This window comes from Rattus norvegicus, chromosome 5 (genome assembly GCF_021556685.1).
Source record: "Rattus norvegicus strain SHRSP/BbbUtx chromosome 5, alternate assembly SHRSP_T2T, whole genome shotgun sequence".
Classification (NCBI taxonomy): Eukaryota; Metazoa; Chordata; class Mammalia; order Rodentia; family Muridae; genus Rattus; species Rattus norvegicus.
This window is the reverse complement of record NC_141538.1, coordinates 143,239,669-143,380,773: the sequence shown is the minus strand read 5'-3', so window position 1 is coordinate 143,380,773 and position 141,105 is coordinate 143,239,669. Positions and strand designations below refer to the sequence as shown.

Below are 141,105 nucleotides of genomic sequence, written 5' to 3'. Positions count from 1 at the left end.
GAATTAGTACATTAGAAGAGAAGGAGAAGGGGGGAGGGGGAGAAGAGAGGGAGAAGGAGAGGTTTAGTTATACAGCAGAAGGTGCTAGAAGTTGGCATAGCATTTTGTCATTGATACAAAAGGTGACAACACTTTGTCCTTTGAAAACAGCAAGGCATGTACGTTTTTGTTCAAGCCCATGTCCACCAGCTCTTCCTGCAGAGCTCACCCTGGAAGCCGTGTGCTGACTACAGGGCCCTGAGAGACAGTCCTGCTCTTTCAGACTCTGCCTCCTGCTTGGGCGATGGCAGTTCACTGGTCATTTTCTTGTTTGTTTGTTTGTTTGTTTGTTTGTTTTAACGGGGGGAGGGGTCCTTGACAGATAGCCAACACTGGCCTCAAACTTGCTATCCTCCTGCCTCAGCCTTCGTGTACTGTGACACCTTCCCTAGTATGGCAGCTAACTGTTTACATCAGTGCGGCAACTAAGGAATACCAGGGTCTGCAGAGCCTCCAGCCAAACCAAGGCAACTGGGACCCATGAGCACACAGCAGAGCAGGCCATTCTGTGCTGTCATGGCTGACAGGCCACGGTTCGCACAGATCTCTAAGCATCAGCCGGGACTATGACTCCAGCTCCTTGATGCCTTTGACACCTTTCACTCAGTAAGACAATACTCCAGCGGCTGTTCTGTTTAACCGCGTCTGTGAGAGCTGTGAGAGCTGAGCTTCAGTAACGCTTACACAACCGTTTCATTTACAACCTTCCTGGGCACACAGACCAATGGACAGGGTCTTTTACAATGTGCTCCTTTCAAACTGATTCAACCTTCACAAATTAAATTGGGGGGAGGGGGTGAGGGCGAAGCACAGAGAGATGGCTCAGTGGTTATGAGCACCGACTGCTCTTCCAGAGGTCCTGAGTTCAAATCCCAGCAACCACATGGAGGCTCACAACCATCTGTAATGAGATCTGATGCCCTCTTCTGGCGTGTCTGACACACAGCTACAGTGTAAATATATAATAAATAAATGAATCTTTAAAGCAGACCGTATCTGCTGCGGGTGGAGCACACTGGTAGTTACATGCTGGGTTCAACCCCCCACTGTTGGCAATAAATGCTCACGTAAAGAAAAGTATACCTATTTAGCTAAACTGGGGGTTGGTGGCAGGCATGGTAATCCCTGATAATTCCAGCATTCGAGAGGCTAAGGCAGAAGAAATTCGTTTGAGGCCAGCCAGCGTTCTGTAATAGAACCCTGTCTTAAAAACAAAAAAGCTACAACTTATAAAAAACAAAAACAGGATCTCAACATCCCTAATCCTGGTGGTATTAGAGACACATATAACTCACTGAATGCTTTTAGTAGAACCCTGTCTTAAAAACAAACAAGCTACAACTTACAAAAACAAATCTTGGGTGCAATGGAACAGTAAAATTCTCTAAGAGCAGCTCATGGTTACTTTTCTCTTTTTAAAGACAGTGGGGGCGTAACTACTGTTCAGACATGTAAAATATACGAATTCAGGAAACCTATCTTTGCAACTTGGCTAGCACACATGGACTTGTGTCCCAGCACCAGTCCAGGAAGGGGGCCATTTGGTGGGCTTTTATACTCCACAAGAGGGTAAATTCAAATACTTCCTCCTGTTTCTCGACAGTGTCTGGCACGTGGCAAGTCCTCAGCCATCTGCTGAACACAGCCTGGCTGCTCCGGACTCTTGCTGCAAAGGAAACACTGCTCTGGGGCCAGCTCACCAACATGTCCAGATAAACGGGCTCCAGACCTGCCCTCGAGTGTGCGAAGGTAGCAGGACTCCAACCCCCTGAGCCCACTGAGGTGCCAAGCAGGGCAGTCCTGACCCTGGCCAGCTTCCTGCCAAAGAAAGCAGTTCGGTGCCAGTATGTAAGGCCCAGGAGATCAGACAGACGGGAATTCTGAATATAAAAACTCAGGCCGCCTTCTGAGCAGGACATGCCCTTATGAGAGCAGCGCCCCACAATGGTCTTTCTACATACTACTGTGTTCCTGGAAGGAATTCATTACTGGGGCCAGGAGAGGAAGGAAGAAGGAAATGTTATGCCCTTGGAAATGGTCTAGAAACTTGCAAGGACAAAGTTAAACTGAACGCGTCTCGAGCACCCTCTCCTCAGGCAACAGCTGGTCACATCGCTAGTGCAAATGAGGTAACCCACATAACCAGCAGGGTCTAACGAGAACACTGGTCAGTGGTGCAGAATCTCAGAGACTTCTAAGAATGTTCTCCCTGGTCTAGACACTCTGAAATAGGAAAAGAATTGCCAAAATGAAAACAAAGTAAATGTAATAAAGTCAACACACAAGAAAACACTTAATCTTGCCTCTGTGTGTGTGTGTGTGTGTGTGTGTGTGTGTGTGTGTGTGTGTATGTGTGTGTGTGCACGTGGAGGCCAGAGGTCTATGCTGGCTGTTTTTCAGAAAGGTTCCCATCACCCCTTTTAGCCTGGCTAGCCGGCAAGCCCCCAGGATCTTAACATCCCTAATGCTGGTGGTGTTAGAGACACATATAACTCACTGAGTACTTGGATGTGGCTGCTGGGATTAGAACTCAGGCCTTCATGCCTTCAGGGAAAGCACTTAAAAGACTGAACTATCTCCAAGCCCATAAAAGAGTCTTTAAGAATATGGCTCTCTGGGCTGGAGAGATGGCTCAGTAGTTAAGAGCTCTGGCTGTTCTCCCCGAGGTCCTGAGTTCAATTCCTAGCAATTGTATGATGGCTCGCAACCATCTGTAATGGGGTCTGATGCCCTCTTCTGGTGTGTCTGAAGACAGAGTACTCAAGTAAACAACTCTTTTTAAAAAAGAAAGAGAGTACGGCTCTCTGCTGTCTGCGATAAATTAGGCCGAAGCCTGTCACAGTGCTCCAATAACCTACAATCTTACCAGAGGGGTAGGGGATAAGTCTTGCTGCTTCTCACTATCGTTTGAGAGGTTAGCACAGTGGTTTTTGGTTTGTAGAAAAACATAAAGCGGTAATCCTTCATCACTATTTATTGGGGGAAAATACTATTTCTGCAATTTAAAAAAACAAGAAAAGTTTAAAAGAATTCAAGAATCTGTTGATGCCAAAGAGGTTCGAACCAGTTAAATTTAACTCTATAATATCCACAGTGCCGGGCAGGTGAAGGTCACAGTGTAACACCTTAGGTGCAGGAGGGGACACCCCCACAGGTTTCTAAAGCAACATGGGTCACAGCCAACCAGAGGATAGGGAGCCAGCCCCACACAGCCCTGTGCCCCTTTGACCCCACAGTGTTCAGGCTTCCAAACCCAGGGTGAGGGAGAGCCCCTTGCTCTAGGTACTTCATTACCCTGAGTTAAGGCCCAGCGGTAGCATACAAACCCAGGCAGAGCGGCCACTAAGTCCCCTGAGACACCTGACCTCTCTGTCCACTGGTGTCATTCCCATCTCATTTCCCACTCCAAAAGTAACAGTGCTCAGAAGGTTCCTACGAAGGAATGCCCGCATTTAGGAGCTTTAAGTGTTTCCCCGTATCTGAAGGCAGCATACTCAGAGAACTACAAAATAGAAAAGTCATGACAATCAAAACCCATATTTAAAAAGTCAAAAAGGCATGTCAATTTAGCTCTCGAAGGAGCAGACGGGACCCAGGGCTGAGAGAACTCCATCCCAGATCACGGTTTCCCAACAACCAGAGTAGTTTTTCCGAGGACTCATTTCTACTTCCCTGTTTTCCTCTTAGCAGAGGACCCAAAAGCTCATGATGCCACATGACAATGGGAGTCACATTTCATCCTGGTGACTTCCCACTGATCCTTCAGGGCCTGTCTACGCCACCCACTCCTCCCTCAGAGGACTCCACCCCACCTGACTTGCATATAAGAATTTCTGCCACCCACAACCTGAGGGTTCTGCCACTGTCCCAGGCATCTCCACGCCAACCAAGTCCCGCCCAGCAGGTGAGGACTCTGGGTGGGACCCTGCCACTAACCTGTGCCGGTTTTTATTCTTCCGCTTTTTGTGGCTGCTGTGGTGGCTCCCTGAGGAGGTGGAAGAGGCAGCTTTCTGAGGCTTCACTCCCTGAACGGAGCCGTCCAGGTCTTCAGGGTCCTCCTGCGCAGGCTCGTTTTCCTGATTGTGGAAGTCTGGGGAAGTATCGCTTTCCGTCCCACTTCCTGGTTCCCCTAGAGGAAAGAGAACAGGCCCCAAAAGCCTGATCAGTGTTCCTGAGTCCCTGTCATCCACAAAGGTTTTCCCTTGAGGAACACGCGCTCAACGCACCAAAGCTAGGGAGTCCCTGAAGTCCACGTGGTCTGCATCAGCTCTGAGGACAGAGGTGACCGCAGCTCAGAGCATCGCCCTCTACATAAGGGACACTTCAATATGGGGCACGCTGAAGAGAGGCAGGAACACCTTGGCAAAACTGACAAACCATCAGAGAATCCCGTCTTTCTATAAAGAGTTGGTGGGGGATGAGCTAGAGAAATGACCCTGAGATTAAGAGCAGGTACTGCTCGTGCAGAGGACCAGAGTCTAATTCCCAGAAGCCATGTCATAAGGCTCACCTGCTGGAATGCAGCTCCAGGAGATCCAACACCTCTGGCCTCCTTGGGTACCTGCACTCACATGCACACACACACCCCACCCCGACACATACATATGATCTAAAGAGTAAATTCAAAAAAGAAAAGAAAAGGTACCCACTGGGAAGCAGAGTCTAGCCCATCCCTCAATTACTGAGGTCGTGGACATTTTTTTTTGGAGGGGAGACAGATACGGTCTCATGTGAATCCAGGCCGTGAGGTGAGTTCACAGGGCCTGTAGAAGTGAGAGGAAATCGATCTCCCAGAGCTGTCAGACACAGGCGATGGGAACCGGCCAGGGTCCTCTGTAGAAGCAGCAAGCGTCCTTAACAACCGCATCTCTCCGGCTCCCCCTCCTTTATCTTTCTAAAACTACATTTTGCTTATTTGTGTATATGTCGGGGTGGGGGTGCTGCAGCAGGGTGGTTTCAATGGACCTGTCCCCGCAGGCCCAGGGCTTTGAATACCTGCTGTCTAGGTAGTGGAGCTGCTTGGAGAGCGAATAACCTGCAGAAGGAAGCCACTAAGGCTGGGCAGGGGTGGGGGTCTCACCCCACTTCTTGCTCTCTCTCTCCTTCAAGTGCGACAAAATATAACCAGCCAGCTTCCTACACAGGGAACCCATTCTTGGACCATAAAGGAAGCCAAGATAAACTTTCCTCTGTAAGTCACTTCTGGTCATGGTATTTCCTCACTGCCATACACAGTAATTAACATCCACAGCAAGTAAAAGGAGGTCAGGGAACAGCTTAGGAGAACCGGCTCTCCCCGTTCACCTCTCAGGGAGCAGACTCAGGGTTAGCCACATGCTTACCTACTCAAGCATGAGCTTCTGGTCTTCCCGACCCCGGCTCCCGAGTGCTGAGATTACAGGGATGTCCCACCATGAGTTTTCCCCTGCCTTTGGCAATCTTGGGTACAGTAAGCTAGACCATCAGCCCAGGAATGCCTGAATGAAGTAGTAATTAATGTTCAACTGACATAAATCACCAGTTTCAAAACAGCATTTCAACAGTCAGGCTGGGTGGCACATGCCTATAATCCTGGCACTTGGGAAGGTGAGAGGACATCTCAAGCTCAAGGACAGCCTGGGCTACATAAAAAACTACTACTACTACTACTACTTCTTCTTCTTCTTCTTCTTCTTCTTCTTCTTCTTCTTCTTCTTCTTCTTCTTCTTCTTCTTCTTCTTCTTCTTCTTCTTCTTCCTCTTCCTCTTCTTCATCATCATCATCAAAATCACTTGGATATATTTACACAGAAGCATGCATGTTCAAGAACATCTCATAAATACTGTCTTAGGGTAGGGTGGCTACAGAGTAAAGCACTCACACAGCATGAACTAAGCCCAGGGTCAATCCTTGCACCCAACAGGTAGGAAGGAGGAAAGAAGAAGCAGGAGAAGGCAGGGCATCAGACGCAGGAAGCCCCAAGTCCATGACTAGCCTGAGCTACAGAAAAAAAGAGTTCCATGGCGTGGGCCCCGCCCTCTGCCTTTGCTCCCCCCAGTGCTCGGGTCACAGCTGTGTATCACCATGTCCAGCTTCTGGAAACCATCACTAGATAAGGACAGGGAGAGACCCGAATTCTACTCAACTACTAATGGACCCAAATACATTAGTATTTGTCCCTAAAGATGGTCAGAAGGGTCTGTGTCTGCAGGAAGGTCAGGGGTCAGTGTTTTCCCTTCTGCCTTTACATTAGCATTTTTTAAATATGTAGCCACCAGAAGCAGCAGAGGCAAAAACAAAACAAACAAAAAGCAGAAGGAGGTTGAAACAGGAGAATCACCGTCAAGGTTAAGGCCAGCCTGGTCTACATATCAAGTTCTGGGTCTGTCAAAACTACAAAGGGACACCCTGTCTGAAAATAAAAAGCAGGAAGAGGGCTGAGCGGATGGCTCAGTGGGTGAAACATTTGTATGTAGTGCAAGGACCTAAATTTGGATTTCCAGAATCTACATAAAGCTGGACACAGACGCACACGCCTATAACTCATCTCCTGTAGGGTATAGGGTCCTAAGACGGGAAAATCCCTGGGAGCCCCGGGCCAGCATGCTGGCTTATACAATGCAGTGGAGAATAAGAAGAGACTGTCTCATCTCATGAAGGAGAGAAAAGACTAACATCTGAGGTTGTCCTTCAGGATTCACACAAGCACCACAAAGTACACGTGCACACGCACACACACAAACACAGAGAAAGAGAGAGAGAGAGAGAGACAGACAGACAGACAGACAGACAGACAGACAGACAAACTAAAAGATAAAACAGAGAGCTAGAGAGACGACTCAGTGGTTAAGAGCACTGACTGCTCTTCCAGAGGTCCTGAGTTTAATTCCCAGCAACCACATGGTGGCTCACAACCATCTGTAATGGGATCTGATGCCCTCTTCTGGTGTGTCTGAAGACAGCTACAGGGTACTTATATAAATAAGTAAATAATTTTTTAAAAAAGAAAAACAGAGAAGTGTTAGCACAGTAGCATCCACCTGTAATTCCAGGGCTGGGAAAGCCAAGGAGGGAAGATCAGGAATTCAAGACCAGCCTGAACTACATCTCAAAACCACAGTCAAACAAATAGCAAACACACAAAACGTAAAAGCAGACGAGACCAGCAAGAAGGGCGAGCAGGTGGAAGCGTCCCTGTGCAGACCTGAGACCACATGGTCGGAAGTAAATTTCTTGGTCGGGAGAGAATCAACTCCCAAAAGCTGTTCACATGCATGCCATGGAACATGTGTGACCGCACTCACGATACACCCATTTCCCCACCCCTGCCCCCAGAAGCAAACCAGGCGATGGGACTAATTTGAACACGATGCAGGAGAGCACCAAAAGATGGCGCTCCAGATTCATGGAGCTGCACGAGACTAGAAAAGCACCTGATGTCACATAAAATGTACTCAAAAAGCTGGGTGTTGGCATACACCTGGAATGACAGCACTCAGGAGGCTGAGGAAGGAAGACCGTGAATTCAAGGCCAGCCTTGGCCACAGAACAGGACCCTGTCTTAAAACAAACAAACCAGTAAAAAAGCGTAAAAGGATCGTAAAGCTTACCCCCACAAAGCTACAGTAACGAGCACTGTGCTGCAGATAAGGAGACAGAGTTCAGTGTAGAATGAAGTCTGATGTTACGGTCAGCTCATCTCTGACAACGTTAATGAGACAACTCAGTGCACAGAGAAGTCCTGTTTGTTCAACACCAGTGTGAGCAACACAGCACGATCTCATCTCAGACACAATGGGCTGGAGAGATGCTCAGCTCTTAAGAGCATTGGCTTCTCTTACAGAGGTGCTGGCTTTGGCTGCCAGCACCCATGTGGCGGCTCACAACCATGCATAACTACTCCAGGGGACCTGATGTCTAGGATTCTACACATACGGTGCACACATAGACAAAACACCTACACGTAGAATGCAAATAAATTGTTAGTCTTTTTTTTTTTAAAGATAAAATGAGGCCAGATGTGGTATCGAACACCTTTAATCCCAGCATTCAGGAAGTAGAGGCAGGTGGATCTCTGTAAGATTGGGGCTAGCCTGATCTATAGCCAGGACGATATTGCATACCGAAACCCTGTTTCATTAAAAAGAAAGAAAGGACGGATGGATGGACGGAAGGAAGGAAGGAAGGAAGGAGACAAGAGCATGTATTAATAATGAACTCACCTAAAAAGAAACCAGAAGAAATTCTAATTACTTCAAATAAAATGAAATAGAATACTTAAAAATAAACCTACCCAGGATCTGAAAGATGTCTGCAATTGAAACTTTAAGACTCTTGGCTGGTAGTGGTGGCACACCGTTAGTCCCAGTGTCAAAAAGCAGGACAGCCATATCTCTCTGAGTTCAATGCTAATCTGATCTATGTAGAGGTCCAGGCGAGCCTGAGCACACAGCGAAACCCTCGTCTCAAAATAAAGGAAAATGAAAGGAAAACCTTTAAAATCCTGAAGAAAGAAGTAAGTGGACATGAAGAACTGACAGTGATGAGCATGCGACCATTACCAACTGCTCAGTTCCTAGCACCTATGCCAGGGGCTCTGTAACCGCCTGTAACCTCAGCTCCAGAGACTGATACCCTCTTACTCTCTTCTGGCCTCACACAGACCCGCCCATCTGTACCTCATCCCCGACCCCACATTATACACACAAGTTTAAAAAGTGTATATTTGGGGTTGGGGATTTAGCTCAGTGGTAGAGCGCTTGCCTAGCAAGTGCAAAGCCCTGGGTTCAGTCCCCAGCTCCGAAAAAAGAACAAAAAAAAAAAAAAGTGTATATTTGTATATATACAGACACACACACACACACACACACACACACACACACACACATACTTTGAGCCCACTATGCTCAAAGCCCTGGGGTCAATCCCCAGCACCACCTGAGCCAGGTCAGCATTCAGGAAGGTTAAGAAGCAAGTCCAAGACCATTCATACATACATATATAGAAGAGGAGAGGGGAGACATATACATATGTATATATATCCATACACACACACAATAAAGATACAGACGAAGGCGAGCATTTCCTATACAGGACTTCAATAGCACAGGAAATGATCCCCAAAACTGACAAATGAGATTACAGGAAATTAAGAAGCTTCTGCACAGCAAGGCAAACCCGAGTGAAGGCCACAGAACGAGGGGGACAAACCTGCCATCTACAGGACACATGAATTAACATCCTGGATGTGTGGCCTTTCAGCTGGGGGCTGAAGGAAGTGACTCAGTGGTTGGGGCACTTGCTGTGCAAGCTGAGGAGCTCCGATCTCAGAACCGCATGACAGGTCAGACCTCCTGCACACCCTGTAACCTTGCTCTGCAGGTGCAGACAGGTCAGTGGGGTTCACAGCTCCCAGCCAAGCAGGGAAAAGACAAGCCTGGGGTTCAGGGAAGACTCTGCTTCAAGAGAATAGGCAAAGAATGCTAGGGGTACCCCTACTGCCCTCTTCTTGTTACACACACACACACACACACACACACACACACACACACACACTTCAAACTGCAAAAATTACACATCAAAAACCCAAATCATATGATCAAAAGGGGGGGGGCTGATGAACAGTAATGGGCAGTTGTCCAAAGAAGAAATACAAATTAGCAGGGAATAGGGGAGCAGACCTTTGATTCCAGCACTATGGAGGCAGAGGCAGGCAGATCTCTGTGAGTTGGAGGCCAGCCTGGTCTAGTCTAGTAAGGATAGCCAGAGCTACACAAAGAAAACTTGTCTCAAAGGGGGGGGGGGGGGGGGGGGGGGAAGAGGGGAGCAGGACAAATGGCCTGCCTAAACATACTTGAAACAATCAATCCGTTTTCTTGCTATCAAAGAAATGTAAAGAGATTCCACCTTACTCCAACATAAATGGTTAATCCCAAGAAAAAGACACTCATCCTATGGAAGGAGCTTTAATACCAGAGGCAAAAGCAGGTGATGTCTTTGAGTCCAGGCCAGCCAGGGCTACATAGAGAGATCCGTCTCTAAAAAATAAAGGACCACGGGGTTGGAGATTTGGCTCAGTGGTAGAGCACTTGCCTAGCAAGCGCAAGGCCCTGGGTTCGATTCCCCAGCTCCGGAAAAAAAATAAATAAATAAAAAAATAAAGGACCACAAATGCTGTCGAGGATATGGGAGAAGAGGAAGCCTTAGTTAAAAAAAATCATTCCTAAGAGAATTGAAATTGGGGGGAGGGGAGGGGACAAGCCACGCCTGGATTCCTAGATCCAACACTGTGGTTACTTACCACAGAACGCTATCTGTGACACAGACATAGGGAGGGGATTAACTCAAAGCAGCAGAGTCCAGGCTCGCACTTAATACATACAGTGTGGCCTCACACATGAATGACTCAAAGCTCTTTCCTTAAACTGGCCTTAAACACGGGCCTGCTTAGGCCTAAAATCCCAGGTACTTGGAGGCAGGAGGGTTACAAGTTCAAGGCCTGCTTTGGCTACAGTGGTTTCCATTGTATCAATAGGTCCCTGTTGCTAATAGACAGCCGTATTAAATATTGATATTAAAGATCTTTTCTAAAGACAAATGTTGGAAACATTGCCAGGAGATAAAAAGACATCAGGGCAGGAGACCACTAAGCCTTGGGCCATGGCAGAGTGAGAGGAGAAACAAGGACAGAGTCATGAGGCCTGGAAGAACTGGAATCTGAGAGAGGGGAGAGAAAGGCAAACCACCTAAACTCCAATTCTGAAAAGGCACAGGGAAGCGAAGGCACCTGGCTGTCCATCTGCAGTCTCTGCTACTGCAGTACCAGACAGACAGTGGTCACGCTCTATAAGGTCACTCAGTGCCCACGAAGAGAGAACTCACCTCAGTCTCTGATATCCAAGACAACACCTTTCTCTCAAAGGCTGACAGAAACATCGAGAACCATGGGAACTAGGTGGGGCTATAGCCCAGTTAGTAAAGTGCTCGCCCACTAGGCTCAAAGCCCTGGGGTCAATCCCTAGCACCACCTGAGCCAGGTCAGCATTCAGGAAGGTAAGAAGCAAGTCCAAGACCATTCTTGGCTGCACAGTGACCTTGAGGCCAGTCTGGGCTACATGAGACCCTGTCTCAAAATGCTCAAAAGAAAGAAAAAGTTAGAAAGGAGGGAGGCGGGCTCTCTTAAGTTTTAGCTGTTGGCGTGCGGGGCTGGGGATCAAACTCTAGGCCTCGCACGTGCTAAGTAAACGCTCTGTCACAGGATTACAGTCCCAGTCTTGTGCTGCAGAATTACTGTCTGTTGACACATCTGACAGACGAGGAACAGGGAGGACTAGAAGCTACTAAAATACAAAACGAGAATTTTCTTCCTTAGCTCATGGAAGCTCAAGGGCTGCCCAACTTCAAGTCAACCGGTCCACTGAGCGCTGCACTGAGGAAGACTTGAGAGCTTGTTTCTCACCGACAGAAAAATAAGCAACGTATCTTTACAGCAAAGACAAGGAAGTCTGCACAGTAAAGAAAAGTAAGGGCGACTAAGGGCAGTGTCTGATGGAAGGCAGGTCTCTCAGAGGAAGGGAAGCCCTACAATGCCAAGCACGGGAGCGAAGAGTAGTCTGCAGCAGGCTTCAGAACACGCAGCAGACCCTGCTGCCCTGCCAAGACAGCGAGGAGAAAACCTGCCTGTCCGCTTTTTCTTTTACATTATTCTTTTCACTAAAATGTTTGCTGCTTCACAACTTACATGAAATCCCTCTTTAGGGGCCATGCAAGCCCACAAGCTTCCTAGTTGGGCAAACATGAGGGAGCAGAGAGAACGCTTTCGGAGAGGAAATGTTTGCGAGTGGCCTGAAAATAAAATGCTCAAAGTAGGAAACTCAGAAATCCTCAAAATTAAAGAGATACAGGGCAAAATTCTGCCTCCTCATTCTCGGAGCTCACAGGCGTCATCCACAGAGAACTCGATCCATATCCGCGTCTTTCACAAAGTCTGTAGCACTGAAGGCTCCACACAGAGGAAAGGAGCAAAGGCCAAGTGCACTGACCTCCTAGGACACAATCATGGCTTCCACCACGTAGGCCTCCAGGGACCCTCCTGATGGCTCCACAGGCAGAGGCTCCTGCATCAGAGCCTGATGACCTGAGTCTGATCCCTGGGTCCCACAGTGAGGGGAGAACACCAACTCCCACAAACTGCCCTATGTGTACCATGTCACATGAGTGTGGCTGCATATGACAATCAATAAATAAAGAAACTGATATTAAAAACTCAAAGAGGAGATGGGTGGTGGGGACACACATCTTTAATCGCGGCACTCTGGAGGCGGAGGTAGATAGGTAGATCTCTCTGAGTTCAAGGTCAGCCTAGTCTACAAAGCGAGTTCCAGGACTTAAAAAAGAAATCCTGTCTTAAAACAAACAAATAAACAAAAACAAAAAGAAATCAAAGAAAACCCAAATACACAGAATCTGATACGGAACTTTTGCTAAATTCTAGTTAATGGGAAAAAAAATTCAGGATGAGCCAGGCTTGGCGGTACACTCCTTTGATCCCAGATCTTGGGAAGCAAAGGAAGGAGGAGTCCTGAGTTTAAGGCTAGCCTGGTCTACTTACAGAGTTTCTAGCTATGCAGAGCTACATAGAAAGACACATAGAAGGGCAGGGGCAGGGGCAGGGGCAGGGGCAGGGGCAGGGGCAGGGGCAGGGGCAGGGGCAGGGGCAGGGGCAGGGGCAGGGGCAGGGGCAGGGGCAGGGGCAGGGGCAGGGGCAGGGGCAGGGGCAGGGGCAGGGGCAGGGGCAGGGGCAGGGGCAGGGGCAGGGGCAGGGGCAGGGGCAGGGGCAGGGGCAGGGGCAGGGGCAGGGGCGGTCTCTGAGCTCCAAGCCAACCAACACTACACAGTGAGATGGTGACTCAAATAAAAACCAACTAGGTGTGGATGGAAAACCAGTCCTGAAGGAGGTTAACAGCCAGCAGTGATGAGAAGCATCTACAATATCCTCTTGCAAAACAGAGGGCCAAGGGACAAAGGTGGCTCAGTGGTAAAGGGCACTGGCTGCTCTTCCAGAGGACTAGGGTTTGGTTCCCAGAACCCACATGGTGGTTCACAACACTTATAACTTCAGTTCCAGGAGATCTGATGCAGTCTTCTGGGCTTTCTAGTCATTGGACAGGCACACATGTGATACACAGACATACCCAGAAAACACATGCACTCACGCACACACGCACCCACAGACAGACCACACACACACACACACACACACACACACACACACACACACAAAATAAATTAAAAAAAACAGCAGACACACGTTTCGAAGCATATGACAATTCAAAATAACCTGATACAAAGCAAAACCCAGGCAATACCAACCCTGTAGTACAGGCTGGTGGCTCCGTGCTCGGTAGAGATGCCAAAGCATGGCTAGCCAATACAAACTTTAGAAAATCTTTACTGTTTCCAAGTCCAAGGCTAGCCTGGACTACAAAGTGAGAACTTGCCTCAAATTTAAAAAAAAAAAAATTTTTTTAAACATTTACAGTATCTGATGTAACTCAATCACAGAGGCGCCAGGAGACATCACGAACGGTTCCTTCCAGAAAAGGGAAGAACCGGAGAATCACAGCACCAAGTTGAACAGAAAACTTCTTGGACACAGAACATTTCCGTTTGAACAGGAGTTGGAATTTGATTCAGTGGGAATGACTGGAGGATAGACAGGTCTAAGCACAGGAGAGTCTGGCTGGGATAGAAATCTACAAACACTAACTGACATCACTGAGTGACTCTCAGGTCCAAGATACCAAATCCCCTTTTCTCACATCCCTGCCCAAAGTCGGGCTCTTACCGCACCATAGGAGAGAACACTGTAAATGCACAGTGGCACACAAACACCAGCTCTTATTTTTTTAAATTAGACCTGGCTTTTACACAGAAATGATCTGTGCAAGTAAATAGTATCTACTCTCCCTTCTACATTTAAGAGTACACGAGTATACCCTCAGAATGTCTTAAGTTGAGCACTGAACTCAGGTACATTTGAAATTTCCTACTGAATTAATTGCTGTTACTTTGTTTTGAGATAGGGTCTGTGGTGGTTTGAATGAGAATGACCCCCATGGGCTCATATGTGAATATATGGTCCCTGGTTGGTAGAACTGTTTGGGAAGGATTAGGAGGTGTGGCCTTGTTAGAGGAGGTGTGTCACTAGGGCCAGGTTTTGAGGGTTTGAAAGCCATTCCCAATTATCTCTCTACCTCTAATCCCCAGTGTCAATGTCTGTCTGTCTGTCTGTCTCTCTGACTCGTTCTCTCTTTCCTTCCCCTCTGCCTTGTGGTTACGTCTTAAGATGTGAGCTCTCAGCTACTGCTTTAGCACCATGACTGCCTGCCTCTCACCATGTTCCCCGCCATGATGACTCTACCCTCTGAACTGTAAGCCCCTAGTAAACTCTTTTTTCTAGAAGTTGCTTTGATTCAATGTCTGGTTACACCAATAGAAAAGTTACTAAGACAGGGTCTAGCAATGTAGCCCTGGCTGGCCTTAAACTCAGGAGACCAGCCTGCCTCTACCTCCTAAGTAATGGGTTTTAAGGTTCATGCCATCACATCTAGCCCTGTGTGGTTTTTTTTCTTTTAAATTAATTTATTTTTATTTATGTGTGTGTGCCTGCCTCAGAGGTATCCTCAGAAGCCAGAACACGGCAACCAATCCCGAGACTGGAGTTATAGGCTGTTGTGAACTATCATGTGGGTGCTAGGATGTGCTAACCCTGGTTCTCTGGGAGATCAGGAAGCACTCTTAACCACTGAGCCATCTTCTGATCGAAATGACTTATTATTGGAAAAGCTCTCCTAGCGGATGACGACACATGCCTGTGGTCCTAGCACTCATGCAACAGTGGTGAGAAGATCAGGAGGTCGAGGCCAGCCTCAGCTATCAGTACATTCCAGGTCAGCATGGGCTAGAAGGGATGACCTCAAACAAACAAAATTCCTAGTAAGTCATGGCCTATTGTAGCAGTTTCAGAACCTGGGATCTTTCAGTATCTCCCACCATACTTCCTGGAAGGGAGTGGCAGGAAGACGGTAGGTGGCCCTCACCTTCAGTCACAGCAAGGGTGAGGCAAAGGAAAGTGCATCTCCGAGTTGGGATAAGCATGAGTTACATAGCTGGACAGACAGACATATGGCAAGACCCTACCTCCAAAACAACAACGAAAGGCATTGGATGCCCAAAGGTCCCCCAACTTCCAGATGCAAGATGAACCATAGAGTTAATTTAGGGCCCCCAGCTGCTTTAGGGCAAACTGATGAACAAGGTAAAAGCAGACTCACTCTTTTCGATGAGCTGGTCCTGAACCCCTGCCAAGGCACTTACTGCCTAAAAGAGAAGTCACTGGTTACCAGACAAGAGACCACAGACCCCCCAAGACACCAACCCACACAGGGAGGAAGGGAAAGTCCACAGGCCTCAATAAAGGGTCTCAGACAGACACGCCCTCCACCACCGCCACTTACAGCAGCCGACGTGACTGAGGATTTGCTGAAGAGACGCTCGGCCTCCTTGAACTTCCGGTTCCTCCGGTCGTTTTTGCTATTGGAGTTTCTAAAAACAGAAGAATTTTGTTGTTGTTGTTGTTGTTTAGATTTTTCTGTCTTATAGATTACCACTGTGTTTGTGTCTGATGTGGAGGGAAGACACATGTACGTTTGTGGAGATTGGAAGATGACTATAGACATCTCTCCTGCTACCTCAGGCGGATGAACTCAGGTGGTCAGGCTTGGTAGACAGCACCTCTACCCACTGAGCCCCACTCTTTCTCTTTTTAACTGGGTTCAAACTCAGCAATGCCTCTGATCCCCGTAACTTTATGTCAAATGCCTGAGGTGAGATGATCTGAGCTGCTTTACAAACACTGCCAAGTTTACCTCTTCCCTCGTGTGTTTTAAGATACCCAGGAGCCCCAGGGACACAGCCATGTCTCCCTTGGCATGAAGACACCAACCAGCACTGTTACGTGAGCGGTAGCATGGCCCGCCCAACCCAGTACCGCTCCGACTCTATGTTAGTGTGCATTTATGATAATGCTTATTATTGTCGAAAGAGACTGGTGCAGGGGCTGACAAGAGGGTAATGAGCGCTTGCTACAAAAGCTGGACAACCCAAATTCAATCCTCAGCCCAGGTAAAGGTGAAAGAAAGAAAGAACCAATCCACAACGCTGTCCTCTGAGCCACAGAGTGGCTCACACATACCCCAACACATTATACACACAAATGTCTTTTTGTTCATTTTTGTTTGGTTGGGCTTTTTTGTTGTTTGTTTTTTTGAGACAGGTTCTCACTATGTAGTCTTGCTAGCCTGGAATTAGATGCAGACCAGACCTTAAACTCATATTAAAGTACCGGTCTCTATCTCCCGAGTGCCAGGATTAAAATCTGTGCTGCTCTGACAGGCAAGAAATTTTTTCAATCAAAATTGGACTATAAGGGCTGGAGAGATGGCTCAGAGGTTAAGAGCACTGTCTCTCTTCCAGAGGTCCTGAGTTCAAATCCCAGCGAACACATGGTGGCTCACAACCATCTGTAAGAGGATCCAATGCCCTCTTCTGGTGTGTCTGAAGGCAGCTACAGTGTACTTATATATAATAAATAAATAGGGCTGGAGAGATGGCTCAGCGGTTAAGAGCACTGACTGCTCTTCCCAACAACCACATAGTGGCTCACAACCATCTGTAATGAGATCTGTTGCCCTCTTCTGACGTGCAGAACACTGTGTATATAATAAATAAATAAATCTTTAAAAAAAAAAACTATAAAAAAAAATGAGCGGAGTTGGGGATTTAGCTCAGTGGTAGAGCACTTGCCTAGCGAGCGCAAGGCCCTGGGTTCGGTCCCCAGCTTCGAAAAAAAGAAAAGGAAAAAAAAAAAAAAATGAGCTGGAGAGATGGTTCCGCAGTTAAGATAAGTGCACTGGCTGTTCTTCCAGAGGACCCAGGCTTGATTGTCAGCAACTACACGGAGGCTTACAAATGTGTTTATAACTCCAGTCCCAAGGGATCAGATGTTATCCTCTAGCCTCCAAGGGCACTAGGCCACATGTGGTACACAGACACACACGTAGGCACAATACTCATATAATTTTTTAAAAGTGATTGATTCTAGCTGTGTGGGGTGGTGAGTGCCTTTGACCCCAGCACTGAGCAGGCAGAACAGAACTGGGTAGTCACACTAGGCCTCGGGCATCTTTACCCACTAAACCGTCACGCCAACATGAAGAAATGACCTTTTACAGCAGAGCTACCACAGGATCCACGAGCAGTCGCAGGACCACCGACATCGTGTCACCCAATAAGACAGAGCAGAGGCTCACAGTCTGGGACTCAGACTGGGACTTCAGCTCAGCGGCAGAGCACTAGCCCAGCATGCTCAATGCTCTGGGTTCTAGCCCTGCGCCAGTGGACAAAAAACAACAGAGACAGGATAGGAGGTCCTTGCAGGACAGGACGGCATACACCTGCAGTCCCAGCACTTGGGAGGCAGAGTCGGGTGATCTCTGTGAGTCAGAAGCCAACCTGGTCTACACAGAGAAACCCTGTCTACACAGAGAAACCCTGTCTCCAAACAAACAAAAACCCAACAACGACAAAAATTAATGAAACATAATTGCCAAAAGCAACTAGATCCAGGATCAAAAAGGAGTAGCAGGGGCTGGGGATTTAGCTCAGTGGTAGAGCGCTTACCTAGGAAGCGCAAGGCCCTGGGTTCGGTCCCCAGCTCCGAAAAAAAGAATCACAAAAAAAAAAAAAAAGGAGTAGCAAAGCATTGTGGGGCCAACCGAGAGGATCTAAAGGAATCGGTGTCAATTTTTAAGCTATAGGTGTCAATTTTATAGCTATATATTACATGCCGAGATGTCTTGCCGTTTTCAAGAAGTAACTGCTAATGTACGTAGAAGCAAAGATTGGTAGTGTAAGCGTCTAAGTCTTTGATGGTTAGCAGGGAGGGAAAGCACAGGGAAACAGAAATGCAACCACAGAGGAGGAACATGGAGGAGATACGTGATGGCAGAATGGGTCTGCATCTTTATACGCACACTAACCGGAGGGCAGCTCTCCACCGCTGGCCCCTGCTTTCTACCTTGTTATTTGGACAGCACTGCATACTTCTGAGTAGCTGACCTGCAAGCTTCCAAGTCATTTTCCTGTCCCCACCTCCCACCACAGTGTGCTAAAATTCCAGATGTGCATTTACATGTGTGTTAAATGGTGGGGGAGTGCCTGTAAGCACAGGAGACAGAGTCTGATCCCCTGGGGATGGAGTTACAGGTAGTTGTAAGGCACCTGACAGGGGTGCTGGGAATCGAACTCTTGTCCTCTGCTGGAGCAGGGTGTGCTCTTAACCGCTGAGCCATCTCTCCTGCTGCCAGATGTGCACCTTTTTAACACGGGTACTGGAAACTGAGCTCTGGTCATCAGGCTTGTGCACTGGGCTCTTTTATTCACTGAGCAACGTCTCCTGGGCCTAGTTTTACATCTCGTAGTTCTACACATATGATAAAATGCCACACACCTGTGCGTACGCAGTAGCCAATTGTGGTTCCCTGATTTTGACGATGTTCTATAGTTATGTAAAATGTAACCATCAGAGAAAACTGTAAGAACACACAAGCCCTGTGTACTGTTTTGGCAGCTTCCTATCCCAATCTGCAATTATTTCAAAACAAAAGGTTCTTAAGCATGCACGGATGTCTTCATACACTGATGTCTTCATACACTGGAGAGAGAGTGTGCACCCACAGTAAATTAGCAACTCATGAATATGTGGGAAAATGACTAGTCATATGCTATCTCATCTCAAGTTTTCTACAGATTTGAAAAATTCTCCCCAGTTACGGGTTATTTTCTTATAGAATCACATTACCAGGTCAATAGTGGTACAATTAGCTTAGAGATATGACAAAGATGGTAATTGGATATCATGGTTGATTAACATGTGGAAGACAGTTAAGTCACACGCTGTATTTCATTTACACCTACACACCCCTGTACCCTGGGCCCTGTTTTCTTTAATCACAAATATGGTTTCTCTATGAGACAGTCAGAGCACAACTGCAAGCTTCGACCTCATTCCACACTACAGCTTTATCATCTCATTGCAGAGTAAATACCAAAAGCAAACACCCCAAGCTCTACATGACAGTCCATACCTTTAAATCCATCAGTCAGGAGTTAGAGGGAGAAGGAGCTATGTAATCTGTGAATCTGAGGCCAGCTTGGTCTACTTAGTGAGTTCCAGGCTGGCCAAGGCTACATAGTAAGACCATATTTTAAAACAAAACAAAACAAAAAAAAAAACCTACAGGTAAATATTAGCAGAGGATAAAACGGGTAGATACTACTAGATTTTGACACTCACTTTTGATTTGTCAAATACCGATCCCAGCCACGGATAATATTGCCATACATCTGAGTGTCTTCCAGGTAGCTTCCTTCAAAAGCATAGATCTGTCTCTCCAAGTTTGCAAGCGTTTCCTAGGTGAAAACAGGGGCAGGGAAAAGCAAGCATTAAGCAAACGGAAATCCCAATATGGACTTGTAAAGTCAAGCTTACCCACAATGAACCGGGTTTTTTTGTTTTTGTTTTTTTTGTTTTGTTTTGGTTTTTGGTTTTTTGTTTTTTTTTTTTTTTTTTTTGTGGAAGAGTGCGGGTGATGGACCCCTTTATAAATAGAATGGAGTGTGTAGTCTATCTTCAGAAAATGCACGCACATGCAAGATTTTGCACCTACTTCAGAGGCAAAACCTAGCTGTCATGAGCAGGGATGAGACAGATCGTGAGCTGTCTCCATTCTCACTCACTAAATGTGTTGCCACCAGCAGCGAGAAGGGTGAACAGCTTTTCTAAAGCATCTTTTCTACATCAACTGCTTCCTCCTTGCTAGCTCTGGAAAGGCCGCCCGCAGTGGATGCCGGTTGCTATGGAAACCTGGAAGGGCAGCTTCAGGTGAGCTTTGCCTCCCGGATGCTCGTTGCAAAAGGCGGGAGCCTGGAGGGCTCAGCCAGCAGGGTGCCGGCGGCTCCTGGTGCGCGTCACCAGTCCAAATTCCCTAGGCTGCGTTCTGCGTCTCCCGCCAGCCTCTTTCCTTGGCATCCTCAAACACACCCCATTCCCCGGCCATTGAAACGCGCCGCCTATAGAATCCATCGTGCATCTTCTCCAGGCCAGGGTCTAGCCGCCTCCTTCCCACCCGCTAACCCGACCTGAGCGTCGTCCCCGCCTCCTGCCTCTCGCCCTTCCCGCGCCCTCACCGCCCCGCCCCGCCCCACAGAGCGCAGGCCGGGAACCGCGCCGCCGCAGGGAACCGCGCCGCGCCCGGCCGCCTAGAGCGCCCGGACCCCGGCTGCCCGCCGTCCTGGCTCCCTGAGCTGCCTGCGAGGCCATGCGGGGACGGCGTCCAGGCCTCGGCCACTCACCGCCAGCTCCTGCTTCCGCTTCACCAGCTCGGCCAGCTCCCGCCGGGTGTCTGGGATCTGCGGCGGCGCCGTCTTGTTGTGCATCGCCATGTTGGGCTCAAGCGGCGGCGGAGGCGGCGGCGCGCGACCAGTAGGCGGACCCTGCGCACTGCCGCCGCCGGCCGCCAGGGGGCGCGCCCCCATATCGCGCCTGCGCGCGCGGCTTCCGGGGAAGCTGGCAGGCTCAGCGCGCGAAAGCCGGCGCGGAGTGGTACTGGTTCGTGTGGGACATTCCTTGCTCCTCCGCTGCGGGCCTCTGAGCTTAACAGACACCCACAGACGTTCACTGCATCGAGAACCCAGCTGCAGCATAGGCCTGTTAAATGTCCCTTGTGTCTCCCCGCCGATGTCCCTGCCACACCAGCCAACTGCAGGTGGTAAACCTGAGCAAGGTCCCGCCCCACCATCCGGGCTGCAGAGAAGATCCCAAAACCAACCTTTTCCTGGGTTTAGCACAGGCAAGCAGATCTCCTGTTGTACACGGTTTGACGGAGGGGAAGGAGTATGAAAGAATTTGCTTTTATCTTCAGATCCAGAACTGTATCTAGGCTAGTATTGAACAGAAACACAGACCTTGAGTTTATCGTCCTGCCTCTGCCTCCCCACTGCTGGTTTGCACGTGTTGAGCTTGCCCACTGTTAATTGGTGCTGGGGATGGAACTCAGGACAGACGAAGCAAGCACTCTACCGCTACACCCTTAGCCCCTCTCTGCATTTCTCAGTGCTCTGCAACTTCACTAGGAGGGTAGGTGGCATTCTTTGCCCCATGTGTGGATGTCCTTGAGTTTCTATGCCCTAGGTGGCTATTGCTCAACAGGTCTGAGAAATTCTGTTTTCTTCGAATCCTCTTTCCTAATTTTCCCTCACACAAATCTCTCCACTTCTCTCATGTTCCCCTCCAATAGTGCATACCTATAATTCTAGCACCCAAAAGACAGAGGTAAGAGGCTTAGGAAAGTCAAGGAACTACATAGTGTGTGGGCTAGCCTGGGCTACATAAGACCCAGTCTCTCACCAAAAAAAAAAAAAAAGTCAATGGCTGGAGATAGAACTAGACCCCAGTTGGTAAACTGTCTGCCTAAGCCTAAGCCTGCACAAATCCCTGGATTCGAATCTAGCACCCCTTCCTTTCGTGCCATCCTGGCTCACATAAGAACCTCCCAGGGCCAGGCATGGTGGCACATGCCTTTATTCCCAGCACTCAGGAGACAAAGGGCAGACAGATCTCTGTGATTTCGAAGACAGCCAGGATAGCCAGAGCTGTAGAGTGAGACCGTTTTGAGGGGGAAAAAAAAAAATCAAGGCCAGACTCAACTAAACAGAATTTGAGGCTAGCCTGGGCTTAAAAAAAAAAAAAAGATCAGATCCTGGAAAATTTTATTTTTATGTATATGAGTGTTTTGCCTGCATGTATGTCTGTGTGTACATATGCATGTAATTCCCAAGAAAACCAGAAGACATCAGATCCCCCTGGGACTTGGGTACAGTTGTGAGCTGTCATGTGGGTGCTGGAGATTGAATCAGGGCCCTGGAGAAGAGCTCTAATCCATCGTCTCTTCAGCATCCCCCCTTTTAATGACGGAGTCCCAATTTGAGGTGCCCATACACTTACAGATGTGGGGTCATCCAATGGACTGTGAGCAGCCTACTAGGGTCCACGCCTTAAAGCCAACTCTTCCCCGACAAGAGTCATCCACTATTGATAGCTTCTTAGCTACAGCGGAGGTTTGAGAGCCACTCGCTCCTACACGCTGGAAAGTTGGCCGGCTTGATCTTAGGCCAATCTTTTGTAGGCAACTACAGCTCCCAAATACAGCAGCCCTGCCTGCCCACGTCCAGCAGGCACAGCTCCCCTCATTCCTCCCTGACCTCTGACTTTTTTTTTTTTTTTGGTTCTTTTTTTCGGAGCTGGGAACCGAACCCAGGGCCTTGCGCTTCCTAGGCAAGCGCTCTACCACTGAGCTAAATCCCCAACCCCCTGACCTCTGACTCTTAAGGTCTGAAGTAGCCCCTAAGTCTTGGTGGTGGTGGTGGTGGTGGTGGTGGTGGTGGTGGTGGTGGTGGTGGTGGTGGTGGCAAAGATATCGCCTTTGTGGCTCAGCGTCTTTAGTTTTTTTAAGAAATATATTCTTTTTCAGACTTTTTAGTTTTTTAAGATTTATTTATTTCATGTATATGGGTACGTTGTAGCTGTCTTCAGACACACCAGAAGAGGGCATCGGATCCCCATTTTACAGATGGTTGTGAGCCACCATGTGGTTGCGAGCCACCATGTGGTTGCTGGGAATTGAACTCAGGACCTCTGGAAGAACAGTCAGTGCTCTTAACCATCTCTCCAGCCGAAGACTTTTTATTTTATGTTCTGTCCACATGTGTCTATACCATGGTACCAGTGGAAGCCAGAGACGGTGCCAGATTCCCCTGGAACAAGAGTTACAGTCGTAAGCCAGCAGGTGGGTGCTGGGAATGGAACCTGTGTCTCTGCAAACACAGCCATTGCTCTAGCCCCTCTTTAACAGATGACATGGATTGACTTTCAAGTGTAGCAGCTTCAAATGCCAGGGATAAAATTCTTGGCCATCTTATTTTTGTATGTGGTTGAATTCAGTGAACACCTCTCTCTCTGTTTCTCTTCCTTATTTTACTGGGTTGAATCAGCTAATTTGAAATGTACTTTCTAACACTCGTGTTAGGTGCTTAGCATGCCAGGGCACAGGCATAAAGGTCAGAAGCCAATTTGCAGGGGTCACTTGGTCCCTTCCATCGCCTGGGACCTAGGGATGACACTCCTCCGGCTTCATTCACATTGTGTGCTTTACCTGCTAAACCATCGCACCTGACCTACTTTGCTAATGCGGGATTTGGATTATTTTAACCATTTATTTTCACGCGTATGGGTGTCTTGCGTACACATATGTCTCTGCACATGCTTGCAGTGCCCTTAGAGGTCAACAGAGGGTGTTGATCCTCTGGAACTGGAGTTAGAGGTTTTGATTTTTTTTCTTTTTCTTTTTCTTTTTTTTTTTTTTTTTTTTTTTTTTTTTTTTTTGGTTCTTTTTTTCGGAGCTGGGGACCGAACCCAGGGCCTTGCGCTTCCTAGGTAAGCGCTCTACCACTGAGCTAAATCCCCAGCCCCTTTTTTTTTCTTTTTTTAACAATTTGATTCTTATCACCAGGGAAGAAAACTGAAAACTGAAAATCAAAGGCTTTGAGAGGTAGTTTAGAAGTTAAAGAGAACTGGCTGGGGGTTGGGGATTTAGCTCAGTGGTAGAGCACTTGCCTAGCAAGCGCAAGGCCCTGGGTTCGGTCCCCAGCTCCGGAAAAGAAAAAGAAAAAGAACTGGCTGCTCTTCCAGGGGACCCTGGTTCAGTTCTCGGTACCCACACAGGGACTCACAGTTTTATGACTTCTAGCCTCACAGGGTACCAGGGACACATGAGAACATGAGATGCAGCCACATGCAGGCAAAACACCCATTACACAAAATTAACCTTTTTAATTAAAAGGAACTTGGAAAGATGGCTCATCAGTTAAAAATGCCTGTGGTTCTTGCAGACGACCTGCATTAAATTGCCACCCACACACACACACGTTCACACACACACAAATTGCATGTGACTTCCACTGTTTTGTGCCTCAGCTCTCTCATTTGTAAAAGTCAAATCCTGCTTAGCTGAGGATACGAAGGTCTGGTATGACCCCAGTGTATTGGATACCATGGGATGGTCACCAAGAACAGCAGTGGCAGTGGAGTGGGTCAACCTGAGTTTAGATGGCTACAGAGGGCAGAGCTGGAGACGTGATGCCAGCCCTTGGGAAGAGCCCAGAAGATCATGTGTGGATCCTAGACATTGAAACAAGAAGCTGTAATATCGAAGTTGCCTTGGAGACCCGAGACGTTCGAGATGCCAGAGCCATGGGCTATCCGCTGAGGAAAGCTGCTAACAGGGAGTGGAGCCAGCCCAGGAGAAAGAAGTTTGTTGCAGTCGACAAAGATGAAAAAAAAAGAATTGGAGATCAAGACTGCTTTGACATCTGCCATGGAGATGCAGAGTTTGGAGATGCCCAGATGGTTTCCTGTCTCGCTTTGGGGATTACAGCTAAGTGATTGGATGAATCTTAGAACAGTCTTTGAACTTTGGACTTTTGACATTGTTGAGACTGCTATAGGCTGTCGGGACTTTGTAAATTGGACTAAATGTACTTTATTTTGCTATTGCTAGATATGCCCCCCCCCCCAGACTCGTGTGTTTGAACAGGCCTATGGGGGCCAGGGAGTGAAATGTGATGGCACTATTCGGAAGTGTGGCCTTGTTGGAGTAGGTGTGTCACTGTGTTCATGGACTTAAGACCCTCATCCTAGCTTCTGGAAGTCAGTCTTCCACTCGTAGCCTTCAGATGAAGATGTAGAACTCTCAGCTCCACCTGTATCATGCCTGCATAGATGCTGCCATGCTCCCACTTTGATGATAATGGACTGAAACCTCTGAACCTGTAAGCCAGCCCCAATTAAATGTTGTCCTTATAAGAGTTGCATTGGTCGGGCTGGAGAGATGGCTCAGTGGTTAAGAACACCCGACTGTTCTTCCAGAGGTCATGAGTTCAATTCCCAGCAACCACATGGTGGCTCACAACCATCTGTAAAGAGATCCGATGCCCTCTTCTGGTGTATCTGAAGACAGCTACAGTGTACTTATATATAATAAAATAAATCTTTAAAAAAAAAAAAAAAAGAGTTGCATTGGTCATGATGTCTGTTCACAGCTGTAAAACCCTTAACTAAGACAGTGCTCTCATATACCAACATTTTTGGTGGGGTTGTTAAGGGTCTTTAGAAATTGAAACAGATTGAAGCATTCCATCCCTCTGGAAACCTCTGGCTGAAAGGTAAATGAATCAAAATAGCCTTAGGAAGTTCCTGAAACCAAACACACTCACTTGGCCCTCCCTGCCAGAATAAACAAAAAAGCAAGCACAAAAGAAATCCTCTGGGAAGAAGGGAAGCTGAGGCTCAAAATACCCAGAGACCAGGCCATCTGCCTGGAAGAGGTTTAGACCAACAAGCCACCTGGAAAGGACACTTTCCAACCTGCTGAGCTACCTGCTAGCTGTGCAGTGTGCACAGCCCTTGCGAATTGTCATCCATGGGCTTTGGTGATACAGCTGAGTCATTTCTGCCCCTGTAAAATAACCCTAATAAAACTCATTACTTCACCAAGTTGGAGTTTTGTCTGCTGTGCGATCCCTGCTTTGGGTGAGCAGCCATGTGTGTTGCATCTCCTGGGGAGTTTTGTCACACAACACGAATGTGCACATTTGTGTGCATGCATGTGAGTGCACGTGGAAGCCAGAGGTCAACATCAGGTCTCTTCCTTTATCCCTCCCCACCTTCTGGGGGTGGGGGTGGGTAGCTTCTCACAGAACCTGAAGTTCATCAGACTACACTGGCCAGTGAACTCCAAGGACCCACCTGCCTCCACATCCCCAACACTGGGATTACAAATTCTTCTGTGCTTGGTTTTAACATGGGTGCTGGGGACCCAGATTCAGGTTGTGTTTGCAAAGCAAGCACTGTAGTACTACAACAACGATGACAACGACGAAGCTGGCGTTATTGTATTGTACTGCTATATTATTGAGACAAGGCTGTGCCTGAGCCTGTCTTTGTCCCATTGAGATTTCTGTGAGTCTCCTGGTGTGAGCAGCCTACTCAATTCTTCTGTTTTGCCTCCTCCCCTCTCCATCACACTCTGCAGGTGACTGTGACCTCATTGCACTCACCACTGTGGGACTTCAGAGCATAGCCTATACTCTTCCCACGCACCTCTCTGTAGCCCCACTGCTTCCTCAACTGTCCCAACTGGTCCAGGGGCCCTCTCCTAGAGTTCAAAGGTCACCCATCTGCTCAGCGTTGCTGCGTCTGACAGTGGCAAACCAACTACTATGCTGTGTTCAACTGAGAAACTGAGTCACTCTAGCTTTTCAGTAAATGAACTCAACTCTCATTTTCTAAACTATATATATATATATTTTTAATTTTTTGAAATTTTTACTTGAGGCAGGGTCTTTACTCTGTAGCCCTGGCTGGCTTCAAACTCCTTGTGTAGACCAGACTGGTCTCTCCAGTCACAGATCGGCCTGCCTCTGCCACCCAAGTAGTATAACAATAGAGATGTGACCACCATACCCAGCTATCTCACCTCCATTTTCTGCTAAAAGTCTTCAGTGCTGGAAACTGCACTTAAGCCAGGCCCTCTACTGATAAACTAGTCCCCAGCCATTTTAAATTACCCTTGCACATGGGAGAGGTTATTTAATGGACCCAGGATGAGACAAAATAACAAGACTTTCTAAGGAGTGGCCAAAGAAAAAGGTGGCATATACCCAGGGCTGCTGGGGAAGACTGTTTCTAGGACCCGAGCTCGGATGGATGTGGGGGCCTTAGCCCAGGAGTCAGGAAGTCGGATGGTCACTCCCTGAGAATCAAGGGGTGAACCCCAACAAACTGGGAATGTATCCATCCCTAGCAGCTGTAGATGGGATGCAGGAGGGAGCAACCCTGGGGCATGAGAGTAAACTGAAAGACAAGTAGGTGCACCCTGGAGCCTGGGAGTGAATCCCTGCTGAGAGGGGTACACACCTGGGGCTGGTGAATGGACTCCTGGGTTAGATGGGTGGAGCTCTGTACTGCAAGGTAGACCTGAGAGTGGCAGCATTTGGGGAGGCTCAGGGGCTGAGGGAAGATTCAGAACAGGCAGGAAAAGGATACTGGACAGAGTGGGATGGGAATTTGAGAGCAAGGCAACCAGCAATTCAAGAGTAAGAGTGGGGACTGCTTGAAATGGGTGGAGTAGGGGCTTCTCCATCTTTAGGTCAAGGTGGAGGACAGACTGCTTAGTCTTGAAGGCTGATGTGGGTTTAGGACTTGTTCTCAGCCTTGCCAATCTCCTGGCAAAACTGTGGTCTCTTGGGGGCTTGGCTCCATGGTCTGCTATCCTCTCTCTGCTCCTAGACGAACATGAAGCAGTTGTATGATATGTTCTCTGTGGTCTCATGGGTAGCTGACCAGAAATAGCAAACTCCACTAATCCATTTCTGAATCCCCTGGCTTAATCTCAACATTGTAGCCCTACTGGTCAATCCTTATGTCACCTCCACCTAGGGCGCAAACCTCTTTGGCAACTGGTAGGGCCAAGTTGGTGTGCTGTCCTCCTTGGGTATGACCCGGGCAGTTGTGCTCACTGTGCAGTATCAAGTGGAGCTTGCACTCATAGGATCCCAGGTGTTTGGACATAAAATGCAGGACCTTGTTGATGTTGATGGGTTCTAGGGCCAGCTACTTGTGTGTTCAGATTGATGTTAGAAGAGCACTGTGGGGCTGGAGAGATGGCTCAGAGGTTAAGAGCACTGTCTGCTCTTCCAGAGGTCCTGAGTTCAATTCCCAGCAACCACATGGTGGCTCACAACCATCTGTAATCAGGTCTGGTGCCCTCTTCTGGCCTGCAGGCATACATGCAGGCAGAAAGCTGTATGATGTATACATAATAAATAAATAAATAAATAAATAAATAAATAAATAAATAAATAAATAAATATTCTTTAAAAAAAAAGAGCACTGTGAAGACCTGGGAGTGTTAGGGGACAGGCAGAAACTTGCTGAGACAGGATTGCCAATAGTTTGAGGATACACTGGACTATAAGGTGAATCCCAGGCCAATCTAGTTATAGTTTCAGATACCACTATCTCAACACATTATTCCATTTGTCCACACAGCACCAAAACACAGTACAGGTATCTGGGAGAGCCATCAGCATTTGCACTCAGGGAAGTATCTTTGATGTCAGAATAGGAAACATCTGTAGGTGAGAGGACTGGGGAGGACTTTTACAGGATTGACGCTGCATGCATACCCAGATGTGGAGGTCTGGGCACAGCTTGTGGGAGTTGATGTGTCCTGCCACCATGAGGGTTCTGGGGATCAAACTCAGGTCATCGGGGCTGATGGCAAGCACCTTTACTAGCTGAGCCGTCTCTTTGGCCCACACCTTTGGACTTTGACACCTCTGCAGAACTAGGGAGCACCAAGGAGAGGTTGGTGCAGAAGCTCAGCGGCTATTTCGCACAGCTGTACTTCAGGTGGAGGAACGACAGAGAAGACCTTGCAAGTTAATTAAGGAGAACAAGTCTCTAAGAAAAGACATCTTCTTGAATGTCTTAACGTGAAGTTCTTAACATAGGATGCCACTGCTCCACTAGGACAAATGTTTGCTATCAGTACCATTGGGACATTTCTTTCGAGATGACCAGGCTGACTCCCATTCCACATCCCCTAACATGGGCACCAATCCTCTTGCTTCACCCTCTCCAGGCCCAGGGTTATAGGCATGAGTCACCACTTCTGGTGTCTGGAACCTCTTTACAAAAGAAATGGAGGCAAAGTGGTCACTTTGCACAGTGCTTATCAAGAAAGCAAATCCACACAAACTGTCCCTGGAGAAGGAGGCCCTGAAGTAGGAGGACAATTATTATGGAATCTCAGACAGAAAACCTTGTCTGAATTGAGAAAAATACCCAAAGTACAATGTGCTTTCTGGACACAGTAGGGATTGTATGAGTCTCTGTGAAGTACATTCCTGCCCTGGCCAGCCTCTAGCCCTGAGGACAAGTGACCCCCTGACTATACAAGCAAGAAAATCTACTCAGCAGCATCCTGAATCCTAGCCTCAGGGAAGCTAAGAGCAGCACAGGTAATACGATCACTTCCACCTGAGGAGGAAGTGGTCCTGATGTTGTCACCAAATGCACAGCACTGACACAAGTCCTCCGGACAGCTCATGACCCATGCCCTCCTTGCTGAGATAAACAGTTCCTGTTCAGTACTTCAGGTCTCTCCCTACAATTCCCTACACACATAGTACTGTTACCTCAAAACAGTTTACACAGACTCCTTTGGAAACAAACACACCTATGAACAAGTCATTTATGTGAGAAAAGTAATACCCTCTAAAATGAGGCTATATTTACAAATTTTATTTTTTTAATCTCAAAAATACATATAAATGAAAACCTGCTCTCCAAATGCAGACAGGCCTTTGCCTATCATGTGGTATTATTTATATCACAAAACACTGTCATATGAAAATCAGCACATAGCTCTGAAGCACACAGACCGGAAGGAAGGAGTATCTTTCTACTCACACAGACCCCAGGTGGGAAGACCTAGGCTGTCCCTTACTTTCTACCCTTGGAAGTTGAATACGAACACATGGTCAAAGATGAAGCAGAAATATGGAAGCTACATGACTTCCTTTAGACACATATACACCCAGAGACCCCAGCAAGGCCCCGCCCAGAAAGTCAGTGTAGTGTTTCTCAAAGGGAGAAGAGAGGTGACATCGGAATAAAAATGCAAAGCTGAAGAAAAGACCAGATGATCAAACCATTATGTCTGCTTCATGGAGCAATCAGGAATCCTCAGAGGATGCGGATCTACAGCCCAGTGTATGACATGACACCAGCACCTGTCAGTAGAAGCCATGACCTCCCTACAGTCATGTCTACACAGGCATCACAGTGTCTGTTTATCGCAGACAGCCAATAAAGAGGTCACGTGGTAAACTGTCACCCCCCAAAAAAACGAAGTGCAAAACCAACTTCTGTGACTCAAGAGCTGAACCAGGTCAAAGCTTTGGTATATGCTGGAGGTTGTTTTGGTGACATCCAAAGCTGACTGAGATTCTCTACTCTAGGGTTTGTCCCCAAAACAAAACTCCTGGTTCACAAAGCTCAACAACTATATAAATAAGAAACTGTACAAAGAGAAGTCACAATCCCCTTTCCAAGGGCTGTTTCCTATGGCAGCAGTTCTGAAGGCACCCACCGCAGCCACACACTCTGACCAAACTCGACATGCTGTAATTGGTGAGATTCTTCTGAAAACAAGCGCCCACAGGCAGGCCGCTGCTGTGCCAAGTTCAACAAAACACGAAGTGACAGCTCTCATACTGCAACATAAGCTGGGCAGCAATAGAGGAAAGACTTAAGGCAAGAAGAGGCGCTGGAGTCACCCCACGGCCTCCGGTAGGGACGGTTTCTAAGAGTGGAGGCTGCTTCTCAGCTGCTGTCAGACACCATTTCCTCCTCCTCCTCCTCATCTTCATCTTCCTTCCTGTCAAGTTCAGAGGTGTCTGAAGACTCATGAAGCAAGACATATTCTCTGCTGCTGAACCCAAATTTAAGTACATCTTTTTCTTTCAGTTCATAGTATCTCTGTGGCTCAATACGCTTGTTGTTCAAGAATGTTCCGTTGCCTGAGCCAAGGTCAATGATGTAGGGCTTCACCCTCCGACCAACCGTCCCATCAGCACGGGTGTACTCCACAAGCCTAGGAGAGACCAAGGAGAGAAGTGTGTGAGCCATGTCCTACCAGAGACCACCTACCTTCTCTAAAGCTCTCTGCTACAGATTTACACATCAGTGGCCTGGCTTGAACAGGATTCAAACGAAAACTCTAGGACATCACAGGGAAGTGCTGCGCTGATAAGGAAGTTTAGAGCACTTTACATAACAAGGAGAAAAGGCAAAGCTGACTGTGGCTGGTAGATGGCGATGGAGGGCCACAGAGGTCCCAGTGCAGAACTCGAGGCTTCTTGCTATTTACGCATAGACTTTCTCCAACACTGCACATGATTTCAGCACCAGCCCGAATGAAGGGAAAACAGAATTAGGAACTGAGAGCCAAGGGCTAGATGTGGACAGAGTTTTGCTCTAAGATTGCTTTCTGTACTGAGCTGCAGTTTTCTCTCCTGTTAGATAAGGATGTTACCACTGAACCGCTTTCCTCACAGGTTGAGTATCAAATGGTAAAGATGCATTCCCAAACAGCAGATTCTGCTAGCATTTATCTGGCATCCAGACTCTGGCCTTTACTTATCTCTATTTGGTCCTCAGAAAGCCCTGGGGGCAGGTGGAGACAGGACAGGACCGCAGCAGGAGTCTTTTTAATTTCTCTTTCTTCCTATCATTTATTTGTTTGTTTAGAGATGGGGTCATGGAACATAACCCACACCTAGAGGAGGATATACACCACCAATCCTGCTTAGCCTCCCGAGAGCCAGGATTACAGGTCTACACTGCCACACAATGGTAGGCTAATATCTGGATTTCTGACATCACACTCAAGCCGCTCATACAAATGTCCGGAGATCACCCACAGGTTGTTAAGACTTACAGTACTCCTTCAGTCCAGCTCACTGGACCAGGGGTAATGGGTTCAGCAGCATTTCCACACAGCCAGTCAGCCTTAGGAAAGCTAAGTGAGATGTTCACCCATCTCCCTTTCCAGTCCTCCCTCTGGTCTACCTACCGGTACTGGAAGACTGCATGTTGCTTTGAGCAAGAGGGATGGTCGATAGGAATGTCCGCGATGCGACGATGTCTCCCCAGCAGGTACGCACTCTGCCGATGGATGTACATGACTGGAAGCACCTCATCATTTTTAAAGGGGTAGAGACGCCACCGTTTTTTGGGGATGCGGGCTTCTGGGGGCTCACTGTATTTAATGACCACACCCCGGAAGGTATTAGTGTCCTCAAGAAGTGCCCCAGAAAGTTCAAAGCTTGGTTTTTCTTTAACAGGCACCTCTTTGTTCTTGTTACCAGCAGGGCGAGGGATCACCTCCTGAGCCTCAGCGCCAGCACTCTCATTCTGCTGGCGGTGCTCCCGGCGCCTGGCATTATTAAAGTCCCTCTCTTCTTCCTGGGCCTGCAGGATCTGGCTGTCTCTATCCCGACCCTGCCCACTGACAGGCCTCTCATCAGAGCTCCTCCTTTGGCGGGCATGGCCCCGGTGCCGATCTCGCTCGCTGTTCCGTGCTCTCCTGTGCTCCTGTTCTGATAACTCCCGGTGCTGCCTATCCTCTCGTCCTCTCCGTGGATGGTCCTCCCGTTCCTGAAATTCAGATGGGATTCAGTAAGGGAAAGATAGCATCCCTTTCTCTGTGAACAAGCTGCAGGAACTGGAGAGATAGTTCAGCAATTAAGAGCACTGACTGCTCTTCCAGAGGACCCATGTTTACTTCCCAACACCCACAAAGCTGTTCACAACCATCTACAACTACAGTTCCAAGAGAATCCAATGCCCTCTTGTGGTAAGTGTGGGCACTACATTATGTGGTGTACAGACATGCATATGCTAAACAATTTCAAACAACAACAGCACATCTGTGGCCTGGATTCAGAACAAATTCCTATCCACACAAGGCTATCAGTGTGGTTCTTTCCCCTGAAGGGCCTTTAGACTTCATATTCCATACTCTTCCTCAAACCCACATCCAGACCCTACCACAAGGAGAAATACCTCTCTCAATCACCTGCAGGCAAACTCACAGGGTAGCAGGTATAGAAAACAGAACAGTCACATGTAAGATATATAAAGGGAAAAGTTAACTTCCTCACAGGCCAAAAGGAGATTGAAATAATCTCAAAAGGTTCAACTTCAGCAATTACAGAAATGATTCAAACATCTATGGATAAACCTAAGAAACACGAACACTTCAAGAAACCTACAAGAAAGTACTACTTGGCAGTTTCCAAATTTCTAACAAAATGGAGGCACATACTGAAAATCAACGTCGCACAAACAGCAATACACAGTCAGTAGATCAATGAGCACAGTGGCGCACACCTTTAATCCCAGTACTCAGGAGGCGGAGGCAGAGCTCTTTGAGTTTGAGGCCAGCCTGGTGTACAGAGTTAGCCAGGGCTACACAGAGACCTTGTTTTGTAAAACAGCAGCAATAGATGGATAAGAAGTCAGTCAGTAAGGTGACAGCTCCAAGTGCAAAGCAGTTTCCAGAAGAAGCCAACACTTAGCCTGACTCTGAAGGGGAGCTTCTTCTAATAACCACAGTACCAATGCTAACAGAAGTAGGAATTCTCTCAGATTAGCAATTCCTGTCAAGAGAGAAGGGACTGCACACCTCTAATCCCAGCCCTCAGGAGTCAGAGGTGGGTGGGCCTCTAGAAGTTAAGAGAATGAGAATGAGACCCTGTCTCCAAAGGGACACACAGGCTTGCATGCACTCCTCTGGTGGAGTTCAGTTGATGGTACACCTTTAATATCAGCACTCAGGAGACTGAGGCAGGAGAATCATCAAGAGTTCTAGGCCTGCCTGTGCTACCAAGCAAGTTTCAGGCTAACTGGGCCTAATTAGCAGGAGATACCCTGTCTCAACTACAAAATCATGCTTTTCCCCCCTGGTTTATTAAGCAAGTCATCAGGATTCAGACATTTTGTAGCACGTGTCAGAATTTTCTTCCTTTTAAGGCTAATATTCCATCAATATGCATACACACATAATGGTAATGGGACTAGGATGCGGGGCTGGAAACAAGCACTTACTCTAAATTTTATCCCCAGCCCTTTTTACTTTTTTTTTTTTTTTTTTTCCGGAGCTGGGGACCAAACCCAGGGCCTTGCGCTTGCTAGGCAAGAGCTCTACCGCTGAGCTAAATCCCCAACCCCTGCCCTTTTTACTTTTGAGAAAGCTTCTTTGTAATATTTTTTTTAAAGATTCATTTTTATATTTACTTTATGTATATGAGCACGAGTACACTGTAGCTGTCTTCAGACACGCCAGAAGGAGGATTCGGATCCCATTACAGATGGTTGTGAGCCACCATGTGGTTGCTGGGAATTGAACTCAGGACCTCTGGAAGAGCAGTCAGTGCTCTTAACCCTGAGCCATCTCTCCAGCCTCCCTCAGTAATCTTTTAAAACCAGTATTGACCCCAGCTCCGAAAAAAAAAAAAAAAAAAAAAAAAAAAAAAAAAAACAACAGTATTGAACTTGTGATCTTCTTGCCTCAGTGCAGAATTATATGCACACACCACCACACCTGCTTCTTGTGAGACGTTACTAGGGGAACTGGAAGTCAACTCTGCAGTTAAAAGCACTTTCTCTCCTTCCAGAAGAGCTGGGTCAGTTCTTAGCACCTAAGGTGGCTTGCAGCCAATCTTAACTCAAGTTCTAGAGAATCTGGTACCCTTTTCTGGACCTGTCTGGTATGGGCACCAGACACACACACAGTACGTACACATACGTGTGGGCAGGGAAAGCACTCATACACATGCAAAAAATTTATTTTTTAAAAGATCTGTCTCTGTCACACACATGCACACACACAAATTCTAACATTTACATAGATATATAGACAAGGGGAAAAAAAAGAGGGTAGTGTGGAGAGATGGTTCACTAGTCAAGAGCACTGACTGCTTTTTCCAGAGGACCTGGGTTCAATTCCTAGCACCCACATGGCAGCTCACTCTAGTTCTAGGGCTTCTGAAACCCTCACACCAATGCAGCAAAGAGGGCATTCAGTTTCGAGACTTACTATGTAAATGCGGCAATCAAGTCTGCATGCGATTGGCCAGATAGACATATACCTGAGTTTCAATGTGGAAGTAAAATAATCCAATGGAGAAAACCAATGTCCTTTAAAAAATGGTACTGCAGCACATGGGCACTCGCAGGCCCAACCATCTGTGACCATCTGTGCTGGTTTAAACAGCACCACAGACAGTCTTCAAACCTAAAGACAGGTTGCATCCAGGAACTGAGAGAGAAGCGGCTGGGCAGGGGGAAAGGAAGAATAAAGGCGGAGAACGAGTCACTGAAGAACATCGGAGGCATCCTGATGGCAGTAAATGTGTCCTGACCAAGACACTGTCCACGGGTGTGTGAGAAGTTACCGCTGGGAGAAATGTGGACATGTTTCCCACTCTGTATTATTTCTGAATCAAATCAACCATTGCTTCCAAATGCTAAGATTTCAGGAAAGACAGCCCCAAATACATATCTGGTTTTTAGAAAAGCTCACTGCAGGGACAATGAAACATGTCTACACACCATGGCTGCAACCTCTTCAGGTCCGGCAACAGCTCTGGACTTGAGTTTCCCATCCAAGGTTCCTGCCCACTCAACTCACCTGCTTCACTTTGACCGTGGAGTAGTGGGGACTCCGGCTTCTCTTAGTCCGAGGAGACTTGCTTCTTCTGCCGGAGGACTTGCTTTTCTTTTTGGCTGGGGACCTTTTCAGAGCATGATACACAGGATTTTTACCTCAATGGCCCTTCCCCCACATAAGTTAGCTTCCAGTATGAGGCTCACCTCCTAAACACAGCACACGTGTGGACTCTGTAGCCACGGCAGGCCTTTACCTTCAATAAACACTTCTCCCAGCCACATACACAACTGCCTGCTAAGCCTCCTCACTTAGACAACCTAATGAACCCCAAAGCCTTAGAAACCTTTCTTTCCCAGTCTGTCATCCTAATTGGCACTACTATCCAGGAAGTCAATCTAGCCTGTTTTTTTCCCTCACATATTTCCTTCTCTAACAACCACATCCAACCCCTTAGCAGGTCTAAGGGCCCCGCCCTGTCCTCCATCCCACATCATTTCTACCAGCCTACAATGCTGCTCCATCACTCAATTCTAGATATGCTGCCTGTTTCATTTTTGGTTTTTTTATTGTTGCTGTTGTTGTTCAACCTTTAAAACAAACAGAATTCCAATTCAAGTTCTGTGCATATATTTCTCTCTCTCTCTCTCTCTTTCTCTCTCTCTCTCTCTCTCTCTGTGTGTGTGTGTGTGTGTGTGTGTGTGTGTGTGTGTGTCTGTGTGTGTGTACAAGCTCAGGATCCTCCTAACTTATGGTCTCCATTGCTGTGTTACAAAGCATGCCCACCACACTGGGTTCTTCCTGGATTCTTCAAAAGAGAATGGATCAATCATATCGGTCTCAGCTTAAAGATCACCTCTGTAGAAGTCCTCACTTCTTTCTACCCAACCTCTCGCTACCATATTACAGTTTTAATTTGTCTTTAACACTAACTGAAATTATCTGTTATTTTCCTTAGGGTTAGAGCATGCCCAATTTCGCCAAGTTGTAAAAGCATCTCTCTTCTTTGCCTTGTGACCCAGTACCTTAATTGATCGTTAAGCCACACTACGCACTCAGTAAATCGATGCTTTATGGAGGCATCGGCGAATGAGTGCTGAGAAGAAGTCGCCAAGACCCACCGTGAAATACTCTTTGTAGGTAGAGTGGAAAAGACATTCCCACCGTCCGCTCGTGGGCAGGCGGGGGAATCTCATTTCAACTCAAAAGGTGCTTTGCACTCCCGAGTCGCTCGCACCACCCGGTCCCCGCGCCATCCCGTCCGCGGCCTGCTTACCGGCTCGCTCCCCGGGCTCGGCTCCCGCGGTGACCAGCCGAGCCCGACTCGGCGGCGGGCGGGGGCGGGCTAGCGGCTGGAGCGTCAGGTCGGCGGTGTGCGACGGGTTCGGGGCTTAGACGTTCCTGCTTCACTACTACGGTCGCCAAAGCGTCGCCTGACCGGTGTCGCCGCCGGCTGCTTCGCTCCCGCTCGCTCTTCCCCGCTTTCATCCTGCGGCCCGGCCGAGAGTCACTTGCACAGTCCGTTGAGCCACTTGAGCCAAAGGAAGTGACGGACCGCTTTGCACTTCCGCTTCCGGGCAGCACGCTATCCCAGAAGCCCTCACGGTGTCGGGCCCCCCTGGTGGGCGGGGCCCAGTGCTTGAGTTCACACCCTGGGAATCCCCGGGCTAGTAGCACTGGGGTCCTGGCTGCTGGAGAGGTGTGGCTGGAATACTGAAAAGTTACGACCAGCCTCCGATCGCAGTAAATTCGAGGCCAGCCTAGGCAATTTAGTGAGACTCTGTCTCAAATTTTGGAAAAGTTGCAGCTCGTGTAGCGCAAAGCCCTGGATTCATCCTCAGCACCGCCAAATACAAATCAGTTAGAAGGGGAGTGAAGGCTGAGACAGAGTGAGCGTTTACCTCGCGTGTACGAAGCCCTGGATTAACCCCCAGGACTTCAAAAAGTGACAATTTTTTTTTCTCGAGACAGGGTTTCTGTTTAATCCTGTCTGTCCTAGAACTCACTCTGTAACCAGGCTGACCTTGAATTAACAGAGATCTGCCTGCCTCTGGCTCCCGAATGCTGTCATTAAAGGTGTATGGTACCATCACCCAGCTTTAAAACAAAAAAGAAAAAATCTTATGTGGGAAAGCTAATCCAGCTCTGTTCGTTGCGCGTTCTTAGTAGTTATGAAACACAGACACGTACTCAACACTGTGAAATTCTTTTTTGTTTCTTGAGATAGTGTCTCTATATAGCCTTGGCTGTCCTGGAACTCACAGAGATCCGCCAGCCTCTGGCTTCCAAGTGCCAATCGTCGCCAAATACTATAAATGACTTTCGTTTCAAGCAAAGGTGGTCTGTCCATTTCATCACATCCCGAATTAGACCTAACGCTAGGGCTCCAATCTTGTTTACCAAGAAGTTTAGTGCTGGTGGAGAAAGCACAGTAGGACAAAACTTGCACGCGGCCGGGCACCGCCTTCCTCCGAAGCCCCGCCCCGTCCATGGGGCAAGGAGCGGAGGGGTTTCCATGGTGATCGCAAACAAGGCTCCACCCGGAGGGACCGCTACGGAGTTGCAACCCCTACAGCCACCATGATACCCCCCGCAGACTCTCTGCTCAAATATGACACCCCGGTGTTGGTGAGCCGGAATACAGAAAAACGGAGCCCCAAGGTATGAACATGTCTCAGGAAATGCGAGATCCTACAAAGTCCCGTGGGGAAAGACATCCCAGGTTTGAGGATCTCTGGAATTTCAGGAGACAGATTGCTAGGGCTGACAGCCAAGGGAACTTGGACAAGGATGGAGGTTGGGAGACTACAAGAAGCCTAACTGTGACCCTAGAGGACAAATTTAAGATGAGAAAGAAGTCACATGGAAAAGATGAGGCTTGTGGTAGTGAGGTCCAAGAACAGGTCTGGTTGTGACTTACCTATGTCTACACAGTCAGAGCAGAGGCCTTACCACCATTCTAGAAACACCAGTTCAAATACAGGGACAGAGCCAGACATATCCCTCGTGGTCTTCTGCGCTCCTGTTTATTTAGAGACCACAGATGAGGGAAATAGGCCGGAAATGGGGAAAGCTCGACAAGAGACTGAGGCAAATCTGGAGGGACTGGACTGACTCACCTGTTTCTTCTTAGGCTCGGCCACTGAAAGTCACAGTTCAGCAGCCTGGACCCTCTGGTGCAGGCCCACAACCACCCAAGGCCAAGCTGCCCTCAACTTCCTGTGTCCCAGATCCTACCAAACAAGCAGAAGAAATCTTGAATGCCATCCTGCCTCCAAGGTAGAGAGAGAGGGATGACTGGGAGAAGGTTTAAGCTCTTGGCCCCAGAACATAGGTGTCTCCCTGTGTTTTACCTTGGATTTCCCCTAAGCTTTCTGGAGTTCATGGAGTCTCATATGGCTGGATGCTCATAGCCAGGCAGGCACCCTCTAAAACCATGCCCTCCACGTTCTGAGCACTCTCGTGACTTTAGATGTCTGCTTTCACAGTTGGGTCTTCTTAGCTCAGCCCTGTTCCTCCTAAACCCCCTTCCCGATACTCTGTTTCTTTGGTATCTCCATCAAGATTCCTCATAGAGAGTTTAATCCCAGCACTCTGCAAGACACAGGAGGATTGCCTCAAAGTCAAGGCCAGCCTGGACTACAGAAGGAGTACTAGACTGGCCAGTGCTACATAACAAAGTGTGTCTCAAAAGCCCGTAAATGTTCAATAAGGCTAGGCCCAGTGAGCTCACCTTTAATACCAGAACCCAGGAGGCAGAGGCAGGAAGAGTTTGAAGCTAACCTGGGCTACACAGCCTCGCTAGAACTCTCAGAAACCTCCGCCTAATGGGCTTATTTATGTCCACAACAAAAAAGCTTTCTCTTGGATTAAAAGAACCAGAGAACCTGTGAACTTCTCCAGAGATGGAGGCCGAGAGAGAGAGGTGTCACGTATGAGTGGATTCTCTCCCACCAACATAGAAGCTTCTCCCTCTCTTGCCATTCTGCCTGCAAGCCCGTCATTGCAGAACTCGGCTGTTCCTCCAGCACAGAATTCATCATGGGCAGCCATTGCAAGTGCAGCACTTTAAGAACCTCCATACTCCCAACATACACAAATGCTTCCTAGTGGCTTGCACGAGGTTTATGGTGTTCTGTGTCTTCACCATAAGCCAGTGTAGGGGGGTTTCCACCACATTCTCCATTCAAATCAAGCAGCATGACCACACATCTGTCCTCAACATGCTAGGCAGGTATGACCTGGAGCAGAGGGTTGTAGTCTCGTGGAGAATAGAGAGTGCCCATCTGCCCAACAGTAAGGTATGTGTCCTGTGGAGGCTGCATAGTGGACGTGGCTCAGGAAAGAGAGGGAGGCAGAAGTGACAGGATGGCTATGCTGCCCACCCCCACTCCCTGCTCCTGCCCAGGCAGAGTTCCAAGGGCCCTCTGCTCAGGTCTGGTGGCTTGTATCTGTGTCACAGGGAGTGGGTAGAAGACACACAGCTATGGATCCAGCAGGTGTCCAGCACACCCAGCACCAGAATGGATGTGGTGCATCTCCAGGAGCAGCTGGACCTGAAGCTGCAGCAGAGGCAGGCCAGGGAGACGGGCATCTGCCCTGTGCGCAGGGAACTCTACTCCCAGTGTTTTGGTGAGTAGCCTTGGTGGTGTGTTTGCCACACACTCTCTACCTCCTTCTAGCCAAAAGCCAAGCCCTGAGTATTCCAAATGATCCCCACCCCCCATTCAGAAATCATCCCTTCTCCTTCTGCCTGATTTCCCTACAACTGCTAAGTCTACTCCCTTCCATTCCTAGCCTAACCTCTCCACCTCAGCCACTCATCCATCTTTCGTGGTCACTGGGGTGCCTGATCCCTCACGGGGTTTGGTTCTTATTTAGATTTAGATTTATTTGGGTGTGGGTGTGCATGTGCACACAGGCATGTTTTCATGAGGGCCCATGTGCATGGCATGAGTGTGGAGATCAGAAGACACCTTGCAAGAATTGATTCTGGGGGTTGGGGATTTAGCTCAGTGGTAGAGCGCTTGCCTAGCAAGTGCAAGACCCTGGGTTCGGTCCCCAGCTCCGGAAAAAAAAAGAAAAGAAAAGAAAAAAAAAAGAATTGATTCTGTCCTTCTACCAGGCTGTTTCTAGGGAATGGCTCAGGCCATCAGGCTTGGTGGCAAGTGTCTTTACCTACTGAACCATCTCACTGTCCCCTCCCCTTGATGGGTATTTGGAGTAAGGTAAGAACTTCCACTTTAGCCAGATATGGTGGCATATGCCTTTAATACAGGCCCTCAGGAAGTAGAGGCAACAGATCTCTCTGGCTTGAGGTCAAGCTGATCTACATAGTGAGTTCCAAGTTAGCCAAGTCTACCTCTAAAAAACAACTTTTAACTTTGAGTCTGTTTTTTTTTTCAAAGATTTCTGTAATAAGTCTATGCTAATTTTGTAAAGACAGGGTCTCAATATGTAGCCCTGGCTGGCTTGGCCTCACAGAGCTCTGCCTGCCTCTGCCTCCTGAGTGCTAGGGTTAAAATAAAGGTGTGTCATTGCTCCTGGCATAACACTTTTAAAAACAGATTTATTTATTTTATGTCTGTGAATGCTCTATCTGCATGTACACTTAAAAAAAAAAACAAACTCCGCTCAGCCCATATTCCAGAACAATGCTGCTGTCATTTGTACTTGGATGATGTGAGACTTGAAGACGTGCCTGATGTGCCCACTGAATGCTGATATCAATGGCTACCCTCTGCTCCGTCACCCTAATGCTATGGGCTCCCAACTGCAAACTCTCCCAACCTCTCAGGCAGATTCAGATTCAGCACACTGGCTTTAGCCTGCTAAGTGTGAGTGTGGCTTGCCCTCCAATTTGGAGACTTATAAAGGGAGAGAAGCAAGTTCTTGACCCTGCTGCTCTTAGTCCCAAACCAGTCTAGCAAAGAGGAGCCGATCCCCTCTCCCCTCGTTCCCCACAGACAGGGTTTCTCTGTGTAGCCCTGTAGACCAGGCTGGCCTGGAACTCAGAGATCCGACTGCCTCTGCCTCCAGAGTGCTAGAATTAAAGGCATGCGCCACCACTGCCCAACTTAACAGCAGCATTTTTAAACACCACCGTTTGAGAATGCTAGTTCATTCTATATCTGCTTTGTGCCTGAACATGGAAGCGAGGGGGACCAATTGCCACAAACACACCTGACGCTCTATTCCCTCTCTCCATGCCAAGCTCACTGATATGCTTCTTCCTTTTCTTTCTTTCTTTCTTTCTTTTTTTTTTCCCGGAGCTGGGGACCGAACCCAGGGCCTTGCGCTTGCTAGGCAAGCGCTCTACCACTGAGCTAAATCCCCAACCCCGACATGCTTCTTCCAAGAGGAGTGGCTGTGCGGCCTTTTCTTTGGATCGTGGAAAGCACCCTGTCATAGGGCCTTCTTGTAAACCATATATTTGGTTTTTGGGTCTGCTGTGTGCATATGTGCATATGTGCATATGTGCACATGTGCATGTGTGCATGTGTGTATAGTCATGTTCGAACGTGTGTGCACAAGTCAATGTCAAACCTCTTTATCATTCTCTGCTTCTTCTTTCAAGATAAAAAAAATTAACAAAACAAAACAAAACAAACAAAAAAAACCAGCCTTATGTGTGTGGGTGTTTTTACCTGTGTATGACATCTGTGCAGTTCTGAGGAGACCCAAAGAGCACATTGAATACCCTGGAACTGTAGCTACAGATGGTCGTTAGCTGCCAACCACGGATTTTCTGGAAAAGTAGTCAATAATCTTAACTTCAGAGTCATCTCTCCAGCCCCTCTACCTTATTTCTCAAGACAGGATCTTTCACTGACCCTGGAGCTCATTGATTTAGCAAGACAAGCTGGTGACCATCGCCAGGGAACTTCCTGTCTCCACCTCTCCAGGGCTAGGATTACATATGTGTGCCACAGCGCCTGTCTTTTTATATGGGTGTTGGGTGTCCTACCTTCACCAGTGTCATCGTCGCAGATCCATGCCTCTGAGAACATACCCTAAGTCCTTCCCCAGAGTAAAGGTGGCTTGCTTTAGGCAAAGTGCACGCCCTCTCATCAGTGACTTTTGTCTCCCTGTGTGCATGTTGGAAGATGAGCTGATCCGGGAGGTCACCATCAACTGTGCAGAGAGAGGACTGCTGTTGCTGCGTGTCCGGGATGAGATCCGCATGACCATCGCTGCCTACCAGACTCTGTATGAAAGCAGTGTAGCATTCGGCATGAGGAAGGCACTGCAGGCCGAACAGGGGAAGTCAGACATGGAGAGGAAAGTGAGTGGGGTCAATTGTGTTCCCATGGCTCCCAAACTCTTCTGTAAATCTCAGGGTGTGCGGTTGTCATTGTAACCCTGAATTCTGGCCCCCAGGGTATCCTCCACGCTAATACTGCAAAGCCTCAGTGAGGCGTGGTCTTGTCTAATTCACTCCATGTCAGTCACTGACTTCCCACTGGGTGGCAGTGCATACCCTGGCATTGTCTTAGGTTGGGCTGTTGTGTCCCAAGTTGCCTCACCCAGGCTCTTACAGCACTCATCCACTTGGGGGATGCCCCAGGATGATGGCCATTCTGTCTTCAGATTACAGAACTGGAGACAGAAAAGAGAGACTTGGAGAGGCAAGTGAATGAACAGAAGGCGAAATGTGAGGCCACCGAGAAGCGGGAGAGCGAGAGGCGACAGGTGGAGGAGAAGAAGCACAATGAGGAGATCCAGTTCCTGAAACGGACTAATCAGCAACTGAAGGTAAAAGGGGCCCAGGTCCAAGCTCCCGCCCACAGGGGCCAAACCTACAGATCGTTTCCCACCCGTGACTTCATTTTTGGAAGTAGTGGCGACTCAATGTCGTGAAGAACACTAGGCAGATATTACACCCCTAAACTCCATCTCCAGCCCTCCTTTTGCCTTTCCTTGTTTGGATGTTTGGAGACAGGGTCTCATGTAGCTCAGGCTAACCTTTAGCTCACATCCTTCCTTTGGGATTACAGCCAAGCACACCACGCCCAGCTCTCCTTTTTCTTTTAAAGAGTTTTTAGGCTTTTTCTTTTTTTTCTTCCAAATCTGTATGAATGTTTTGCCTGCATGCTCACACACCCACATATGTGCTTGATGTATCCCCTGGAACTGGAGGGATGGTTGGTTGTAAGTTACCTCGTGGGTGCTAGGAAACAAACCCAGATCTTCTGCAAGAGCCATGGGTAGGTACCCTTACCTGCTAAGCCATCTTTCCAGCCCTTCTTTTAGTTTTTCAGTTGGAAACAGGACCCGAGTTTCCTAGGCTTTCCTTGAACTCTAACCCAGGGAGGCCTTGAACTTCAAATTCTGCTTCTGCCTTTCCAGTAACAGTGATTACAAGTCTCTGCCCATGGCTTTTAAATGTTGGCCCACTTGTACTGCCAAGGAGTAAGGGAAGCTGACTGGGGCTAGGGTGTGGCTCCTTTGCTACATTCTTTATGCCTTTAGTTGGGAAGGAAGCCTATTCTCAGCAATAAAAGTACCTCAGCCTGCCTCTCCACTGTAGCGCCATCTCATGCCTGCCAATCCGTTTTCCTCCTGGGAAGAAGATGCTCATAACCAGAGAGGATGCAACAGTGTCTGTCCCCTCAAGCTGGTCACTGGAGTCTTCCTCCACAGACCAGGTCTCCTCAGCAGGCTCCAACAGGAGTGTTATCTACCCCACCCCCACCCCATCTTGATGCACTGTGGCAGCAGAGGCTTTTGAGGGGAAGTGTATGTGGGAAGCCCCCTAAGTGAATGCCAGAGGAACCCAGCTATAGGTGGTTTTCCTCAGCCCAACTAAGGAGCTGGGAAAGAGGGCTGGGCAAGAAAAAGGAATTGTTACAGGCTGCAAAGGCTGAGCCCCAGGCAAGCAGCACTGCCTATCACAGAGCAATTCCCCTTCCCGCCCTCCTTCAAGACAGGCTTTCTCTATGTAGCCCTGGCTGTCCTGGAATTGTAGAGCAGGCTGACCCTGAACTCAAAGATCCAACTGCCTCAGCCTCCCAAGTAAAGGGATTAAAGGCTACAGGACAATGTTTATAAAGTTATTGGCCACTCCCAGATATGCTGAGCAGAAGCTATAGGGTTTGTGCCCAACAGTGCACGTTTGTCGAGCCTCACTTCTAAATATGGAACCTATAAGCAGCTCCCTCCTCCCTCCCTCACCTAAAGCCAAAATTCTTGTGCTTGAGATAAGGCTCTGTATGAGCCATCAGCGGGAGATGAGAGATTTCCATAGTTGCTGGAGACTTCCCCAGCCAGATGCAAACTGTTGACTCGGCAGATTCCAAAGCTGGTTTCTTAGTTCCAACAAGAGAAAGCTGAATACCTTAGCATCCTTCTACCATCCAAAGGCAGCCTTGAAAGCCCAGGGTGAAGGATTCTTTACAAGCAAGTTCTTTGATTGGCTCAAAGCTGCCCTACAAAGAAAAGTGTTTTCAGTCCGCAGGGTAGACCTTAAGGGTCTGTCCACATATCACTGCACTAAATCACTATGCTGGCTGCTAGAGGGAGAGAGTAAATAACCCCGAGTGTCCTAGCTTTTCCTACTCACTGGTAGCAATTTCCTCTAATTGAGTGTAAAGTTGTCACGGCGGCTGATAATTTGCTGTTTTCTAAGACTTCTGGTCCCAGCAGAGCTCCATGTACTAACCCAGAGAGGCAAATGTTTAACCTAGTGGACATACCCAGGCTTAAAGGAGCTATGGAAAAACCACTATTTCAACAGCTTTTATTCCATTTCCCTTTCTGTGCTATAACACACTGAGCTATCATCCTATCAGTTTGTAACAAAATCATGCCAAACCTGAATCCAGCTGTTCTAGAAAATACAGAGCTGGGTCAGAAGAGGGGATGCTCAAAGTGGCAGCCTCTGGGCTATTCCTCAAGGTGTGAGATGCAAATATTAATGGGGTTTTGTTCTTGTGTTTCAGGCCCAACTGGAAGGCATTATCGCACCGAAGAAGTGATAATTTCCACATGGGTCTCAGCAGGCCCCTTGCCCCATAAGCCCATTGTAATAAAAAGCCAGTTTCCTCAGTGAACCAGCCATCCCCTCCCCAGTCCCCACTCATGCGATTGTTAGAACTGTTGTCCCCGTGTCATGAAACACCTAAGGTCTGGCGCCAGGGTCCTGGCTGGGTAATGGAAGGTGGTGGAACCCTGTCCATGTGTGGTTCATAAATTGGCTGGCCTGGGTCTTTGTCACCTCACTAACTTAGGGAGCAAGTGTTTCCCTAAAGAGACACCTTTGCACCGAGTGCAGTTCCCAGCTCACTGGCCCCACCCCCCCATGTCACCTCTCTAATGTAAGCTTCAGCACCTTGTTTTGGAGTTTGGTTTTAGACTGTATCATCTCATTCCCAACTACCAAGTCAGCAGGACCCTGTCCTTAGTCTTTTTGGCTCCAAGAAGAGACAACAGCAGAGTCAAAGCCATGCTCACTGAGAGGTACGAAAGTCTAGGTGTCTTGAGAGCTGTCTGTACCCCAGATCCTCCTCCTGCTGGACAGCAGAGCCTGACTCCACACTCCCTAACTAGCTAGTATGAACAGCTGAGGAGGTGGCCACCTCACACGGAGCTCTAGACAAGACTGGACTGAAGGCAGATTGTAGATCCAGAAGACTTAAATTACAGACAGATCTCCACTAGGGGAAAACCCAGGGCGGGAGAGGATGAGCTCGGTGACACCCACCATTCAATCAAGTGACAAGGAACTGTTCTTATACTGGAGCTAACATTTCCTTCCAGTTGGTAGGAAGGCCTCAAGTCCACAGTAGCCCTGAAGGGGGGCCAGAGGAGTTCACTCCTGGGCAGCTCTGACCTCCAGCCCAGTCTAAGCTTACTGCAAGGCCTCTGAACCCCAAGTGCTATTCTGAGTTGACTGGATCCCAACACTCAGACCTCATACTAGAAGTCACATCTTGGACCCTCACCCAGTATCCTGAGGAATTAGGTCACCACTAGCATAACCTGCCTATGAAACAATGTCCCTGTGGTGTGCTGGCTTTGTGGGTGGTGCAGGAAAGCATATGTACCCTAACAAGCCAAAGTTGCTGGATCCCTCCTCATGTCTCCAAGCCTCACCTGAATGTCTCTGAAGCACTTGTGCTTTGTACACTCTAGGCCCCAGTGCCACTTAGTAGTGTAAGAGGAACACCCATGTCCACAGACACACACAAGAGGGTCAGTCACATGCTGGAGGAACTAAGGGCCAGGCCAAGTGTTTGAGAAACTCTGGGGTTGAGGATTTCCTGTTGCCACTAGAACTGGGGTACGCCCTCACCACTGGGCTTCCCAAGTGTGCTGTGCCTTATAGATGCCACCTGGGCATGGGAAAATAAACACAGTTCCTACTGGCATATTTTTGTATAATTTAATAAACAGCTTTCTAGCTGTTACTGCTTCTGTCTGAACTTCTTATGTCTGTGTTTCTGTCCCTCTGAGTCATTCGTCTTCTTTTTGTTCCTGTTTCTGTTTTTCACGTTGTGTGTTTCATAGTAGCGCACACCGACTTTTTTGGATTGTTGCTGCCGAGCTGCTCTCCTCCGCTGCAAACATAAAAAAAGGAAACCAGTCACACACTGACTGACGGTCATGAGACAGGAACCCACTTCCGCCCCTCACCCTGCCTGTGCAGCTCCCACAGCAATGGAAGCAGAGTTGGGGGACTGTCCACTTTAGACCTGAAGAGCAACAGCAACTCTCACTGGCCCAACCCTTGTCCCTCTCCCCAGCGGGGCTGCTTCAGCTCTGCTCAGCTCATTCCCAAAGCTGTCCTTGCTAGGGTCAGCCATCTGCCTGCCTCACCAGCTCTACTCTTTGTGCGTCACCTCCCGGAAGTCACCCAAAATCTTCCAGTTCTTCAGGCCAATAGGACACAGGTGTGAAGGTGATGGCCTAGAACTCCTGAAACCTAAAACTTAGACTCAAGGACCTTCATTCCGTGGGCCACGTCTTGACTCAAATTACTTCCATCAGATCGCTAGCATATGGGGTTCCTAGGACTCCCAGCTCTAAACTCTCGTTTGAGAAAGAGCAGGTTCTGGGAACTAAACTTTTTGGCTGGGTAAGATAGCTTACACCTGCAATCCCACCACTTGAGGTAGTCAGGGATAAGGGAGCACCCAAGTCTGAGGATAACCAGGGCCTGCACACCGAGACCCTGCCTCAAAAACAACTAAACAAACCAAAGTGGCTGAGAAGCTCCACTCCCAGGACCCACCAAGCTGCCCTCTGAGCTCCGGGTGCTCAGTCACCATGGTGATGCCCGCACACACACACACATGCATACAAAATAAACGAAACAAACAAACCTTAAAATGGATTTCCACTGCTCTTTTCTTGATTTCTTCCCCCATGACAGGGTCTCACTGTGCAGCCCTGGCTGTCCAGGCAGCCTTGAGCTTACAGCCTCCGCCTGCCTCTGCCTCCCACTGCCTCCCATACTGGGACTAAGCATGGCGGGCATGCACTAGCATGCTAGACTTCTACCTTTGTGCCCGTATCTCATCAGAAGGAGGAGGATACTTACTTCCTTACACGTCAGCATCCTCTGAGTCTTATCTGAAGGCTCTTCTTCCACCTGTGCATTCCACTTCCTTGCCCTTTTGGTGGGTGCTGGACACAAAAGACACACAAAACACAGGAGGTTAACACTAGAGACTACTGTGGGAACAAGCCCCATGTAAGGAGCCAGAGAGGAGCAGGGTTACAAGCAGGCCACGGTCACAGTGGGGCTCAACCCGCATCATGTAGAAACTATCGGTAACTTTATGAAATATCTGTGGTGGTTTGGATGAAAATGGTAACAACAGGCTCATGTTTGAATACTTGGCCGCTAGTTGATGGTACTACTTGGAAAAGGTGTTATGTCATAGAGGTGGGTTCGGAGGCTAAACAACCCCAGTGCACTGCTTGTTTGGTCCTGTGCTATCCCCACAGCAATAGAAAAGTCAGACAGACCTCCTGCCTCCACTCTTCTGCAGACTCTTCTGTCTGACTCTGAAGCAGCATTTCTAAGTCATCAACTGTATCTTTAAAAATGTGCAGAACCTCAAGTGGAGAGTTCAATTTGCATGGTAAGTAGAATGTGGAACCAGATGCTAGGTACCTGCCTGTATAAAGGAAATTATCCCAAAGCTACAAATCCTATCTAAATGGTTCAGAGAATTGATCTCACCTGCATCACTGACTTCTGCAGACGCTTTCTTCTCTTCTTCATACTTAGCAAAAACCTTTTCACTTAAGTCTTTGGATATTCTGAAAAATAAAAGCAAAATCACACAGCTGCTCCTTTTTAACTGATCTGAAAATGCCAATCTGGAGAGGTGAAGAAAAGGAAATTCCGTCAGGTTCATGGTGATTGCCGGGTGACACAGCCAACGACTAGCCATTTGTACAGCTCCTGGTTAGAATACTAGGTAATCAAGCCCCATGTGCTTCAGGTGGCTGAAGATGAGAAGTTTACAGATTGTTCTTTAAAGCAACCATTCCTAGCTCCCTGTTCAGACTGGGAGACTGGAACTAGAGCTAGGTGGTAGAGCACTTGCCTGACAGACACAGGCCCTGGCCTCTGTCCTAAGTACTTTAAAACCCTAACGCCAAAGCCAATGTTCATGGCAATCGAGAACAGAACAGGTAAGCGAATTAGTAAGAAGAAAATGTTACCTGATGGCAGAGAACTTTTTAGCTTTGGCTTTATTTAGAAACCTCTGGTACTTGGCAATCTTCTCATCTAGGGCTCTGATCACAGCTTTGGTGTCATCTTCCACGGGCCCTCCCCGCGTGTCTCGGGAACACTCTTCCTCAGCATCCTCTCCTGGCTGCTCCTGCTCCTGCTCCTCCTCCTCCTCAGAGCTTTCCAGATCTTCCAGGTCTGACAAGTCCACGGGCACCAGGTCGTCCACGGGCACCAGGTCGTCCGCAGAGAACTGAGGCCCTACATTGATTTTACCAAAGTTCTGGCGAACCCGTGCGAGGATCTGTTGCATCTCTGAGTTTTCATCCTGGGAACAGCCTGCTTCTGGCTCCTTTTCAATGACAGAGTCTGACCTTTCGACTTCTGTTTCTATGGTCTCCTCTTCTGGGTTGTTCTGCGTTGTTTCTGTGGTAACTTCCAATGGTGAGGAGGGTGGGAGCTAGCGAGGACCAAAAGATGTAGGAGAAGGGAACACAGAATCAGAATAGGAGAGCCATGCTTCAGCTGCTACCGGCTCTCAGATAAGCAGTCCTCCTCTAGGATCTAAGCCAACAGAACTAGACACAGCAGCCAGCACTATAAAGGAGCCTTTCATCTTTATAAAGGACAGAGCTGTGGCTTAGGAGGAAGGGAACCGACCCAACGAAACCAAGACAGTGGTATCCTCCTTGGGTATCAGGAAAAAGGAGACAGAGAAGTTACATAGAAAAATGGAAGACACAAATCCATAGAAACTTTCCAAGACACTTTCCATAGAAAGTGGAAGCCAGGCTAAAGGGGTACCAGAAAGTATAAGGAGAGATGTGGGGAGGACAGAATTCAGAATGAGCTCTAGAAACCCTGAGATGACTGGCCTATTGTAGGTATTCATGCAAAGTCAGCATGTGCCAAGCTTTCCTCAGCATCTCACATGTGGACCATTTTATGACCCAAACTCACACAGTGACTCTCCAAAGTTGAGAGTGGCTGGGAAAATGCTAAACAAGTCCAGAATCCATAAAATGCAGGAAACTGCAAAAAGGTTTGTACATTTTTGAATTGGCTTGGCAGGTAAAGGCACTTGCTGCCCAATCTGACAACCTGAGTTCAACCCCCAGAATTCACATGGTGAAAAGTGAGAACCAACTCCCCAAAGCTGTTCAGATCCTCACAAATATCATGTACATGTCTGTGATACACAGGCATAGGCACACGGGCACATAGAAACTAATTTTAAGTTTGTATATTTTGTAGTGATTTCTAGATTTCTTTTTTCTTTTAAGATAGGGTTTCTCTGTGTAGCCTTGGCTATCCCAGACTGCATTCTATAGACCAGGCTAGCCTAAAACTCAGAAATCCACCTAACTCTTCCTTCCAAGTGCTGGGATTAAAGGTATGAGCCATCATGTCTAGCGATTTCTAGCTTTCTGAACTTTAAGAAATTACTACTTCACCAACAAGAAAAGGAGGATGAAACCAAAAAAGATACAAAGGAGAAACACTGAATAAGGATAATTGTGCTTCAGAGTTAGATCTCTGAGGAGGTACCTGTTCCTCAGAAGCCTTCCCTAACTTCCACTCACAAGTCCTCCCCTTATCCTGGCAGAGTGCTCACAGTACCCTCAATTCCCATAACTTGGCTATATTCAAGCACAGTAAACATACGTTCTTGGCACAGAGGCCTAAGCCCTCTGGACACCCCCCAGAGCTGTGTCGTCTTCCATATGCACAAGCTCACCCGAATGGAAGGAAGCTAATGTGCTACAGGCGGGACTCTAGCTGACTTCACATAGGACCTGCTTACTAGAAAGATTCAGGCCACACCCACAGTTTCACCTCCAACCTTTGGGGAAAGAAGAGGGGCCTGAAACTGAGCTGAATCCTATAGCCACTGATTCACCTACATAATAAAGAACTCCAGGATGGTAAAGACTCTGATATGTCTACCCAGTGCAAAAACAGAAATTGCTGTCTGTAAAAGTTAAGTCTGGTTCTTCCTCCCAGCCTGATTCTCACAGAAATAAGATTCAGACTCAAAATATATTTACAAATACCTTGGCCATATAACTAGGCTCTTCCCTGACTAGATCCTAACTTCACATAACTCCAGCCTCCAATTTGTCACATGGCTAGTTACCTGTGCTCAGATATATACATCCATCTCACATCTTCCTCGGTCAATCTCCTGTACTTGGCACTATCCCAGAATCCTTCTGTCTACAGGATGGCCCACTTGCTATTTCCTGCCTAAGTAATCAAATTTATTATTGGCAGGTGCCATAGCAACAGACACAAGATATTTTCTCTACAGCTGTCTCTTCCCTACCTTGCCTAGGCATGGCTTCCACTGAGCTGCTTTGACCTTTAGCTATTGTGGTGAACTGGTCATCACAGATAAAAGTACTTTGCTGAGTTTCTCCTCAAGCAAATCACACCCCAGAGCCTTGAATTTGTAGCTGATTTAACTGTAATGCTAAGGGGGAGCAGGCTGTGGGACTCAAGTCCATGATTTGTGGGGTCTCCACTAATTCCAGAAGTTAAAATCAGAACCTCCTTAGAGTCAGAGACCTGCAGAAGTGGAGTGGACATCCACTGACGTATCTGATGTCCACCACACACATGTACTTATCACACACATGTCAGAGACCTGCAGAAGTGGAGTGGACATCCACTGACATATCTGATGTCCACCACACACATGTACTTACATTGCACACCTGACCTCCATGCCTCACTAGAATCTTAGTACATCAGGGCAGGGACCTGACTGCTTTTCACAGTGGCCTCTCTGCCACAGAGGGCTAGGAGCTCTACCCTGGTTGTTGAATGAATGGGTTAATGAGTGAATGCACGATATCACTTACAGAGCACAGAGAGAGAGAGAAACTGCTGTACTTGGTTCTGGTTTTCGAGAGAAGATGGAGGAAAGCCAGATGTCAATCTCAGGTGCGCCCAGTCTTTTTTCCCCGCCTAAGACAGGGTTTCTCTATGTGTCCTTGGCTGCTCTGCCTCGATTTAGGTGTGTGCACCACTGTCACCTGACAGCATGCTAAGTTTCTTTTTTGTATATAAGTACACTGTAGCTGTCCTCACCGGAAGAGGGCATCAGATTTCATTACAGATGGTTGTAAGTCATCATGTATTTGCTGGGAATTGAACTCAGGATCTCTGAAGAGCAGTCAGTGCTCTTAACCTCTGAGCCATCTCTCCAGCTCTTAGGCTGTTTTTAATGCTGGAGAAAAATACCCAAATGGAACCAACCACCTTGCTTCAGTAAAGAGGTATTTCCAGGAGAAGACCAGAGCTACAAGATCCCAATGATGGAACACAAAACCCCAAGCCATCACTTCCAGAGACCCCGCTGAATTCTGAAAAGGACCCTCGAAACAGGAAAGTCAAGTGTTTTGAGTCCCAGGCCAAACTACCATCAGGGTAAAAGCCACAGGGGCATCAGGCAGTTCCCTTCTGTGTCCCAGTTCAGTCCCCAAGCCCAATCCCTCCTGACCAGACATTATCAACACCACTGCTCCCCAGCCCATGAGCTCCCAGCTCTCTTTAGAAAAGGGCTCCTAACCACTCCCTTGTTCTTTCTCTGCGGCTGTGGTTGGCATGAGCAAAGGTTTCTTTATGCATGAACTTTGGCAATACCTATGCTCCCACAGAAGACAGACATTTAACAAATATTAATGTCTTCTTCTCTTCCCAGCCCAAAGGCTGGCATATGCTCTCTTCTGTCTTACTTCTGCTCACTAGTCTCCAATGCTTTTCAGCAAGTCTCTACAATGGAATGACGCACATGTCCTAAATGAGACGATGCTCCATGAAGGTAAACAACATAAGTCACATCATATTAGGGTCACTGGACCCCACTCCAGGACTTGCATTCCCCCTCTTCTTACCTGGGGAGTGGTCGGCATCTCTGCGTTGGGAGGCTTGACAAAGAAAGGGATCCGGCCTCTCTGCCAGTCATTGAGCACCATCTTGCTCACGGTCAGCAAGTCAGGCTCTCCACCCTGAGAGACAGGACAGACTCTCAGTTAAACCCACAGGACAAGAGCTCTTCTGGATGAGGGAGGGCCATCTCAGTTACTCTGTTCCTCACCATCCAGCTGACACAGTTCCTGTCACTCTCACAATGGCAGGTCCGTGAATCCCAGTGACAATCCCCAAAGACACCAGCTCACCTTCAGTAACTTCCCGGTGCGGAGAGCTAGTTTCTCGAGAAAGTCTTCAGCATTCTCCCAGGACTCAATCTTGTATGTCTTGCTGATATATTCTGGCTTTGCTCGTTCAAGGACAGCACCAATGTGGTCTTGAGGAGCTTTAATTTTTTCAACTTGAACCTAGAGAGTGATAAAAAATGCTGTGTTCAATTCTTTTGCAGACAGGAAAACTCGGTGACTTTTATAAAGTGAAATACATTTCCATATCACAAAGTGAGTGGGGCTTTGCTAGTCTGTGATAGTTTGGCAGGGGGAAGGAACACCCTTGGAAGCTGACCACAGTCATGGAGCCCAGAGATCAACTCTAATCCTGCTTTACCACAGACTGCGTGCGGCCTCCACAGACAGTTTCAACTTGGAATGCTCTGTGTTACTCACTGGCAGGAACGGTTAAGATGCCTGCTACTCCCAGAACCCAGAACACAAAAAGCAATCCAAGAATTTCAGAAGGACAGGGAGGAATGTGCAGAGGACGTATGCTGGAAGCATGGTTATAGTTAAGGGGAACCATTTAAGTTTTCAGTCATATTCAGAAACTAGTGAGGAAATGACTGGGCTCCAAGATGACTCAATCCATAAACCCATGAAGATGAATTATCACTAAGCATAAACAAGCCCTGTTTCCCTTCGGATCCCATGTGGTTACTGCATACTGCTGTGGGATGACACTGACCAGATATGCCCACAGCCCCTTAACCTCCTGAGGTAGGCTGAGTGGAAAGGAAGCTGCTCTGTTCGGCATCATGTTTCCGCATCTGGTCAGGCAGGCTAACCCCAGACTGCCTTCCGAACAAGGAGTGGCAAAGGCACTCAGGGATCCCCACAAATGAAAACAGAACTGTTAGGGACAAATACCCACCACTCCTTTGAGAACAATGTCGGTCTCTGAGTCCTCAGATGGGTAAACCACACCAGGGCAGTCGATCAGGAATATACGGCGCATCAAGGTAATATATTGCCAGACCTGCAGACAGGAAATTCTAAGTTTGCCAAAGTCAAATACTGGGAGCTTAATCTGGGAGTGAAGACTAATCTGTGACATTGCCATATTATACTAGAAAGGAAGGAAGGGAGGGAGGGAGGGAGGGCCAGAGAAAAGCAACCTGCTGAATAATCAGGCCAGAGTCTATCCTTTACTTAGCCAAGCGTGACAACTTCCACCAAGCACAAGCTAGACATCCATCACTAAGAGTCTAAGAGGCAGGATTTCCAGTTGGTATTGTGCAAAACTGTCACAGTGAACCTCTCCAAGTCTTTTTTTTTTTTTTTTTTTCCTTTCTTTTTTTTTTTCGGAGCTGGGGACCGAACCCAGGGCCTTGCGCTTGCTAGGCAAGTGCTCTACCACTGAGCTAAATCCCCAACCCCCTCTCCAAGTCTTAAAAGCATTCAGAAACACAAAGCTGCTAGCTTCTTTGCTACTAGGCAGAACCATGCTGTTCCCAAAACTCTCTCTGTTACAGCTGCTGACTTCTAAATACCAGAATCTATCTAAAGACCAAGTTTTCTTTCCTTCTTAACCCGGACACCAAATATTCTTGGGTCGGTGTTATTAAAGCAAAAGGCTGGAGTTAGGGGATGCAGGAGTGGCTCTTTGGTTTAGAGCACTTGCTGCTCTTGTAGAGGACCCAGGTTCACTTCCCAGCATCCACACGCCAGCTTACAGTGGTCACAGTGGTTCTTTAGTTCTAGGGTATCTGGTGTCTGTTTCTAATCTGTTGGCAACAGGCATGTACACAGTGAATATAAATGCAGGCCAAACACTTATACACATAAAATAAAATTAAATAATCTTTTTTAAAAGGAGTATAGGGGCAATTTACAAAGGAATTAAATATAGGCCATTAGCCAAATCATACCACAGCCAACTACTAGCATACAAGGCACAATCTTGAGAAGCAGACAGGGACTGGGTACCATGTTCACTGTAGAACACTTGCCTAGCATGTGTGTGAGGTGTCCTGGGCTTGATCCCCAGTATTGCTAAAGAAAGGAAGGGGACAGGAGGAAGGGAAGAAAAGAAGGGAAATCTCCATGTCTTTTTTTTCTTTTCTTTTCTTTTCGGAGCTGGGGACCGAACCTAGGGCCACTGAGCTAAATCCCCAAACCCTCCATATCTTAAACAGTCAAGTCTTCATAGAAACAGAATGTAGAGTAGAACTCATACATACCTTTGTTTCTCCTGCAATTGGGGCCACGTTGCAAACTTTCTTGGATCGTAATGTATTTATCACAGAGCTCTTGCCTACATTTGGATAGCCAATGAACCCAACACTGATTTGTTTCTTGTCTGTGTGCAACTGTGAAGAAAAAAAAAAAAGAAAGAGGAGAAAAGACTATCTATATACCTGCTTTAGGCTGACCAGACTGTTACTTGGCTAATGGAAGGACTACTATAGTTCAGAGCACTTAACTCGTCCTGATTCTGAGTCTCAACACAAGCCAGCCTCACACTGCAGGAGATGAACGTCAGGAGCGAGCCATGACCTCAGGCGCCCATGTAAAGCATCTCTGCTGTAGGTTCACAGCACGCAGATCAGGAAGAGACAGCTTGTCCATCTCCTCATCACAGTGTATCTATCTATCAGCAGCTACTGTAGAGACATCTTTAGGGAAGGAGCCTAAGAAATGCCCACTGGAGACATGTGTGTCTGACCATGGCTGGAGCAGAGCAAAAGGCAGGTGTTCAAGTCCCCCCTAAGTCTAAACACTCAGCAGTGAAACCGTTCCTCTAGACCCTGCTACCCCAGGGCTCCCAGAGTTAAAATCTAGAAACTGGAAGAGTCTCTTCTGGAGACAACGACAAACTCCAAGAAACTGCCTGTGTTCCTAATTTATGCTACCCCCCTTCAGTGAGACCCACCAATGCTGTCTTGCAGTTCCCACACCAAAGAGACACCAAGAGTCTATCAGAGTTGTGGGTACTTCTGCTTTCAATTTGATACTAGTTCTCTGTTGCCCAGGGCAGTTTCAAACTCCTGAGCTAAAGTGACTTGGCGGGGAGGAATCTTGTCTGTGTGTAGCTGAGACTGGAAGCCCGTGCCACCATGCCTGGCATAGTACTTGAAGGCAGAGCACGGGCTGAGAGCAGCCAGTTCCTACTGGAGAGGACAGGAAACCTGGACTACCTGCTTGCCCAAGTCCTCTAGCAGGTGTCTGCCCAAATGTTAAACATACGACAGAGCAAAGGATATGAAGCAAAGGAAGTGAGGTGGAGAGAAACCCCTGTACCGGAGAGCGGTGTGGCAGCGCCCGAGTGCACCCCCTCTGAATGGCACTTTAGTTGGAAGACTAAACACCAAGTGACAGTCAGCCTGACACTGCTGTCCACAGTAGAGAGGAGAGTGAGTGAGAGACCTGTGGGGAAGATGGACACCATCAGGAGCCAACAGGAGTCTGAGGCAGGACGGCTGCTGCAAATTCAAGGTCAGCCCCAGCTACAGTGAATATGGAGTCAGTCTGCATTACAGTTCCATCTGTTCTCAAAACACCACAAAATGAAACCCTTTTCCAGAAAACAATGAGTTCAAGAGGGAAAGAGAGGGAGCCTGCATGAGAGCCATTTCTAACTGAGCTCATGGCTTAGTAGTGACAAGTGCTTATTAGCATGTTTAAGGCTCTGGGTTCAATGCCTGACATTTAAAAAAAGAGAGAAAAAAAGAGAAATAAAAAGAAAAAAAACACCCAACAAAAAAACTAACCCTAAAATAAGTATGAATAAGTATGTAAAAAAAAGGGGAAAAGGTTGGGGAATCAAGAAATAAATCATTAAGTGCGTGCCAACAGCATGCAGTATTGAAAGAGTAGAGGTGAGGGCCAAGAGTCAAAAGCTCTGCTTCTGGGAATGAGATAGGTGGGACGAAGTCCTGCCTTTTGTTAGAGCCAGGCAGAAGAGAAGGATCTGGCTCAGAGTGTCCCTGAAGTGATGGGTTGGCCAGCTATCCTTTGGCAAAGGCTGAACCACCAGGGGCTAGTGACCCAGCAGAAAGGGCAAACGTGCAATGAGAAAACACTTCGGCGCCTTCACCATGCAGAGCACTGCGGGTTTTTATACCTCTAGAAAACAGTGAGAAGTGAACAAAACAGTTGTTGTTTTGAGACAGATTTCATTATGTAGCCCATACTGGCTTAAACTTCTTGTTCTCCTGCTTCAACCTCCAAGGTACTGACCTGATGTTAGCAACTTCAGACACACAAGCCAGCCCTCCTATAAACTCAGCTACACCACCCTAGCAGAAGCAGCCTCCCTACCTTCCCAAACTGCCGCAGAAGCTGAATGAATGCTCCTTTCCCAAAGGGATTAGTGAGACTCGCATGGAAAGCCAGTGTTGGGTAGTCCTTGGAGAGCACAGCAACCCATCGTTTCTTAAGGGGAGAAGAAAACACGCTGGTAAATTATCGCTGGTTTGTTTACAATACTCAGAAGAATCCGAGCTGGAATTACCGGATGGCTTCATGTCCAGTGTTGCCTAGGGGAAACAGCAGCTATAATTCTTTGAGATGCTTTTTCAAGTATGACAGTTAGTGCTTTGTCTTTCCTTTAATAACTGACTACAAAACAATATTCCAAAACTATCATAACTGTTAAATGTAATTAATGCAGCACAATGGGGAAGTGGTCAGTGCCTGGCAACTGCCCCCACTAAGCCGACACAAAATCTTGCAGCTGCTTCCAGCCACAAGATGGAAGGTGTCTCTGTCCATCGTCAGTGCACATGTCAGCTCTCTCTTCAGTAAGGACATGCCAATGAGGACAGTAAGAACAATCCCCAGAGTTCGACTCGTCAAAGTCCTGCCGTTCAGAACCGTTGCACCGAGCTTGCCCTACTGGCCTCTAGTAGGTTTTAGGTCATGAGCTGAACTTACTGTTGCCCAAGTGGGAACAAGGTCACACTTATTGAGTACAAAAATGAGGTGCTTCCAGGGCTTTTCCTTCTTCAAGTAAGCTTCGATGTGAGAGGAACGAGTGCCCATTGGGTCTCTAGCGTCAAGAACTTGGACTACAACATCTGATGAGTCTATCACCTGCAAATCAACAGAGGCGGAGTCAGTCGGCTACAGTACGTACAAATGAAGGGGGCATTTAAGGGGCCCCAAGGAATTAAACTATGTCTGGAAGGAAGTGCGAACAGTCTACTAAGGGGAGTGAGCAGCATCTAGTCTCAATGCCCGCTCCTCAGAATTCAAAAGTTGTTCATTTCAAGAGTATTCAAAACTTGTCAAATTTCAAATAGGAAAGCTTGCTTAGATCAAACCCATCTGATTCACAAGTACCAGGTACAACGTATGGGTTTGTATATTTTACAGAAAATTACATTTGTCTAGTTTACCTCTGTGGTCCTAGTTCCCTATTATGACTAACTTACAGGGCGTGCTTAGAGCTTTTAATGTTATTCTCTGCAGACAGTCGGTTCAAAAGCACTAGGTCAGCACTAGGTCAGGAGTGTGCACAAAGTCTTTCTTCCCTTTCCCACAGAGTTAGGCAAGCTGGCTAAGGTATTAACCTTCCCCAGACCTGTGCTCTCATTTACAGAATGAAACAGTGAGGCTAAGTAACTGACAACTCCCCCCACACACACCTTTTGGGTTTTTGAGACAGGGTTTCTCTGTGTTATAATCTTGACTTCTGGCACTTACAGAGATTGGAGTGTCTCTACCTCCCGAGTGCTGGAATTAAAGGCGTGCACCACCATGCCTGGCAATAACTTACAACTTCTTATGCAGCACTAACCGCATGGAGCACCATCCTAAGAGACAGTGTACAGAAGACTGACAGGCAATATAACAAGTGTCTCCCTCTCAAGCACAGCAGTAGCATGCACAAGACTACATCACAGTTCCTTCATGGAGGAAAGGAAGATGAGGAAAGCAGTAAGGCAGACTTCATCCAAGAGCTTCCATCGGTTAGTCACTGTGCCTGCTCCTCAGGGAACGCTGTGAGTCTTACCTTGTAGAGTTCTCCCCATATTCTTTTTGACTGCCCCTTTTTATATATCTCTTCTTGAGCTTCATTTCTAAGTAAAAAAGGAGCAGAAATGAGCAACTGAAGCACCATCAAGATTAAAGGCAAACAGTGGTAGTTGCCTGTAATCCCAGCTAAGAGCTGGTAGACAGAGCTCTGTGAGTTGGACAGCCTGGTCTACACAGTTAAGTTCTAGGCCAACAAGGACTATATAGTAAGACGTTGTCTCAAAAATTACAACACAAAGAGCCCCAAACATATCAAAGGGAAGGATATCAACATGAATTTGCAAAGTGACTGCATCAAAGCTCAACAGCAGATCATCCTGATTCAGTACACATATACAATGGAGTGGCTTAAAAAGGAAGGGCACTGCTGGGTGTGGTGGTGCATGCCTTTAATCCCTGCTCTATGGAAGCAGAGGCAGGCAGAGCCTGTGAGTTTCAGGCCAACAAGGGTTACACAGTGAGACCCTGTATCAAAAACAAAAGGGGTTGGGGAATAGGGAGCTGGAGTCATGGCTCAACAGTTAAGAAGGTTTACTGCTCCTCCAGTAACTCTCAAATGGCTGGCTCACACCTGTCTGTCTGGTCTCAAATGACCTGCTTTTGTCTCTATTGAAATGAGGTGGCAACAGCAATAAGTTACACCACTGTAGTCTCCAGTCCACATGTTTCTGTGAGACTGCCAAACCAGCCTGCACATTGTTCGAGCAATGTGAGGAAACCAGGAGTTCTCTAGCACTGACCAAGAGAAGCTAAGGCTTTCTGAACAACAGGTGGCGGCAGCTGCCTCTCTAAAGCAGGCAAGCATTATAATTTGATAGCATGACTTCCCTCTCAATAGTCCTTTTTGTTTGTCTGCCTGTTTGTTTTGTTTCTCTGAGTAGTCCTGGCTCACATAGAACTCACTAAGTATCCTGGGCTGGCCTTGCACCCACAGAGATCCGACTGCCTCTGCTTCCCAAGTGCTGGGATTAAGGTGTGTGTACCATCCTCTCCAGCCCAGTCCTCCTGAAACTTACTCTGTGGACCAAGCAGCCTCAACTCAGAGAGCCACCTACTCCTGTGTTCCAGGTGCTAAGATTAACTGTGCCTGGCTTGCCTCTCAGTAATCCTTAGGGATGAGGAACAGCCAGCGTCACTGATGACCTCAGGGAGAAACTAGACAGCACAACTATCCAAAAGCAACACTCACTACAATCAAAGAAAGGTATATTTGTAAGTGGCACATGCCTTTAAACCTAGCACTTGGGCAGCAGAGTCAGGAGGATCTCTGTGAGTTTGAGGCTACATAATAACTCTACATATACAGTGAGTTCCAGGTCAGCCAGGGCTACATAGCAAGACCCTATCTCACAAAGGAGGGGTGGGGCAGGGGAACCCCTTTCAGCAATTTGTAATCTTTACTCTATGGATTCCCCACGAGAATGAAGAAAGCTAACCATCTTTTCTCTCCTAAACAAATAGAAAGTAAAAATAAAAACAACTCGGCACACAAAGGATGCATAGATATGAAAACGCCATAATGAAACCCATTACTCTGTACTGATTTAAAAAATAAACAAAGGGCTTAGTGAATAAACATGCTTGCTTCAACCTGACAACCTGTATCAGGTCTCCAGAACCCATGTGGGAGAAGAGATTCAACTCCTCTAACCACCCATCTACCACAAATATGCATATACAAAATAAAACACAAATTTTAACAAACAAACCCCATGGCCTTTATGCAGGTTCACCACTTTTTACATTATCATTAGAGGGTCAGGAAAAGATCAACTGTAAACTGCAGTGGTCTGGAGAGCCAGGAAGCCCAATTGTCAATTTTTAACATAACTACCCTCTGAAATTTACAAATGACAGTGCATACCACTAGCCCAAGGAAGAAAACATTATTCCTTTTTCTTGGGAACGAAGAGGGCTGGTGATGGCCATGTAAAAGTATTTTTGGTCTGGTCTCTACTGTACTGATCCTTGTAGTCTGAGGGGAGAAGAGACTTGTAGTCTGAGGGGAAAAGAGAGCAGCTGTACGTGCCATCACTATACTCAACAGCAGAGCTCAGAGGAAACATTCTGAAGCCACAGCAGCAAAGACGAGAACCTCAAATTCATACCTTACACCTGTGTCCTCTGTCACCAAATCACGGTCCTTTCCCTGGTCATAGCTCTCAGTAGACATTTCAGCGTTTTCTAGAAGGGACTGCATATCACTTGCAAACAAGTTTGGCCGCTTTCTCTGTGACTTTGGGCCAAATGTACTTTCAAAACTTTCAGTATCAAGAATGTGGACCTTTGCGTTCTAAAGACAAAGAAGTGTAGGTAAGACTCAGGAAAGAAAAACACTGAGCCAAAGCAAAAGCTAAAACCACCCGGGGAAAGATATGAGTTTGCTTTTTCTGAAGCTCAAACCACACTAAAACCCACAAGAGCACAGACGCAGTGCAGTTTAAAATCTGCAATGTGTGTTTCTATTGCACAAGGGCTTCTCCTATTCTGAAGTGCTGTGAGCTTCCCTGCAAGACTGTAAGGTAACACAGACACCAAGTAAGAACAGCCACGTGAGACTCGCCAAATGCTGCTTTCCTTCACCCGTCAGACTCCAGTCACATATAATCAAGTGTTACAGCGATGAAAATTAACTGATCCTTTTTGACCCTTCTTTGGAGCTTTCAAACAAGTGCATAAAATTCGCCAAATTCACAGGTTTTGTCAAGGACAATCAGTCAAAACTTGTGAGTGTTTTTTTCTTTTTTAAACCAACTGTAAATGCCAACTTTTTCTTGGAAATTAATTTCTCTCATGGCTAAAAGGAATTGCTTGTTTTATAAGATGCATTTTAGTTTCAGATAACATTCTCCCTAATTTAGGTAACGTTTTTATTAAATGCACATGGAAACGCTTCAGATGAAAAACATCTAGCAAAAGTCCAAAATAATAGGTTAGATGTGATAAAGGGAACCCGATCCTAACTAGAACTTGATGCGCTGTGGAGGAGTTACAGGCGTGGCAATTCTTGAAGCAGGATAAAAGTCGGAGTTGGAGTTAGGATCTACCTCATTGGAGAATGTTACAGGCTGCAGACTCTCCTTTAAAACAAAACAACACACACCTTTCTCTCTTAGCACAGGGCCCTGGGTAAGCCCAGCTAGGGGGCTCATGAGTGGTGGAGCAGTCACAAGCCTTCCTAGGACCTTTAGGTGGCCTCATTTACTGGGACTCCCTGAGCCCATGGCTTATATTTTCTTGCTAGTTTCTAACTGAGCAAATGTCCATCCACAAGGAAAACTGTATTTTCTGTGGCAATGGGTTCTGAAATCAATGAGTAAAAATCAACTATGACTGGGCTGGAGAGATGGCTCAGTGGGTAAAGACCCAGCTTAATCCCTGAAAGCCATGTTAAAAAAACTACACAAAAAGATGCAGTGGTGTGAATCTGTATCCCAGGAGATGAAGAGTGGGGACAAATGATACACAACCATATCAATTATACAAATCAAGGGTGAGCATATATTATCCTCAGAAATCTTCTAACTGGGCTGGAGAGAGAGCTCAACAATCAAGGACATATATTGCTCTTCCAGAGGACCTGAGTTCAATTTCCAGTACTTAAATCGCTGGGATCACAGCTGCCTGTAACAGCTCCAAACCAGGGGATCTGAAATCTCTAGCCTCCAAGGGCACTCGTACTCACATGCACAAACACATCACACACACACACACACACACACACACACACTAAAAATCAAACCTTCAAAAAAACCTTGTAACCTATGCAACACATGGTTTTGAACCGATAAGTTTACTTTCTGTAATACTACACAATTAAAATGCACACACAAAGTTAAACTATTTTTACTCCATTCCTACAGAAATGCATTTAACACACAGAACTGAATGTGTAAAAGAACATATCTGATTTGAGTCCCCTGTGCAGAACCATTTCAGAACTAGAGTCCATACCATACCATGCCAGTCACTGGATTAAAATAAAGGGTTTTCAAAGCCAAAGCAGAAAGCCCACCAATTATTCTGAGTATTTTCCTGCATCAAAACACAAGCTGACTCCCAAACTGAGGGTTCCCTCACTTCACACATCAGATATCTGAGCAGCCAACAACTGGCGCAAGCAACAAAGCAATAAATCCACAACAGAACTCTGTTCTTCCCAGAAACGGACTCAAGGGTTGGTTAGAAGATGGCTTTAGGGAGAAGAGACAAAGAGAACAAGGGAAATGAGCAACTTGTCTGTGGCCCATGAATTACACTCATCTGTCTCCCTGAAAGGAAACAGTCACTCACTAATAGGTGCCATTCTTCAAGCCCATCATAAAACAGAACATAATTGACAAAACCTGAGGCAATAGGCAGCTTTGCTTTTGATTTTTGTTCTGCGAGTAAACACTTTTCTTTGAACTGTTTAATCCTTGTATGCATGTCAGTGTTTCCCTCCCCTCCTCGGACTGGCACTGAAGCATGTGCACTGGCTGGGTTTCTGGGAATTATTATTCAATGCAAATTTAAAATGTGCAGGCGAACGTTAAGCCACTCCTTTGTTCCGTGTGAAGTGCTTCTGCTCTGGCCAGAGTCAGCCCTTACTGTACTACAACTCCAGCAACCAACAATCGCACCAGCACCCTTTCCTGTACCTGGAAACCTCCAAGTTCAGAGTTCAGAAAACTCTGAAGGACTCCTTCCATCTCAGCCTTCACTCTACACCTCCCGGAGATGACGAACCAGCACCGACAACCCCAGGCGCTTCCTAGTCAGCCTGGCCTACTTATTAAGTTCTAGGCCAGCGAGAGAACCTGCCTCAGGAAGGGAAGGGAAAAGGGAAGGGAAGAGAAAAGGGAAGGGAAGGGGAAAGGGAAGGGAAGGGAAAAGGGAAGGGAAAAGGGAAAAGGGAAAAGGGAAAAGGGAAAAGGGAAAAGGGAAAAGGGAAGGGAAGGAAGATAGTACCTGAGGAATGACAGTCAAGGTCTTCCTCTGGCCTCTACTTGTGTGTGGAGACACACACACATGCACACACTCACACACACGACAGTAGTTAACAGCTATCACCTCTTTAGCCATGGGCAGGATGTTGCAGGCTTCTGAGACCAAGCCCTTACAGGTGCTTCAGCTGTATGCAGACATGAGAAGAGGCAAGAGTGTTCTCTTTACAGCAAGGAAGCTAAGATTCATGGCAAGTCATTACTAAGAACAGAGAAGGGCTGAGTGAAGATGGAAAGTCCTGTTTGGATTCACACAGCGCTACACTGCACCTCCTGGACCAAACTCAATTCACAGCCAGGGTGACAAAGGAGAGCACCTAAAGCTAACAAAACCTTCAGTGTTGCTTAGGAAACAACCACAAACTAAAGCAGTGTCTGTCTGCCCAGAGCTGGCCAAGACACCGCAGCACCAACAGGGCGCGCTGTCTTACATGAGGCTGGACTCGATCGTGCAGAAGAGACATCGGTAATTTGCTTTGTTTCATCACAACTTTGTATGGATCCTTCATAACTTTATCCATTTCCTCTTGAAATTTTTGTAATGATGCCTGCTTGATCACACGAGTATTTCCTGTGTCACAGATAGAGAACATGCCATTTAGTACAGAGATTGGTTTTGCCCCTCGCTCACCTTTTGACAGGGGAAGGCAAGACACCAGGTCATTCTCAAGTCCCCCAGAGTCTACACATTCATCACTCCTTAGAACTCTCTGCAAACTTAAGGAGGAAACATGTCTCTCCTGCACTCACACACTGTGTATTCAAACACCAACTAAGACATAATGGGTTTCAACAGTTTTCAGAACCCAACTTCCTGACTGGATGAAACCAAAAATTAAACATCACTGAATGGAACCAAGATTTGACAAATGTTCCTGCCAGTCCTGGCAAAGAAACCTGGCGCCAATCCCAGCTCATCGGTTCACACAGAGAAGGAACCCCAAACCTCAGAGTTAAGAGGGCTTGAAGGGACTACTAAAGCATCCAAGACACATGCAAGAAGGCAAAAGCACCCAGAGAACGCTAGACCCTTGGATGCTGAAGACAGCATTCAAGTCAACAACAGCAGATGCAGACACAAGGGTCAAGGACTCAACACTCTCTACTTGCTGGGCACTCTGCTAAGCCCGTCACATGGATTTCTTTTTAAATTTATGACGGGGGCACCACAGCACCTGTGTGGAGCTCAGAGGACAGCCTGCAGGAGTCATTATCCCCTTTCCGCCTTCTACTCTGTAGGGTCCAGAGATAGAACCTAGGTTGTCAGGCTTGAGAGGAATGATCTCACCACTGAGCCTCCATACTGATCCTCGGTTTTTTGTTTGTTTTTGAGACAGAATTCCAAGCTGTCCAGGCTGGCCTTAAACTTCTGAGTCTCCTGCCTCCAACTCACAGGTGTTAGGATCACAGGTGTGCCCTCACCACAACCATCTTGAGACACTACCATTTGTATTCAAATTTTAGAAATTAGGAGATTAAGGGACGGAGACTTAATAACTTGCCTCTAGCTACATATACAACTTGATTCCAAATTCAGATACTCTGGACCTGCAGTCCCAGTACCCAGCTCCATGGCAAATAATCCCTCCACAGTCTTCTCTGACACACATACACATCAACATTTATTTCCTTTCCAGTGATGGGGATAAACCCTAGCTAGGGCTTTGCACAAACCAAACAAGCACTTTCCCCCAAACTCCCCCCATTCTGAAGCTGAACAAAATTTTGATTCTCTTTCTGTTTCAGTTCTTAGGAGGCAGCCCATCAAAAGGCATTCGTTATGGTGACAGGCAGGGGCCACCTGCATCTAGCACAGAGGTCAGATGCTAGGCAAACAGTGACTATCTAAACATTACAGTGGAAAGCAGTGTTCCAAGAAGCCCCCAAACTCCTGTGACTGGACTATTTCACTCCTGCAAGAACTAATAAAGGACATCTACCTTGCCACCAGGTAAAGGAACCAGAGCTCCTGCAAGGCCACTTCTTGTATAGCCATCTCCCTGGCCAACTGGAAACAAATAGATGAATAGCCCAAAGTCTGTAGATGTTTTCATGAGGAAGATCCTAATGGTCTCTGTGATTACCAGGGCTCACTTCCAACTAAGAATGAGCTCTCCTCCAAGGAATAGTGTGAAGCGTCCAGCACTTTCGGAAGCTCCTTGTCCATGCGTGTACTCGAGTCCCTCTTCATAAGCGGTGGCAGTCTCACCGCACCAGAACCCTCCTTTGGGTTCAACATGAGTCTTTTCCATTCAACATATACTTTGTAGAGTTACAGAGGACACTTACCAAACCATTTAATATTCGGCTCCACTCGTGCCACTGTGCCAGGAGCCACAGTTGACTGATACTGCAGTGGCTTAATCACTTTACCACGACTGTTCCTAAATTGAGGAAATAACAGATTTGGGTTGACGACAGAAGAAAGGCAGCAAGAGCACAGTCTGGCTCATGGACATGCTTTCCATCAAAAGGACTTTGGGGGGATTTAAAATGATCATGAAATACAGACTTCAGTAAACAAAAAGTCCTTCTACATTTGAAACAGATTGCCCAAAAGCCGTGTAACCTCTTGCAACAGAGCACGTAATGATTTCTGCTAGATGAGTAACAATGCTGATGTTTAAAAATCCATTTACTGTTTGTTTTCTTTAAAAAAAAAAACACATACTTGAGTTTTTTTGGTAATTATTTAAAGGCTGGTTTAAATGAATTTTAAGTAGAGGATGATTTATCCTGGAACTCAAAATTCTAAAACAAACTGCAAAGTGGGCGACTAGGCAGCTTAGGTTACTGACGACTGTGTTTTACACACAACTCTCAGAAGAAATGAGTCTAATTACCAAACAAATTAAGACCAGCTAGCAAAATGCCACTCTCAGCAAGTCCCTGGAGTGGAGGCTGCCTCAGCAGCATGAGGCTGGGATGAGTATCCTACTGTCACAGCGCTGTGATCTGAAGTCTGGCTCTAAAAGCCGAGTTTCCGGGCAGTTTCTGTAAGTAGTCTTCTACACTGTGTATTTGTGGCCGATGGGTATTTAGCTGGGATTTGACACTGCGCTGCTGGAGACAGTGTAGGAGGATTAGGACCTCCACTTGCTGGGAAGTTAGGAGACTTTCACTGCTCCGCCATCTACTACCCGTGACTTGAACTTGAACTGTTTTCCCCCAGCAACGCTCCTGTGAAACGGTGTTTGAAAACATCCTATTCCTATCTGGAGAAAGCGGGAGTGGGAACAAAACATTAACAGACCTCGGTTTTAAATCCAGGGCATGAGGGAAAGGGAAAGCAACACTCACCTGCGCTCTTTTTGCCTGTACATATTCAGGCGCCGAATTGTGCCCCGGTCCCTCATGTTTTGGCCTCCAGCTCCCTGTACTCGATCTAAAAATGAACAATAAACCTTTTGATATCCAGTAATGGTTAAATATAGTCATTGTTTAAAATGTGCCAACCAACTGCTTACCCAACTAGCCAAGCTAACCTTACCAAAGAATGTCTACTCTCTCCATATGCTGCTCCAATAAATGACTATGGGCAATGTGCTATGCCAAAGCTGAGCTCCCTCTGACCTTCCAAAGGAAGTACTGATGCTGTACTTGATAACATGACACAAACATCACCACCCTTGACTCTGCTCCCCACGACCAACCTCATCTCAAGCCACACAACAGTCATATGAAGAGGTATGCTATGACGTCTATCTACTGAGACACAGTGAGCAGTCATATATGGCTGCTAACTGGCAGAGTCAGAGCTTTGACACAGCATTTGATACATTCTGTGCTCTCAACTAGAAAGGACACTGACTGAGGTCTCAGTTTAACAAATGAATACACTAGAATAAAAAAACAAACAAAATCAACTACAAATAGGTACTGGTTAAGAGCGCTGGCTATTCTTACAGAGGAGCTGGGCTCAGTTCCCAGTACTCATGAGATAGCTGACAACTATAACTCAGTTCCAGGGAATCTAATATTCTTTTCTTGCTTCTGTAGGCACCAGGCACATACAGTGATGTACATATATATGTATGCAAAACACAAATACATATAAATTTTTGAATCTTAAAAAAAAGTTGAAAAGTTGGCAAAACTGAAAAAAAAAAAAAAGAGATCGGGGGTGGGAGGAAATACACAGAGCCAATCTTCAAAGAATCATCCTAGAGTTAGCATGCACTCTCCAGACTCTCTGTCTTTTTTATTGTGATGTTTGAGATAGGGTCTCACTATGTAGCCCCAGCTGGTCTTAAACTCATAGAGATTAGCCTACCTCTCGAGTATAGGAATTTAAGTAGTGTACTACACAGACCCTGCTCCATCCCCCTCATATTTCTCCATCTCTCTCTCTCTCTCTCTCTCTCTCTCTCTCTCTCTCTCTCCTTTTTGGTTTTCCAAGACAAGGTTTCTTTGTGTAGCCCTGGCTGTCCTAGAACTCACTCTGTAGACCAGGCTGGCCTCAAACTCAGAGATCCACCTGCCTCTGCCTCTGCCTCTTGAGTGCTGGGGTTAAAGGCATGCGCCAGCAGGCACAGCTCTGAACCCTTTCTTAAATAAGGTCTTCAAGGACCATCCTGAGCAGCAGCATAGAGCCCCACAAGACCTCGTTACAGCACGCCTAGGTACCTTCATGTGCACAACTCATAACTCAAGATTCTGCCATACGGGAATCTTATGCTTCTCATTTAACTTGCCTTGCACCAGAATGAAGAAAGTATCTGTGGTAAGAGACTAGAATATCAAACATTAAGGTTCCCATTCAGCCTTATACAAATTGATTTTTGAGAACTCTGGTGCTTTTATTTCTCTTAAAAAAAAAAAGAATATGTAAGTGAAAAAATGGAGGAAGTTGTGATGACAAGCATTTTGACTGCCACTGTGGGAGGAGTTGAGTGTGTTGGGCATTTATTTATTTAAGACTTGTTTCTCACAATGTAACTCTGGCTGTCCTGGAACTCAGAGATCAGCTTGTTCCTGCTTTCTGAGTGCTGAGAGTAGAGATACGCACCACTATGCCTGGCTGGTATTTAATTTTTAATCCTCAATCATACTCTACAATGATTACATAAAATCAGTACCTACCTTATGCTACTGTGTCCACAATAACCATGCAGTTAAAGGGGATGAATGCTTGCTTGCCTAGCACGACAAAGCCTGGGTTTGATCCCTAGTACTGAACAAACTGGCTGTTGTGGCACAGCTATTAATTCCAGCACTAGAAATGAGGATCAGAAGCTAGAAGGGCGGCAGGGTGTCCTGGAGAGATGGCTCAATGGTTAGGAGCACTGACTGTTCTACCAGAGGTCCTGAGTTCAATTCCAGGAACCACATGGTGGCTCACAGCCATCTGTAATGGGAATCTGATGTCCTCTTTGGTGTGTTTGAAGACAGCTACATAGAGTGTGTGTGTGTGTGTGTGTGTGTGTGTGTGTGTGTGTGTGTGTGTAAAATAAATAAATAAATCTTTTTTAAAAAAGTTAAAAGACATCCTTGGCCAAAAAGGACTAGGCTAGAGAGATGGTTCAGCAGTTAAGAGAACTTGCTATTTTTGCAGAGGACCTGGGTGGCTCACAACCATCTATAGGGGTGAACAGAGTATAGGCAAAACTCAGATATAAAGTAAATAAATATTTATAAAAAGGAAATATTTTTAGTCTTTTTTGTTTGGTTTTTCGAGACAGGGTTTCTCTGTGTGGCCCTGGCTGTCCTGGAACTCCCTCTGTAGACCAGGCTGGCCTCCAACTCCCTGAGCTCCTCCTGCCTCTGCCTCCCGCACGCTAGGATTAAAGGTGTGAGCCACCACCTGTCTATTTGTGGTCTCAACTTTCAAGAAATGATGGCTTCTGAAAGTTAGGTTAAATTCCACACAAATCATGGCTTATAGGACTGATACCCACAGTTTCTGAGGCTAGAAGCAACGTTTCTAGAAACCCTCTTTGTGAATCATAACTAATTCTCTTGTCCTAAATTTTTAATAATTCTATTTATTTATATTTTATGTATAAGTATAATATATACATATGTATATATCAATATGCATAAATATACCCATATCCTGCCCACATGTCTGTGCACCAAATGCACAGAATGTCAGTGGAGGCCAGAAGGGGGTGGCAGATCTCTTGGAACTGGAGTTACAGATGGTTGTCAGTATCATGGGTGCTGGGAATCACGCCAGGTCCTCTGCAGGAGCAGCCAGCACTCTTAACCCCTGAGCCATCCTTCCAGCCCTTCCCACTCTAAATTTTAAGAGCGAAGCCAAAATAAAACTAAATCACTCGAACTCTCTATTGAGAAGTCCACCCCAACACATCTGGCTATGTATCCTTTTCCTGAATCTCTCTTTCTACTAATCCTCAAGGCTTCCATCTACATTTTTAAGCTGCTGATAAACTCCTGCTTAGAAACAACATCAAAATAATCACCAACCAATTCTAAGTATATTTTCTAAATGCATGGTATTATAGACTAAATACTGTTATGAAGGACAGAAAAGTAACGCAGTCACTTTCCTGTATATTCTCATTTAGTACTGCTACATAAATTGTGTGCTTGAGGGCTTTTTTTTTTTTTTTTAAATTATACGTATGTATGTGGGTATATGCCTTGAAGGCCAGAGGTATCTGATACCTCATGGAGTTGGAGTTCCAAGTTGAGAGAGCTGATTGGACTGGGTGCTGGGAATTGAACTCTGGTCCTCCTGTAACAACAGTACCAAGTGAGTTCTTTTTTTTTTTTTTTTTTTGGTTCTTTTTTTCGGAGCTGGGGACCGAACCCAGGGCTAAATCCCCAGCCCCCCAAGTGAGTTCTTATTCTGGTGTTTTCTCCAGCCTGAGTGTTTTCATCATTTAAAAAAAAAATCTAATTAAAAACCTAATTATGCAAATTACAAGGGAATACTGAAGTTTGCTATACTTGCAGTTTTATGGAGACAAAAGTATACCTAATTTTACCCCTCCAGTTTGTAGACCAGGCTGACCTCGAACTCAGAGATGTTCTGCCTTCCCAGTGTTGGAAACTACAGGCATGTGTCACCAAGCCCATCTGTGCCTGAACCATATTTAAACACAGTTTTAGTAGCTAAATCAAAGTGGGAGGGACTCCTCGAAAGCCTGTTTGTTCACGCTGTAGATGGGAATTTATCATTATCTCAAAAACACCTTTTTTGAGATTATATTTACCTGAAATGTTGCCTATGCATCGTCTGATTCCAAGGGTCAATGCTAAGGTAAGGTGGCACGAATGTTATGGTTAAGGGTAAAAGGCCCCGGGGTTGGGGATTTAGCTCAGTGGTAGAGCGCTTGCCTAGCAAGCGCAAGGCCCTGGGTTCGGTCCCCAGCTCCGAAAAAAAGAAAAGAAAAAAAAAAAGGGTAAAAGGCCCCTTGGGTCAATATACTCCACTTTGTGTTTTCGGAGTCTATGACCTGTAGTCCAGGTAGCCTCTAACTCACGATCCTCCTGCCTCAGTTTTCTAAGCGCTGGGATGACAGGAGTGTGCCAGGACTCCAGGATCCTAGTCCACTTTTAACTTGCCTTTCTCTACACTTCTGCCTGAGAGGCCTCAGGGCTGCTAGACGCTGACGTGACTCATCCCTCAACTTTAGAGCAGGTGCTTAAACCCTGGGCCCTCCGTACAGGCTGGGCCCGGCCTTCCTCCCCGAATGCTCCCGCGGCCTGGTCCCGCTCGGTTCCCGGTACCTGGGTTGGTGCTGGCCGCCGAGCGATTGATGGTGCTCCGTCCTTTATACTTGGGCTTCACCATCTTGCCGACAGTGCCGACACCGCTCTGCTAAACGCGAGGTAAACTACTTGAGAACTTCCCAGCTAGGAAAGCCACCTATGTAAAGCACGTTGGACTCCGAACACGCGCCACGTCACTTCCGCTCGCGTGACGCGACTTCCTGAGAGCGCGCGGCGCTTGCCATGGGTTGCCCGGGCTCCGCCTCTGCCCTGCTCCCGCCTCCTCCTAGTCTAGCAACCGCCAAGCGTCCCTTCCATAGCAACTTCCAGGGCATCTAGCAGCCCTGGGTTCTTAGTGAGAGAAAGAGAGAAAGAGAGTAGCCTTTCCTCAGGCCAACGCATGAATTGATAGGAATTTGCTCTCTGAACTTTTCTAAAAGTGTCCCAGCAATAGCAGGCAAATATCAGAACAGGTCACATACCCTTCCTTTAAATTTTAGGCTGGAGTAGAGCAGTTTCTAGTAAGCAACAGACTTTGGGTTCAAGACTCAGTCAAAGAGAGAGAGAGAGAGAGAGAGAGAGAGAGAGAGAGAGAGAGAGAGAGAGAGAGAGAGAGAGAGAGAGAGAGAGAGAGAGAGAGAGAGAGAGAGAGAGAGAGAGAGAGAGGAAGAAGAAGGAGGAGGAGGAGGAGAGAGGAGAGGAGAGGAGAGGGAGGGAGGGAGAGAGAGAGAGAGAGAGAGGAGAGAGAGAGAGAGGAAGAAGAAGGAGGAGGAGGAGAGAGGAGAGGAGAGGAGAGGGAGGGAGGGAGGGAGGGAGAGAGAGAGAGAGAGAGAGAGAGAGAGAGAGAGAGAAAGAAAAGAGAGAGAGAAGAAAAAGGAAGGAAGGAAGGAGATGTTTCAGTGGTTAAGAGCACTGACTGCTCTGCTCTTCTAGAGGTCCTGAGTTCAATTCCCAGCAACCACATGGTGGCTCACAACCATCTATAGTGGGATCTGATGCCCTCTTCTGGTATGTCTGAAGACAGCTACAGCGTAAATGAATCTTTAGAAAAAAAAAAGATTTCTAATTCTCTAATGGCTTATCACAAAGAAAGACAGATTCAAACTCCTTCCCATTCTTATAAAACGTGTGATCTGGCTCCGTTTTCTCTGACCTCATTTCCTCTGATCTCCTTCTGACATTTATACTGAATGTTGTTCTGTCTGAATCAGTGTTTCCCTGATCGGCATAGCTGGTTCCTTCTGGTCCATTCCTGCTCAAATATCATCTATCCACAGGATTACAGACACCAGCAAATACATCAGCACGGTGGCGCACACCTATAATACCCACGCTCAAAGGCAGAGGAAGGAAGATTGCCAAGTTCCAGGCCTGTCCACATAATATAGCAAGACCTTGTCTCAAAAGAAGGAGGAGGAAGAAGAGGAGGAAGAGAAATAGGAAGAGAAGGAGAAAGAGGAGGACAGGTAGGGGAGGAGAGGAAGGAGAAAGTAGAAGAAGAGAGGAAGGAGGAGGTAGAGGAGGAGAGGAAGGAGGAAGAGAAGATCAAGAAAAAAATACAGGGGGTTGGGGATTTAGCTCAGCGGTAGAGTGCTTGCCTAGGAAGCACAAGGCCCTGGGTTCGGTCCCCAGCTCCAAAAAAAAAAAAAAAAAAAAAAAAAAAGAAAAGAAAAGAAAAGAAAAGAAAAGAAAATACAGGAAACAGTGAAATTTGGTTCTTTTTTTTTTTTTTTTCGGAGCTGGGGACCGAACCCAGGGCCTTGTGCTTCCTAGGTAAGCGCTCTACCACTGAGCTAAATCCCCAGCCCCGTGAAATTTGAATTTCAGATTAAAAATAAATAAACACACTTGCTAGCTTATATTCCATTCATGGTTTAGGATAACTTAAAGAATCTAAGAAAACATGATATACTTGAGAGGCTAGGAGGATTGCCACAAGTTCAAATCCAGCTTGAACTACATAGAGAGACCCTACATCGAAAAATTCTCTTTTCACGGTTCACTTGTTTTCAGATTGAGCTACATGCTCTTATTTTATCTGGCAGTTTATCCTTTTGGCAGAAGTATTTCTGAGTTATTGATTTAAGTCAGCCATTTTCTTCCCAGTATTCCATTCTGCCTCACGGCACATGCCACTAGCTGAAATGGTCCTATTCACAGGGGCATTGGCTGCTTTCCCATAAGCTTCAGGGGAGTGGAAACCAGGTACATTACTCACCTCTGTGTCCTCAGAACTTAACAAAGCAGAGTGTGCTGGCATGAGCCTCTAACCTCAGCATTTGAGGTTAGACTATGCTAGCCGTGAGTTCAAGGACAGTCTAGCCTGGGCTGTATAGGGAGGTACAAGCCAAACTGTAGAACAAGATATTATCTGTTTGCTTGCTTGCTTTTTGAGACAGGGTTTCTCTTTGCAGCCCTGGCTGTCCCGAAACTCACTCTGTAGTACATGCTGGCCTCCAGAGTGCTGGGATTAGGGTGGGTGCCACCTCCAGCCTGGCATGGCCCTCCAAGACATTATTTTGAGAGAGAGAGAGAGAGAGAGAGAGAGAGAGAGAGAGAGAGAGAACCGAAGTGTCACAAAGGTGCAGTTAAATATGCAAAGGTCCCTGGACTCAAAAATCAAAATCACTTTGAACAAGCACCTGACATAAAATATAAAATAAGGCCTTCCTAAATCTTCCTTGGATAAATAAGGAATGACAGGGTGGGGGTGTCTCTTGTCTAATCTGTTTCCGAGGTTTCAACAAAGAACCTTCTCTGTTGGGACTTGAGTTGCTGGGAGTGTCTATGTGTGTGCCTTTGAGAAGGACCAGAAAAGTGCTAGTTGAGTAAGATCCATGAGAAGCGTGGAGCCCTTGGGTTTGAGCTCATGTTGCAAAAAGAAAACCTGTGGCAAAGTACTCCAGTTGAAAGAGGTACAATTGAGCGTTTCTCTGAGTCTAAAACAAACAAACCCCGGAACTATTCTTTCTAGAGCTAAGGCAGACTTTGTCCCAGAGGAGAGGTGGAAGTCTCCCTCCCTTCTTAAGCTTTGCTTTTCTTGCCTCAAGGGCGAGTGTCAGGAGGCTCAACTCTGCTAGGAGGGCCCTACCGGTGATCTTTGCCTAAGGGGACTCTGACAACCAATCAAAACTGCACATTCGGTGAGGGGCTGGAGATGGTCCCTCCCGCCATACTCCATCCCTTTGATCCCCAAATGAGGGTACAAGAGCCTCCTCCCAGAAAGAAGATTAGATTAATGTGTTTCTGATGCCTCCACTTGGTGCAAACCAGAATAAACACGAATGGCAAAAATCAGCTCGTGAGCTCATGCAGGCTTTGATCAGAGACATAATTTCATTATGAAATTTTGAATCAGGCTGTTATGAAGTCTTGCCAAAGAGTTTTATTTTCCCAGATGATATGGTGGGTTGTTTCTCTCCTCTTTCCTACCCTGCTTATGTTGACTGTACAAATTTCCCATTACTTTTACAGTCTGACCTATCAACCCTTCGAACAGCATTTGCTGAGCCTAACAGCCACCCTCGGTCCTACTAGCAAACGAGGCGCCTGACAGAGGCGAGCTTAGCTCACGTTTTGTCTATCCCACTTCCCACGGTTATAATACCGACACCGTACTTCACTCATTTCCCCCCTTAACGCCAGGCAGCTAGAGGAGGCAAGACACCCCCAGGATCACAGTTCTTCATGCATTCTGCCACACTCATGGGTCATACAACAAAGAATGACTTAGCAACCCGAAAGCTTGCAGGGCGATTCCACGAGTTTATGGAACACACGTACATGAACACACGTTGCAAACTCAGTCCGTACGGTGCAGAAGCAATGCTTTCTCTCTTTCTCTAGGCCCAGATTAGCACCTCATCCTCTGCAGTCCTCTTGCTTTTAGCCACGAGCCTGTATGGATGGGAGTGAAACAAGTCTCAGATGGATGCTGCTGTTTTCACAGGAAGCTGAGAAGCCTGACCTCACTGTCATCTTCTTGTTGGTGTCCGGTGGGTAAACAGCAGAGGCTTCTAAAGAAGACATTTTTTTTTCAGTGTGGCCTGAGGACCACCAGCATCAAAATCACTTGGGGGAGTGGGTTAAAAACGCAGCCTCTTGAAGAGCTTCCCAGCTCCACTTGATTAAAGATAGGGGCTCAAATGTAAAATAACCTACCTTTTTTTTTTTGGTTCTTTTTTTTCGGAGCTGGGGACCGAACCCAGGGCCTTGCGCTTCCTAGGTAAGCACTCTACCACTGAGCTAAATCCCCAGCCCCTAATAACCTACCTTTTAATGGTCTATTTTTCCCTCCAGCACTGGGTTAAACTAGGTCCAGCAGCATGATAGGCAAGTGTTTAACATGGCCATGCCTTAAGTTACCCGAGAGATACTAGGGATCACACGTAGGGCCTTATCCATTCTAGGTAAGCACTCTGCTACTGGAGTTAGATCCCTAGCTCCCTCGTGACTCTTGTATATTGAGATGTTTTCCTCATTTTGTTATTATTGTTTTGTTGATATTGGATCTCGTATAGCCCAGGTTGGCCTCAAACTTGGCATGTAGATGAGGATGACCCGGAACTTCTGATTCTCATGTCTCTACCTCCCGTGTTCTGGGATTAGAGGCATACTGTGTACTGTGCTGCTTTGTGCTATGCTGGGGATCAAGCCCAGGACTTCAAACTGGCCGTCAAGCACTGTCTCAGTCCACAGTCTCACATCCACAGCCTCTGCACAGATGCTTTAGCTCTGAAAAGCAAACCCTCCCCCTGAAAGTTACCCTGTGGCTCCCTGATAACCTGACCAGAAGCCTGCCTAACAAGGCTTGGTTTCAGCAATCTTGCGTCCTCTCATTTTCTCCAGCAAAGCCAAGGTAGAGAAGGCTGAAGCGGGCTCTAGTGCTCTCTGAAAATCTGTCTTGGCTCTGCCCCAAGTGTCTGTGTTTACTCTGCAGCCCAGGGTCCTTATCCCTTGGCAGTGCTTCATTGTAAGGTCATTAGCTCTTAATTAGTGCCAGCTTGTTGGCTTGCGCCTCACAGCTGAGCTGCCACAGAGACTCCTCACTCATTCTCTTTGGGTCTCGCTCTCTGACGGCAGAATCCCAGCTGCCGGGGTGAGTTGCAACCCGAGAAGAGATGGGTGCCTCAGGTGTAGAATCCCAGAATTCAGAAGGCTGAAGCAGGAAGATTGCTCTGAATTCATAGCCAGCCAGAAGATAGGGACCTTACCTTCAAGCAAGCAAAGGAATAAAGAGAGAACTGGAGAGAGTAAGTACTGAGTGTCTGCTCAGCGTGGGCTAAGCCCCAGGGTCCATCCCCAAGCCCAGAAAACCCAACAAGGTGCTGGTTGCCTGCAATCTCACATTCAGGAGGCAGAGACAGGAGAGGCAAAAGTTCAAGGTCATTCTTAGCTACAAGTCCAGCTGGAGGCCAGGCTGGCAAATATAAGAGCTGAATCTAGAGTGACTGCCACCAGATGTGAAACCGTACAAGTGCCAAAGCCGGAAGTGCTAAACAGAAAAGGAGTCCTCATACGGCCTCACCCGGCTGCTGCATGTATGTATCCTGTGCGTGCAATGCCCATGGAGAACAGAAGAGAGCATCAGGCTCCCTGGTACTGTGGTTACAGATGGTTGTGAACTGCCTGGTGTGGCTGCTGGGAGCCAATCCTGTCTTCTGCAAGAGCGCCAAGTGCTCCTAACCGACTGCCATCTCTCCAGCCCCACGCCTCCATTTTCAATTTAGAACGTCCAGGAGGATTTTTAGATAAGGATGCCACGAGCCGGTGGAGAAACTTCTCTCTTGGCATTGCTCAAATGTCAGGGGTAAGAAGGTCTTCAAGAGACACCCAGAGGCCCCATCCACTACCGCTGTCCTGCTGCCAAGGGTCATGTCTGGGTCTGTGGCTCTACTGCAGCAGGGGTTTGCGTCGATTCAGTGGTCAGTGCTACCATCAAAGGTCAAGCAGATAGTAGTGGTCTGGGCTGCCACCTGTGTCCTAGAGCAGCGTTGAGCGGGTCCCTAATCCAGGCAACTAGGGAGGGCTAGAGCTAGCCCCTGGTGTCATTGGGTGTACAGAGCTGGCAGGTTGATCAACTCAGCCAAAACCCAGGCCCAGGTCTAAGGCTTTGAGCTGGCCCACCCCATCTAATCCCGCCTATGAGTTGTTGGAGCATTTGAAGGGAATGGCCCTGCAGAACCAAAGCTGCAAGATCTCCATGACTCAGGGTGACTGCAGGATACCCAAGAGGAATTCCGGTGAGGTTCCAGTCTTGATAGTGCAGCAGAAGCCAGGGGCCTCGAACCAGACCAATGACTCATTGAAATGAACATTTACAAGTAAAGATGTTTGGGCGAAAGGGTTTACTGTGTGGCACACGGAAGCTTCTGTGGTGAGATGGTTTGTTCTTATTCTTTAATTTTTCATGTTGGGGGAGGAGGTTATAAGAGTGGGGGAGGCAGATATGGAAGGACTGGGAAATGAGTGGGATTTGGGGGTACATGATGTGAAATTCACAAAGAATTAATAAAAAAAAAGTAGGAAACAAGTCTTCAAAAAGGTCCCTATATTAAGCTTTGGAATAATAACCAGAGATCTTTTGCTCCTTCCTATAGCTGGGTCCCCATTGTTCCCAGCTGCTTACAAACAACCTGGGGAACACCCTTCTGAGATACTGTTAATACACTTTCATCGTTGGCCTGGTTTAGGTAACTCCAAGACACTGGCTGCATCCTCAGAAATACATCCAGGACGCTCACTGATGTGGGAACCGGAAGTCTAATTCCAAATTATAGATAGCTGTTAAGCTCCAAGGAGGCTGAAAGCCCATATTAAGTCATCTCTCCAGGGTCAGTGTGTTTCTTATTATATTTGATATCTATCTGTCCAGTGATCCTTTTGATTTTTTTAAGCCGTTAGACTGAATCTCTGTGTAATTCTCCCCCTCCTCTGCCTGCCTCCCCCCTTTTCCTTAGGAAAACACTTTTTTTTCTTTTTTTTTTTTCTTTTCTTTTTTTCGGAGCTGGGGACCGAACCCAGGGCCTTGCGCTTGCTAGGCAAGCGCTCTACCACTGAGCTAAATCCCCAACCCCAGGAAAACACTTTTTAAAACAGTGCTCACCAGGTCCCCTGGCTTGTTTCCAGAAGAATCCTGTCACACAGACAGACAAGTCTGAGGAATCAACCTTTAAAACCATTGTGCCCCTGAGGAAACCTATCAGATGGCCAGCCTTACCCTTAGGCAGCTTCTCGCCAAGAAGATACTGAGGTTTTCTATGACCTCTCTCCATCCTTCTTGCTCTCATGTCTGGTCTGGTCTAGATTGGGGGCAAAACCTTAAATGCAAAGCAGAAATGGCCGTGAATGTGTAGGAGAAAAGTTAAGGTGAACACCTTCTCAAGCAGACAATGAAAAGGTGGCCCAGTCCTTATTTGCACAAGATTTCATGTATTTCCATCAATATGTGTGGTGTGGGATGGGGTGGGATGCTTGCCTACATAAGGGTGGGGCACCTGTGTACACCTGCGCACAAGCCTCCGATTGACATTAAGAGTCTTCCTTGATTATTTCCTGTCAGGTCTCAGGAACCCAGGGCAGATGGCTAGTTGAGGTGCCCATTAACACCTCGAAGTGCATGCTGGCCAGCTCTCCCAGCATTACTCAGTACCTATGACTCCTCTCAACACTTAGCCTCCCTCTTCCAGGGGCTGCGTTTCCATTTCCCTGCCTGGAGCCTGATTCCTGTATAACTCAGCAATTTTGGCTACACCAGTCTCTGGCTTCTTGGCCTGGGTCTCCCTCCCCCTCCCTCCTCTCACGGTCTGGTTTGGTCTGCCAGCATCTACAATAAGAATTTTCGGGGTTGGGGATTTAGCTCAGTGGTAGAGGGCTTGCCTAGGAAGCGCAAGGCCCTGGGTTCGGTCCCCAGCTCTGAAAAAAAGAAAAGAAAAAAAAATAAGAATTTTCTCCACACTTTAGGAATAGGCATGTCCTCCTCCCATACATTCTGTTTCCTGCATTATCTACCTTGCATATTAAGCCAGGGTCTCTCAGGGGAATCCCAGAGCTTACCAAAATGATGCAGCTAGCCAGCTTGTTCAAGAGATCTCATCTCCACCTGCTGAGTGCTGGAATTACTAAAGGCTACCATGTCTGCCTGGCTTTTAATTGGGTGCTGGGGGGTCTAAACTCTGCGGCCCTCGCTATTGCAACAAAGGCTTGATATCTCTTGAGTCATTTCCTTCCCCAGCCCTTGTGTAAATTTTTTTGTAAAGATTTATTTATTTTATGTATATGAGAACACTGTCTTCAGCCACACCAGAAGAGGGCATTGGATCCCATTATAGATGGTTGTGAGTCACCATGTGGTTGCTGGGGATTAAACTCAGGACCTCTGGAAGAGCAGTCAGTGCTCTTAACCGCTGAGCCATCTCTCCAGCCCTGTAAATTTGTTTTGTTTTGTTTTGTTTTAAAGACAGGGTTACACTGTGTAGCTCTGGCTGTTTTAGAACTCCTATGTAGAACAGGATGGCCTTGAACTCATGGAGATCCAGCTGCATCTGCCTCCCAAGCGTTGGATTTAAAGGCTGCTCTATCACACCCAGCCTTTGTATAACCTTTAAGAATCCTGATTAAAATATGATCAGTCCTTCATCTTTGGAAAAAAAACTCTCCTCCTAACACATCCTACAAATGAGAATAGAGGAACTTTCTAGTTACTTTTAATAAATGTGAAGGGTTGAGAGTTGTCTGTGACCCTAGGGTGCCTCTCCACTCTGTCCAGGACCTGGTAGTTGGATTTCTACCAAGATTCTCCCCTCCCACATCATCAGTGTTCATTAAAAAAAAGAAGAAGAACCAAATCATTTAGCTTATTCCCCAGCACAGGGGTAGGCAGACTTACAACCCACTGGCCAAATCCCACCCACTGCCTATTTTTATATGGCCCTAAAGCTAAGAATGGATTTTAGTTTCTTAAATGGTTGAAAAAGTCAAAATAAAAATAACGTTTTATGACGCATGAAAGTGATATGAAATTCAAATTTCAGGGTTCATAAATAAGGTTTTACTGGAACACAGCCACGCCATTTGTTTACATATGGCCTTTGGCTGCTTTGGCACTACAAGGAAGAGATGAATTGCGGCAACAGACAACATATGGTCCACAGAGCCTAAAAATATTTTTACTCCCTGGCCCTTTACAGGATGCCTTGCCCACATCCCCATCCAAGGACACTGGTGTGCATTCTCCGAGTTGACTAGGCGTGCCACGGACAGATGATGCAGACGCTATTGTTCTTTGAGAGTGGTCCCCATTCCAAGATGGAATACCTCCTGAGCCCCCATCCCCCCCATCCCCAACCCCCCATCCCCTCTCCATTCCCGCAGGCTCTGGAAATTCAAACCAGGCCCCCCCTGTACATCTGAGTGTAGCTGATGCTTTCGTGGGCCAGCAGAGGGCTCTTTGAAGAGGTTTACATTTCATAGGGAGAGGCAGAGAGGCTGTCTAGAGGCCAAATAGGGTCTATTTGAGCCTATTTGATGTATGGGAGCTCTCCCCATTCCCCAACAAGTCCCGGGATTTTTCCCCCTTCTGATCTCAGAAAAGAAGAAGAGGACTTCAAGAAGCAACTCAGGGGTTGGGGATTTAGCTCAGTGGTAGAGCGCTTGCCTAGGAAGCACAAGGCCCTGGGTTTGGTCCCCAGTTCCGAAAAAAAGAACCAAAAAAAAAAAAAAAAAGCAACTCAGAAAGTCTGTTTACCTGGATTCTCCATGACTTACTTTGGTGACCTTAGTCAGAGCATGGGAGGAAAGAATTTTTTTTGTTTTTGTTTTTTCCATCCTGGTCCTGGCACACTGGGGTCTTCAGGCCATGACAGCCACTGGGAGAGAAACTGCCAGCTACAGCTGTGGTGAGCCCCTCCTGAGCAGTCATGAGCCATGGATCCAGATGGACTTGGTGGAGAGGTGGAGGCTGATAGAAGGCTCTGTGAACTGCAGGCATTGTTTATGAGGACATGTGATCCAACCTATGAAAGCCTCTTCCTGCAAGTGAGGAAGACTCTGAACAAGTAGGAGACCGACATGCAAAGGGGAGACAGGCTTTGCAAATGAGTCACATTATCTCCAGCCAAGCAATAGCAGAGCCAAGCTAAGCCCCATCCTAACTTCCCTACTTATTACTGTGTTCTTTGGTTACCTCATTTCTACCCCCTGGCCCCGTGCCTCAGTTTCCTCATCTATAAAACAGGCATGACAATGGTGGTCTAGCTCACAAGGCTGAGCTGAGGGTCAAGGGAAGCATTGCAAGGCCAAGGTTGAACAGGTGTGGGCATCGTATAAATGTTAGCTGTACTTAAGTTTCCAGTTGCATCAACATCCTTAGGAGACCTGGGCAGGGAAGACAAGCAGTGAACACCTCAAGCACTTCTTCCTTTTCTTTCTTTCTTTTTCTCTCTTTCTTTTTTCCTTCCTTTCTTCCTTTTTTCCTTCTCTCCTTCATGACTAACGATACTTTTATTTTCTAACAATTTTTCTACTGCTTCAGTACTTTCCTCTCAGACAAGACAAATTTTAGAACGGGACTTTGTGGCCCTTTCTCTTCTTGTTTCTTCCCAACTTAAAATGCTCACATTTCCTAAGGGCCAGCGACCTCTCAGCTCTGCAGTCAGCCTGAGCATCCTCATCTCTGTGGTTTTGGCCTTCTGTTAGAAAACTGGTCCTGTTTGACCACGATAGCCACGCTGCATCTGATGTCCTTCTTACGACCAGGTCACACTCTGAGGCTGACGCCTGCCCCATTTCTGACATAAAGTCCTTTGGGTTTTAGGTACATTGACCATCTTTATGGTGGAGGTGTACACATCCATGAAAAATGAGATCGGGTGTCCGAGATTGCTACCTCAAGCTGATCCCACCGAACGGAAGGGGCTCAAGCACTGATATCAGGAGGGGACGTTCAACTAGAAAGTGTGACCACAGATAAGTTGAAAATGGATGGACAATCCACAGCAATGCAGAGGAGGCTACTGCTGAGGGAAGGGAAAAAACTGTACTGGGCACCAGTGAATAATGAGAAGAGAAGATGGGGCAGGAGATGAGAGCAGCAGGCCATACCCCTGGAGAGTTGGGGTGTAGTACTCCGGCCTTGTCAGAACTAGTACTGGCCAAACACAGGGGGATGGAAAGTCAGGTTGCTTTGGGCCCAGTATTCCAATGATCTTTAGTACTCAGCCCACCTTTCTCCCCCGCTTTACTCCTAGAAGGAAAGAGGAGTCAGAAGCACCAACAATTATCATCTCCAGTGACAGGTAATAAAAGCAAAGAACAAAAACCCAAACCGCTCTGTCCCAGAGAGGTAGTCCAGTCAATAAAGTACTTGCCTTGAAAACATAAGAACCCAAGTTCAATTCCTAGAACCTACATAAAAAAAATCTGGGTGTGGTGACCCATGCTTGTAGTACCAGCACTGGGAAGGTGGGGACAAGTGAGTATCTAGGGGCTCACTGGCTGGCCAGCCTAGCTTAATTCATAAGTGCCACACCGATGAGACCTCATCTCCAAAAACAAGTGGATGGTGCCTGAGGAATGACATCCAAGGTTGACCTCCACCTTCCACACACATGTTCACACACCTGTGTGCATGCCTGTACACACTATGTACACAAAGGGGAAAAAAGCAAGTGGGACCTTCTCATTAATTCTCTTTTTTCTATTTATCTACTATTTAGCCCAAGATAGCAGAAGGCAAGTGTCACTGGTTGAAGATCCAGGAGACGTATTAAAAGGGAAGTCATGAAGACTTGAAGGACTTTCAAGTGCACATTAAAACAAATTATAATAAGGGAGACTAAGGCTTGTGGTGCACAGGACGGTAACAGCTCTCCAGAAGAGCAGAGAAGCCCAACTCAGCCGGGATGGGGAGGGCTCAGAAGGATCAGAGGTTGAAGCATGTTTGAGAAAAGAAAAAGAACTAGTGGAAACAGGAGAAGGGTAAGCCATGGGAATCAGCGAGAAATGTGTTTGTGAGAAAGCGAGACTCGATGTCTGTGGACACTTTGTTGGTTTGGTGGCAGGGAAAGAATTGTAAATATGCGTGGCAGGCAAATACCTCGTACAATAAAATATCTTGGGAAAATGAATGTGAGGGCAGGAGAGAAATCAAGCACAATCTGTCGGCAACGGTCCTGCCCTTGGGAGAGAGGCCAAGTGTATATTCAAGGGAGTCGTTGCCAGAGTCTCCAAGCCTCGGGGGCAGAGTGGAGGTCTGAGCCAGATTTGTTCGGCGTATTTCAACCTGGCACAAGCAATTTTTATCAGGCAGGGAGGCACAGACACTCTTCTCTACTAGGAACACGGCTCTTGAGCTGGTGGAGTGAGTTGGAATTCTACTCCAGTGCCCAGAGAGTGAGTGGCTCTGGTTTCAGCCAGTTCCAGTTGTCTCCTCTCTGGACTTCTGAGTGCTACTGTGAGTCTGGCCAGCTACTTAAGTCCAGACCAGTCCAGTGTCCTTCAGGAAGAGCAGTCAGAAGCAGGCCATGCCACCATTAGGAACCCTAATCCTCATGTAGAACCCTCGGAGACAAATCTACCAAGTAAAGATGTTTGGATTCAAATGTCAGGGTCTGCATTGGGGAGACAACTGGGTCAGTGAGATGTGTACCTGAGTCGGTCACCAGAACTCATGTTAAGATTCTGGGTGTGGTGGCATGCACTAGTAATTCCAGCCCTGGGAAGGCTCAGAGAGGTAGATCTCTAGAGCTTTCTGGCTAGCCAGCCTAACCTATTTAGTGAAGTCCAGGCTAGGGAAGAAACTATTAGAAAAAAATCACACACACGCTCTCTCTCTCTCTCTCTCTCTCTCTCTCATGAACACACACATTTACATGTACATCTGCACATACATGCTCCCAGCATGTACCCAAACGTTGGATTTTGTAACAATCACGAAGTTGCTCTGCCCTTGGCCTTGATGTCACATCAAAGCCCACCCCACCCCCATTCCAACACTCAAGAGGGTGGCACAGCATTGCCCTTGCCCAAATGTCTATCCTGATGTGAACCCCATCCCCCAGACAGGCCTGAGGACAGCTGAGGGCCACAACTCACTGACCCATCATCTGACCACAGCCTTCTTCTTTCCCTCTACCTCACACCAGCCCCCGTTCCTTAAGAGGACATTTCGAGGGGTTGGGGATTTAGCTCAGTGGTAGAGCGCTTGCCTAGGAAGCTCAAGGCCCTGGGTTCGGTCCCCAGCTCCGAAAAAAAGAACCAAAAAAAAAAAAAAAAAAAAAAAAAAAAAAGAACATTTCGAATGGTCTCTGGAAATGTGACATCCTGGTCATCACCACTTTTGCCAAGTTTACCCTTCCAGGGGTGGTATCAGAAAGTGCTTCTGCTGTTCCTTAAGCCACACCACCTCCATTGCCAGACTCTGGCTGCCTTAGTATTACCCATTCCATTTTCTGTCCCCAGTCTCTGCTCAGCCTTCTCCTGTCTCCATACCCTGGGGCTGCTGGCTTATTCTTTTTGGAGATGAACTCATTGTTGACTTTAACTCACTTCGATGTTTCCCAGGGAAGCATGCTGGCAGGAGGCCCACCCGGCTCCTTGAAGAAGACAGCCGGGGTAGGGCCAAGACTGGAAGCCAGAGGCGATGGAACCGCCAAATGCTTCCCGTTTTATGGACAGGCCTGGCTCAACCTGAAGACATTCCAAACACCCAGTCAACAGTCATGGTCTATATGAGATTGGAGAGGGAGCCACTAGAAACCAATCCTTTGAGAACAGGAAACTCAGCTGGAGGAAGAAGCTGGCCTTGTCCATGGACCAGATTCAACGGATGAGGAAAAGGAACCTCATCATCAATAATCAATAATCAAAGGCTGGCAGCTTGCTGGGAGCTGGCCCCTGCCCTCTTCCCCACACAGGAGTGGGTCCAGCCAGGAACCCATCTCACCCACCTCTCTGCACCAAGCCCCAGGGAGGGCAGGCGAGGGAGGAACCATTTTTCACATACTTTCTCTTTCAGAACGCAGCCCTTGTTTCGCAATTTCCTACTTAAGTTCTGGAAGGCTGTAGGGCATGTATCCAAGCTACCTTCTCCAGCTGTGGGCCAGAGTCCCCCTATGGTCAAGCACCAACCTGGTAGGCAATGCCTGCTGGACGTAGGTAGGAGCTCACGATGCTAATTCTCCTGCATCCCACCAATGAAAACTCATTCCAGACAGAGCAGGTTACCAACTCCACAATGAGGGGCTCTACCACACCCCTGGCAGGTGTCTATTCTTCCCGCTGTTAGTTCTTTCTCTGGAAGAGCCGGGAGGTAGGCCACAGCAAAGCAGGTGCATCTCAGCATCCCCCAAAGGCGATCAGTCTTCAGATCACCTCCTCCTGGGCTGGAGAGATGGCTCAGCGGTTAAGAGCACTGACTGCTCTTCTAGAGGTCCTGAGTTCAATTCCCAGCAACCACATGGGGGCTCAAAACCATCTGTAAAGGGATCTGATGCCCTCTTCTGGTGTGTCTGACAGCTACAGTGTACTGATGCATAAAATAAATGAATAAATCTGTAAAAAAAAAAGTTAAAAAAAGAAATAAACAGATCACCTCCTCCTTAGAATAAGGCTTTTGTTCTTGTCACTTCCACCTACAACAGATCAAGCCCCTGCCATTTCCAATGAATCCATTTAGTCTTGCCAGACAGAACCTGTTGTAGAAGCCTGTTTCCCCATTCCTTACTACCATGGAGGTTTCCACTGCGCGTGAGACCCATAGCTGGAGGGTTCTGAGGCAAAAAGCCAACACCTGGGGGCCTGGCCCTTGGTTAGGGATGTGGAGCAGGGCCTTAGTGCTGGCCCTAGCTCTGAATTCTCTCCCAGTCCTCTTAAACCAAACCAAACAAGCCAGATGAGAGGGGGAAATCCCCACTTGAAAAATCCAGAAAATGCGTAACCTCATCACCCCAAACAATGGGGCGGGAAATATACCAGAGCTGGAGGTGGGAAAGACGGCCAGAAATGTAAGTGCGTGACCCCATAGAGGAGAGCTAACATTTTCCAAGCTATGCAGGCAAATAAAGACATAGAATGTTTTCGCCATTTAACCCTGGAGCAGAGAGAAGCATCTCGACATGGATATATGGCCTCCCCCAGCACTTGCTCACCCTCCAAAGCACCAGGTACCTCCTCAGGACCACCCGTGGTTGTAGGCCTCTCTAGGATTCCAGCCTCAAGTAGGCGTTTTAGCACTGTGAGCCATTAACCGCTCCTCACTTTTAAACCCACATCATCACCCAGCTCAGAAACAGACAAGAATAAGCCCCAGGGCTCATTGTATTCACAATGTGTGAGGGTGGCATTTGGACGTTCACAGAGAATGAGAACAGCTCCTGAGTGGTCATCCTGCAGATGTGGAAGCATCTAAATACTCAGGACTTCCTGGGGTCACGGACACCCTCCCTGAGTTGCTCAGATCCCAGGGGTGGCTTCTAGAAGTGAAGGAGTAAGGAGAAGCTGAACCCAGAACATCAACAGGGTGATCCCGGTGCTCGGGAGATCCTGGCGCTCTTATTCTGGGTCTTGCTTGGGTGTGGTTTTAAAAGAGAGCTTATGTCAGTATGGTATATGTGCCTGAATTCCCCAGGGTCATCTTGTTATAAGGCGGATTTGAATTCTTTACACACACACACACACACACACACACACACACACACACACACACAGGTATGGCTGGAGATTCTGTGGTTTTTCACAAGTTCCTGGGCGAGGCCATGATTGCAGGCTAATGGTCACATTGGAATCACCTAAGGATCTGGGAGATGGGGTGATACCAATTAGAGACAGCCAAGACACACTGAGACTGACAATTGATCTAGAAGAGAGTTGGGCCCAGGGAAACTGACACGTGATGGAGTAGAGACCAGGAACGGGGCACAGAAAGACAGGGTTGCAATAACCACCACCACAGCCACAGTCGAAGGACCTAAGAGACAGGAAAGAGGATCAGTGAGACAAACACATCCATGGAAAACTGACCAGTGAGGAAAAATTGCCAAGGACGGGAAAGGAGGCAAAGGGAGAAGCTCTAGCTTACTGTGGGCAGCCTGGCACCAGCCATGCCAAGCCAGGCTCCCGATCAGCACAAGCAGGAAAGGGATGGCAGGTCTGGGTAAAGTGACACTTGCCAGGAAGCAGGAGCACAGACCTGGGTCCTAGCTTCCTTGTTTGAGAACTTCCTCGTACCTGTATTTCCCTCTGCTAATCCAGAAGACACCTCTCTCCCAAACCCATTAGCCATTCTCTCCTTCCCTGAACTCTTGCAGAAGGTTTTAAATATGTTCTAGTCTTTTCCATTAAAAAAAAAAAAAGACCAGGGATGGTAGTATGCACCTTTAATCCCAGCACTCAGAAAGCAGAGACAGACAGATCTCTGTGAGTTCCAGGTCAGTCATTGTCATTGTGGTCTGTATACATAGCGAGTCCCTATATGAGTAAGGTTTATATAGTGAGACTCTGTCTCAAAAATAAGCAAAAGGTCTTTCTGGAGCCATTTCACATCCCTGTGATATATATAATTAATATATATATTAATCCCTCCCTTTTTGCTAGTTGAAGATCCTGAAGGAATGGATTCCTTCCTCCTGCTCCTCAAACAGCCCTGGCTAAGGAAGTCAGCGGTGTTCAAATCCCTGAACATCCCCAAATATATTTTTTCTCGGTCTCCCTGTAGCTGGTTCCTCTCAGTTCTCCCTCTTTGCTAGTTCTGAAAATTGCTATCCCTCTGCATTTCCTTCTGCCTTCCCTTTTCCAGCTCCTTTGTCAAAGGGTCCTCCACACTCTGATCTTCAGAGCCTCGGAGCCGGGCCCAAGCCCCCTCTTCACCCTGTATTCCACTTTTCCTTAGCCTCTTCCAAACCTGCACACACCCGGTGATCTTCTCTAGTCAGAACCCCACAGGACCTGTGCTTTGGTTAGGTGGTGTCTGTTCCCACTTCAGAACCAGATGGACATTCCTCCTCCTGCTGGCTTTAACACTGGTCTTCCTCACAGGCTTCCTTCTCGGCGAACTGCGCCATGTGGGTCCGGGTGTTTGAGTCAGACACTGACACCACTCTCTGTACTCCCCTCCCCCACCTCCCTGTATCCAGTGCATCACCAAACGCTTTATTCTCCAAATGCCTTTGACTTTGCTCATTTCTCTCCATTTCCAACCCCCACCCCCACCCCCTTCCTGGATAACCGCAACAGCTCCTGAGCCTCTCCAGTCACACACAAAATGCAAGTGCAGACACACAGTCTCTCACTTGTGACTGGGGCTTGGGGATGGAAGCCCAGCTCTGGAGAATCTTTCCAGAATCGCTTCTCTTCACTTGTACTCTTTGCCTTCCAGCTCTCCAGGATTCTGGCTCCTTGAACACCAACATCCTTTCTGCCACAGGGCATCTGATTATACTGTCCCCCTCTGTGTGAAACTGTGTCGTTGATGCCAGGTATGGTGGTGTACACCTTTAATCCCAGCACACAGGAAGCAGAAGCAGAGCTCTGTGAGTTCGAGGCCAACCTGGTCTACACAGTGAATTTCAGGACAGCTACGGCTATGTAGAGAAAGAATTTGCCTAAAACAGCGACGACAAGAATGACAAAACCAGAGCTGTCTTGTCCACGGCAATGACACTGGCAATGTGACCATTGAGCACTTCAAATATGGGCACTGGCAACTGAAAAGAAATTGAAGTTTTAGTGCTGGTTGATGAAATTCAAAACAAAACTATTCAATTTAATTTTTAGAGATTCAAAGAAGGAAAAGAAAAAGAAAACGTGAGCATGCGAACCTCTTTCTTTCATCAATCTTGACTTTTATGAAGTCTATAAATACAACTTAACTTTCTGACAAAAATCTTAGCATCTGAATGATATACTGTATGTGCAAAAATACACACAGAACTAGTTAAAATGTGAATGATTTCTCTAATTCTTTATGTTGGTGACATACTGAAAAGACAGTATTTTGCCTGTATTTGCTTAGGTAACAGATACTGGGCTAGGTACGCAGTGGCTACTAGACACTTCCGATGTGGCTCACAGATTTCTGCTGGACATACTGCTCTAAAACTGCCTTTCCCTGGTGCAGACACTGTTTCCTGGAACCCCTGAACGAACAGCCCTGCTCTGCCACACCCTCCTGGCCATGATGGATCAATGCCTCCTTCACAGCCAGGAATGAACCCAGAACACCGATGTACAGGCAGCGGCAGCCAGTGCTTCTGGAAAACAGGCCACCCAGAATTCAAAGCTACCCTGGGAGCTGCCTGGCTGACAGCCTTCTACGCAGCTCCCTCTAGAACCCTGGCCAGAGACCCAAAGGCAAGATGTGTTTTGTGATATCTCACTGATATCTCACGTACTTTTTTTAGTTTGATGGCTTGCTTTTAAAAGGTGTCTGTGTGTGTGTGTGTGTGTGTGTGTGTGTGTGTGTGTGTACCTGTGTTTAGACGCCTGAAGAAGTCAGAAAAGTGTGTCAGCTCCCCCTAGAGAGGGAGTTATGTGCAGTTGTGGGCCACCAGACTTAGATACAAGGAACCGAACTCAGGGTCTTTATTAGAGCAGCATACATCTTTAACTGTTAACTTATCATCCCAGCCCCTAGCTTGCCTTGTTTGAGACAAGGTCTCAGGCAGCCCAACCTGCACTCATTCCTATGTCGTTCAGGGTGGCCTTGAACTCTCTATCCTCCTGCCTGACTCCCAAGTGCTGGGATTTCGGGTGTGAACACCGTGATGGGCTTGACTTAGACTTGTTTGTTTCCTTTTGTAGTTCTGAGTATTACTTTTGTGACCATAAGCACAGCAGGTGTGTGATCAATGGTTGACCCACAGCCCCAGGTGGCTGACTTCTTAACTAAATGTTGTTCTGTCTTCCTTACCTTTAAGGACTTTACCCTTCTTTTAAAAAATTGAAGATTTAAAAAAAATTAGATTATTTACTCACTGTGGATGGTGTGTGTGTGTGTGTGTGTGTGTGTGTGTGTGTGTGTGTGTGTGTCCATGTCTCCTCAAGCATATGGAGGTCAGAGGACAGCTTTTAAAGAGTCACTTCTCGGGGCTGGGGATTTAGCTCAGTGGTAGAGCGCTTACCTAGGAATCGCAAGGCCCTGGGTTCGGTCCCCAGCTCCGAAAAAAAGAACAAAAAAAAAAAAAAAAAAAAAAGAGTCACTTCTCTCCTTCCATCATGTGAGTCTCCCATCCTACCCAGGTCATCTGGCTTAGCGACAAGCTCTTTCACTGCCTGAGCCCTCTTGCTTTGCTAGCACAAGACTTTACTATTTATCTTAAATCCTTTTTCTTGTTCTTTAGAGCTGATCTCAAATCTCCTGCGCTGAGAAGCCACCCTGGGAGAACGAAGTTCGATTTTTGTTTCATCAGGGTGTTGCTGGTTTGTTGCTTGCCCTTTTTTGCTTTGTTTTTTCACTTTTACAAGCTCCATGTATGTACCAGAATCTGCCTGCCCTTGCCTCCCTCTGTTTGCACTTGGAGTCTTGTTCGGACCTTCACTGGATGAACATCTGTCTCTCCCATCATGCTCTGAGCTCTGTGAGAGCATGCTGAGTCCTGCTGTCTGTAGAAACCAACCACTGAGTCCAGAGCCTAGCCTGCACTGATGTCAGCAGATACCAGAATGCCACACGACATCATTGCAGCCACAACAGCACCTTCGCTGGACACTCCCCAAGAGTCCGACAGTGGACAACCTGACAGTGGTCAGAGCCTGCTCGGTCCCTCCTCACTAGGGGTACCCTTGGGTATGCAGACCCTAACCTGCCAGATGGAAGCTCTCCCACCAATTTGCCTGGACGTCTGAGGTACAGCGGTAGTACGGGAGTGCATCTTGACTAGGATGTGTTGCCCACTAGCTGGAGCCTGGTTAACACACACGCTGTGTGGTACACTAGGTCTAGAATAGCACCTGAGTCTCTTTCCCAACAACCTCCTTGTCCACAAGGTCCCGGCTGGTCCACAGACCACATTCTGATTTACATACAGATGGGGCTGGAGGGATGGTTCAGTGATTAGGAACACTTGCTGCTTTTGCTGAGGACCTGGGTTCGGTTCCCAGTTCCAACATCAGTAGGTCAGAAACTCCTGTAACTTTGGCTTCTGTTGGGCACCTGCATACAAGTGATACACATAAGCTCACACAGGCACACATACATTCATATCAATGTTTTAAAATCAATTTTAAAAAATGCAGAGGACCCAGTGACCGCCTTTCAGGTTTGCCTAAAGTTTTGTTCCTGTCAGAGGCTATTAGGGAGTTTTGTGTTTTTTTTTTCTTTTTCTTTTTTCTTTTTTCTTTTTTTTTTTCAGAGCTGGGGACCAAACCCAGGGCCTTGCGCTCACCAGGCAAGCGCTCTACCGCTGAGCTAAATCCCCAACCCCTAGGGAGTTTTTAAAATCAGGCCCTGCCCCTCCTTTCTCCCATGGGTATACACCAAACCTCACACCCTGAAAATGAATGGAGTGCTGGGGTTTGTTTCTCTCTTTTTAATTTGAAATAAACCTTTACGCAGTTTCCAAGTCAGGTCAGCCGTGACGTGCACCCCGGATGTGTAATGATTCTCCAACAATCAAGTCTCGAAGCTGGGAGTGCCTCTCAGGACAGGGAGAGCATTCTTCCCCTCGGCAGCTGCTCCAGTTTTGGTTCCAATCTGCCGTCCATCTGGCAGATGCTGTCCCAGAAGTTCCTCCAGAAGGTTCCACTCATTGAAGTTTAGCTTCAGATGCTGGGAAAGGTTCTCTCAGTTACGCCTTCTAAGAGCATCCTAGGCTGAATATACAGCTGGGCCACAGAATGGAAATATCTTCTGTGACCTCAAGAGTGTGTGTGTGTGTGTGTGTGTGTGTGTGTGTGTGTGTGTGTGTGCGCGCGTGTGGAAGTTTTCAGATGTGGCCATATGTGTGCATGGATGCATGGATAGATGGATGGGTGGGTGAATGGGGTATGTGTGGACTTTCTTTCCCAGATGCTCCAGTTCTGGAAAGTTCTCACAGCACTGGATTCTTCCACACGTAACTGGAGACTGGTCACTGTGCCTAGGTGGGGCCTACTGATGTGAGTGGCCCTGCTGTCCCTGGCTGTGGCTGCTGCTGGCCTTTGTGTCTCCGAGAGTTGGAGCCTGGCTCCTTGCTGTTCTTCCTGGTCGGGTGCCTATTGGCATTCTCCCTCCGGCCCTGGCCCGCCTTCTTCCTCTTCTGCCCTGCAACAATTGGATAGTGGAGGAAAATCAGCAAAGGACGCACACACTCTGGATGCCCAAGGGTCCTCAGAAGGCCATGGCAAGGAAATGGGGTGGAAAAGCAACAGGAAGTCACCTCAATGCTTCCTCACACTGCAGCTTCTTCAGGGGACCTTACAGCACAGCACAAGTCTAAGAAACAATCCCTAAAGATTTACCTCTATCCCATTCCCAGTGTACACCAGACACCCTCCTTCTCCTCAGCCCCTGAACCCCAAAGACCCTAGAGCATTTCCTGGCTGTTCAGGACCAATGCGACAGTCCCCACTCCCTGCCATTCATCAGCCACCTCTGAGACTGGGCAAAGTGGGCAGTATCTACCTTGTTGCCAACTGCAGGCTCTGTGGCCTTGTCTAAATGGGTCCAAGTTTCTGGGGCTTAGCCTCCCCTCTCTGCTCTCCGAGGACCCTTCTAAAATGTACACCCTGAAGAAATGGGACAGCTACATGGATCATGCCTTCAGACATTACTAATTCCTGCCACACAGCATCCCACTGTTCTCAGCCAAGATATGCTCCCAGCTTGCACAGCATGGGACATAGATGTAACTGGTTCCCAGGATGCAGAAGCCTGCAGCTCACCCTCAGGGCAGGGCGTCCTGCGCACGGTACACTTCCGGGTCTCTTTGGTGTCTGAGCAGTTGGTTTGGTCTCCTCCAGGAGCATGGAGCACCCTGCGTGTCCGCTCTTCCGATCCCTTCCGGAAACCACACAGCTTCCTCTTCTTGGAGCAGGGGCCCCACGGTGACCACTCGCTCATTTCACATTGTGCTGACAGGAGGTGAGGTAAGAGGGAGAGAAGCAAGAGGCAAAGGGGTTACCCCGCCTGCCCCTGAGTGACCCAGGGAATCCACACTCACGAACCCACCCTCAGTTCAGACCTCACGTCAGGTCTGAGCTCTTTAGCCCAGAAGAAGAGAACCACAGGAAAACAAAACAAAACAAAAAACACCAAAAGGTTGTTCCAGAAGGTGATCCTTGTCTTCCTCCCCTCCCGCCTTCACTCAGTGGCCAGACTTCTATCAGACTCTCTGCTCTGGGTTCTGGGCCCTCCGCCTCCAGCCTTACCAGGACTGCCGCACTCCATGGTGCTGTTGGCTGCTGTGGAACCCTCGGGACAGGCTGGATAGCAGCGGCCCTTGTGTAAGTACAAGCCCTCCTGACACTTGGTGCAGAAGTTGTGGCTGAAGCAGGCCTCACAGTGCTCAATCTTGCATTCTGGGGACAGGAATAGAATACAGTCTGGCCTAGGCCACGATAGGCACATTCTTTTTATCTGTAATCCCAAAGCCCACACTTACTCCCGTTCAAAGAGGTCAGGATCTTGCTCTAGGTTGGGATTCCTACAGAGGAATCTTTCAAAGTGGAGAGATACCCAAGTAGCCACTCCCGAGTACTGGCTGGGACTCTTGCCAGCAACAGCCAACCAGAACCCAAACACTCTCAGATCCTGGGACTCAATATGAGGTCCAAAGTTTTCAGGGGAGGAGGGGGCCCTCTGGACTTGGTAGAGACAGACAGGAGTGTTTCAGCTTCCCAGAGCTCCCCCCTAAAAAGAACGGGACCGAATGGGAGAATGAACCCCCAGGCAGTACCAGTGTGGCACCCCTTCCCACATTGCATGGCACCCACAGCACCCCAGTACTGGGTCTCCTCCTGCCCAGAGCAGAAACAGTATACTCAGACAAGTGGGCACAATCCCAGGGCAAATTCCTCTCCCCGTGCAAATCCAAGTTCCAGGGTCCCTCCCTACCTCTCCTTGCCAGCTCCCCCCTTTGCGGGAGGTGGGCAGAATGGGGTTTGGCTGGGAACAGACAGGCCTTCCATCATCTCCCCTTCCGGACTGGGCGGTACTGGGTTCCTCCCAGTCTCTGGCACCTGAAGCCCCGCTGCCAGTCTAACCAGACTCTGACACAGCCACGAATCCCTTCTTCCCCCGGTGTCTCGAAGATCAATAGGGCAACTCCCAGGGCCCACCTCCCCTTACGGAGCTACCCACCTGCCTCCTTCTGTACCTCAGTGGCTTAATTTCAACTTTGCTTCCCTTCTTCTTCCTTCTGCCTCTCACCACCACCACCCCGCCCGCCTTGCCCAAGATGCTTAGATGCAATAGTAGCTACCATTTATTGAGTGCCAGACACCAAGAGGTTTATAGGTGTGTCTCCCAACAACCAGAGTGGGGGTGGGGGGACTAGCTCTTCCAACTTAAAGATGAGAGCAGTCAGGGGGCTGAGAGTCACTCAAGGTCATACCATGAGCTAGTAGCCAAGCTGAGATCAGAACTCCGATGGCTTAGCCATCACCAGGCATTTCCCCCCCCATCGCCTCTAAGCTATCAGCTCTAAGAACCTGTGGTCCCTTCTACCCAGCCTCCCTCCAAAGGGAGATCTGGAAATGACTTCTGTAGTTCAAGGGAGGAAACACTGGCATGGCTTACATGGACTGTTCACTGGATGTCCCCCAGAATGTCACAGAGATGGGATGGAGACAGGATAGCATGTGCCTTACAACACACGGGACTGTGGCTAGGGTGAAAAGGCAGAGCCAGAAGCCAAGAGGAGTTGTAAGAGAGCAGAATGGGGGGTTGGGGATTTAGCTCAGTGGTAGAGCGCTTGCCTAGCAAGCGCAAGGCCCTGGGTTTGATCCCCAGCCCCGGAAAAAAAGAAAAAAGAAAAAAGAAAAAAAAAAGAGAGAGCAGAATGGCCAGACTGGGGCTTCTCTGGAGCCAGGGTAGAGCTGACATGGGGTAACTAGCAGCAGGGGTATGCACCAGCAAGGCTGTGGGTCTCCGAAGCATCATGGTGGTTGCAGTGCAGAGGGCGGGATGGGAGACAGATGGACAGTCTGTGGAAATGGTATAGGTGACAGGTGCTGGGAGCCTAGATATGACAATGGGGGAAGGGTTGGTCAGCACAGTGAGAGATTAGTTTCTGGGTCTCTGGCTTGACAGATCAATTTAACACTCCGAGTGACCTGTGGGAATAGAAGTAGGGGCAGATATGGAGAGAGAAGGATGGACTTCTGGTGTGTGCACTGTGGGATTATAGGTGGAGTATCTAGAAAGATGTCCGCCTGGCAGTTGTATATGTGAATCAAGAGCCGCACCCCTCTTTCCGGTGCCTGCTCAACACTTCTCACTGGCCAAAGCACAATCCTCCAGGATCCGGGGCCTCTCCAGCCCCCAGCCCCACACACTCACTGATGCATTTGTTCATGTCGGGGTTGCGGGCATCAAAGTATCCAGGCGGGCAGGACGGCAGGCAGACGCCCACCTGGCGGATGTCGTTCCTCTCCAGCAGAATGAAGAGCTTGGGCGAGCATTTGAGGCAACCGTTGACTTCTGAACAGAGCTCACAGCCCTTGGCACAAGCTTGGCTCCCCTCAGCACTGACTACAGGGTAGAGAAAGGATGAAAAGGTATCTGTAGAGTACACCCCATATTGCTGGGCTCCCACAAGGATGGGTCATGATCCTTTTGGGGCTTTGTTGCACAAAGGGAATGTGAATCTCAGAAGGAAGACCTACGTGAACAGCTCTGTGCAAGGCTGCCTTCAGGCGCAGGCCCAGAACCCCTAACTAGGTGGCGTAGATGTCTAGATCTGGTACCCTAACTTCCTGGCCCCAGCACATCCTGAGCTTGTTCTTTATCCCCAGAGATGAAAATCTATATGTCCCTTTAACTTACCCCGTCTCTCTCCAAGAGGAGGAAACTTCAGCCTAAGGTGCCCAATGTAGCTTCTCAATTGCTGGTAAAGTTTTAAGATCAAGAGCCACCCTGGATTAAATGATCCAAGGAGAAAGACTGAAAGACAATTGGAATAATCCATGCCTAGACTAATAGTCTCAACTTGAGGGGCTTTACTTCCTAGGAAACATTTGACCAACCTTTTCTGTTTCTTTCTTAAAAACTAGGTCTCTTATAGTCAGATGACATTGAACCTCTGTCCTCCTGCCTTCACTTCCTGGGTACTGGGATCCCAAGCGGATAGCACTACATCTGGTCTAGGGGGTTTACAGACCAAAGCCAGGGCCTTGTTCAAGCAAGGTAAGCAGAGTATGGAGTTACATCTCCAACCCTAGGGATGTTTTTAAAAAGATTTATTTTTTACTTTATGTGTGTGTGTTGCCTGCATGTATACATGTGCACCATGTGTATACCTGGAGGCTCGGAGGGCTGCAGACTGTGGTGAACCACCATGTGGGTGCTGGGAACTGAATGCCAGTCTTCTGCAAGAGCAACACGTGCTCTTAACGGCTGAGCCATCTACCCAGTCCCTATGGACTCTTTTGATCATTACAACCAGAGAAGCGAGTTGCCATTGGGGCCAAGAGAGTAGAAATAGAAGCCCTTGATAGCCAGGCAGTGGTAACACACACCTTTGATCCTAGCTAGCCCTCAGGAGCCAGAAGCAGGTGGATCTCTGAGTTTGAGGCCAGCCTGGTCTACAGAGCAAGTTCCAGGACAGCTGGGGCTACGTGGAGAAATCCTGTCTTGAAAACAAAACAGAACTAGAGAAGCCATCGAGCATTCTCCAGTGTGTGGACCAACCCTGGACGAAACAAATGGTGTGGTCTAAAAGGTCTGTGACACTAAGGCTAAGACATCCCGGTTTGGGGCTGTCTGTGAAGGCAGCATGACCTTCCATAGCAGTGCTGAGTCTCAGCTCTCATTCTGAGCCTTCGTTAACTGTTCAGCCCGCACTCACCCATCATCTTCCACGTGCCACACGATAAAGCCAGGGGTCAGGCATCAAGTAAGTCAAGCTTCTCTGCAGACAGGCTGGCCTTCCATGGGGTGGACACCCCTCTATATGTGAATGCTATATGTGAGCCCCCAGTCAGCAGCACTGGACTCAAGGGTCTGGAGAAGGCTGGCATAGTGGCTTACGCATGGAATCCCAGCATTCTGATAGACGAGGCAGGAGGATTATGAGTTGGAGGTCAGACTAGGGTAATAAAAAAAGGTATTGTCTTTTTAAAAAAGGAGAAAAGAAAAAAGAGAGAGGGAGAGAGAGAGAGAGAGAGAGAGAGAGAGAGAGAGAGAGAGAGAGAGGAGGGAATGGAAGGAGAAAGGAGAGGAGGAAAGAGGAGAAAAAGGACTCTTAAACGGGGAGAGTCTCTTCTTCAAGGACCAGTAGAAATATGTCTTTTAGAGAGTAGAATTAAGGGTACTGGAAGGAACAAGACCAGAGAGGGGCATGCAGATAATTCGGGGGAGGGAATGGTGGGAGATAAGGTATCTTCTCTCAGTATCACACTAAGGAACTTCAGTTCCGTGGGCAGTGTTTCCTTTAGAGAGACCTTTGCACAGGACTCTTCTAGATGCTAACAGGAGGATGCGAGAGAAAGGTTACTGATGCCTATGAGACCTGGAACCAGCGCTCAAAGCGAATCTCAGAAGTATTGCTTGTCTATTTGTTCTGTGTGTAGTAGGCTGCGTGCATGTGAGTGTGCAGGTACACACCTCCACACGCGTGCACATGGAGGCCAGAGAAGGACCCTGACTTCCTCCATCACTCCCTGCTCCATGGCCTTGAGACAGGGTCTCTCACTTGCCCTGAGGCTGGACATTTTGGCTAAGCTCAATGACCAGTGAGTGCTCACGAGCTGCCTGTCTCTGTCCCACACTGACGGTGTTACAGGTATGCACAGCCGGGCCTGGTTTTTGTTTTCGTGGGCCCTGCGGATTCAACCTTGAGCCCTCATGCTGGCAGAGCAAGCCACTGAGCCATCCTGCCCCGACCATTTGTACTTTCAGCTTTATGACTACTACTCCTAGAGTAGAGCAGGCTGGCCTTGAACTCATAGAGATCCATCTACCTCTGCTTCCCAAGTGCTAGAATTAAAGGTGTGCCCCACCATTCCCAGTGTTTTGTTTGTATTTTGAGCAAAGGTTCACTATGTAGCCCAGGATGGCCCCAAAATTGGCCACAGGCTCCTCTTAAGCTATGTGGCCAAGACTAGTCTTGATCTCCAGCTCCTACTTCCCGAGTACTGGGAAGACGGGCTTGTGCCACCACATCCAACTTTATGAGGCCCTAGAAATGTGCTTTGCACATGCTAGGGAAGCCCTTAACAAACCAAGCTACTTCCCCAGCTTTCTTTCCCTTTTGAGATCGAGGGAGATCTCACACTGTAGCCCAAGTTAGTCCAGAACTGCTATGTCCCGTAGCCTAGGCTTCCTTGAAATATTCTCCACCTCTGCCTTCCGAGTGCTGGGATGACAGATGTGAACCACCAGACCCATCCCACTGTGCGTAGCCACTGTCCTTTTTACAGAGGCGATGAAGATTTTAAATTATTGGACCATGATGCCTCAGCTGGTACGTGTTCCAGGCATAGGGAACACAGCATACTAGAGGCAAATAGAGGCCATTGAAGGGAGTGTGGAAACCAAGGGCACGGCTCAGTGGCTTCTTCAATGTGAAACTTGTTTGCATGGAGTCAGCGGTGCCCCCCCCCCCGTCTGCTCACTGCAGGGGCAGCTACACGGCAGCTCTGTGGAGTCTTTAGGGCTTTGCTTAGCTGTGTGCCAAGAGTGTAGAGTTTAGGGACTGTTTCCATTTCATGGAAGGCTTTGTGAGTCACCAACACTTGACTCAGTTTGTTTCAGAGCTGAATGATCACTCTGTTTTTGCCTCAGCCTCAATGACTGAGGTGGTCCCAAGTGTCCCTCCTATAGCTTTGGTTTTGGTCCTATTTTTCTTTTGTTTTTGCTTTCAGCCCTGAAGAATGATGCACAGCCTTCAGGTGCTGGGTAAGCCTGTTACCACTGAGCCACGTCTTCAATCTTTTTACTTTGAGATAGGAGCTCGTTAAGTTGTTCAGATTAGCCTTGAACTTGCTCTATAGTCCGGGTTTGCCTTGCACTTTTTAAGCCTCCTGCCTCAACCTCCCAAGTACCAGGGCTCTGGGACTGCACAATGAGACTTAGCTCTTAAGAGCAAGATTGCAATATTCAGTCTCTCTGCTTAACCACTCTGTTAAGACAGATTGGTGTCAGGAGGTGATGGCGAACACCTTTAGTCTCAGCACTCAGGGCAGGGGCAGGCAGATCTCTGAGGTGGAGGCCAGCCTGGTCTACAGAGAGAGTTCCAAGACAGCCATGGCTGCACAGAGAAACCCTGTCTCAAGCAAGCAAACAAACAAACAGATTCGAATAGGCCTCAGAGTCCCAGTGTTCAATGCCACTGAACCAGCCACTACATTCTTCCCTATTGACGTTGGTATTGGCTATGGAAGTGTGGCACACCCAGAGTCAACATAGGACAATCTTAGGGAGAACAGAGACTGGTAACATCAGAAGCTGAAAGAGAAGCAAGGCCAGATCAAGAAGAACCTCAACTCTACAGGAGGCACAGAGACACTAGTTCAAAGGCAGCAAGGAAGGCTGACAGGAGCCATAGTTAGGCCTCCATGTGAGCAGCCCCCCCCCCCCAGTGCAGTGGACAAGGGGCTGGCGAAGTGGCAGAGGAGAAAGCTGAAAGCTACTCAGGCCAAACCCCTCCAGAAAGGATGGCAGAGGTATCACACACCTCTCTGGAAGCCAAGGGAAGAGGATTTGCAAGTCTGAGGCTGGCATAGGACACTTAGTGAGAACCAGCTTCAAAAATCGGTGAGACAGAGCAGGACTGAGAGCCAGGAAAGAGGCAAACAGAGCTGAGATCTGCAGGGGGCAGATCCCCAATACCAGGTGTTGGGCTGTGGTATAAAGGGAAATACACAAGTTAAGGTGACTTCGAGACAATGAACTTATATATCAGGGTAATCACTGACTCTTCACTGGGTCAGAAATCCCAGGAGAAGAACGGGATTGAGAGTTTTGTCATGCTGAGTGGGCAGTCCCAGTGAGACACAAGGAAAGGGGACCACCAGGCAGTGGGGCCTATGGGGCTGGAGCTCAAGAGACACAGTTTATCAGTAGATTGACTGTGGCAACAGCCAGCCAAGGCGAAGTATTGCAGGACTATAATCTCAGTACTTGGAAGGTAGAGGCAGGAGGATCTGGAATTCAAGGCCAGTTTTTGGCTATACAGCAAGTTCTAAGCTAACCTCAGCTAGGCTACATGAAACCCTGCCTCAAAGAAACCCAAACACCAACAAAACAACCCATTCCCACATACACACACAAAGCCAAGCAGGCATGTCAACGGCAAGGGGGTTACAGCACCAGCTCTCCACCTCATGGTGGCAGAACAGATACTCTGCATAGCAGATATTCACATTACGATTCATAACAGTAGCAAAATTAGTAATGAAGTAGCAACAATATAACCTTAGGGTTGGGGGAGGCCTCACAACAGGAGGAACCCGTGTATTACAGCGTTGTAGCATCAGGAAGGTCATGAACAGAAAAGGAAGAGATTAGCCTTGCTGAATGCAAACTGAGAGATGGGGAAGGATTCTGAAAGCATCCTGTATCATAGGAGCCATGAGAAGAGAGAGTACTCACCGGGAGAGGGAGGTACCAACAAGTCGAATGCTTGAATGACAAGTAAAGAACCAGGAGCAGGTTTAGTTGGTAGCCCGACTGGCTTCAGTACGGGAGGCACAAAAGGAATGGAGTAACATAAAAAATAATACTGTGGGTTGGGGATTTGGCTCAGTGGTAGAGCGCTTGCCTAGCAAGCGCAGGGCCCTGGGTTCGGTCCCCAGCTCCGAAAAAAAGAAAACGAAAAAAAATAATACTGTTGTTTTCGGAAGAGTGACTCTGGAGCAGCAGATAGTAGGACCAGCTGATGCCCCAGGAGCTCCTGTCCTCCACAAAGAAGCAGAGAGAGAGGGGTGTAGAAAGAGGTAGGGGAGGGATCTTGGGGAGGTGCAAGCTGGAAGAGAGAGAGAGGAACCAAGTTAAAAGGTAGGAAATCCCGGGGTTGGGGGGTAGGTGGGGGTCGAGATGGTGGTATATGCCTTTAATCCTAGCACTCAGGAGGCAGAGGCAGGAGGATCTCTGGACTTGTGGCCAGCCTGGTCTACAGAGGGAGTTCTAGGACAGCCAGGGCTACACCAAGAAACCCTGTCTTGAAAAATTAACCAACCAAACATACAAAACAAAAGAAAACAACAGTAACAAAGGAGCTGGGGAGGAAGTAGAGAAGGCTTCAGGAAGCAAGGGAAGAGCAGTGCGCACTCAGGAAGACTAACCTGAGCCCCATCTCCAGGGACAGGGTGAGCCTTGTCTCAGACATGGGGGAGGGAAGAAAGGGAAGTGTGCGGTGGGAAGGTTGGTATGCCAAGACTCAGAGGCACTCAGAGGCAGAGAAACTGATGGAGTGGAGACCTGAAGAGCCTGGGAGAGTCAGGATACAGACCCTGGGTCAGAGGAGGGTCCAGAAGCCATCATGAAGGCTCTTAGGCCCTTGAGGGTTCAGAAGCTCAGATGAGGGGACTCAGTGATGGGAAGGTGTCAGCTTGGTGACCCAAGGACTGTTTACCAAGGTTCCCCTCACCCCTAACAGCTTAGAGAGACTCAAGAGTGGCAGGGACGGTACCACACAACTGTGGGAGGGGGCTCCACGGAGGTAGAACTGGCTCACACATGGGAATATGACCTTGAATGGAGGACCCAAGGAAGATGATGCGTGTTTGGGGGATGCATAGAGGATACAAAGGGGAGGGGTTAGAGCTGTAGCTCAGTGGGTTGAGAGGCTCCCTAGCACAGCATGAGCCTGGGTTCTGTCCCCAGAATTAGATCAATCCGGTGTGATTGTGCAAGTCTGCAATCCCAACCCTAGAGAGGTGGAGGCAGGAGGATCAGCAATATAAGGTCTTTCTCAGCAGCCTGGGCTATTTGAGACTGTTTCAAAGAGAAAAAGAAAAAGAAAAAGAAAAAGGAAAAGGAAAAGAAAAAGAAAAAGAAAAAGAAAAAAGCACAGGAGAAGCAGAAGCTCTTTCCTGGGGTGGGGGTGGGGGTGGGGCATTCACTGCACAGCTAACGGTGTTCCCAGGACTGCTGGGAGCTGAATGCTAGGGCATGGTGACAAAGGTCTAGCCAGCTGTAGGGAAGCAGGATTGACCCTGGGACAGAGAGTTACAGAACAGTGACACAGAGCACTCACTCTCTGAGCCAGTGGCTAGGGGAGAAAGGACACTCGTGCCTCACAGGAGGAATGGCCTGTGCAAAGGCCCTAAGGTGCTGAGTGCCCTGGAGTTCAACAAGGCTTTGTCCCACAGGTGAGGAGAGGGATCAGATCCCCACTCCCTGCTACTCTAGGGTGGCGATTGAGCCCAGAGCTGCAGGCTTATCTAAGGAGGCTTCTCAGGCTCAGGGGAGGCAGGGAGGGGCTGGAAAGGACACCAGCCTTTCCCATTTACCAGCCACTGCCTCTGCTCTGGAACCTTTTGCTTCCCAGGTACATAGTATCTTTTTTAAAGTTCTGTATGGATGTTGGGCCTGCACATATGTCTGTGTACCATATTCACCCACGGTGCTGGAGGAGGCCAGAGGAGAGAGTTGAGTCTCCTGAAACTTGAGTTGCAAATAGTTGTGAACTGACATGGGTGCTAAGAATGGAACCCAGGTCCTCTGCTAAGGCAGCCAGTGCTCTTAACTGCTGAGCCGTCTCTCTAGATCCTCAAGACCCCTTTTCTGGCCACATAGGCAAGGCTTCTTTCTCCTCCAGGATGCTCTCCTTGATCACCTCCCTGCCAGTTTGGATGGGGTCTTTTCCTGTGGTCTCCTCTCCCCAGCATTTGAATCAATCCTGACAACCTCATGTTGTCATTTCCACTGAGATGTCTCCTCCCACTAGAAAGGGCTTGCGAGGGCGGAGTTGGTCTCATTTCTGAGTGAAAGCCCAGGGAAGGATTGAGACTCCCAAGAGGTGGAAGTATTTAATGTAGAGCTGAGGGGCAGTGTGTGTTGTGGGGTCTCGAGGTTGTGATGTTGGCATAGATGCCGGTGAGCACCCACTGAGCGGGGAGAGCCGGGCTGGGCACAGGTAGGCACTCAAGTGAGCTACGGCAATGAGAGAATCCTTGGGACTCATGTTAGTGCTTGTGGGTGAACTACAGCCTTGGAACAGCTGGATTCTGTAAGACAGGCCTGAGGCGTGGTGGTGGGTAGAGGATGAAGAGATGGTGGAGGATTCGGCTGGAGGAAAGAAAGCAGTAAAAGGCAACATGGATTCATCTTGGGAATGGGGTTTAACCCTGGATTCTCTGGGATAGAGGCTGTCTGTTGTGTGCACATGGTGCCCAGGACGTTTGGGAGTTCAACTCAAGAGGAAGCACAGTACCACTTCAGGGCTGGAGAGATGGCTCAGTGGTTAAGAGGCATTGACGGCTCTTCCAGAGGTCCCAAGTTCAAAACCCAACAACCACATGGTGGCTCACAACCATCTGTAATGGGGATCTGATGCCCTCTTCTGGTGTGCCTGAAGACAGCTACAGTGTATTTATATATAATAAATAATAAATAAATCTTTACAGTGTAGACCCTCACTGTATCTCACAAAGGCCAACATGCTCCCTTCCTGCCTTGCCAAGGCTAGCCCAAATCTCCCATGGAAGCCTCTTGGTGGCCTATCAGCAGCCACAGCTCAAGGGAAGGCAAGTCCAGACTCTTTATCCCTTATCTTTTTTTTTGTTGTTGTTCTTTTTTTCGGAGCTGGGGACCGAACCCAGGGCCTTGCGCTTCCTAGGCAAGCGCTCTACCACTGAGCTAAATCCCCAACCCCTCTTTATCCCTTATCTTGGTGGGGAGAGAGAGCATAGCCAGTAGGCCTCTGTGCCTCTCCACCGCAGGGACTCCACAGTTTGGGTGCAGCTCGAGGGAACCTGGACTCTGTGCCATGGTCTGGGGCTTCATCACAGTGAGTGGGGCTTCTATTCTCATGGGTGCTGGCTTCCTATGGGACAGAGTCCACTGTGGGAGGGGCAACTATGTAGTCTAGGTTAGGCTCACTATGTAGCCCAGGCTAACCTTTCACTCACAACTATCAACAGTACTCCTGCCTCAACCTCCCAAGAGTTACGATTACGGACTTGAGCCACCATGACTGTATCCCTGGTTTTCAGTATAGTTTCCTGGGAGTGAAAGGAGCTAAATGAAGGGAGAGGGACAGGAGCACAGGCAATGGGAGGGATACAAGTACCAGAGACAAGGTGTGGGGCTCAGGGAGGGAAGGAGAGCTTCCCCCAACCAGGGCAGGACCGAGTAGAGGGTCCTGGAAGGAGATGGGAGCAGGAACTGAGGAAAGGTATCCTGGATGGAAAGAGGGTGCATGTGAAGAGGAATTTGTGAGATGCCGCCACCTGAGAGTGGGTGAGGCGAAAGAGAGGGAAGGAGGGGATCCTCAATGGTTCTTTTTTTTACTCTCTCACTCCATGCGGGGAGACTATCTCTCAGACCTCAACATCAGACACTTCTAGGTTCAAAACACCAAAGGCTCGATTCTCACCAGTGGTTGTTGACGGACACACCGGAGAGGATGACAGACAGGCAAAGGGCAGAGGCTCCTCTGTACATCAAGGTGTCCTCCTCTACTGGACCCTCCCAATGCCCTTCCACATGGGCCAGAGCCTTCCTCTTCCCTTCCCCCATGATACCCAGAAACCATATTGCAAAACGGTCTGATGGGCCTTGAGAACTGAAGTCTGAATGGAACTTTATGTTTTACAAAGTTTGCTTTAAAATAAGAAAAGGTGGATCTGTGTGAGTTTACGGCAGGCCAGTCTGGCCTACATGGTAAGTTCCAGGACAGCTTGGACTGATAAACAGAGAAATCCTGTCTCCAAAGAACCAAAAACCAAAAAAGGAGGAGGAGGAGGAGGAGGAAGAGGAGGAGGAGGAGGAAGAGGAGGAGGAGGAGGAGGAGGAGGAAGAGGAAGAACAAAAGAAAAGAACGAAGACTAGGCTGGAGAGGTGGCGCATCAGACAGAAATGCTTGTTGCACAAGCCAGATCACTTGACTTCAGGTTCCCCAGAATCCATGTGAAAGCTGGACCCATATCAAAAGCATCTATGGTCCCAGCACACCAATGGGAAACAGAAAGAGAAGAATACAGGCCAGCTAGCCCCACTTAGAGCGGCGAAGAGATCCCAATCCTGTCTCAGACAAGGGGGAAAGCAGGGACTGTCACCTGAAAGTTGTCTGCTGACCTCCACATCCATAAGTTGTGTCATAAGAATCCTCTGCCCACCATGAATACACACACACATACATACACACACATGCACACAGTGTACTATTTTTAACTTCATAGATACATATAACATTTATATGTATGTCTAAAATTGGGGTGTGCATGCCTGAGGTCCTGGTCCAACCCCCAGTACCACCATTAAGCCAGCAGTGTACCCATATCTCTCTCTATCCATCACGCCCAGACATCTGGTTGTGCTCTTATGCAGTGACATAGCCACCTCACAGGCGTTTCAGGATCACCATGTAACAAGGACCAACTGATGGCACACGCCGTCATGCCTGGGGACCCTCACAGCACTGAGTTCTTGCCCTGTCTGACCTAGACTCTGACATCAGTCAGTAATACAAGCTGCTATACAGGCTGCCCAGGCACTGATGTGGCTACTTCAAAATCAAGCATATTGAAACTGCTGTGTTTGACAGCCATAGACAGAAGCCGGCTCTACTAAATCCCACTTCAGTGCTTTTATGTCCGTTCTACTGACTTCAACCCCGGTCTGATGTCCACCTGAGTCTGTGGACAGATGACCCTCTGTGGGTGAACAGGATCACCATGCCTGCCACATGAGTGAGGCTGGCCCCTCTCTCTGTCTCAATGTCTCTCTCTGTTTTCCCATTTCGGAAATGGAGGAGACTGATTATAAATCACTAAACCACATCTGGCCCATGGAGTCCAAGACACTGGCCACAACAGAGGCATGGGGAGGAGTTCGAAGGCCTCGCTGCTGCTGCTGCTGCTGCTGCTGCTGCTGCTGCTGCTGCTGCTGCTGCTGCTGCTGTTGGAACCTCACCTTCCCTAATTATTTCTTAAGCTGGGGTTTTTTCCAGCTTCACCAATTCTCTCAAGCCTCCCTCTCCCGGCTGAGTCGCTCCTGTGGAGAGAGCCTTGGCCCTCTCTCAGCCTTCTCTGGCTTGTGGGCATCAGTCCCATGAGAAAAGTGAAGCAAGGGGGAATTGGGCGAGACTTCGGAAAGACTTCCTGCCTGCACGACAGCCCTTGATGGGGGATGTCGAAAGAGGGACAAGGCCTTGGGAGGGAGAGGCCCCCACCCAGCTCTCTGGCAGGGTCACTAGCATACACTGGCCACTCCCAGTACAGAGTGCCCCCATTACTGCAGCTGTTAAGCAGAGGGTAAGGGATGCCTGGGTCAGGCCAGGAGGCTAACATGTTAACTTAGAATTTTAGCAAGCGGTTTTAACGGACCCTGGGCTCACTGAGCTCCACGAGGAATAACTGCAAACTATGAGACTATTGGACTGAGGCAAGAGGATTACTGCAAATTGGAGGCCTACATAGGAAATTTTGGGCCAAACAGGGCTACCTAGCAAGACTGTGTTTCAAATAAACAGAAGGGACACAAACAGAGAAATAAAAGAAAACTGGATTTGCTATTTTTTCCTTTCCTTTATAAAAATATTTATTTTTAATAATAAGTAATTATATTATGTAAGTATATAATTTATATTTATCAGTTATATAAATATCTGTATGTATATTATAAATATTAGTAATAGATATTTAATAAGTGTGTTGTGTGTGCTCAGGTGCGCACACACACACACACACACACACACACACACAACTCAGGTGTCACATCTCCTGTTGCTGGAATTACAGATGATTGTGAGCTGCCCCTCATGGATGCTGGGAAACTGAGGCCAGGTCCTCTATAAGAGCAGTACATGCTTACTGAGCCATCTCTCCGTCCTGATTGTTTATTTGTTTATTCGTTCGTTCTTTCTGTTTTGATTTATAAATCAGAGTGTCTCACTCTAGTCTGACCAACTTAGGCATCAGAGTCATGGCAGCCTTGTCCAGCTTCCTGAGCTGGGGGTATAGGCTTTTCTTTTCTTTTTTTTTTTTCTTTTTTTTTGGTTCTTTTTTTCCGGAGCTGGGGACCGAACCCAGGGCCTTGCGCTTCCTAGGTAAGCACTCTACCACTGAGCTAAATCCCCAGCCCCTATAGGCTTTTCTTAAGCTCAGAAATCTTACAGGGGTGCCTTACATGGTAAGGTCATTGCCACTTTGAAGGGTGCGCTGGCTTTAGCTTGGGGAATCCCATGCCCTGATTTTTAAGTTACTGGAGAAAGTCACACCTCCCCTTCTCTTCTGTGCTGTTCCTGTCTGTCATCAAGCAAGCTGGGTGCTAACTGTCCAGGTGTGCAGAGCCTCTGTCCAAAGGATTGCAGTTCAGAGAGGTGCCCTGAATGTCTGAGCCTGGGATTGGGGGATAGGGCATGCAGGGTAGGGCCTCTCCCCACCCCTAGGAAGCATGGACATGGATACCCTGCAAAACTGGTGTTGGGTCAAAGGGCCTCCTAGGGAGGTGTTGAGTCAGAAAGCAGAGTCTAAAAGAGGAAAGAAGGTCAGTAATGAGGGGTTGATAAACCAGTACATCTCGACAAATGAAACCACCCCCCCCTCCCCGATAATTCACAGAGCTACAAAGCAGGGACAAATGAAACAGCCGTCATAGAAGAAAGCCACTAGAGGCTCTCCAGTCCCGCCCACACCAAGGCCCTCAGCAGCTCAGCCCCAGAGGTACTCACTCCGCCTCTGTCTCTTGCCCTTGATCCCCCGGCTGCCCACAGCGAGGTGTGTCCAGCTCAGAACCAGGGCCACCACACACAGCCCAAGCCGCATAGTCACTGGCCAGCCCCGGGCCCCTTGCAGGAGGGGTGGTCTCTTGCTATAGGCTCTGAGGCTGGGTCAGTGGCAGGGGACCCAGGCCCAGGCTGCAGGCCAGATCCACCATAACCTCAGCTGGGATCTGAGGGGGAATGGAGCCAGGTTCTCCATCGGTCCAAAGGGAGGTCCTGTCCTGCTTGAAGCCACCTCAGAGGGTCACATGAGAAGTCTTCTCACGCCAGCAGAGAACCACCCTCAAGACAGACCTGTGGGTAAGGAGAGAGAAGGGTTAAGTCCATGGTGCCCTAGAGCCCGAATTTACATGTCCTCCCTTCCCTGCCCTGGACTCTGTAGAACTCAGGAAGTCTGGACACTGTTGCACATCCCCTACCAGGCATCTCTGGAGAAGAAATCTCATCCCTCTGTCTCCAGGCGTCCTGCATCCTAATACTGGGAGCAGCTACCTGAGTAACTGGAATACAGTGGTTACCCAAATTAAACCTGTGCATCCCTAGTGATTTCTCAATAATAGGAACCAGCTGGCCCTGGTCCTGACTAGTTCTAAGTGGAAGTCCTTCTTTAGGTCTACCCTACAGACCTCATGCTGCTAGAATAGCCTGACAATTGTAAAGGAACTCTTTGTCCTCCCATGAGTGACTCCTCAGCTTTCTCTTCCCAATGCTGAGTCACCCATGTGCCTTTCACCTGTCCCAGTCCAGAAGTTAGAGCACCAGCCTCTAGCAAGCAGGCAGACTCTGCACGGCCCTCTGGGGTTAGAGGGAGAAAAGGAAGTGAGCGTTCCCCCCCAGCCACAGAAACTCTGACACAGCAGGCCTGGCGGGCCTGGCTTTTGTGAGGGGATATAAACAGCAGCAACTGCCCGTCCTGGCTAGAGACGCAGAGAATGGCGATAATCCCCCAGCCTCGAGAGAGCTTGGGCTCTGGACCCAGCGGCCAGGGTGATGGGGGCAGGGGCACCCGTCCCTCCCCGCCCGCCACAGTGTCTGAGAAGTTGGGCATCTGAGCTTCAGGGTTAAGGAGGAGCAGGAGTGAGAGTTTCGGTCCCACTGACAGGGTCATGCACTCACAACAGGCTCGCCCACACGCCTGCCGCAGAAAAATTACACCGGCACACCCACTTTAGGCTCACAGGGTGAGCGTTTGACCTGTTCCCCCACGAGGCTCTGTTCACCGGTTAGCTGTCATTGGACTGGTCGTTTGGCCTCCCTGAATCTCAGGCTCTTCACCTAAGAAACCGGGATTGGTTCTGAGTTGTTTTGGCTTACTAATGAGAAATCCGAGATACTCAGCATAGAGCCTCCAGGCCCCTAGCCTCTCCCCTTCATCTCCTCTGTGCCCAGTCCACCCCCTGGCCTCCCAAAGAGGCCCCAGCAGAGCCCACCTGCACGGGAGATAAATCATTACCCCCTGAGGGAGTTCGGTACCTCCCTCCTCCCTCCTCGGCCTCTCCCCCTGGCTTTGAAGGCCAGACACACTCAAGTGGTTAAGCTGCCTGTGAGAAGTGTTTACGTGAGCTTGATAGATCCCACCTGGTGCTGGAGCTGGAGCCCGCAGAGATGCCCCCACCATCGCTGGTGCCCCACAGCTGCCATTGCCTGTGCACCACCTCCCACCTAGTACTCCGTGCCAAAACTTCCCAGCCCCTGCGGCACACCCCAGCCCTGAGAACCATGGATATCCAGCCAAGTTTCCCAAACTAGAGTCCCCAGCCCCAACAGAGTCTCCGTGCTGGATGTGGCCCCTGATGGTCAGGGGTACAGACTTCAGAGTCAGGCTGCCAGGTTTGCAAGGCCAGCCCTGTGGGTGAATTAGCTGTGTTACTTTGGGTTACTGGCCTGGAAGCTTTGAACCTATTTTCTCATCTGCAAGAGTCTGGTTTAGATAGGGCTTAGGTGAGCGTATCCACAGTGTTGCTCAGAGCAGGGTGGGCAATCGTGGGGTTTCAGTTAACGTGGTTACATTTTTCACGAATGAGGTTTCATTGTGTGCCGATATGGCCCTGGATAAAGGAATTTAACATTCCCTGAATCATCAGGGTAGCATGCTAAATGCAGAACCCTGGCATGCAATTGCCACATTTGCATCTTTCTGGTGACTCTGGTGCTGAAGAGGTCACCTCTCAGGAAAGCCTGTGTCAGATAGGGTGCTAGGATTGGGCAGTTCCAGCCCACCAGTCCTTGTGCCTGTGAACACTGACTCAAGTCTGGGGTCAAGCCTGGATCTTGACTTTGGCCTCATTCTGTGGGGCCCACCAGTCAGAAAAGATCTAGCTGTCTCTGTACTCTTGGTGCCCACAGAAGGGCACCTGGTACTTCACGGGTAAGGACTGACCAGCCTAACCAATGGTAACTCCTAACCCTTCTTACTCTCCACTCCTTCCCCATCCTCCCAGCTTCCCCTCTGGCCTGCCCTTGTCACACTCACCAAGTCCCTGCCAGTGAGAGCGTCTTCCCAACCCCCACGGGATCTCCAGGAAACCTGTCTTTGCTTGGCATGGAGAGGAGGGGCAGGTGTGAATTTCATCGGCATAGGGGGCTCTGGCTTCCCCCTGGAGTGGTAGGAATCTCAAATACTTTCGGGCACGGTGTATCTTTATCTCAAACCAAGCAAAGGAGCTAATAGTTCATCCATACCAGGGAGTCCAAGCAACAGACAGGAGCAATGCAGTCTGGGTAAAGAGCTGAGCCTTCGTCCCTGTGAAGGGGCATATGCTACAGCTGAAGCAAATCTCAGGCTGGGAACAATGGCCCAATGTTGCCAGACTATCTGACATTTTGCTGGAGCGACTTAAATACAGGACAGGTCTTAGATCAGACAGTTTGTGGTACCGAGCTCCTGAGGGTCACAGATTACTGCCTCTGAGGTTTCTTTTCCCTCCAGCCATTCTGGGTCCCACCTGGACACCCAAGGGGACACTGGCACTCTGGAGGACAGGGAGAGGAGCTAGAAGCAGAGGGTGGACATTTAAGCACCCTTGCTCGTTTCTACCATCATTTCCGATTTACTCCGGGCGTTGAATTGCTATAGCTCACAAGTTCACTTCGGAGAACTCATCATACCGCCCTGTGGGAAAGAGCAATGACCAGCGTTGAAGGCCACGGGTGCTGGTGGGGTGAGAACGACCTTGCTGGCTGGGGCAGAATCCCACATCTCCTTCCGCCTGCAGGGGCTAGCCCTTCCATTTACTCCGTCACAAATGAAGGAGAAAGGTTGGATTACAGGGAAACATAGCCCTGTGGAGTTAAGGATTTTAAAACTAATTTGCCTCTGGGAACTATGTGTCTGGATGTCCCGGAGAGATTGGCTTTTGAGAGAGCTAAGGAGTTTGGGTCATCACGGCTCTGGGGATGGGCCAGTGCAGGGTGAAGAATCTGGGGGCCAGAGGCTGAGATGGCCAGAGATCACAAACTGTGGTCACATGGGTCAAGGAGGGGAGAACCTACAGGGTGAGGAAGGGGACTCAGCTGCTGTGGGTGGAGCTGAGGGCGGAAACTCAGCCTGAGCAGGGGCTGCAAGAACTTTCACCTCCTTGCCTGCCACAACGTTGTTAGGATGAATTGGTATTCCTTCAGATGTCAGATACAGGCCCAAAAATGTAAACCATGTCGATGGTTTCTCACTAGCCAACACTCCCATCTCTAGGATCAGCACCCAGCCTAGGAATCGGATGCCAGAAAGAGCTAAAGTATTTCTCGGCAGGGGTGGAACTGAGTACGTGCCTGTGGGACCTGTGGGCATCGCAGAGCCATGCCAGGCTCGGGGACTGTGCCCACCCCGTTGCCCCCAAACCCAGAACGGGGAGAGAAGCTCTGCTCCGTCTGCTTGAAGCCCTGCAGCGCTCACTGTCCATTCATTCTCTCATATTCTCTCTGTCTCTCTGTCTCTCTGTCTCTCCCCCACCTCCCTCTCCTCCCTTTCTATCCCTCTCTCTCCCTCCCTCCCTCTCTGTGAAGCCCTGACAGGTGCCAGAGAAGAGGATTCACTGCCCCCCCCCATGTCCCCAGCATCCCCACGAGCACCGCAAATGCGCAAGGCAAGATCGGGTCTCCCGAGCCCTGTCCACCCTGAAGTCCCTGGGTGGCCGCAGCACACCTCTCCCCTCCAGGCCACGGTGCAGCGCATCGGCCTTCTACTGCGTCAGGCTGGGAGGAGGGACCCAGTTTACACGAACCGGACTAGGTCGCGTGGGTCGGGGCTGGGTCGCAGCTAGGGTGCGTGGGTCGCGTGGGTCGAGGCTAGGGACTCCAGATGGGGCTGGGTCGCAGCTGGGTTGCATCTGGGATGTGGGCAAGGCTGGGTGGGGGGGGACTGGGTTGGGGCTGGGGACTTGAGGCGGGGCTGGGTCGCGTGGGTCAGGGTTGGGTCACAGCTGGGTTGCCGCTGCGGTGCGTGGGGGCACGGCTGGGGCGGGAATGTCGCGGCTGGGGACTCGGGGCGGGGTGTCCCGGGCTGATGCGGGACGAAGGGATGGGGTCGGGTTCTGCCCTGCCTCCCTGGCTCCGGCTGCGCTCCGACCGGGACCCAGGACCTCGGGGCAGACCGCGCGGGCCGCGGGACTCACCTGGCGCAGCGGCCGTGGCGGGGCAGCCCGGAGGGGCGACGGCGCGGCTATTGGGTCCCGCGTTGCCGTCGGCCCCGCGCTCCGCCCGCTGCCCGGTTGCTCAATGCCTTCTCGGCCGCCAGCGCCCCGCCCGGCGCATTGGTGCTGGGGCGGCCCGCGCGGGCCCCGCAGTCCGCCGCCCGGGCTCTGCGCCCCGCGCCCGGAGAGGGGCCGGTCCCCGGCTCGCACGAGGGAGGGAATCCCCCGGCGCCACCCCCGGCCGGCCCCCCTGCCCGATCCGTAAGAAAAAACGGACTGGAGCTCCGGGCCCGGGACTTCGTAGCCCCCTCCCGCACACCCGGGCTAGGGACGCACCGTCTGCTCTGTGGCGAACGCCGCGAGCTCACGTCCCTTCTCCCCGCTCCGCACCCGCTTTTCTTGGGTTAGGAGCAGGGACCAAGGACGCTTGCTAAGGCCCGTGCCCTCATCAGAATCTTGGAAAGGGGACAAATATAGAACGACAGGGCTTGTGACGGTCGGTCATTTCCTTCTTCCCTTCAGGGTCAAACCTTCAGAGCATCTGACCAGTCAGGAAGACCCGGAGAAGGAAAGTTTCCTATCAGCGGGTCGCACTGGAATCAGTGTGGGCTATCCTACAATACAGCCTCCAGTCTAGTCCCTGCTCCCCCATCCAGTGCCTGTGTGGCCAGGACTAAGTTACTTAACTTCTCCCAGCTTCCCGGTTTTCATCTGTCTTGAGGGCTTCGTGAAATGAAGGATGCCCGATTCTGGACAGGAATTCAAAAAATGTTTGGGAGATGACAAAGTAAGAAAGGAAGGTGTAACAGACACCTGCAGTGACCTAGGGAAGGTTGAAGTTAAACCTGGAGGAAAGGAGGGAGCCACACGCCTGAGGGTGGCAAACAGCTGTGTTCCTCCCTCCTTCAGACTGGATGGAGAGAAACTCAAACGGCAATCTGCTCAGTTCCAGAAGAGAGGATGGGCTGACTGGGGGGGTGGGGGTGAGTAATGAAGACAGGCTGTGGAATCTCCTTAGTGGAGGAGGGAGCCCTGACAGTTGAGCCAAGGGCACAGGGTCGCTGGGAGTGATGGGAGGTGGTGGTGATGCCAAGGAGCGAATGGCCCCTGGGGTGTCCTGATGGTCAAATGACCAGGCAGCAGCAGCAGGGTGGCTAGCCTGAGGAAGTGGAGGTGCTGGCTCTCCAATGCTCAGAGTCTGGGCTCACGCTCAGAAGCCTCCCCAAGTTCATAGACGCTGGTCCAGGACCCTGCAGCCACTCCCAGAGGCCCTTCCCTCTCCAGCTGCCCCAAGCCTCATGTGTCCGATCAGCCCTTGGCTAACGCTCTGCACCTAATCAAACAGCCTTAAATGCCGAAAACGCAATGTTTATTTTATTTTTTTTACACACTTGCATAACTCCCTGACCAGCCACGCCAGGCGTTGGGCTTTTGTTTGGCTTTATTTTGTTGCAGAGAGAGAGAGAGAGAGAGAGAGAGAGAGAGAGAGAGAGAGAGAGAGAGAGAGTCTCAGCATCGGCCCCTAGAAGGAGAAGCTGTCAGTGCTGGGCATAGGCTCAGGTTTCTCGCCTGAGGAAGTCTGTGGGAGTTGAGCAGTCTGGTTGTGTGGCTCATGGGTGGGTGAGAAAGGGAGGAAGGCCCCTGGGTGGGAGGAGATGGGGGTTAGAGCATGTGACCCACTGGAGGCATAGAGAAGAGATTTTCCTGTGCATTTAATATATTCCACACACTGATTTGCAAATGTATAATCTATGGCCTAATCTTCCAACCACAGATTCTTCTCTTTCCTTCTTCCTCCCTTTGCCCTTTCTTTTACATTTATTTATTTATTTATTTATTTATTTATTTATTTATTTATTTATTATTTAGTGTGTGGAGGGGTGCACACAGGCTCATGGAGGCCAGATATCATACGACTCCTGAGGATGGGACTCAGGTGCTCAGACTTGGCAGCAAGTCTCTTTGTCTGCTGAGCCATCTCGCTGGCTCCTTCTGCCCCTTGCTTATCTGTGTGAATGCACAGCCTCTGAGATGTCAGGCAAACCGCCCAGAGACTCGCAACCTCTAAAGCAAGTGATCTATAAAAGGATGTAGTTTCCCCTGAGAAGGTTCTGCTGCTTCAAAATGGGCACTGGTGGATTCTTCTAGAAGCATCTTCTTCCCCTACACTTCTCAGCTTCAAAATGTCAGCCGGATATGAGGAACATCACTCATCTTTGCCTGCCCTTGGCTGTGCCTGAGCTCCAGACAGACAGATCTTACTCATCCGGCTGATCTCAGCACCACAGTCAGACTCAGTGGCTATTTGATGGTCCGGGTTGTCATGGCAGCCAGAATGGTCCATGCCTCTCTGGTTCTGCGGGCTTAGTCGGGTGCCGCTCAGATGCTGTGGCTCCTTCTCCAAACCCAAGTCATGCAAACCAAGCCTGTGGAGCTGCTGCACATTTGCAAATGTCCCCCATACTCCAAGCATGTCCCTTTCTTCCTAGCAGGGACGACCTCAGCACATGAGCCACCAGCTCAAAACAGCTTCAGGAACAATGTGGATTCTTATCTCTCCTGTCAAGAAGTGTTGAAGTAAGAATGGGGCAGAACCTCAGTAACCCTGTCTGTCCCATAGGTCCCTTGCCAAAAGCCACCGTGGCCTCCCTTAGAGCCTCTGTGCCTCTATAAATACCTCTCCCCAGAGTCTCCACCTTTGCAACAGAAGCTGGAAACCCTATTCACCCTCCTGTCCCACGATGTACCTCAGCTCTCCTTCTCTTTCCTCCCTCTAGTTGGTGGCATTCCTACAATGTCCTGCAGCCTTTGCCAGGCTCAAGGAACAAGGGGATACCTGTCTGAAACACCTCTTTGCGTCAGGCTTAAGTATCTTCTTCATGACCCATTCTCCATTCTCTGCCCTTTGACTCTTCTGGAATGTTCTAGACAATATGGACATCGTCTACCATTCGGCTCCTACCTCCCTGCCTATCACCATGGTCATGCTGCTTACCCTCACTCAAAAGATCCCTTCCCTGAACTGTGTACTGTAAGATACCCAGCCCCCTTCTCTGTCCCTCTTCCTCACGCCTTCTTTGATTGATTGTTCTCCACCTTAGTTTTTGGGACTGGGTCTCTCACTGAACCTAGACTGTCTGGCCAGTGAGCCTTTAGGACCTGCTGTCACCTCCCTCCCAGAGCAGGCACCTGCTGTCACACGTAGCTTTTTAATGGATGATGGAGATCCAAACGCACATCATTATGCTTGTCCAGCAAGCACTTTACCCACTGGGCTATCTTCCAGACTGTCTTTTGGGTTCTTTTTGAGTCAGAGACTTCCAATGTATCTCAGGCTGGCCTTGAATTCATGGCTATCCTTCTGCCTCAACTTCCAAAGTGCTGTGATGACAGGAACACACATAGTTACACCTGCTTGATTCTCCTCACTCTGGGTAATGATGTCACCTCTGGCCTTCCCTAGGCATCTCAGCAGCCTGCAGCCCCCAGCCAGTGTGAGCACGCGCACGGCGCTGAGGGATGGAAGGATGGACTGTAGGCTCCTCCTCTTCAGCCTCTCAACACTTGGGACTCCTTGAGACAACAGAGACTTGGGGGCTCACACTGCACCTATTATCCAAACTGCCAGTGATTTCCTCTCTTACTTGGCATCCTCCTGACTCAGCCTCCAGAGTCCTGGCATATGCCAGCCTAAGCAGGTGTGTTTTCCTGCTGCTCAGTGCTCACTAGAGGCTGCCTGTGTTCCTTGACTCATGGTCCCTTCCCTCCATCCTTCTGCTCTCCCTTCTGTCACCATCTCTTCTGTCTTGGAACCCTTATGATGACACGGGGCAAGGCTAGAAGATCTAAGACAAATTTCCCATCAGCGAGATCCTTAATGACAGCTGGGAGGTCCTCTTGCCATGTGGAGGAACGTGCTTGCAGGCTTTGGGGGTTTGGATGAAGATGGCTGTGCAGCGAAGCCTCCCACAGCACGCTCAGATCCTTCCTGCGGATCTGGCCACACTTGGAATGGAAGCCAAGGTTTCCACCTGATTCATAAACCCTCTGGGACCTGCCTCCGCTTGCCCACCTCGTTCTCCCTGGCTATCCCTTGACCACACCAGAGCCACTGCTGCCTGACGGAAGTTCTCCTTCTCTCCCTGATTCTCCCCTTCCTTCACCCCCTCCTCTTCCGGCTTCTCCTTTCCTTCCTCTTCCTCCCTTTCCCTTTTCCTTTAAGATGTAGCCCAGGCTGGCCTGGAACTCTATGAAGCCAAAGATAACCTTGAATTTCTGTTCCTCCTGTCCCTATCTTCTAACACTTCGTTGTGCTGGGAATGGGCATCTGTGCCTGTTCAGCAACAGCTCTATCATCTGAGTCCGGTTCCCAGCCATCAAAGGCTTTCTTTCACTTTGACTTTTCTCCCAGGTTTGTACTCCGCCTACTCCTCAAAGGTTCTTCCTTCCATCACTAGTATTGCTAGCAGACTGTTTCCTGTTCCTTTCTCAAGAGCACTTCATCCTAGACTTTGATGTTTTCTTATCTTTTGTTTAGTTTGGCGACCCTGATGACCCCAGAGCTTTGCTACATGTCGAGCAAGCCCCAGGCAGCCCAGCACTCTCCTCATGTTATTATGTTTCCTTCCTTGTTTGCCTCGCCTTTAAGAATATGGGCATAGGGGTTGGGGATTTAGCTCAGTGGTAGAGCGCTTGCCTAGCAAGCACAAGGCCCTGGGTTCGGTCCCCAGCTCCGAAAATAAGAAAAAAGAAAAGAAAAAAAGAATATGGGCATCTTCACAGTGGCGTTGGCCTGGCTCTCCATCACTGAAACTCAGGGTTTGCTCTATATGTCAGTGCATCAATGAGCCTCAGTTTCCCCCTTTGTCCACTGGTTTTAACGACACCCTCTGTCCCAAAAGGTTACTTTGAGAGCAACCAGATAATAATGGCAATGGTCATTACCTGCAAAAAAAAGGAGTCTATTGTTGTACCAGGAATTTCAAGACATGTCGCTAGTGTTTCAAGAAAAGTCATTGGGTGACAAGGGACAGAAGCACTCTGAAGCTGGGTCAAGGGGAAGGAGGTCTGTTGGAAGATTGTGGTGGGTAAAGCATCTGAGGGGGTGGAGAATGGGGGTGGGGAGCATCTCCTTCCCTGAATCATAAGGCTCTTCACTCTCCATCTGTCCCTTGGAGGGGTGCACAGTCCCTCCTCCCACATCTCTCCTTGCACCTGGTCTTTCTCTATGAAGACTACCTACTTCTATTTGCACATGGCCACTCAGAGCCTCAAACAGCCTCGATACTCTATGACCAATGGCAGGGCTGTTGAAGATCTACTGTCACAGGGGTCCTGAGGCCCATTCCAGAAAAGGATAGTTCAAAGCCCTGGGTGACCTGCCTCGTTAATCTCTGATAAGTCACCTGGAGGCAAGGTGGTGAGATCCCAGGATGTGAGCGGCTGTCTGGGCACACGTGCCCTCAGAGTGGTGGAGCACATTCTCAGTCTACTCTCTCTAGAGCTTCAGCATGCATCTGGTCTCCTCCAGACACATTAGCACACTCACTATGTGGTCCCAGACGCACAGAGATCTGCCTGCCCCTGCCTCTTGAGTGCTGGGATTAAAGGTGTGAGCCGCCATGCCCAGTTCCAGGGTGGTTCTGATCTTCGCAGCAGTCAGACCTTTAGTTCTATGCATACTTCTGGGAAAGCAGGATCAGCCTGGTGTGGGGCATTGCTTTAGAGGGGACACAGAGAGTGCAAAGCACGCATAGACATAGTTTCCTCTCTGATCAATCGCTATGATTGATCAGGCTCCAGCAGTGTGGCCAGGAGAACGGAGAGAGTAAGACACGGCTCGTGGTTTTAAGAACCCAGTTTTCCTTGACAGGCCTTGGTCACTCGTTACAATAGCTTTTCAAGTGTCCTAAGAAGTGATGTTAAGACTGGAAAGATGGCTCAGTGGATAAGGACACTTGTTGTGCATGCATGGGGACCCCAGCGGCCACATAAAGAGCTGGGCATGCCTTTGTACCATTAACCCTGGCTCTGTGAGGGTGGAGACTGGAGGCTTTACCTGGTGTTTGCTGGCACCGGTCTGCTGAAAGGGGGCGAGGTCCAGATTCAATGGGAGACTCTGTCTCAAGGGAGAGAGTCAGGGACAGATAGAGCAGGACATCTGACATCCTCCACATGCACATGGGTATGGGCAACCTGTACATACATGTGCATATATCACATAGATGAGCTATGTCATGTACATATGTCATGTACACATATGTATGCATAACTTTATTATTATTTGTTGAGTTAATTTTCTGAGGTGTCCCTTTTTTAACTTGATATATAGGACAGGCCTCAAACTCATAGAGATTTACCATCCAACTCCAGCATGGTGCACCAGTGAGCGTATTGAGGTCACTTACATGAGCACAGGTGACTGAGGCAGCTGTGTCCCTGAAGCTGTCTGTGTAGCTTGTAGGCACATCCGCTAAAGAGGGTCCTCTCCCTCAGCAGTGGTTTACTGCTAGAGAGCCTGGGTGGGGCAGTTCTGGGCCTCTGAGTCCTGTAAGTTTCTAATGAGTCCCACGAACCTCTTCCTGTGTCTCCCTCTTTACGACAAATGCTGCAATCTCGAGGAAATAGCTAGACAACAATATTTTGGTTGTACATTTACAGGATACAGTGTGGTTATTTGGTACATATACATACAAATAGAACACATACAATATATTATGATCTCAATAACTTTTTAAAAAGTCTCTTGCCTGGTAACTCCCCTCTGGCAATATATAATTAGTGGTTAATTATATTTCATAACATTAATTACATATGACTATACATCCTATACAATTATGTAATTATATGTAACTAGTTTCTAATTATGAGAGCAATTTATGAGTCTTTAGCAAACACACGGGAAGGGTAGAATTCCCTGTAGCCCCCTGCTGTGGGAGAACCATCCCTCTTAGGCTTCTTGACAGCAATTGTCCCATGCAGCAGTCTGTCTCGAACGCTATTTTATGAGTGTTCAGTGATGCCAGTTCAGATCCTTGGTTTGCTGTCCTAATGGATTCTCTGGGTGGGGCTCTAATGATTCTCTGTACCCCATAAATGTACAACCAAAATACTGTCTTCTAGCTATTTCCTCGAGATTGCAGCATTTGTCATAAAGAGGAAGACATGAGAAGAGGTTTGTGGGACTCACTAGAAACTTACAGGACTCAGAGAACCCTGGATGGTGACCGTGTTGACATTTATTGCCAGGCTGTCCATTGCTAGAGGAGCCAGTGGCTTCCCTCCTGAGAGAAACAATGTCCAGAAAACATGGTTATTCAGAACAAGCTGTTCCGTGTGGCACCTGCTTCAGTCCTGGCCTTTCACACCCGCCCTCCCCCTTCCATCCACGCAGACACTGTGGCCTTGATATTATTCTCCGTATGCAGACGAGGAGACCCAGAGGATTGGTCCAGCAGCTTCCCTGAAAGTGGCATGGTCACCCATTCCAGGCTCTGGGGACTTCTTGCACTGTGGCCACATTTTTAAGGCTCCTGGATTCTCTCAGATCTGAGAACAGTAGGAGGTATGCCACGCAGTCTGGTCAGGATAGCTGGATGGACAAAGAGGAGAGGCAAGGGTGCCCTTTTCTCAGTATTAGCCACAAGGGGTATTCTCATTAAAGAAAAAAAGACTTTGCTCACTAGATCGGCAGAGCTGTGGTCCTGGCTTTAATTTGCACGTCTCCCGTTATAGAGCGAACGCATTGATGCTACCCAGTCATCTATTCTTCCCTGTGGATTTTGTAATTGACCTACTGGGCTCTGTGTGGTTCCTCCCTGACCTAAGCTGAGTACCGGTATTCGAGGGAAAGGATGTTAATTGTTGGTTGTATTCATTTCTACTGTCTCCCCCTGTCTGTCATTTTCTGTGCACCTTCAGACCGCATTATTTGGCACACAAAGTGTTTGCGTATGTATCCATTGCCCTGGGTAACCGTGAGTCTCGGAGCAGCAGCAGCCAAATCAGATTGTTGCTGTCCTGGGGATCCCTGACAGGGGCCCGAGCACACGTAGCTTTTCAATTAATTTTCTTTAGGGTCACACAACAGATAATGGTCTTCGTATGTTTGCTCTCTTCTACCTTCCTTCCTTTTTTTTTTTTTTTTTTTTTCCGGAGCTGGGGACCAAACCCAGGGCCTTGCGCTTGCTAGGCAAGTGCTCTACCACTGAGCTAAATCCCCACCCCTCTTCTTCCTTCTTAAACTAAGTTAATTTGATTTATATTATTGTGTATGTGTGTGCACGAAGGTGCCACAAGGTCAGAAAATAACTGTAGAGTTAGCTCTCTCCTAGTTTCATGTGGGATCAGAGTTTTGAACTCCAATCAGCAGGCTTGCCCAGCAAGTTACCTGCTGAGCCATCTTATCCAGTTCTGAATCCAGTGTTTCCTCAATCTGGCTGCGCAGGAAAGTTCTGTCTGTAACTCTTTCTCACTGGGTTGGCCTCACCACCGTGGTTGAAGTGTTCTTTTTCTAGTGTCTTGGGAAATAGAGAGAGAGAGAGAGAGAGAGGGACACAGAGTTAGAGACACACAGGGACAGACACAGAAGACAGAGAAGAGAAAAAGACAGTGAATTGCATGGCATTGGGAGGATAAAGCAAGGAATAGGGCGGAGCTTAGAGTTGCTCACTACACCTGGGAAGGCGGGGCCTAGAGAAGCTGACCACACCTGGGAAGGCGGGGCTTGGAGGTGCTGACTGCACCTGGGGAGGCGGGGCTTGGAGGTGCTGACTGCACCTGGGGAGGCGGGGCCTGGAGGAGCTGACCACACCTGGAAAGGCAGGGGGTTGGAGTGCTGACTGCACCTGGGGAGGAGGGGTTTGGAGGAGCTGACAGCCAAGCCAGAGAGCCAGACTCCATTCTGCAAAATGAAGACAGTTCAGCTTCCCCACTGAATCTTTGCTTCTCTCAGAAACTAAGGACCAAGTGTTTTCATCTGTAAGATTCACGACTAGGACACCAAGGCTGTGGGTACAGGAGGTGACCATCAGCTCTTGGTCATCTCCCAGAGAAGAGAACCAGACCTTAATTTAAGTCAAACTGACTTTCCCAGGGCTACACTGCAACACAGGGCTTCAAACTCAGCATTGGGCCAAGTGTGGTGATGCACTCCTGTCACCCAGCATCTGAGAGGTAGAGAGAAACATGAATTTGAGGTCATCCTTGTCCACGCAAGAAAAGTTAGACACCAGCCTGGGCTTCATGGTTGTCTCAAAACAAACAAACAAACAAACAAACGAATGAACAAAAAACAAAACAATATAAAAAAATCCAAATTCGTTTCTGGTTCTCAGCTTCAGCCACCAACCCCTCTCAACTCAGTGTGACTGTGAGGAGCGAGGGCCAAAGTTGTCCTTCATTGGTTCACTTCTACTGTTTGTCTGACCGTGTTTCATTCAGTCATTTCTCCAGTTCACGTTTCTTTTTTTTTTTTTTGTTTTGTTTTTTGGTTCTTTTTTTTTTCGGAGCTGGGGATCGAACCCAGGGCCTTGCGCTTCCTAGGCAAGCGCTCTACCACTGAGCTAAATCCCCAACCCCTTCCAGTTCACGTTTCTTAAGTGGGTGTTATGCTGTGGCCCCTGTAGTCAAGAATTCTGAGCGTTCATGGATTAAACAAGTCAGAGATGGAAAATACTCGGAAAAGCTTCCATCTATACTGATTCTGCACGTGCCTTTTGCTTCTTCTAGTGCTTAAAAATACAAATGCAGCCCCATACATCATGTCCAGCATTACAAGTAATCTGAAGGGTGGCGGTGACGGCCGCTCCTCACCCGCCCTCTTCATCCACTCTCCTTTTCCTCCTCTTGTTCTTCGACCTCCTCATTTTGTTTTGTTTTGTTTTGTTTTGTTTTGTTTTGTTTTTGTTTTTTTATGACAGGGTTTCTCCGTGTAGCCCTGGCTGTCCTGGAACTCACTCTGTAGACCAGACTGACTTCGAACTCACAGAGATCTGCCTGCCTCTGCCTCCCAAGTGCTGGGGTTAAAGGTATGTGTCACCACTGCCTAGCCTCTTCTTCATTTTTAATTAAGCATTTGGTGGTTTTTGTTTTTTGTTTTTAACAAAGTCTTAGGTACCCAGGCTAGCTTAAGCCTGCTATGTATCAGAGAATGGCCTTGAATTCCTGACTCTGAGTTTGAGGCCAGCCTAGCCTACAGAGTGTTCTAGGACAGCCAGGGCTACAGAGAGAAACCCTGTATTAATCCCCCTATATCCCCTCAAAAGATGGAGGGCAATGGAAGAAGAAGATACTAAATGTAGTCACCTTCTTCTGGCTGGCACACACACACACACACACACACACACACACACACACACCAAATACAAATGAATGAACAAACAAGCAAAAAGAAAAAAACAAAAACAAAAACAAAAAACCCTATTGACAGAATTGGTTTCTGCCCTGGTGGTCCCCAGGGAAGAGAGGCAAGCAGTTGATGCCAGAACTATGGCTAAAGGATGCTGCATTTGAGAAGAATGAGAGCTTATAAGTCTGTAGTAAGAACCTGAGCTGAGGTGGACAGGTTACCAACACTTGCAGGGAAGTGACTGTCAGCTGAGATGAGATAACACAAGGGCCCAGAGCAGATGAGAGGGAAAGCTCATGTTGGAGGCAAGAGCAGTGAAAGGTCTTTGGACCATAGCAAGTCATCATTAGAGACTCTAGAACAGCCGTTCTCAACCTGTGGGTTGCCACCCCTTTGGTGGCCTGCATATCAGCTACTTATATTAGGATTCATAACAGTAGTGAAATTACAGTTACAAAGTAGCAACAAAAATAATTTTATGGTTGGGTTTTTTTTTTTGTTTTTTTTTTTGGTTCTTTTTTTCGGAGTTGGGGACCGAACCCAGGGCCTTGCGCTTCCTAGGCAAGCGCTCTAACCACTGAGCTAAATCCCCAACCCCTATGGTTGGGTTTTATGTGGTATTGTCACCACAACACGAGGAATCGTATTAAGGGGTCACAGCGTTAGGGAGGTTGAGAACTGCTGATTTAGAAAGAAGAGAAAAAGTAGGAGAAGGCTTTGGGTGAGAAAGGGGAGGAGCAAGAGGAGAAGGGAGAAGGACGGCGAGAAGAGGGAGGAGTTGACGAGGTGTGCAGCAATAGACATTGCCAGGAAACCAGGGTGCTTATGAGGTCCTCGGTAGCCTGTGGGGTTTCCAATCCAGCAGTGGTGATGTTGCATGGATGGATCTCTGTGAGAAGCCTATCACCCTCACTGTAGAAGGCATGGGTTGCATGTAGGCCAGGGGACAAGTGAGACACAGGTGCCATGAGTCTTCCGGAGACAGACAGCAGCTAGAGCCGGTCTGACCTGGGGTGGCTGAATCAGAGTCCCTGAGCTTTCATTCCAGCCCCTCCTCTTTGCCAGCCTGCCCCAGATGAGTTACCCAGGGGCTGGCTGCTAGTTAATGAGGTTCAGGTGCTTCTAGCCCTTGACTCTGGGGAAGGGACCAGCAAGGATGATCCCCACCCCCAACCCAAGGAAGCAAACCCTGTGCCCGTTGAGGTCAGTCTTCTAGTGCAGTTCAGGAAGGGCGCTCAGGTTCAAAGACAGGGGTGTGGGGGAGGGTCAGGATGGACTGAGGAGGTGGGGCAGATCAGGCTCCTAGGAGGAGACTCGACAGTGTTCTCACGCATGAGTTTGTGTTTACTGCTATCCATAAGAGAGTCTGTGTTGATATGTATGCTTGTGTGTGTGTGTGTGTGTGTGTGTGTGTGTGTGTGTGTGTGTGTGTGCGCGCACGTGCGCCAGTGTGCGAGCTTGCCTCATCAGTGTGTGTATGCGTGCTTTCTGAAGGAATCTGTCTTCTCATTTAATCCTAAGTATGCTGTATCCCTCCTGGGTTAAATTTTCTGACTGACCTCTAAGAAACACTTAGCTCCCATCCACCCCTGGGCTCACTCAACTGCCCCTCCCAACCCCCATACCACACTGAAAGCTGACCTCTTCCAGATACTTTGCCCAGTCTCACGAGGGCCCTGGCTTGTGAGTGAAGAGGCAGATCAGGGTCACAGAAGCAACAGCAACTGTGTATCACACACAAACACTCATGCATTCAACATGTACACTAGCTAAGATATGTGCATACATGTCCATACGAGGCATGAGTGTGAACATGCAAACACACACACACACACACACACAAATGCACACTTATGTTCCTGAGTACCAGCCTAAGAAATACAGAAAGCTCCAACTAGGGCACTGGGTAGCCCAAAATGTAACCTAGACCCTGGATCCCATGTCCAGTCCATCTTTGAGACTGTCAGGATAATAAATTCTGGGTCTGACGGAGAGGCAGATTTGCACACGGAGGGTGAACGTGAGAGCTCAGAGCTCTCATGGGTAACACTGAGTCACAAGAACACAACAGACTGTGTGAGCATGAGCCTTTGGGTGATGCTTCATGCAAGGTATTAAACATGCCCCCCTACACACACACACACACACACACACACACACACACACACAGAGAGAGAGAGAGAGAGAGAGAGAGAGAGAGAGAGAGAGAGAGAGAGAATATGGTCATCTTGACCTGCTCAGAAGCACAGTAGAAGAACAAATAGCTCTACAGAGCACATAGCTCCCTTGCATAAGTCACTTAACTTCTCTAAGTCTGGGAAGATCATGTAGAATGTAGAGCAGGATGACCTCGAACTCACAAAGGCCTGCCTACTCTGCATCCCAAGTGCTGGGATTAAAGGTGTGTGCCACTATGCCCCACTTTCAATGTGTCTATTTGGGTACGGCCGTGAACCAGACAGAAAATCCTCTGCCCTTGTGGAGCTTGCATTTTGCACTTATTTATTTCGTGGCTCAGTGCACGTACTGACAGCGATCAGAGGACAGCTCGTAGGAGTCAGTTCTCTCCTTGCACTATGTGGGTACCGGATAGCAAACTCGGCCACAAGCACCTTTACCTAAGGAACCATCTTGTCTGCCCAAGAGTTTGCCTTCTAATGTATGCATGGGGAGGAGCTCAGTAAAAGCTTACTGCTTACCCTGGTTCCAGATAGGCTCTTCCCCTGTGAGAAGTCAGAAAGAAGTCCATCCCCTCTCTTCCCCTCGAGGCCCTGCTTCCCCTCGGCCTAGTCCTAGTACCTCAGAGAACTCTCAGATGCATCCCTTCTGGAAGGGAGTGGGCGCCCAGCCACCAACACACAGATAGAGAGGAGAGAGGTTTGTGTCCTGGAGGAGTCACCAGGCCGATGTGACCTGCACACTCCTTCCCCTTCAGACCTGGAGGCCACAGGGCAGTGCTCGCTGAATGCTGAGAGGGCAGATTCTCCAGGTTCAGTTTGTCCTGGAATAGGGAAAAGTCACCTGCTCTCCTCACTGCTGTAGGTTCTGGGTTGGGGAGCAGAGATTCCAGACAGATGAGGAGAAACAGAGAAAGGGATGAGAACTCTTCTCCTTGCTCTCTAGGCCTCACAACTGGGCATCACAGACGTCATCTTTTTGTGGTCCAGGGGCCCAGTGTAGAAGTTAGCTGAGCCCACCCAGAGCACCCCATGCTAGAGAGGTCCTAAGGTAGGCTGGCTGAGCCACTGTGGAAGCCTTGTATTTGGTGGCAGCCAGGGAGGTAGGAAGCTATGAAATTGATGCTCTTCCTTCTGGTCCATGCCCAGATCTGGAGGCTGATTGGTGGACAGAGGTGCCAATCAATAAGCTCTCCGAACAGTCTCACAACTCCTCTGAAAGCCTCCCCTTCCTTCCAGAACTTTTCTTTGGAGCAAGTTCCTTCAGATAAAGCAACAAGACACAGCCATGTGTGTCCCCACCTGCACAGCACTCAGCTTACCTAAAAGTTGTGGATCATTGGCTGTCTACTGCAGCCTGTGGAGGCTGTGCTCCATGCCTCCTACACCTCTCCAGGCTTCAGCCAGGTCTTGGGGTGAGGGTGTGGCCAAGCAGAGGGAGGAGCAGAGGTGCGGCGGTGTGTTCAGGTGTGAGCACGAGGATGCGCGAGCGTGCACGCCCGAGAGGGCCTGTGTGCTTCAGCTGGCCTCTCTGTGTGAGTGTGTGCTCCTGAGCCCATGGCATTGTGCAACTGTGAGGGTGAAGAATCCCAGGAGATCAATGTCCCCAGGAACGCTAGAGCCATTCCAGTCCTCCCCACGGGAGCAAATTTGTGCAATGGTATGCATCTATGCAAATAAGAAGTCGGGGCATTGCTAGTCTGCCCAGAGACTGGCTTCTCACTACCAGGTCAGGCACCAGCACACAAGGTCCTAAATGATACAACAGCTCCATGAGAGGTAATGACCCTCCAGGATGTAGAGTCTAGGTTGGACTTGGATCTCTATGCAACATCCTCAGGCACTGGGATTGCACCCTTCGACCCAGGGGGGATCAGGCGCGGGGGTCAGGAACAGGTGTAGGAACACATGAGCCTAGGATGTGGGCAAACTGACTGTGGCTTAGATGCCCTGGGGTGGTGGGCTCAACAGAAGCAGGAAAGGTGGGTGTGTGGACTGGAACCCGAGGGCATGGGCCTCTGCAGTCCGTGGGAGAGGCAGGGGAGGGGAGGTAGGAGCTGGTGCATGTGAGAGAGGCTGTGTGAAGTGCGGAGACTTTTTCCTTGTTTCTTTCTCTTCTGACTTCAACCAGGAACAGATGTGCGAGAGGGCTGACGAATTGGAAACATCTGTAACAACTGTCCGAGCTGAAGTGTAATAAATAGGCCTTTCATCACATTCCCTGTAAGGGGGTCGCTGGGGACAGGCTCAGGGGAGCCCTGAAAGGGTTTAGCGGTGGATAGTGAGGATGGGTGAGTAGAAAGACAGAGAGACTGGCCTCTTAAAGCCTAAAGACAGAGCAGCTCCTGGCCTCTTCCAGAAGGCTCAAGCCTCAGTTTTCCTGACTGTGCAGTGGGTTTAGCATTCCTCTGAGGTCTGAGACTGGACACCCAAGGAATAGGCAGTTTTCAGCTGACATAGGCGCATAGTTGGCCAGATCATGGGACTCAGAATAAACTATGCCCCTGCCCCTTGGCCATGCTTCCTCCTGAGCCAGGCCTCAGCACTCCCTGTAATGATCCCCAGAGGTCATAGCCCCCGGAGCTTACATGAATCAAGTTTTCTGAAGAGAGGCACACAGTCCTTGTAGCTAGGATATTTGGTAGGTAGGAGCTGGTAGAGATCTGGAGACTGGAGATCGCCAGTATGGACAAGGGTGTGCTGGGAGACTTGTCCCACATTTCATCGCTGTCTATCTCAGTCCACAGCTGCTAGCACACACCAAAGAAGTCCCTGCCCAGTGAGGATCCAGAGAACCGGCAACAGTCTCATATAGCACCCAGGGGCCCCAGAAAGGAGGTGTGTAGCCGTGACCCCAGTGAGCTGGGTCTTCCACAATAGGCTCTCCCTAGGCTGGATGTGAGAGGTAGTCAGCTCTGTCTCTGTGAGCTCAGGAGGGTCAAGGGCCATCCAGAAATCTGGGGTGCAGAGACTTTTACCTCCTAGATCTCAGGAGCTGTGCCTCAGAGGGAAGGATCTCAAGAGTCTGTCCCAGCCAGCTGGCTTTGCCTGGGTCTTTGTTTAGCACAGCAAAGACACATTCCCCTGAGGCTCCTGAAGCCAGAAAAGGGACAAAGAGTCTTGTTTGCCACTGACCAAAAGCTGTGTGATCCAGGTCACCTAAGCAAGCTGCTGTGGGTCAGCCGCTCTGGGAAGTGGGTGCAGGTTACCCACACCTCACAACATTGCTGTAAAGATGGCGTGTGTGTGCACGTGTGTGCGTGTGTGTGCATTTGTGCAAGCGTGAAGATCTGAGTTTGTATTTCTAGAACCCACATGAAAGCCAGGGTCAGTAGCCCAGAACTATAACCCCAGTGCTGGGAGGGGAGATGGGGGATACCCGGAAGCTGATGACCAGCTAGCCTAGATGAAACGGCGGTGAGCTCCAGGTTCAGTATGGGCACCCTGACAGAAAAAAAAAAAAAAATAAGAGGTAGCAACCAAGGAAAATATTCAGTGTCAGCCTCCACGTGTGCACACACTTATGTTCACCCACAGTCACGTGCATACGAACACACTCGGACACATGCACAGGGATCTCATACCTTGGAATTCAAGTTGAACCACAGAGACTAGTAAATAACCAACACTGGATTCTACAGCTGCAACTAAGGCCTCTGTCTGCCCCACCTGGGCCTGACTCTGAGTCCATCACAGGGGCTCCCAGGCCTTTTTATTCATGCTGTCCCTCTGTCTGGAACATTCTCTTCCCCATCTTTCCTTGGCTGTTTTTGCATACCCTCAGGTTCCCGTCATCTGAGGCCCTGTCCTAAGACCCTGCCCAGGCTACAATCCCTTGCTTGTGCTCTGTCAAACAACCCAAAGCCCTTCCCTTCCCCCACCAAGGTCATCACATGCAAATGTCTGTATTCCTGATGGACACACCAAGTACAAGCCAAGTACGTGTCAACATGTACATGCATACACACTGCTACCTCTGTGGCCAGCCACTCCACACGGCCCTAGACGTCTTTGCAACATCCTCAGGCACTGTGTGGATGGCGACCACTCCGTCATGAATAACACCCACTCCACTGACGGCCTCCAAGACTTTGAACTCACCGAGGGCAGACGCAGCAACTTCCTTCTCTCAGGCGATGGCTGACACACCTGTCTGTGTCTGGCAAAGGCCTCTTACTCTTTTAGCTAACATGTGGCATTTGTTTGTGCAAGGTGTGTTCTGTGAGCTTTACACTTCATAACTCAATCAACCCTAACCACCACTGAAAGAATAGCCTGTCAGCTGTGGGTGAAAAAAGGAATAAATAATGGGCAAATGAAACGATGGGTCCCACTGCCTCGTGAAGGTGACGACAGGTCTGTTACTATAGAGACGGGCTGATGCGCAGCCTGGAGAAAGCTCTGCCTTGGAAGGAGAAGGTTAACAAGAGCCCATGGAATCCAAAGCCAGGCCTCAGACCCTGTACAGCCAGAGCCTGCTCTATTCAGTTTCAGTTGACTTCTGAGGACTAAGCCGCCCCAGCATCCTATCCCGTGCTTCCTCTCTCTTCTGTCCTTCAAATCCCAGGACAGGTCCCATGCGGATGAGACTTTAGCCTAGGGGCACAGATCAGCCTTTCTGGGGTTTCGTCAGACCCCCTCTTTCTGCTGAGGGTACCATGGGAACAAAGCACTCGGGCCCCTTTCCCCGCCTTCTTTTGTTTAAGCAAGCAAAACGACCAAATGTTCCCAGCTTGGACAAGCTGAGGTGCCCTCCCTAATCCAAACCAATGTGTCCTTCTGGCAAGAACCACCAGTGCGCCTCCAGACTCTCCGCTCTCCACAGGCCTCTCGTTGACAGCCTCAGGCTCCAGCGTCTTGTGGTTTGGAGTGGTGAAGCCCAAAGATTGGATCGATGAGGTTCACCTGATGGAGGCAGACGTCATGAGGATTCATAGAGAACAGGTCCGGACTCCACCTGTCCTGGGTGATGGTGGATGAGTAGTTTTCACAGCGGCTTGTGGGGAGGGGGGGACAGAATAGGATAGGACGGACAGGTGATCTTTTAAGGTCCTTATTAGGGAGTGAACTCCAACATTCTCTACATATGACCCTGCCCTGGAACGAGGAGACACCTCGGACTGTCTGCAGCAGTGAGGCTGGTCACACAGGTTATCTGTGTGAACGCATGTACATAGTCACACATGTAGTACTTGTAGTGGGTGGTTGTACTTGGTTTGTACATACGTGCATTCATTAGGAATACAGACATTTGCATATCCAGGGGAAGTTTTGTTTGTTCATTTGTTTAGAGACAGGAGGTCAAGTAGCTCAGGCTAGCCTTGTACTATTGATCCTCCTTATTCTATATCCTGAGTACAGGGATTATAGGCTTGTACCACCACAGGGGTGGAGTACATTTGTGTGTGTGTGTGTGTGTGTGTGTGTGTGTGTGTGTGTGTGTGTATGTGTGTGTAACTGATGCAAGGGGCTCACGTGGGTCTCTGTGTGCCCATGTGGCCATGGCAGGCATGCTTGTGGGAGATAGGAAGTGATGGGAGCTCCTAAGACCTGACAGTCACACCCTAACCAGCCTGAGCCTCCTCTGTCTCACGGGGGCCTGGCTGAGACTCTCAGAGAGGATTTGAGAAGGCAGCATCCCAGCCCTTCACAGTCACCCAGACAGAGCCACTGGGTGGGGAGGAAACTGGAGCCTTCAGAGGCTCCTGTGGGCCTAACTCAGTTACACACTCATTATGCAGCTTCCGTGCTGTGAGCCTGTGGCTGCTGTGTGTGCCCCTCAACCCCAGACCCTCGGTGCCTGTGGTTTCCTCCTGTTGGGTGTGCCCCATCCTGAGACTCTCCAATCCCCCAAGAACCTTAGTGTGAGCAAAGACTCATCTTGCCTTCAGTGAGCCCTGACCAGACAGAGGCACCTAGAGGAGCTAAAAGTAGGTGGTTAGCTGCCCCGGAAGAAGATCAAGTAGCAGAGCCTGGGGTACCCTGCCCTGCCCTTCCCTCTGCCAAACTTTCTCTGGAGGCCTGGTCCTTAAAGCTTCACCCCAAGCTGGTAGTGGGTGAAGTCTAGGGGCACAGCTGCCAAGAACCACCCAGGGGAGGAGGGGCTGACCCATCTCCCCCCATGCGCAGTTACTTACCCTCCCCCCCTTTCCCAACTTCACAATTAGACTTGTGGTTTGCAAAATCCAACACCAGCTTAATGAGAAGCATATTGTCTCCCAGGAGAAGCTGGAGAGGAGCAGAGGGCACCATGCCTCCCTAGGGAGGGCCTCTGAGCCCATCAGAGCCTGGGGAAGGCCAGCAGCCCCTCTGCCCTTCCTACACCCCCCAGCCTCCCTCTTCCATACAACAGGGTCCCCAGGCTTTGCCTTCCCTCATGGTGGCAGCAGGAGGGGGGGTCATTTGGGAGCCAGATGTGCAACTGCCGCCTCAGGAAGGGAGGGGAGCTGAGGGAGAAAGAGGAAGAGTGGCCTTTGGAATCCAACAGATGGAGACGCAGGAATGTGAGCTCTTCCCTTTGTACAGGATCTCCAGTGGAACCTTGCTGAGTCTTCATGACCTCACTCTTACACCTGACGGTGCCCAGAGACGGGTAGTAGGGCACGCATGCCAGCCCTGTACATAGTAAGTACACCCCATGAGGAGGCTCTGTGGGCTGTCATGGAAAGGAAAAACACTGGTGCTTCTGAGCTACTGCCAGAGCAGGTCAGCAGACTCAGTGTGTCCTATAAGCCCTAGCCAGAACTGGCGCTGGGAGAAGGAAGTCTGTGGGATCCTCAGTTTCCCCCTCATGCTCCCTGAGCCTCAGGGCAGGCCGTTAGTGAAATCACACCCTTCCCTCCTAACTGTGAGTGGAGAGCAGCTCCAAGGCTGAGGCCAAGTTCTGAACTTCCTTCCCCACTCCCCCATTTACCGTGTGTGAGCTCCACCAACCAGTCCACCTTCATGCCCTTCTCAATTCCCAGGATCTTCAAAGAGGGGAACGATGTCACCCACTCCAGAGTCGTGGTGTGAGCTGCCTACGGCTGCAAAATACTTGCAACTATGCCAGGGACCTGTGTGCCCACGACAGATTCTCTCCCCTAAATCTATTTAAGATGGTGGGATACTCACTAATCTTATCTCTTTCACTTTGTGTCCCATGTACGACTTTTGTTTTCTTCCTCGGATGGAAGGACCGAACTGAGGGCCTCAAGCATCCCGGGCAAGAGTGCCACCATTATTAGGCCACGCCCCCTGCCCTTATTTAAGCCTTAAAGCACCCTGAGAACAGCCCAGTGATCCACTGATTGGTAGAAGAGCGTTACATGGGGCATCTATCAAGTGGAGTAGGAATGCAGGGCACAGGGCTGATGCTCCAGGCATCACGCTTGAGGACAGAAGCCAGACCCAGCATGAGTGGCGGCTGCCTGGGATCAGGGTGGGAACAGGGACTGACTGCCCATGGCCTTTGGCATGGACAAGAATGTTTCAAATCATATCATGATATGGCTGCATGCCTCCGTGAGTCACTAAAAATTAGTGACTCGTACACTTTGAGAGGTTTCATGAATGAATTCTATTCCTTGTATAAAATGTTTATTTATTTATTTATCTTTATGTACATTGGTGACTTGATTGCATGGATGTCTGTGTGAGGATGTCAGATCTCCTGGAACAGGAGTTACAGATGGTTGTGAGCTGCCACGTGGGTGCTGGGAATTGAACCCTGGTCCTCTGGAAGAGTAGCCAGTGCTCTTAACCACTGAGCCATCTCTCTCAGCCCCAAAGTTTATTTATTTTTTTTAAAGATTTATTCATTTATTATATATAAGTACACTGTAGCTGTCTTCAGATACACCAGAAGAGGGCATCAGATCCCATTACAGATGGTTGTGAGCCACCATGTGGTTGCTGGGAATTGAACTCAGGATCTCTAGAAGAGCAGTCAGGTGCTCTTAACCGCTGAGCCATCTCTCCAGCCCCCCAAAGTTTATTTTTAAAAAATGCTATTCAAGCTAGGTATGGTGGTGCACGCCTTTAAACTCAGCACTTGGGAAATCTAGGTGAGTTTGAGGCCAACCTGGTCTATTTAGTATGCGGGATGATGTCACAGGTGAGGCAGGTACAAGATAGAAGGAGGCCTGTCATTGGACAAGAAGTAAGGATGGGCGGGAGAAAAGTTTGAAGGAAGAGGAGGAGACGGGAACAGGAGAGGAGAGGAGGGAGAGAAGCCATGGTGGAGACAACATGGCAGCTGACGTTAAGATTCCATGCTGTATCTGTACAGGGTTATAAATGTTCTTAAGGGACGGATGTGTGTGTACAGGGTTTTATATGTTTAGGTGGGCAATTATATCTTACCAATTGGATCAGAGGTTATTGTGTTGCATGTTCTTTCATGTAGTGATTTAAGTGTAAGAAAGTGTGCGGTGGCTCGAGACACTGGGCCGCCATGGAGTTGGGATGTGTGTTTCTGGCATGGAAACCTGCCTTGGGACCTAGATAGGTAGAGAGATTGCTGCCAGGCTCAGAGAGAGGCCTTTGGCAGTGTGATATGGGATGGAGCAGAGCAGGTGAGAAGCTTTGCTGACTGAGACTTAAGATACCTAGCAGATACCTTGGGGCACCGCAGTGTAGATCTAGTGGGGATAAAAGATAGCATTTTATTTTTTATATTTTTACAATGTTAGTCTTTCAAGCCATCTAGAACTACATAGTGAGACCCTGATTCAGAGTGTGTGGTGTGTGTGTGTGTGTGTGTGTGTGTGTGTGTGTGTGTGTGTGTGTGTTGGGTGGGGAAGAGGGATGCTGGAGAAATTGCTTGACAGTTAAGAGTACTTGTTGCTCTTTCTGAGGACCTGGACTTGGGTCTCATCATCCACATGGTAGCTCATAACCATCTGCGACTCCAGCACTAGAGGACATGATGCCCTCTTTTGACCTTGGTATCCACCAGGCACATATGTGGTGCATAGACACACATCCAGGCAAAACACTCAGATACACAAAATAGAAATAAGTCTTTTTTTAAAAAAAAGTTGTTTGAGATAAAACAACAAAAACAAAATAAAAACTAAGATGAATTATATTAGTCCTTTTGCCCTTCAAAAATTCACAGCAATTTTGGTGCCAAGTTGGTTTACCTGTTCTTGCTTAAGTTCAATCTAAAGACAGGTTGATGGAGACATAGTGAGTTCCGGGCCAGTCGGGTCTTCATAGTAAGACCCCATCTCAAGTAAGTTTGAGGCCAGCCTGGTCTACATAGTGAGTTCCAGGACAGCCAGAGCCAATAAATAAAGAGATTCTTCCTCAAAAATAAACAACTAAATTAATGGAATTCAGGTGGTCTGGAGTTGTAACAGCTAAGACCTGGGTACTAGTACTGTGTTAAGATGTGCATTACCTACAACCTCAGAGCAATGTGAGAGGTAGCAGACTTCTCTTTCTCCTTCTCCTTCTTCTTCTTCCTCCTCCTCCTTCTCTTCTTTCTCCTCCTCTCCTTCTCATCACCTCTCACTCTCTCCCCTCCCCCTGATTCTGAGACAGGTTATCACTCTGTAACCCAAGCTGGGCTGGAACTCAAGGTAATCCTCCTGCCTCTGCATCTCAAGTGCTGAGATTATAGGCATAAGCCACCATCATGCCCAGCCTGTTCATACTTTAAAGATAAGAAACTCAGGCACAGAGATGTCCACAGAAGTGATCTCTCTATGGCTTGTTGGATTTTGTTGTTTGGTTTTCCCCCCTCTTTGCTTGTCAAGAATTGGACCACAAAAGTGAGGTGATGCCGACGGAAAAGGAGAGCTAGGCCCTGGAAATGGTCGTTCCGTGAGACGGGGACCCTGATACCTTGTCACAGGCATCACCAGGGACTCCAAGTTCTCTTGCCCATCATGCTCCCTGCCTCCCTGTGTGCCTGCCTGACTCTCGTGTATATAACATGGAGGTGGTTTGCCTTCATAAACAAACCAAGTCTTTAGCACCCAGCATTAGTCCAATGTTACCAACAACTGTGCTTCACAGTGGTACTTCAGGACAAGGGGCAGCGATTCTATGCTGTAGGAAGCTGGTGTTACCTGGATGGTGTGGGTTGCCCAAGGCCATACTCCTTATCAGGTACAGCTTTCAAGGCAGCCACAAGATTCAGAGCCCCAGCCCTACTCTGCTTCTTCTGTGTCTCCATATCTGCCTCCTCTGCCCCCTTCTTCCCAGCTACTTCTGTCTTTCTTTGTATCCTTGCCTCTCTCTCTCTCCCTTGGTCTCTCTCCCCGTGTCCCTGTCTCTCTCATTTATTTTTAATAACCACAGTAATGAGAAAAGCTCCTTCCAGACCCTCCTGGGGAGGGAGACAAAAGGAGGGGAGCTCAGGGACAAGGGGGAGGGATAACCTCCCCTCTAGCTCCTGAGAAATTTAATAAAGGGCCTGAGAAAGTGCTGGGCTCCAAGGCAGGCCAGTACCCTGGGAAAGGGGGTGGCCCCCTCCCCCACCACAGACAGGCTCTGTGTGGGCCTAAGGTCAGGGGAGGGAATGTCTCGGTGCTGGGCCCCCCTTCTGCAGCCCCCAGCCTTTATCTCTCCCCTCCCTGCTGGTGGGAGCAGTTCCCCTGGCTAATCCGCCCCTCAATATGGGCCCTGCAGACTCCTCCCCTTACCCAGACCTGGGGCTTTCCCAGGAGAGCCGACTCTGAGAGGAGAATCAATCACAGCACTGCAGCCTCTGCACTCATAAGAGGTCAGGAAACACTGCCCCCTGCCTCGCTGTGTCCAAGCCAGTCCCCCAGGAGGCCATCCCTGGAGGAGGCTAGGCCCCCATCCTGACCCTCAGAGCACCTGTTGCCGAGGTGCTTCGTTGGTTCCTCTCAGAGAGAACCTCGGACTGCATACAGAGCCTGCGAGTTTCTGACACTGACCACTGAGAAAAAAGGCATTGGCAAGACAGCAGGTTGCATAGAGAATCTCTCTCTCCTCTCTCTCTCTCTCTCTCTCTCTCTCTCTCTCTCTCTCTCTCTCTCTCTCTCTGTTTTTTGTTTTTGTTTTGCTTTTTGTTTTTGTTTTTGAGACAGTGTCTCTCTTTGTAGCCCCAGAACTTGCTCTGTGGACCAGGCTGGCCTCACTCTTTTGCTTCTGACTCCCGAGTGCTGGCACTAATGGGATTAAGGGCATGCACCAGCAACAGACTGGCTACGCAACATCTCCTGAGAGTCTTTAGTCTCAGCCTCCAAAAGTTGCTCACTCAGAGGGTGAGAGGCAAGTCAAAGGGGAAGACTATCCTGGTTCAACCCCCTTGTATGACTTTTGGGGGTAGCTAAGAAGAGGGGAGCCACTAGTGATAGGTGAGAGATGAGGACTCTTCTGGGGTCACAGGCTCTTCTGGGGTCACAGCAAGGAGGTCCAGCTGCTCATCAGCTGGTATGGAGCTGGAGCAGAAGCATCAGGCTGGGGAAGATGCTTCCAACTTCTCAGACAGAACCTGAAGCCAGGTCTACCGACAGCACAGGTAGTTAAGACCAGCTCCTAACCCAGGAATGTGCTCTGGGCTCCTGTCTGCCCAGGGAGGCTGTGGGCTCCAAGACTGCCTGGGTACAGTGATCCATTACTCCCAGCTGTCTGGGGACTCTACTCTGGCAGAACCCACAGTTTTCTCAACCATGGCAGAGCAGAAGGAAGGACTGGGGAGCTGTGTCCAGAACAAAGCATGCACGTACATGTTCTCAGGCCCTGGTGCTGAATTTCAGGGATTGAGAGTGATTGTAACAAGTTATTGTTTGCAGAGTTTACAAAGGGCCAAATTCTGTGTCAATCTACCTGCTAAGGCCTCAGAGCAACACTTTTAAAGAGACAAAACCTAGAGGTGGAGAAGTCAGGCCACTTGTCTGGAGTTGCACAGCCAGTCTGTAAGATAGCATAGTTTAGTGGGATTGGCTAGAGTGTCACTGACCCCACGACTCAGGGAGAAGCTCACAGATAAGATAAACGAAGGCAAGTCGTAGGAAGAGGACAGGAAGAAAAATGAGAGCTAGGAAGCAAGGCTTTCAGCGATGGCCTGGGATAGGATTTATCCCTCTTTCAGGAGAAATGGGAAAGCAGAGAGTGACCTCAAAGGGTGACCTCACAGGCAGGCCGATTGACCCAAGCATTGCCCAGGCTCTCCTCAGAGTAACAGAGAGGCCTCCCTATCTGCCCGATTAGGTCACTGCTGCATACTGGGCAGTTAGAAATGCCCCCTACTCTATATAACTGGACTTGCCCTTCCTTAGGTCCTCTTTGTTGAGGGTTACAGGCAGAAGAAGAAAGAGGGGACCAAATGGTGGGATGCAGAGACAAACACCTTCCCAGATCCCTGCCAGACTCTGCTGGATGCCAGGGCCTGCACTGGGCACCAGCACACTCTGTGGCTAGACAACACATCACCTTGAGGAGCTCCTGGGCTGGCATCGAGATCCTTGTCAGACAGCAGTGACTATGCAGAGAGGAAGCCACTGTCACTACAGGGGGGGCAGCACTTCTGGCTGCAGAACAGCACAGAGGACCTAGCTCCATTCTTTTCTACATTTCAGAACAGATGGATACAGAGACCAGCAAAGGGAGACCTCCCCCCCTCTCCCGCTCCTCACCCCACTGGCAAAATATTTTGCACATTTCAGACCTTTTCTTGTTCCCACAGATTATCCCAATCTTTTAAATCCTTCAAGAAAAGAATTATAAAGACCTTTTGCATTTATTTTTATTATAAAAGCATTTGAGCCTCAGAATGGCAAAGAACTTGAGCTGAGGACACAGCCAGGCAGCATAAAGAAGCCACGCTTCCCAGCTTCGTGTACCACATGCGCAGCCCCCTGGGTCCTGCTATCGTTGGCAAATGTTGAGACCTGAGCTGGTTCTGAGCCCACCTCCCACCATTGGGCAGCCACAAATGGATCGGCCACTCTTACCTTGAGCCTGGCCCAGGCCTGTGGCAGGCAGCAGGAGGAAGGTCTCAGGACACGTGTTTCCACTTGCGTTGGAGCGGAGCTCTAATAGCAGAGAAAAAACCTGTGAAGCTGCTAATGGGATAATGGAGAACGTATTTATTTATTTTTCAAAGGCGGCCTGTGAGGATCTGGGGGAGGCGGGAGGTCAGCTTGCTGTTAACAGGGATTAAGCACCACTGAGGAATGAGGGGGTTTCCGGAGCAGAGACTGGAGGCCTGGCTGGCCTGGTCTGGAGCCCCCCACCCCTTTTGCTCTTCCATGGAGAAACAGGGCTGGACTTGATTTGAGATTTGAGTCACCTCAAGTAAGGGGTTTCCTCCTGGGAGCACCCCTCCACACTTGCCTCTAGCTCTCTGAGCCCAAGGTGTCGGTTTCCTCCAGACAGTCCCCCTCCTAGGGTAACAAGCATCCAAAGACACCATTCCTAGGGAGTTTGTTCTATGAGATATGACTTGTCCCTGAGCAAGGTGTCCTGGGGCTGTCCATTGGGATCTCTGCTGCTGAACATGTATGTCTCCAGTGCTTTGTCCAGATGACAGCAATGCTCTTGGACCCCCAGTTTAAGGCCACTTGGGAACCCTTGATGATCAAGGGCAAGAAGTCCCCTAGAGGTCATGCAGCCTGGCTTCCAGGCTCTGTGTGTGTATGTGTCTCTGTTTGTGTGCATGTGTGTATGTGTGTGTGTGTGCGTGTGTATATGTGTCTCTGTGTGTATGTGCATATGTATGTATGTGCATGTGTGTGCATGTGTGTATGTGTGTATGTGTCTCTGTGTGTATATGCATGTGTATGTATGTGCATGTGTCTGCATGTGTGTATGTGTGCATGCATGTGCATGTGTGTGCATGTGTGTATGTGTCTCTGTGTGTCTGTGTGTATATGTGCATGTGTGTGTCTGTGTGCATGTGTGTGCATGTGTATGCATGTGTGTATGTGTGTATGTGTGCATGCATGTGCATGCGTGTGCATGTGTGTATGTGTGTCTGTGTGTCTGTGTGTATGTCCATGTGTGTATCTGTGTGTGTATGTGCATGTGTGTGTGTGTGTGCATGTGTGTGTGTGTGCATGTGTGTGTGCATACGGGTTGCTCAGAGGCATGGAGGGCAGAGCAGGTGGGACCCCAGATCCCTCCCTCCACCCAGAGTAGCTCTGCCTTTTCTTGGTTTGCATATTGACCTTCTATTTCAGACTTCTCTCCAAAATACGAGGCATAAAATAAGTAATAAATAAATTACTTTTTTTTGACGATGATGATTGGTGGTGAGGGCTGGGGAGGTAGCTCCATCAACAGAGAGCTTGCCTAGCAGGAGGCACTGGGCTTGATTCCCCAGCACCACCTAAACAGCACATGATGGCACGTGCTCGTAATCCCGGAACTCAGGAGTGGAGGCAGGACGATCTCCCTTCCTCTATGAAGGGGACATAACTCAGGATTCAGAAGGGACTGTCACATGAAGGTAGAATTGGACTTCAGTCTTCTGTCAACTGTCAGAGACGCCAGGATGGCTCTCTCACAGATGAGGGTGTGAGAAGGGCTGGACTGGGGTCCTCTGCTCACTCAGGACGAGTTTTATCTCTCTGGGACCAGTAGGATTTACACGGAGGAGGTAAGTAGTACTAACTAGATTGGGTAGAGGAGTGAGGACTGCAGTAGTCCATCTGCGATGGGGCTGCCTTTGACTATGTCCTGTCTTCTGCTCTGTCCAGCCCACATTCCAGGATCGCATTAATCACATTAATCAAGCTGGCCACAGTGTCTCCTCTCAAACGCAGGAAGATGTTGATTTGATGACCTCCACCCTGACTGCTTCTACTATTCCCCACAGATATCCCAGGATTCCGGATGGCTTGCACCTGCACCTGGCAGCCTCCATGCTGGTGAGGCCTGGCTGCCTGTGGCTGGAGAACTCTATGATTCAGGTCAGATGCAGGTCTGCCTT

The 141,105-nt window shown here is 48.6% G+C and overlaps 5 protein-coding genes and 2 long non-coding RNA genes across 26 annotated transcripts in view; 2 read left to right on the top strand and 5 right to left on the bottom strand.

The window, feature by feature from the left end:
- Positions 1-20,622, bottom strand: part of Meaf6 (MYST/Esa1-associated factor 6) — a 23,385-nt gene extending 2,763 nt beyond the window's left edge. For 5 of the 14 annotated variants that reach the window (NR_190678.1, NR_190677.1, NM_001429180.1 and 2 more), the window contains exons 1-5: positions 20,494-20,622; positions 19,436-19,551; positions 15,537-15,624; positions 15,354-15,399; positions 3,976-4,168 (exon numbers count right to left, since the gene is read on the bottom strand). Coding sequence is in view for 4 of the 14 variants with exons in the window: in NM_001429180.1 (NP_001416109.1) it covers positions 3,976-4,168; positions 15,354-15,399; positions 15,537-15,624; positions 19,436-19,551; positions 20,494-20,583 (533 nt within the window). In the remaining 10 variants the exon portion in view is untranslated. Of the gene's footprint in view, positions 1-2,905; positions 3,542-3,975; positions 4,169-15,353; positions 15,400-15,536; positions 15,625-19,435; positions 19,552-20,493 lie in introns of those variants that run through there. The other 9 variants (XR_015619885.1, XR_015619887.1, XR_015619886.1 and 6 more) reach the window with 5 other exon arrangements.
- Positions 20,623-29,542: 8,920 nt separating this feature from the next.
- On the bottom strand, positions 29,543-37,016 carry Snip1 (Smad nuclear interacting protein 1). The gene is given in 4 exon segments (NM_001014069.1): positions 29,543-30,917; positions 31,899-32,482; positions 35,520-35,622; positions 36,772-37,016. Coding segments are annotated over 4 exon segments (1,170 nt in total). The 5' UTR covers positions 36,984-37,016; the 3' UTR covers positions 29,543-30,646.
- Positions 37,017-38,073: 1,057 nt separating this feature from the next.
- On the top strand, positions 38,074-46,918 carry Dnali1 (dynein, axonemal, light intermediate chain 1). The gene is given in 6 exon segments (NM_001031647.1): positions 38,074-38,156; positions 38,629-38,774; positions 39,958-40,127; positions 42,602-42,780; positions 43,086-43,250; positions 45,437-46,918. Coding segments are annotated over 6 exon segments (777 nt in total). The 5' UTR covers positions 38,074-38,075; the 3' UTR covers positions 45,473-46,918.
- Gnl2 (G protein nucleolar 2) lies at positions 46,865-72,179 on the bottom strand. The gene is made up of 16 exons (NM_001025736.1): positions 72,056-72,179; positions 67,658-67,742; positions 66,647-66,741; positions 64,789-64,928; positions 61,481-61,665; positions 59,350-59,416; positions 58,269-58,427; positions 57,654-57,767; positions 55,574-55,702; positions 54,265-54,369; positions 53,367-53,525; positions 53,082-53,195; positions 49,173-49,642; positions 48,685-48,764; positions 48,037-48,122; positions 46,865-47,053 (listed from the first exon to the last, which is right to left on the bottom strand). Exons 1-16 carry the CDS (start codon positions 72,117-72,119, stop codon positions 46,901-46,903), a joined length of 2,205 nt encoding a protein of 734 aa, NP_001020907.1. The 5' UTR covers positions 72,120-72,179; the 3' UTR covers positions 46,865-46,900.
- A 4,878-nt stretch (positions 72,180-77,057) lies between these two features.
- LOC108351029 (uncharacterized) lies at positions 77,058-86,634 on the top strand. Of its 3 annotated transcripts, XR_015621129.1 has the most exons (4): positions 78,323-78,413; positions 82,851-83,331; positions 83,752-84,013; positions 85,598-86,634. It is a non-coding gene; the product is annotated as an uncharacterized LOC108351029 (long non-coding RNA). The 3 variants fall into 3 exon arrangements; XR_015621130.1 differs by lacking the exon at positions 83,752-84,013; XR_015621128.1 differs by lacking the exons at positions 82,851-83,331; positions 83,752-84,013 and having other exon boundaries at positions 77,058-78,413.
- Positions 86,635-92,544: 5,910 nt separating this feature from the next.
- Rspo1 (R-spondin 1) lies at positions 92,545-115,016 on the bottom strand. Of its 5 annotated transcripts, none has more exons than XM_087549292.1 (6): positions 114,370-115,016; positions 109,009-109,353; positions 96,510-96,701; positions 94,379-94,528; positions 93,893-94,081; positions 92,545-93,272 (listed from the first exon to the last, which is right to left on the bottom strand). In XM_087549292.1, exons 2-6 carry the CDS (start codon positions 109,100-109,102, stop codon positions 93,109-93,111), a joined length of 789 nt encoding a protein of 262 aa, XP_087405418.1. In that variant the 5' UTR covers positions 109,103-109,353; positions 114,370-115,016; the 3' UTR covers positions 92,545-93,108.
- Positions 115,017-120,401: 5,385 nt separating this feature from the next.
- On the bottom strand, positions 120,402-127,762 carry LOC148006039 (uncharacterized). The gene is made up of 3 exons (XR_015621115.1): positions 127,535-127,762; positions 122,077-122,206; positions 120,402-121,278 (listed from the first exon to the last, which is right to left on the bottom strand). It is a non-coding gene; the product is annotated as an uncharacterized LOC148006039 (long non-coding RNA).
- Between the last annotated feature and the right edge of the window lie 13,343 nt (positions 127,763-141,105).

What these genes read in the sequence shown, in the direction of transcription:
- Gnl2 (NM_001025736.1), bottom strand. Translation starts at nt 72,119, where the DNA reads ATGGTGAAGCCCAAGTATAAAGGACGGAGCACCATCAATCGCTCGGCG. An exon ending in GGCGGCCAGCACCAACCCAG is followed by an intron (nt 67,743 to 72,055) that starts GTACCGGGAACC and finishes GTTCATTTTTAG; the next exon opens with ATCGAGTACAGGGAGCTGGA. An exon ending in AGATGCCGACCACTCCCCAG is followed by an intron (nt 49,643 to 53,081) that starts GTAAGAAGAGGG and finishes GGTCCTCGCTAG; the next exon opens with CTCCCACCCTCCTCACCATT.
- Rspo1 (XM_087549292.1), bottom strand. Translation starts at nt 109,102, where the DNA reads ATGCGGCTTGGGCTGTGTGTGGTGGCCCTGGTTCTGAGCTGGACACAC. An exon ending in CGACATGAACAAATGCATCA is followed by an intron (nt 94,529 to 96,509) that starts GTGAGTGTGTGG and finishes TCCTGTCCCCAG; the next exon opens with AATGCAAGATTGAGCACTGT. An exon ending in CAGGACGCCCTGCCCTGAGG is followed by an intron (nt 93,273 to 93,892) that starts GTGAGCTGCAGG and finishes CAATTGTTGCAG; the next exon opens with GGCAGAAGAGGAAGAAGGCG.